We start from the raw sequence: 144,179 nt of genomic DNA on the forward strand, positions 1-144,179 counted from the left end.
GGCTGCAGTAACCATCTACAGTGATTTTGGACCCCCAAACATTAAAGTCAGCCACTGTTTCCTCTGTTTCCTCATCTATTTGCCATGAAGTGATGGTACTGGATGCCAAGATCTTAGTTTTCTGAATGTTGAGTTTTAAGCCAACTTTTACACTCTCCTCTTTCACTCATCAAGAGGCTCTTTAGTTCTTCTTCACTTTCTGCCATAAGGGTGGTATCATCTGCATATCCTAGGTTATTGATATTTCTCCCAGCAATCTTGATTCCAGCTTGTGCTTCACCCAGCCCAGCATTATTCATGATGCCCTCTGCATATAAGTTAAATAAACACATTGACAATATACAGCCTTGACATACTCCTTTACCTATTTGGAAGCAGTATGTTGTTCCAGGTCCACTTCTAACTGTTGTTTCCTGACCTGCAAACAGATTTCTCAAGAGGCAGGTCAGGTGGTATTCCCATCTCTTTCAGAACTTTCCACCATTTATTGTGATCCACACAGTGAAAAGCTGGCATGGTCAGCCATGGTCCATAAAGCAGAAGTAGATGTTTTTCCGGAACTCTCTTGCTTTTTTGATGATCCAGAGGATGTTGGCAATTTGATCTCTGGTTCCTCTGCCTTTTCTAAAATCAGCTCATGGTTGGAAGTTTACAGTTCACATATTGTTGAAACCTGGCTTGGAGAATCTTGAGCATTATTTTGCTAGCATGTGAGATGAGTGCAATTGTGCAGTAGTTTGAGCATCCATTGGCATTGCCCTTCTTTGGGATTTGAATGAAAACTGATCATTTCCAGTTCTGTGGCCACTGCCTCATTTTCCAAAATTTCCTGGCATATTGAGTACAGCATGGTAACAGCATCATCTTTTAGGATTTGAAATAACTCAACTGGAATTCCATCACCTCCACTAGCTTTGTTCATAATGATGCTTCCTTCCTAAGGCACACTTGATTACACATTCCAGGATGTCTGGCTCTAGGTGAGTAATCACCCCATTATGATTATCTGCATCATGAAGATCTTTTTTTGTACAGTCCTACTGTGTACTCTTGCCACCTCTTCTTAATATCTTCTGGTTCTGTTAGGTCCATACCATTTCTGTCCTTTATTGAGCTCATCTTTGCATGAAATGTTCCCTTGGTATCTCTAATTTTAATGAAGAGATCTCTAGTCTTTTCTATTCTATTGTTTTCCTCTATTTCTTTGCACTGATCACTGAGAAAGGCTTTCTTATCTCTTTTTGCTACTCTTTGAAACTCTGCATTCAAATGGGTATATCTTTCTTTCTCTCCTTTGCTTTTTGCTTCTCCTCTTTTCACAGCTATTTGTAAGGCCTCTTCAAACAGCCACTTTGCCTTTTTGCATTTCTTTTTCTTGGAGATGGTCTTGATCCCTATCTCCTGTACAATGTCACGAACCTCCGTCCATATCAAGCACTCTATCTAGCAGATCCAGTCCCTTAAATCTATTTCTTACTTCCACTGTATAATCATAAGGGATTTGATTAAGGTCATACCTGAGTGGTTTAGTGGTTTTCCCTACTTTCTTCAAGTTAATTCTGAATATGGCAATTTGAAATTCATGATCTGAGCCACAGTCAGCTCCTGGTCTTGTTTTTGCTGACTGTATAGAGCTTTTCCATCTTTGGCTGCAAAGAATATAATCAATCTGATTTCGGTGTGGACCATTGGTGATGCCCATGTGTAGTGTCTTCTCTACATACTGAAACTATAATTCAGTATGGAATATTTCTGGAAAACAAAAATATCATAGATGAAAACATTTAAGCTTTTCAAATATCTCAGTTTACAGTAAGTTCATGAAACATCAAACTCTGAAAATGGTAAATGATGTCAGCATACAAACCTCTTTATAGAAACAGCCAAGCTAGTGGTGAAGGAAACAAATAACCTATTCTAGTAAATGCTGGAATATAAGTGCCCAGTGAATTAGTGAGCCCTGGAAATACATTATCACTGAGGACATCTGCTCAACTCTGGCAGCCCAAAGACATCAAGGGTTTTCATGGCCTCTTGGCAAGGAGAATAGAAGCAAATCATAGGGTATAAGCACAGGAGGAGAACTCCCCACCCACATACAATCTGAATATAATTTAACACATCATTGGATAAGGAAAAACAAAAACAAGTAAAATTTACTAGATATAAATAACTATCTAGTAAATCCTTGTTTTAGTGGTTTTAGAGTCAGCATTTCTATCAGCATGGGAACAAAAACTCCAAGTCAAAAATTTAAAGGGTGTTAAGTTGGTCCAATTTTAGGGCAGTTGATTGAAGCAAGCAGAAATTATTTCTAGAACACTGAATCTTAATGCAATTCTCAGATGAGTCCAACAAATAGTGTTCATAGTTACAAGAGCTCACAATTTAACAAAATCAACATACAAATGAAGAAATCAACCACCATCAATAAGAATCAGCAGAAAACAGATACACACAAATTTGACAGTTAATCCTTGAAGATTTCATATGTTGAAATTATAAGCTATAAAGTATAAAAGAATTTTGTATGTTTAAAAAATATAAATATGATAATATTTAAAATAGAATGCAGACCAACCTTATATAGGGAAACAACTAAATATAATTTTTAGTAATTAAAAAATAAAATAATTAAAATCATAAAAAATGGTCATATCAAACTGCAGACTAGGCTTATATAAAGAAGGATTTGGTGAAGTGGAAAATGTATATATAAAGAAATTATGTAAAAAAAAGGCATAAAAGCACTAGAAGAAAATATACAGAAAAAGACAGACTGCAAATTAAATATCTAGAAGCATATAAAAGAAAAGTGGAGACAGACAATTATTAAAGAGAAGTAGATTAATAGTTTTCCAGAATATAGAAAAATTAAAATCATAGATTCAGATACTTAAAGAAAGTCCAAAGAGGATAAGTAAAAACTGTCCCTTGGATGGAGTGCAGTGAAATGGCAGAACACCAAAGTGAAAGAAAAATTTTATAAGCTTTTAGAGTTAGAATGGGTTGCGTACCACTCAACGATAAGAGTCCAACAGCTGCCTTCTCAGTATAATAGAAATACAAATATATTGGATAATATACTCATAGTAATTAGAGAAAATAACCACTGAACTAAAATTCTATCTTTTAAAAGTGGTCAAAATAAACATACGTTTAAAATAACAAAGTTTTGTTCATGATCAAAATATATCACTGAAGACTTAATAACGTAGTACTATCCAACAGAACTTTCTTCAATGATGGAAATAGTCACATCTGTGCTGTCCAATATGGCAAGCCACATGTAACTTTAAGCACTTGAAATGTGGCTACTATGACTGAGAAACTGAATTTTAATTAATTTAAATTTAAATAGTCACAGATGGCAAGTGGCTATGTATTAGACAGCAGGTCTATAGGATATAATTTAAGAAGGAATGAAGTGCAAAGATAAGAATAAATTTTGTATAAATATTAAAATGTATAAAACAATTGTGTTGTTAAGAGAATCAAGAGACATAAAACTGGAATTATAGTCAATAATATGATCTGGGAAGAGGCTAATATGTCAGAACATTTTAAATTACTTGTTCATGGGAAAAGTAAAGTAAATATTAATTCAATCTTTAACATGCTAAATAGTTATAGTAAATTATAGGGAGACTAATAAAAGAAAAACTTAGAATACATAGTTTTCAAACTAGGAGACAGATAAAGAGTGGGTGTAATGGATGAAAAAACTCAGAGTAAAATAAGGGAATAAGAAAGAAAAATCTACACAATATACAAAAAATAAATGGGAAAAAACAAGATTAGTAATGGAAATAAATCCAAATCTATCTGTGATAATATTAAACGTAAAAAGAAAAATATTTCTACTTAAAATTGGATAGTAGTACTATAAGATTCTACTTAAAACTTCTACTTAAAAGGAGAAGATTACCTAAGCATATTTTAAAAAAAGCTAGTTGTACTCAGTGTTTAAGAATATAAAATGAGGATAAGACAAAGAGAAAGATATATCAGGCATATATAAACCAAAAGAAAACTGATGTGGGTATGTTAATATGGATTAAGGGAAAAAATTTACTATAGATAGACTTTTGCATGTTAATAAAATGTTTAATTCATAAGGACAAAATTAAAAAATTGAAATTTATAAATACACAATAAAATAACTTCAAAATCTACAACAAATTCAAACATACAATTAAAATTAAAAATTTATAAATATGGCATTATTATAAGAGATTTTATTACACTTTTGATCATTAAATTTTAGATACATAGAAGAGTATTTCACTAAAGACATGGCAGTTTAAATTAACATAATTAACAAGAATGATCAAATAAAAACTGTCATAAATGCAATATTTTCTAGCATACCTGTAATTTTCATGAAAATTGACTATGTTAAGAGCCATAAAACAAGTTACAACAAAGTTATAAAGGGGATATTCATAGAGTGTTGTAGAGACTGTTAAGTCTACCAAACCCCTATCTTTTTTTTTTTTTTTTTTAAGAAAGTAGTTGAATTCCACTCCCCAGACTTAATTCCGGTTGAGACAAGAATGTACATGCATCATATATAGTCATAAATGTTATTTTATTCAATGGAATGTGAGCAGAAATGATGTATGTTTCTTCAAGCATGTACTATAAACACCTCTCATAATAATTCTTCACGCTCATTCCCTTATCTCATTCATGGTATTAAATATAAAGAAATTGAAGCCTTGTACAAAGATACTATACCCAAGATATTAAAAAATGCCTGGAATCTTTAATCACTGCTTAGAGAAAATCCTTTTCTTAATCAAGAACATATTTGTTGGAAGCTTTACATGAAAAAGAAATGGAATTATATTTTGTTAACTCACTGAGATTTCAGAGGTTATCTGTTACAAATGCTAGTGTTATATCTGATACAGAAATTGATATCAGAAGTGGTATACTACAGTATATCATTTTATATATACAAACATAAGTATACAATATATCAGCTTACAAACATATATCCACATTAGGTTGCCATGAATTCTTATTAATGACTAAAAACAAATGGATAAATATGAAATAGTTGGCAAAACACTTAAAGATACATGAGCTGTAATTTGAAAGGCAAACCATATGTTTTCTGCATCTGCTGCTTTTAGTAAAATAGGAAAGAATTAGTGTATTAGTATATGTAGAATTCTGATTTTGGTAAGGTATCACAAGATAGATATAACCTCAAATAAGAATGCTTTACTTTGCCAGTCAAAATAAAAGAAAATTGACTTTTTAACAAAATGTAGCAGAGAAAAATCGGAAAATACGATTGTTCCTAGACCCCAAGCAGTAAGACATAAGACTGAGAAGGACTTTGAGAGTCAAAAAGCTATTGACAAAAAATTAACTAATTAATTAAAATTAAAATTTTAAAATGCAGAGGAAAAAATAAATAAAACACCTATGATCTTTTCGACCCCATGGAATACACAGTCCATGGAATTCTCCAGGTCAGAATACTAGAATACTGGAGTGGGCAGCCCTTCCCTTTGCCAGGGAATCTTCCCAACACAGGGATCTAACCTAGGTCTCCCACATTGCAGGCAGATTCTTTAACACCTGAGCCATCAGGGAAGCCAAAGAATATTGGAGTGGGTAGCCTATCCCTTCTCCAGGGGATTTTCACCAACAAGGAATCAATCGGCGTCTCCTGCATTGCAGTCGGATTATTTAGAGCTGAGCTACCAGGGAAGCCTAAATGATTTAACTCTGCAATAAAACTCAGTGTGTTAATTATCTATTATTGCACAAGAAATTACCCTGAGTAGTACACTAGTTATCTACTGTGTTCAGTTGCTCAGGCATGTCTGACTCTTTGCCACCCCATGGACTATAGCCCTTGGACTTTTCAGGTGAGGCTAGTGGTAAGGAACTTGCCTGCCAATGCAGAAAGACGTAAGAGATGCAGGTTGGATCCCTGGGTTGGAAAGATCCCATGGAGAAGGAAATGGCAGCCTACTCCAGTATTCTTGCCTCCAGATCCAACGGACAGAGGAGTTTGGCAAGCTACAATCCAAAGTTCCCAAAGAGTTGGACGTGACTGAAGTGACTTAGCATACATGCACACATGTGGACTGTAGCCCACCATGGGATTTCCCAGGTAAGAGTACTAGAGTGGGTTGCCACTTCTTTCTCCAGAGGATCTTCCTGACTCAGGGATACAACCTGCGTTTCCTGCATTGCAGGCGGATTCTTTACTGCTGAGCCATCCTGGAAGCCTCATTAGTTACCTATTACTACATAACAAATTATCCCGTGTAGTTAGTAGAGCCAAAGACATCAAGTCAAAATCTCTAGAGCTTATGGATGTTGCTTTATATGATAAAAGTTTTGGGTGGGATTAAATTAAAATCTTTGCAATAAGGAGCTTATTCTGAATTATTCAGGTTGGCCCTAAATCCTATCACAAGTGTCCTTATAAAATAAATGAATGAAAATAAAGAAAAAAGAAAAAAAAAAAGAAAATAAATGAAAGGGAAATTAGACACAAACTGGAGTGATGCAGTGACAGGCCACTCAATAGCAGACTTCAAAAGCTAGGAGAATCACGGAAGAGATTTTTCCCCTATAGCCTCCAGAGGATGTGTGTCTTGGTTGAAACAACTTAATATGTACTCAGTGAAACTGTTTTCAGACCTCTACACTCCAGAATTGTTAAAGAATACATTTCTATTGTTTGAAGATACCAAGTGTGTGACTATCTGTTACAGCAGCCATAGGAAACTAATGCACCTTTAGCAGCTATAAACAATGAACATTTATTTTCTCACTGTTTCCCAGGGTCAGGGATATACAATTGACTCAACTGGATTTCCCTGGCTTAAGATCTCTTACAAATCCATGATCAAAGCCTCTGTGATCATCTCTAGGCTCAACTGAGGGCGATCTCTCTCCAAGTTCATTCATATAGTTTGAGTGATCTCAGATGATCTGCTTCCAAGCTCATTTACACAGTACTTTCCACATAGATGCACTAGTTCATAGCAGCTCACTTCCCCACAGTGAGCAATCTGCAAGCAAAAGAAGGCACCAAGATGGAAGCCACAGTCTTTTTCTAGCTTAATATTGGAAGTGAAATCCTACCACATGTGCCTTATTCTGTTAGTTAGAAGTGAGTCAATGATTCCATCCTGTGTTCGAGGGGAGCATATTGCACAAGGGCATGAGTAAGAGGAGATGGGGATATTTGTGGGCCATGTTCGAGGCTTTCTACCATACAGGCATAGATGTTATGAAGAAATAGAAACACTGAAGAAAAGTTATTTTTTCTTAGCTCAAGGATAGGTGAGAGTAAGAGGAAAGGGTAAATCTTAGAATTCCAGGCATACTTCTTGATATCCTGAGAAAGCAAAATTATAAGAAGAGAAATCAGATCATTTTCTGCCAGGAGCTAAGGGTGGGATAATAGACAATTGCCAAAAAGTGGTACTTTGAGGTTAATAAAAGTATCTGCATCTTGATTGTGGTTGTAATTATCTAAAACATGTAGTTAGTATACATTTATCTAAATCGTCAAGCTATATCTTGAATGGGTCAGTTTTATAGCACATAAATTACATCACAAGAAGCCTGATTAAAAAAGATCACTCCTTCAATGCAAACCAGAAATAATATACAAGGAAAAAATAAGTATAATCACATACAAATATTTCTGGGGAAAATGAAATGAGCATACTCCTCAAATTATTTTATGATGTTAGAGTAATCTTAATCCCAAAATCTGAAAAGGAGATAAAAATGTCACAGAATTAGAGGTTTATCTCATTCATGAATATGAATACATAAATTCTAAACAAATGTGAGCAAAGTAAATATTTTTAAAAATGAAAAGGATATCATGACAGAACCAGATTTATCCCAATATTGCAAAATTACTTTCTAAGTATCAATAAAAAATTAATGTGATTCATCTAGGTAAAGAAAAAGATTTAGACAAATTTCAATATAATTTATATATTTTTAAAAAATATCTCTCAACAGATTGAGAATAAGCAGGAATTTTCTTTTATTGACTTTTAACTGTTGCTAGGGATTTTTAAGCAATATCTGTCACTGATTTAAAAACAAAGCAAATAAAGCATTTTCCTCCAAACTCAGAATGATAGGGTACCAGTATGAATTCACTGAATATGCCATATCTTTTTGGTTGCTTGTCCACCATCATCTATTTCTTGTTACTATTAACAGAATATAGCTTTGTTCAGAATAATATGGATGTCCTTCCACTTATGATAAAGCAAAACCGGTCTAAGTTGTCATGATAATTCTTATTCCTTTGCCAGATGTGGAATTTACTAGCTTCCTTTGTAGCCAGTTATGCCCATGTGACCCTGTTCTGATGAATGGAACACAGCACATGGCTACTATTTGATTAGAACTGCTTCTAGAAAAAGTTAATTTCCATCAAAAAGAAGCCTGTATATAACAGTGTCTTTGTTGCCTTAAATATGAATGTAATGTCTGAATCTCAGATAAGTCATCTTATACCCATGACACAGTGTGTAACTTGTTGAGGATGAAACACAGAATGATGAAAAGAACATAGTTGCTTGCAGATGTTAAGTTTGTCTATCAATACTGTATTGTTTGTCTAGCCTTCGGGATGATTTATGTCCTTATACTTTAAGCAAGTGTAAGTAAGAAACTTTTTACTTGCAGCTAAAAGTACTCTAAACTGATCAGTAGTTACTGATCAACCCAAGTTCTCTTATAATTAAACTATATTTATTTCCAATTCATGAGAATATAGATGGGGTATCTTGGCCCTTTTTATTTGTAACATAAAGTATTTAGTTCAAAAATCTTACACTTAACAAAAATGTTTAAAATTTGTATGGAAACACAAAAGACTCCAAATGGCCAAAACAGTATTGAGAAAAAAAAAAACAACAACAACAACAAAGCTGGAGGAACCACTCTCTCTGACTTCAGACCACAAAACTATAGAAATCAAAACATTATGGTACTGGCACAAAAATAGATTTATAGATCAATGGAACAGGATAAAAAACTCTGTAACAAAACCATGTGCCCATGGTCAGTCAATCTATGACAAAGGCAACAAGAATATACAATGGAGAAAAGAGAGCATCTTTAATTAGTGGTGAGGGGAAAACTTGATAGTTACATGTAAATAAAAAAAATGAAATTAGAACGTCTCTAACACCATACAGAAAAATAAACTCAAAATGGATTAAAAACCTAAATGTAAGACTGGATACTATAAAACTCTTATTGAAAACAGGCAAAACAGTCCTTGACATAACTTGTAGTGATAATTTTTTGGATACATTTTCTAGGGTAATGAAAATAAAATAAAAAATAAACAAACAGAACCTAATTAAAATTAAAAGCTTTTGCATTGCAAAGGAAAACCATGAACAAAGCAAAAGGAAACTATGATTTCGGGGAAAATAGTTTCAAGTGATACTATAAACAAATAATTAATTTCTAAAACACACAAATAGCTCATAAAGCTTAATATAAAATCAGTTCAGTTCAGTCACTCAGTTGTGTCCGACTCTTTGCAACCCCATGAATCACAGCACGCCAGGCCTCCCTGTCTCACCAGCTCCCAGAGTTCACTCAGAGTCCATCAAGTCAGTGGTGCCATCTAGCCATCTCATGCTCTGTCGTCCCCTTCTCCTCCTGCCCCCAATCCCTCCCAGCATCAGAGTCTTTTCCAATGAGTCAACTCTTCACATGAGGTGGCCAAAGTATTGGAGTTTCAGCTTTAGTATCATTCCTTCCAAAGAAATCCCAGGGCTGATCTCCTTCAGAATGGACTGGTTGGATCTCCTTGCAGTCCAAGGGACTCTCAAGAGTCTTCTCCAACACCACAGTTCAAAAGCATCAACTCTTCGGCACTCAGCCTTCTTCACAGTCCAACTCTCACATCCATACATGACCACAGGAAAAACCATAGCCTTGACTAGATGGACCTTGGTTGGCAAAGTAATGTCTCTGCTTTTCCATATGCTATCTAGGTTGGTCATAACTTTTCTTCCAAGGAGTAAGCTTCTTATAATTTCATGGCTGCAGTCACCATCTGCAGTGATTTTGGACCCCCCAAAATAAAGTTTGACACTGTTTCCACTGTTTCCCCACCTATTTCCCATGAAGCGATGGGACCAGATGCCATAATCTTCGTTTTCTTAATGTTAAGCTTTAAGCCAACTTTTTCACTCTCCTCTTTCACTTTCATCAAGAGGCTTTTTAGTTCCTCTTCACTTTCTTCCATAAGGGTGGTGTCATCTGCATATCTGAGGTGATTGATATTTCTCCCGGCAATCTTGATTCCAGCTTGTGATTCTTCCAGCCCAGCGTTTCTCATGAGGTACTCTGCATAGAAGTTAAATAAGCAGGGCGACAATATACAGTCTTGATGTACTCCTTTTCCTATTTGGAACCAGTCTGTTGTTCCATGTCCAGTTCTAACTGTTGCTTCCTGACCTGCATATAGGTTTCTCAAAAGGCAGGTCAGATGGTCTAGTTTTCCCATCTCTTTCAGAATTTTCCACAGTGTATTGTGATCCACACAGTCAAAGGCTTTGGCATAGTCAATAATGCAGAAATAAAGATCTCTTTAAGAAAATTAGAGACACCAAGGGAACATTCCATGCAAAGATGGGCTCAATAAAGGACAGAAATGTTATGGACCTAACAGAAGCAGAAGATATTAAGAAGAGGTGGCAAGAATACACAGAACTATACACAAATGATCTTCATGACCAAGATAAACATGATGGTGTGATCACTCACCTAGAGCCAGAGATCCTGCAATGTGAAGTCAAGTGGGCCTTAGAAAGCATCACTAACAACAAAGCTAGTGGAGGTGATGGAATTCCAGTGGAGTTATTTCAAATCCTGAAAGATGATGCTGTGAAAGTGCTGCACTCAATATGTCAGCAAATTTGGAAAACTCAGCAATGGCCACAGGACTGGAAAAGGTCAGTTTTCATTCCAATCCCAAAGAAAGGCAATGCCAAAGAATGCTCAAACTACCGCACAATTGCACTCATCTCACATGCTAGTAAAGCAATGCTCAAAATTCTCCAAGCCCGGCTTCAGCAATACGTGAACCGTGAACTTCCTGATGTTCAAGCTGGTTTTAGAAAAGGCAGAGGAACCAGAGATCAAATTGCCAACATCTGCTGGATCATGGAAAAAGCAAGAGAGTTCCAGAAAAAACATCTAATATAAAATATCTTATTAAAAATGTGCAGAATACCTAAAAATACTTTTCTCCAAATAAGACATACAGATGGCTAAAAAGCACATGAAAAAATGTCCAGTATCATAAATTATTAGAGAAATGCAAGTCAAAACTACAGTGAGGTATTACCTCACACCAGTCAGAATGATGATCATTAAAAAATCTACCCCCCCCCCAAAAAAATGCTGCAGTGGATATGGAAAGTAAAAACACTTGTGACACTGTTGATAATAATGTAAATTGGTACAGCCACTAGGGTCAACAGCATGGAGGTTCCTTAAAAAACTAAAAGTATTATTACTATATGATCCTGTAATCCCACACTTGGACATATATCTGGAGAAAACTCTAATTTGAAAAGATACATGTACACCAATTTTCGTCTGGTGGTCAGATGGTAAAGAATCTGCCTGCAATGCAGGAAACCAGGGCTTGATTCCTGGGTCGGGAAGATTCCCTGGAGAAAGGAATGGCAATCAAGTCCAGTTAGCTGACTTAGCTTTCTTTCTTTGCCACGGGGTGTTGGCTAAAAATACAAAGCCCTTCTTTGGCTACCTTCTGTGGAATGTGGCTGGGATAGCATATTCAAAATGGCTTCTTTCACACTCATGGCACCTCTTTTGCGGTAACTGGAACGCCTCTGTAGACTGTGTTGGGCCTTTTCTCTTTTGTCACAGTGATCTTGCCCATAGCTTTTTCACTTCATGACTGGATCCCAAGAGAGTGAAAATGAAAGGTGCTATGCCTGGTAAAGAACAGCCATGCACCAGAACTTGCACAACATGACTTTTGCCTCTTTCTCCTGGTCAAAACAAGTCATAGGACTACCAACGATTCAAGAGAGAGAAAATAGCATCCAAATCTTGATGAGAGATCAAAGGGATTGCTAGTGGCCATCTGCCAACTGGATAATTTGCCTCTAAGTCACCTATAATAATATTTTTCTCCTATCCCCTTTATACTTTCTTTTACATTTTTTATTTTACTGTAATTCTTAAAATAAAAGTATAGTCTTTGTAGTTAAGAATTACTATAAAGAAGACTGGAAGATACAGCATAGATATAAATACGTATTGCATGCATGAGTGCTCAGTGGCTAAGCTGTGTTTGACTCTGAGACTCCATGGACTATAGACCACCAAGCGCCTCTGCAATGGATTTCCCAGGCAAAAAACTCTGGAGTGTATTGCTATTTCCTTCTGTAGGGGATCTTCCCCACCCTGGGATGAATCTATGTCTCCTGCATTGACAGCAGTTTCTTTAATGTTGAGCCATCAGGGAATATATATTATTCTATACCAATTCAAGATAAGTCAGATATTTTGTTAGTTATTATTACTATTGGAAGTAACTATATGATTAATAGAGACAAAAGTGATAGTGTACTATGACTGAATATTTTTATGCTATATAATCTCTTCATTTCTTCTTCTAGACATTTGCCTTGACTTTAGAATGGAAGAACAATGGGACATTGTTTTACACTTCTATTTTTCAATGAAAATAAGATTTTTCATTCTAATATAAAAATTCCTTCTTCTACTTTGCAATAAAAGTACAGAATATGGAGATGATTAAAGAAGATTTTTCTATAACCTGAGAGAATATTTAAAAAAGAAATAAAACCATAAACTTGTAAGAGATCAGAAATGTCAAATATATTTGTATATACACAGATTACATTAGTAAATTACAGTTACTTCTATTTGCTTCTTAATTTTTAAAAAAAAAAATTTTATTTTTACTTTATTTTACTTTACAATACTGTATTGGTTTTACCATACATTGACATGAATCCGCCGTGGGTGTACATGAGTTCCCAATCCTGAACCCCCCTCCCACCTCTCACCCCATATCATCTCTCTGGATTATCTCTGTGCTATTTGTTTCTTTAAAACTACATCTAGTTTAGGGATTATTAAGGACTTGCTGTATAGAATTGAAGCAAATGATCTGTTTTGTGTTTTAGGGAAGTTTCTTGTTATATGTACATACATATATATAAGGAAATATTACTCAACCTTATAAACAGGAGAAAATCCTGTCATTTGTAACAAGATATGTAAATCTAGAGGACATTATGCTAAGTGAAATAAGGCAGACAAAGACAAATACCATATGGTATTGCACTTATATTTGGAAACTTAAAAAAAAATTGAGCTCAGAAATATAGTAGAAAATTGGGGTTGCTGAAGCTTGGGGGTTGAGAAAAGGGAGAATTTGGTAAAAGTGTACAAACTTTCAGTTATAAGATGAATAAGGTCTGAAGATTTAATATATAACACAGTGACTGTGGTTGATAACACTGTATTGCATAATTAAAATTTACTAAGAAATAAGAACTTAAATAATCACATCAAAAGAAAAAAAGGGGAAAAATAGAAGCAAAAAAAGGTAAACATGTGAGGTGATGGATATGTGTGTGTGTCTGTGTATGTGTGTGTGCTTAGTCTCTCAGTCATGCCTGAGGACTCTTTGAAAACTTTTGGACTGTAGGCCACCCGGCTTCTCTCTGCATGGGATTTCCCAGGCAAAAATACTGGAGTAGGTTGCCATGTCCTGTTCCAGGGATCTTATTGTAGTCTTTAAATATCTTACAACTGTATCTGTGAAGTATATCTCAAAAGCTGGGACAAAAAAGAAATCTTCTTGAAGATCAGCATAAGATAATTATCTTAAGGTATCTTGTAAATTCAAATCTCTTTTTAAGGGCATAAGAAGCAACTTTTATATTTCTTAGAATTCATTTTCTCTAGTCCACTTAATCATCATTTTTCATAGTGTTACTTATTTTAAAAAACAAGTATCTTCTTAAATCCAAATTACCAAAATTAATAATAATTAGAATAGGTAATATCATATTACATTTTGATCAGTTACTCTAGTCAATCAACTTTAGTCTCTTCTACACACACACACACACACACACACATATGTGCACATACTTATGTACCTATTTATGTACACAAATAAATATATGTGTGTATACATAAGCATACATAAAGAAAATTGCAAGACAATATACAAAGGAAAAGAAAGTTAAAAGACACTGGACTTAGAGAGTGATTGTCACTACATCTAGTCTGAAAGTACAACTGAGTTGGTAATTAAACAGACACACTCCCACTGACAGGCCTGCAGCTATGTAGTTTATGCCAAGAATAAGACTGAATCTAGACTCACACTTAAAACCTCGACTAAATAGGTTTACCTCAAACAGATTCAATCTCTCCAGCCAGAGAGTACAAATTATAAAATTTGGGATAAGAGGAGTCATGAAATACCCAATCTTTATCAAGCAGTATGTGCAAGAATGGAAGATAAAAGGATATAATATATTTCAATACATTATATATTTAATGCAAGTTAAGTCTTTACAAAAATCGATTTACTGTATTAGGATGTACAGCAGCATACAATGATGGGATACACATCTCATAATAATAATGTTTGATGATGTCTTTTAATAATATTCCAGCTGTATTTTTGGCTCAAGAAAAGTAAATCAAAGTAAATTCCTGCAATCATTTCTGAAACAGTTAAACTAAAATTCAAAATGACCAAGAATATTAAATTGTACTTAGGCTGCTACTATCAATAACGCTATTATAATCTCACTGAATTCTACATAGTCCCCAATAATAGAAGCTATATTAGAGCTATTAAAACCTAGATTTGCATAGTGATTATCTGTCCATAGAGCCTAATTTCCTTTTATGGATGTTATTTTGCTCAAAATTCCTACTTTGGATGGAAACAGATGCAAAGGGACAGAATTTTATACTTTGTCCAAGATCAAAGAAAACTATTATTTATGAAATGAGAGCCCTGAAACAAATATCTCTTAAATTCCTTGGCTAATCTTTTTCACTTCAAGTTCATCCTCACCCACTCCTTTTTGATTGAAGATTCCAGAAATTTTTCTGCATAGTTTGGGGCCACTTTTTGTTCTTTCAAGACAATAGGAAGCTACAAGCCTGAGGTCACAGTGGGAAGTCATTTTAGCCAAATTAATGCCAGAAGATGTGATAATATCACTGCCTTCAGCCAACTGGTTGCTCACATGGTCTCCAAGCAATAATTTTGTCCCATGATTTGTGTTAGGTAGTTAGAATAGAAAAAAGGAGATTAGACTGGCGGTGGCAAAAAGACCAAGAAGGAAAAAACCCACAAAAATAGAACAAAGGAAGGTCTGAGGACTGGGGTGAGGACCTCAGGTAAAACAAACAGCACTCCTGGCTAGTCCAATTTACATAGGGCAGGCCCAGGGGGAGAAGAAAAAAGCATATAAAAAGAGGGGCCAATATTGGGCTGGGGGAGAGGGCTCTCTTCTAGTCTTTTGGGTCGGCATGCCCTCACACCTTGAGGATGTTTTTTCCTTTACTTTCTAAATAAAACTGAGCTGTAACAGAGAGCTGTAACACTGGTCAGTCCGAGGGCTGTAACATTGGTTCATCTGTCACTTCAAATTTTTGTTGTGATGAGACAGAACCAAGGACATTACAAAAGTACTACAGGAAATTCCTCTCGAATCTCTAACTATGAGAAAAAAGACCACAAAACACAAAATCAGGGCTGCATGTTTCTCTATCGCTTAAAATTCTTCCCTATTGACCTCACTGTTTATGTGCCTTTCCAGTTAGAGCCTATTCATTTTTTTGCCTAAATGGTCTCTCATGTAATAACAAATTTCTTCTTCAAAAGATTTGTTCTCCGGTAGTCAGCCTGACTTTGGTTCACAGCCTTCCTCTGACTTATAATGCTATAAAACAAGACTCATATTCTATGTGGGTAACTCAACACCACCTTGTCAACAAGCTCTTGAAACTTCCCAGGCATGACCACCCTTTCTGCCTCTTCTGTTTGGCTTTTCATTGGGTCTTCTGGCGGCACTCTTTAGCAATCTGTATTTTGTTTTGACATTATCAAGCAGTCAGCACCTTGACAATTTCCTTCTCACCACCCTCTCCTGTAATATCATGTTTAGCATCATTTTCCTTATAGAACAGTTTGAGCTACTCAGAGCTCATATTCCCTATTATTCCGATTTAAATTTGAAAATAATCCTGTTTTATTACCTAGAGTTCTTATTCTGAAACATGACAGGCATTACCTAGTTTTTAATCTAGGTAACTAAATATCATGTTCTTTTGTTGTTGTTCATTGGCTAAGTTGTGTGCACCTATTTCTGACCTCATGGACTACAGCATGCCAGGCTCCTCTGTCCTCTACTATTTCCTGGAGTCTACTCAAATTCATATCCGCTGAATTGGTGACGCTATCTAACCAACTCATCCTCTGCTGCCCTCTTCTCCTTTAGCATTCAAACATTTCCAGCATCAGAATCTTTGACAATGAGTCAGCTCTTTGCATCAGGTAGCCAAAGTATTGGAGCTTCAGCTTCATCAACAGTTCTTCAAATGAATAATCAGGGTTGATTTTCCTTTAGGATTGACTGGTTTGCTCTCCTTGCAGACCAAGGGACTCTCAAGAGTCTTCACCAGCACCACAGTTCAAAAGTATCAGTTCTTTGGAACTCAGCCTTCTTAATGAGAGTATTCTTCAGGAGCTTTTAAAATTCTTCATTGTGGATTTTTCTCTGTATTATATGCATTTATGCTAATAGAATAATACTCTCACGGAATTGTGGGATAAAATTAGAATTTCTCCAAAATCCATTTTCTTTACTTTATTTTCTTTCTTTATTAGCAATGAAACATTTTCAAGTAGGCTCATATCCTGAATTTGCAATTAGGTAAGACTAAATAGCCAAAATCTGTTAGATGAAATATGAGCTGAAATAACACGAACAACTGGATCTTGCTGCTAAAGGGATGTGGCATGCATTTCACATCATTTTTATTTTTCGTTTTTTTACTGATTTTTTAAAACCTTTTTTAAAATTAATCTTTAGATTTTAGAACAGTTGGAGATTTGGAGGAAATTATAAAAATAGTACAAAATCTATCATACAAATTCCACTATTATTAAAATCTTATATCATTATGGCACATTTATTCCAATTTATTAACCAATATTGACATATTATTATTAACTAAAGACTATACTTTGTTCATGCATTTTCAGTTTTGATTATACAGTGGAAGTGACAAACAGACTCAAGGGATCAGATCTGATAGACAGAGTGCTTGAAGAACAATGGATGGAGGTTCCTAACATTGTACAGGATGTGGTGATCAAAATCATCCCCAAGGAAAAGGAATGCAAAAAAGGCAAAATGGTTGTCTGAGGAGGTCTTACACATACTTGAGAAAAGAAGAGAAGAAAAAGGCAAAAGAGTAAAGGAAAGATATGTTTATCTGAATGCACAGTTCCAAAGAATAGCAAGGAGAGATAGGAAAGCCTGATGAAGTGACCAATGCAAAGAAATAGAAATACAACAGAAAGGGAAAGACTAGAGATCTCTTTGAGAAAATTAGAGATATCAAGGGGGCATTTCATGCAAAGATGGGTTCAATAAAGGACAGAAACAGTATGGACCTGACAGAAGAAGAAGATTTAAGAAAAGGTGACAAGAATACACAGAACAAGTACACAAAAAAAGATTTTCATGACCCAGACAACCACATGGTGTGATCACTCACCTAGAGCCAGAAATTCTGGAGGGCAATCATGTGGGCCTTAGGAAACATCACTGCCAACAAAGTTAGCGAAGGTAATGAAATTCGAGGTGAGCTATTTCAAATCCTAAAGGATGATGCTGTGAAAGTGCTATACTCAATATGCCAACAATTGGAAAGCTCAGCAGTGGCCACAGGACTGGAAGAGGTCAGTTTTCATTCCAGTCCCAAACAAAGGCAATGCAAAAGAATGTTCAAACTACTACACAATTGCACACATTTCACAATCTAGGAAATTAATGCTCAAATTCTGCAAGCTAGGCTTCAACAGAATGTGACCCAAGAACTTCCAGATGTGCAAGCTGGATTCAGAAAAGGCAGAGGAACCAGAGACAACTTGCCAACATCAGTTGGATCACAGAAAAAGCAACAGAATTCCAGAAAAATATCTACTTCTGCTTCATTGACTATGCTAAAGGCTTTGTGTGGATCACAGCTGAAATAAGGACCTCAGAATCTTGCCAACATCTGCTGGATCATTGAAAAAGCAAGAGAGTTCCAGAAAAACATTTATTTCTGCTTTATTGACTATGCCAAAGCCTTTGACTGTGTGGATCACAATAAATTGTGGAAAATTCTGAAAGAGATAGGCATACCAGACCACCTGACCTCCCTCTTGAGAAACCTGTATGCAGGTCAAGAAGCAACAGTTGGAACTGGACATGGAATAACAGACTAGTTCCAAATAGGAAAAGGAGTATGTCAAAGCTGTATACTGTCACCCTGCTTTTTTAACTTATATGCAGAGTACATCTTGAGAAACGCTGGGCTGAAGGAAGCACAAGCTGGAATCAAGATTGGGGGGAGAAATATCAATAACCTCAGATATGCAAATGATACCACCCTTATGGCAGAAACTGAAGAACTAAAGAGGCTCTTGATGAAAGTGAAAGAGGAGAGTGAAAAAGTTGGCTTAAAGCTCAACATTCAGAAAACTAAGATCATGGCATCTTGTCTCATCACTTCATGGCAAATAGATGGGGAATCAGTGGAAAGAGTGGCTGACTTTATTTTGGGGGGCACCAAAATCAGTGCAGATGGTGACTACAGCCATGAAATAAAAAGACACTTACTCCTTGGAAGGAAAGTTATGACCAAACTAGACAGCATATTAGAAAGCAGAGACATTACTTTGCCAACAAAGGTTCATCTAGTCAAGGCTATGGTTTTTCCAGTAGTCATGTATGGATGTGAGAGTTGGACTATAAAGAAAGCTGCCTGTCAAAGAATTGATGCTTTTGAACTGTGGTTTTGGAGAAGACTCTTGACAGTCCCTTGGACTGCAAGGAGATCCAACCAGTCCATCCTAAAGGAAATCAGTCCTGAATATTCCTTGAAAGGACTGATGCTGAAGCTGAAACTCCAATACTTTGGCCACTTGATGCAAAGAGCTGACTCATTTGAAAAGACCCTGATGCTGGCAAAGATTGAAGGCAAGAAGAGAAGGAGACAACAGAGGATGAGATGTTTGGATGGCATCACTGACTCAATGGGGATAAGTTTGAGTAAATTCTGGGAGCTGGTGATGGACACGGAGGCCTGGCATGTTGCAGTCTATGGGGTCATAAAGAGTCGGACACAACTGAGCAACTGAACTGTACTGTACATAGACAGCATATTAAAAAGCAGAGACATTACTTTGCCAATGAAGGTCCATCTAGTCATAGCTATGGTTTTTCCAGTAAGTCATATATAGATGTGAGTGTTGGACTATAAAATATCTGAGCACCAAAGAACTTATGCATTTGAACTGTGGTGTTGGGGAAGGCTCTTCAGAGTCCTTTGGACTATAAGGAGATCAAATCTGTCAGTCCTGAAGGAAATCAGTCCTGAATATTTACTGGGAAGACTGATGCTGAAGCTGAAGCTCCAATAGTTTTGCCACCTGATGAGAAGAGTTGACTAATAAAAGAACTTGATCCTGGGAAATATGCCAGAGGATGAGATGGCTTGATGGCATCAGCAACTCAATGGACATGAGTTTGAGCAAGCTTCAGGACTTGGTGATGGCCATGGAAGCCTGACATGCTGTAGTCAAAGAGCTGGATATTACTTAGGGACTGAACTGAACTGAACTTAAAGACTCTACTTTGTTCACATATCTTCAATTTAACTAAAGTTCTTTTCCTTTTCCAAAATTCCATCATGGATACCACATTACATTTACTATTCATATCTCATTTACTTTTTGGCTGTGAGAGACTTATTTTTGATGACTTTTATAGTTTTGAGAAAGAATGTTCAGGTATTTTGTAGGATGTATTGCAGTAGGAATTTGTATGGTGTTTCATGTTTAACTGGAGTTGTGTGTACATATTTTAATATTTATCAATATTGATGTTAATCAACTGGATGTAGTTGTGTTCTTCTCAATAAGAAAGCATCCAAATGGAGGTCTCTGGGCTAGAAAGGCAGATATGACTAAAAGGAGTGTCTAAGTGCTTGCCTACAATTCTTCCAAAGAAGCACAACTGGCTGACTTTTTATCAAGTCTAGGATGGGGAATGTAGCCTCTTTCTCTCCCCACAACCTGCCAGGGAAAACTTGTAATTGCCTATGTCTTGTCCCAAAATATCATACATATGGTTTTGACTTTGACCCAGACTCATCAATACCATATATTTTTTTTTTTTTCATGAAAACCAAGATTTTGTTTTCAGTAATGAAAACTGAGGTAAATAGGCCTACAGTGTAAAGATTTATATTAATCTGGCTAGAAGCTGGACTGCTTTTAGTGTTTGCTCTACGTATAGGGCTTCCCACGGTGTGTTCATAAGAAACAATTCAGCTGCCAGTGCAGGAGTTTCAAGAGATGCGGGTTGAATCTCTGTGTGGGGAAGATCCCCTGGAGTAGGAAATAGCAACCGACTCCAGATTCTTGCCTGGAAAACCCCATGGACAGATTAGTGGGCTACAGTCCATAGTATTGCAAAGAGTCAGATAGGACTGAGCAACCGAGCACAAGTACAGGTACATGTCTTCAAATAACTTGCATCATTGCTGCTAGAGTGGTGAGTATAACTGCCTTGCAAAGACTTACAATTCCTCTAGTATCCTAGCTTTTGCCTCCCCTCTTGATAAGTTTCAGTTATCCTGAAGTATCTCTTAGAAAATTATTTTGTCTTGCAGTTCTTCCAGCTGTAATCCATTATGCTGTGGCTCTCTTGGTGTGATGACCACTGAGACAGCAAATATCTCTTCTCTAATGCTTCTGCTCCTTTGACTTATATTGACATGATGCCAATTTATATCACAAAATAAAATTCACTTTTTGGAACTGGCAGTACACTTCAGGACATTCGCGCAAAGGGAAATGACTATGTGTGGCAGCCATCCGAGCCTTAACTCTCCCCTAGAATATACATGTGGGTTCTTTGGAGAGGATGAAAAAGGGCCTTCCTACTGCAGTTTCCTGAGGTGGAAGACCTCCACTCCACCACTTCTTGTTGCCGGACTACCTTCAGGCAATGGATATTCATCTTGAGTGAAAAATTAAGAAGACAGAGCCCAGCTGCCTTTCTTAGTGTTTACTTGATTCAAGCAAACTTCCTATCTATCCAATTTGAAACGGGAACTGTGAGGAGGAACATAACTTCCTTCACTCTTGACTCCAGCAACTCCTTTCCAGTCCTTGCCCTTTGTTTAACTAATACAGAGCAGGTCAGCAACTCTGCTGGCTAAACAGGTAAGTCTCGATGTTGTCTTCTTTGTTCTATCACCTTGAATTCTGCTGGCCTCAAAGGCTTTAGTTTCCTATCTCTCCAATCCTCCTTTCCTATTTATTTGCATTTAGGGTGATGTTAAGGGTTGTAAGGCCATTTCTGAAGTCCCTTAAGTCTAAATGGGAACAAAGGAGTGTTTGCCCCCACTGTGAACTTAGAATGTTGTGTGCTTAGTACCTTCAGTCTTCAGGTTTGGTCCTTAATTGTAATTCAGAGAGAAACAGAAAAATACAATAAACTTGTTATGATTTTTAAATAAAAGGTGGTTGATGATTTCCTTTTTATCCAATTTCTGATTCTTTAGAAATATATAATAAAGGATTCTCTTTCAAACAAATTCTTCTGAAATGTAATTCCTCTCACAAAGCCAGAGTATCTATAATTTGGTCTGCCGTTTTTCATAGATAGCATTTAACTTTATCTTACTCACATTCAAGAACTGAGAGTCCACATTTTTTAAAGGTCTGAAAACCTTCATCTTAATTTTAAAAACACATTTTCTGAATCTTTTGAAATCTCAAAAAGCCTTTCAACAGTAATTATTCACTGGCAAAGCACTATTCTGTAATCATCTTCTTTAGAGCATGGAATGTAAATCCAGACTCAAGTGGTTACAACAATAATTTAGTAATTTATGAACTCTGAAGAAAATAAACCATGGACATTCAGTCTGTCAGTGGTTTGGTTAGGAAAGTAGCCTAATGAACCACACATAGGGCCTGGAGTTTCACCTTCTCTAATCAGTGAAGTGATCTCCTAGATATATCTACATATCAACTGAGCAAATTCTACTGAAAACAGAAGAGGAAATTATCCAGCTAAAAATAGAAAATCAGACAGCAAAAGAGACACAGATGTATAGAACAGTCTTTTGGACTCTGTGGGAGAGGGAGAGGGTGGGATGATTTGGGAGAATGGCATTGAAACATGTATAATATCATATATGAAATGAATCACCAGTCCAGGTTCAATGCATGATACTGGATGCTTGGGGCTGGTGCACTGGGATGACCCAGAGGGATGGTATGCAGAGGGAGGAGGGAAAGGGGTTCAGGATGGGGAACACATGTATACCTGTGGTGGATTCATGTTGATATATGGCAAAACCAATACAATATTCTAAAGTAATTAACCTCCAATTAAAATAAATAAATTTATATTAAAAAAACATAAAGCGGTCTTAAAATCATAACTAAAAAACAGAGTATAGAGAGTAAAGTTTTAATTATTTTTTAAAAAATCTAACTTCATATGGAAAACACTTTCTAATTTTAAAAATGCTGACAATGGCTATAAATTTGACTCTTAAACTTTCATGTATTTATCAAAAATGAAAAATATTACTTATCAACCTCCAAAATTACACTTGAAATGACTGTGTACTTTTTCAATAATGTTTTACACATAAAGAAGTTTTGTTTATCTACAGTGTCTAAATTAGAGAAAATCTGATATCTAAAGGATCATTTTATAGGATCTTAGTTCTCTCTTACAGCAAATGAAGTTCCATTTGTCCATTTAAAATGCTGAATTTTTAATATGTCCCTCTGCTCTTTCTCTGTCTCCTATCTCCTTTCTCTGTCTCCTATCCCTTCAGCCTGAATCCAGTTCACATCTAAAAATCCATTAACTTCCACATGCCACAGTATCGAAATGGTCTTTCCTGGCTGGGATAAAGAAAGAATTCTTGTACTACCACTGACCTTTATGTCAAATGGAAAGATAACCTCACAGTGTTATCCTTTCTTACCATGCCCTTTTCACATGATTTAAATTCTCTCATGTTGCCTTTACTATTTTCAAATAAAGATTTGAGTTTGACCTGAACTCTCTCTTATAGAGACAATCTTTCTTACAATGGTCATTTAGGACAAGTCTCCACCAAGTAAAAACTGGAGGAAGTCTGTTAAGGAGAATTTGGGAAATTAAATTCAAGCAAAATGCTTTTCTGAGTTCATATAAAGAAAGAGTCAGGTTTGGAGTAGACATGCCTTACTTCAGACAGTCTAGACTTGCCATTTACTAAAATAGTGGAGACTTCAGTGTAATCAAGAGGTCACTTTTGGATATTAGAAGGTTGAAATTCTAATAGTTCTTTAGTTGGTGGCAATGATTAAGAGTAGGCTAAATACACAAAACTGGATTTCAGGGGAAAAACAGTTCTGGGTTAGAATTATACATTTGAAAATTGTCAGTGCATTTATGATCTTTAAAGACATATGACTAGATGAGACCATCTAGAACAAATGTAAACACAGAAAGGAACTGAGGCCATTTATTTTGATGAGTACACTGAAGCCCAGACTAATTAAGAGATTTCCTTCAGCTCAGCTAATAATCTCCAGGTCCAGGATTAGAAACACAATCTCTTTAATCTCCATCCTACATTCTTTCCAAAAAACTTGTCTCTGTCTTGGGTTAAATGTAAATATATGTGTCCTGTGTGAACACATATTAACAACAAGACTAAAGAAAGTCTAAGACATCCATGTAGCTTTGAATATATACAGGTATGTGGATTCCCAAAGGTATTCTTACCTCAGAGTATTATGCAATCAACAGTCACTGTGCAGAGCAGACCAAAACATTCTAAGATAGTATACCATCATAATACTGCAACCACTGCCAAAAGAAAAGGATAGTTATCTACTACAACTCCCAAATAAAAATCCTAAAAATAAAGTTATAAAGTTCATTGCATCAAGGAAATAAATCAATCTTGCTTGCATCTCTTTCAATGATCACTTTTCCCTTATATTACAGTGAGAATCATCACATATCTTTCCTATTTTAGAGGGAATTTCTGAATAGCGGAGATCTTTTATAACAGGTATTTGTAACTTCCTGGAAATTGGTATCTAGCTGTTTTTCAAAAAATGGCTTTTGAATTAAAAATAAAAGAATTAAGAAGAAAAAAGAAGATTAAAATAGTGTGCTATTAACAGTAAGAAACGTAGGAACTAAGAGATTTGCCAATTGACATTAATTCTGAGAGAGTAGTATCAGTAGGATACTGATCAGTAGGAGCAGTATCAGTAGGAGCAGGAAAAGATAGCCTTAAGAAATAAAACGATAAAAGAAGAATAGTAAAGAAGAAACAGTAAGCTCAGGACAAGGAGAATATGGAAACTCGTGAATAAACAAGAAAAACCCAGTCAAGAGAGCAAGTATCACAAATGTCTCAAGGACTGGAGGAGATGGAAAGAGAGAGGTTAGAGAGACTTAAGGCACAGAGTAGTTGGACATATAAGAGCGGAGGAAATTTTTCTTATGAAATAAGAAGGAAATGAATAGGTAAGAAAAATCTTAATATAGGAAAAAACTCAAAGACAAAGGTGAATTTAATCACAGACAAGTGGGAAGCAAGGTCATTCTCTGAGAGTAAAGAAGATGGTGATGTGTTTGGATAATGTGAGACATCTCAGAAAGCATTAGAACAGTCACTGCATCAAGTATGACAGAAAGTCCACAGGAGACAGGCAGATGGTTTTCTGAGTTAAAATAAAGGATAAGAACAGTTTGAATTTGAAGTGGAGGCAATATTGCTTCAAGCAGTCTGTAGTTAAAAAGTTTTACTAGCACAAATTTTGTAAAATATTTATGTAAGTAGAATTGAAAAAGAGGAGGGAGGGCATCAGAGGATGAGATTGGCTTGACAGCATCATTGGTGCAATGAACATGGACTTGGGCAAACTTCAGGAGATGGTGAGGGACAAGGAGGCGTAGCGTGCTTCAGTCCATGGGGTCAGGAAGAGTTGGACACAAATTGGCAACTGAACAGCAACTGAAAATAATTCCCAATCTGAATAGGTAATTTACTGAGCATTCAATACAAATACATCACTTCGTGGGTAGTTTACAATGTGCCAGGCTCTAATCTAAGCACATCTCATAAAATAACTCACTTATATTCCTCAAAATTCTATGAGATAGAATCTATTATCATCTCATATGAGCAACTGAGGCATGGAAATGTTAAGCTTTTTAATCAAAGCAAACAGGTAGGCCAATTTTTAAATTGAAGTTCAGACCCCATACTGCTACTGCTAATTCACGTCAGTCGTGTCTGACTCTGTGCGACCCCAGAGACGGCAGCCCACCAGGCTCCTCCATCCCTGGGATTCTTCAGGCAAGAACACTTAAGAGAGAGAGAAAAAGACAGAAAGACAGACAAACAGACAGATAAAGGCAAAGAAAGACAGATTTTATACAATAACATAGAGTTACCATGTACACAGTTGGGGGCGAGGGAGGATACGTACAGGATTATCTGTTTTCCTAAAAGGTTTTCTTCATTGGCCACTGACGAGGGTTCCTTTTTCCCCTTAAAATGAGGCTAAATTGTATCTCTGGTCTAGCATTCTGATGGGTAAAATAGTATGTTCTTTTATTATATTTGAGGCTTCCCTGGTTGATGAGAACTTAAATAATCCTCCTGTAATGTAGGAGACGCAGGAGACCCAGGTTTGATATCTGGGTCAGGACGATTCCCTGGAGAAGGGAATGGCTACCCACTCCAGTATTCTTGACTGGAGAATTCCATGGACAGAAGAGCTTGGTGGGCTATAGTCCATGAGGTTGCAGAGAGTCAGACATGACAGACATTGTTTTATTATATTTGGAGTAAGAATTAAATGAACTGCTGTGCAGATGATGGAATTCTAGAGCATATTTATTTCCTTCTTTCTTGTATCCTCATTTAGTCATTTAAATTTTGCTTATGAGCTTTAACATGAAGATAATATATGTAAATATTCAAACATTCTTTAGCCCATGTTGCCATTTGTTAAATAATGGATAAAACCTCATTTTTAATAGTACTAAGCTCCCCTGTCCTAAGAAGAATAACCTTCTGGCTTTGCTGGGATTCTATGTTTTATATTTATTGTAAAAATATGTGTCTGATAATAATACAACTTGTGCTTTCATTTATGATCTTGACATATTTACTGCTATAGAGAAAGTTTTCAAGCACATACTTAGGAAGCAAAGGTTAATGCTTAAAATATTTTGTGCTTAGAAACCATCTGAGAAAGGCTGCATATGCATGGAAATATTTCACAGGTATGTTGGTAAAATTTTCCATGGTGATTGTAATGGTCATAACTATGGAGGAAGGACTTTTACCTTCCATGAGAACATTCTTAAACCTTTATTTCAGTCAATAATTTACTTGAGATTATTGAGTTATTTATATTCTCTTATGGGCCAATCATAATTTAGCAATTTAAGAATACCAAAAATGTTTTCTAATGTTAAAGATATTAACAAAAACTATAAACAATGCATTTCCTGAAAGATCTGAAATTAATCCAAACTGTCACCTTGGTTGACTTGCTCATGATTTAAAGTGATACAAAGAGGTAAATGGAAAGAAAATCTAATTCACATTGGAAAGGAAGGCTAGAAATTAAAATGGCAACTAAAATAGATTTACCACAAGATATTCAGTAAGTGAAGAAATAAAAGAAGTATATATGAAATCATAAAAAGATATCTAAAATATACAGTAGCATGCTTAAAATGATAAAATGATTTACTTATATACACAGAATTTATATTTTTTCATTCTTTAATATTGAAATAACCTGAAAGAGTGACTTGGAGGGAAAAGATACAAAAAAATACAGATAAAAGAGGACATATATGAAAACATCAACATTTAATAGGTGAAATATAGCCAACTCGATAACTACCAACAAGGTAATTTTCACTCATGTTTAGACTGCAGTGAAGATCATTAGTACCTTGACAGTCTTAGGTCAAATTTCAATGTAGAAAAGGTCTGAATTTGGTTCACTAACAGAATTTATCAATTGTTTTATCTCTTTATAAAATGTATTCTTTTCCTAAACAATTCTCCTTTCGTTATCCCAAAAGCTGGTTGGTTAATTGATGCTATTTGTTGTTGACATACTCTTGCTAAGCTTATTATTCTCATGTGTGCATGTCTGCTCAGTCATTTCAGTCGTGTCCAGCTCTTTGCGACCCCATGGACTGTAGCCCATGAGGCCCCTTTGTCCATGAGATTCTCCAGGCAAGAATACTGGAGTGAGTTGCTATGCCCGACTCCAGGGGATCTTCCCAACCCAGGGATCAAACCCAAGTCTCTCAAGCCTCCTGCATTGGCAGGCAGGTTCTTTACCACTTGTGCCACCACTTACGAAGCCCTATTAGTCTCCTAGCCAAGTTGCAATTTTAATAAGATTTTATATTATAAAAAGTTGTGTCCTCTTTACAAAAGTTATTATTAAAACAGTATAATAAAGGATAAATTTGAAAATAAAACCAATTAAATAGTAATCTCAACAAAATAGGTCAACAGTTGTTCTTGAAATTTGTACTACGCTTTTAGTCTTTGACCATATACACACAAAATGTTCATATAATGTTGAATTTGGCTTATTTTTCCTTAATGTTAAAATTTAAGATTTGGGATTATTAAACCATTTTTAGTGTTTCAGTAATTTTTTGAAATGCTGTAAATAACAGAGATGAAAAGATTCATTTTGCTTTTGCATTTTAAAAAATAATTTTGATATGGTTTAAGAAATCAATGTGTAGAAACAAATTTCAAGGTCCTCAGAATGGTGATATTGCCTTTCAAGAGCTTTGTACCAATTTACATTGCTATTAGTTAATGTATAAATGTACCAGTTTTACCTCTATCTCATTAGCCTCAGGTATTATGTTCGTTAATGTAATAGGTTCTAAATGTACCTTTTCAATGTTTTAATTTGCAAGTCTTTAATTAGTAGAGAACTTTTTCATGCTACCAGATGTTTGTTTTCTACCTGGAATTTTTTAAAATTAATTAGCCACTCGTTATAGGTCCAGTTATGTAATGGTATCATGATGCTATCATAACTTTGAATATGTACTTTGTATTTAAAGGCATCTATTTTTTAATGTTTGATGCATGTTGTATTTACTTCTTATTTTTTGTATCATTTAATTTTTTGTGCTAATTTATATGAGCTTCTCAATGGCTTTAAACGTCTTTGACCATGGCAATGCAGGCACTGGATGACATTTTGAAAGGCAGCTGGATTTTTATGGCACTGTTCAAAACACATCAAATGGGCAGCATTCTGGTCTACTTCTTTAGCATCTTTAGCCACATAGATGACAGTAATAGGCTCTTTTATGCAGGGTGATGGTACATGAAGACTCCTAGTAATAAAATGCATTCTAATAGGAATGTACATTTAAATGAATAAAGGCATTGAGATAATGTAGCAAAAATGGTTAAAAGATTGGGAAGGGAAGTAATGGTAAAGCCGCAAACTATATAGCTTCTCAAATTGGATAGGATTGGGCAAAGGCAAGTAATGTCCTGATGCTTGAAAAATGTTAGTAAAATGTAGAGTAGTATATGTACTGAAATGACCTGAAGAAAAATCAAGCAAGGATCAAATATTTTTATAGTCAACTTATATGCAGTATGTATATATACAACAGCTATTACTGCTATTTTGTTTGAGGACTTTTCCAATCTTTTTTATGAATAGAAGATGGAGTAACTCATTAAAGTTCACATGGCAAGTCAGTGCCAAAATCAACACTGAGCTTACAAACATACTTTTTGCTTTGCTTTCTACTTTGGTTCCAGAACACCTCTCAAATTAGTTAAAATATTTCAAAAGGAGGAGCGGAGGCTAAAGTATATCAAATAGATATGAAGAAGCTGAAAAAAAGCCAAAGAAAAAGTTAAAAAAGGAAACAATAAACAAAGAGAAATATTCTTGCACTAGTTCCAATGACTTGGCTAACTAGAAAATCAAGAGCAGCAAAACCTGTTTCTCTGCACCTGGTGAATTCCACATACACCTCAAATCCCACAGCCAGAAGAGTAATATTAAAATTTTATTTCCTCATTCTCTTGATCTAAAAGTTGGATTCATCTTGACAATATCCAAATTTATTTTGAGGTATTAATTAGTGAAGGTGAAATTGTACTAACTTCACTGGTATGTATGGTTTTCATTTTTTTTCCCCTCAGAAATGTTTATGTCAAGTGACTATATATTAATTAACATTATTCACATGTTTTCTTTGAAGAATCAAAAGACTTACTACACGTTTGACTAACCTGCATTTAGCAAAATTCTGGGTTTAAGCTGAATTGATTTCTGACTTACTTGCTGATGACTTCTTTGACAATATTCATAAGACTTCTTTTTTCTAAATTTTTTCATTTTTCAGTATTTTTTCACTTCATGTCCAAAAAAATTCCTCAGAGCTCCAAGTTTTCAGGTTGAATTTGTACTATTCTAGTGCCTGATAAAATTTCCAGTAGCCTGGAATGGGGCTTCTCAGGTGATGCTTGTGGTAAAAAAAACTTGCCTACCACTGCAGGAGACATAGGAGATGTGGGTTTGATTAGGAGGGTCAGGAAGATCCCCTCGAAGAGGGCATGGCAACCCACTCCAGTATTCTTGCTGGGAGAATCCCATGGACTGAGGAGCCTGGCTGGCTATAGTCCATAGGGTCACACAGAGTCAGACATGACTGGGGCAACTTAGCACAGCCTTGAATACGTTTTTTCTAAAAAATTCTGCATTTTATTTTATCTTTCCTTCAACAATTATGAAGGTGATTCTACTCCCATATACCTGGAGTTGGGTGGAGACAAGATTCAGAGAATTAGAATAGAATTGAATAAGTTCCAAAAAGAAATAAAGTGGAATGGATGTAGAAAAGAAATATATATCTTAGGAAATCTTTTGAAGTCAAGAAAATGTGTGTGTGTGTGCACTTTCCAATTACTAGGACTCAATTCTTTATCTTCAGATAAAGGGGAAAGTCAAAGCAACATCCAAATGTCTGTTTGATCGTATTTCTTCTGCAGGAGAGATCTAGTGAGCCTAGGTCTGTCTGGAACATTCTGATGCAAGCCCCATATATATGTTTCATTTTCATAATCTTTCCTAAATTTCTCAAAAAATGTTAATTAGAATGCCACTGCAAACCTAAAATAAATATGTCACTGTTTTCCAGTCAAAAATATTACCTATTTTGGCAACTCCAGTGGTCTCTTACAACAGATTTCAAATTAGATCCTAATATTGAAATTCTAGCTCTTGGATCATAGAGGATATAGTATCAAGAAATGATAGACACCAATTCTATAATTAAAATGAATACATGACAGAAAATGAAGCATACTTAATCTATACCATCAAATAACTGAAAATTTAAAAAGTTAGGCTAAGATAGTAGAAATAATTCTAAAACTGAGAGAAGAAATCTCAAGAAATGAGATTAAGATTTCTTAAAAATCTTAAAAGGCTAAAAACAAAAGGCAAACAAACAAGCCAAAACCTTGGAAAGACACAATGTAAAGACAGGAGCCATAGAATGATTTTTAAGTAGCTGAGCATTGCAACCCCCTAATTTTAAGAAAATATTAGGGAGTAATGAGATTTAACATACTTACGTATTCAGTCTTTCTCACACTAGGGAAGTAAAATAGCAACACTTCAAATAGTTTCTATGAATTCTCCCTTCTTTGCAACAACTCATCTTTTCCACTTTTGTTTAAGGCTCTGAAACCTCCAGAACAAACTTAGAGCAGGTATCAGTGACTGGTGTTGGTTGCCTAATGCAGTGAAAAGAGTGAAAGAGAATAGCTAATGGGCAATTAACATATCTGCCAGTCTGGGGCCACAAATTAACTTCTATTCTAACATCTCCCAATTAGCTGCTGAAAATTCAGTATAAAACAGTAAAGAGTAATTAGCACCTTCATGCAACCATGGATTAGGGGGAAACCTTGATGTTAACAGGAAATTGGATGCTAGTAAAAGGAACTTCAAAGGAGTGGTAGAGATGCCAAAATCGTAGTATATTTACTACATCATGGTCTTGACATGCTACTGTCTATCACCTAAGTGAGGAGTTATTAAACTCAAACTTACTGGTTACTTTGGATCAATGCAAGGTCTTCCTGGCAGATGTGAAAACAAATAAACACATGAATAAACAGCCAACCAATAAAACAAACAAACAGATTTGGGGAAAAAAACCTAGGAAAATCTTTTGACATGAACTTGTAACGAAGAGTGGAATTTCTGTTGGGAAGAACAAAACTATTAAAGAATAGTGAAAACAACCTCAGTTCCAGGAAAATAAAGTTGTACTAGTTTCACTCTGTAGCTCCCAAGCATTGTACTGAATCCATAGAAACCTCACTTAATTCATCTAACAGTTGAAGGGCTTAGACATGCTAGATACTGAGATTCAGAAAGATCTAAATTCCCATAATTCTATATGACTAGGATTCTCAAACCTTTCATAAACATTGCTTTTATTCTTTCCATTGAAAGAACTTACACTGCAAAATTACCAAAACTTTAATGCTCAAATCGAAGATCATTTAATCTACTGTATTCCATGACACTTATGAGACACTTATGAATAAGAATGAGTAAATCAAATGATATACTCAACTAAGGGTTCTTTTGGGTTTTCTTGCTGTGTAAATATACTTGTCTAACAAGAATGGTAAATATATTCATTTTTATTTTAAATTATAGGAAAATATATAATATGGCATCAGGCAAGCTGATTAAAATCACATATGTCTTTTCCCTAATGGGTTCTATTATTCTTCAGGTACAATAATTTATATAGCACACCAACTAGGTATAATAATAGCTAAACTCTATTTTTCATATCCTATTTATAAACCATATTTATTTATCCATTCAACTGACTTACTAGGTGACAGTAATTATGCAAGGCACAGTCTGGGGCTCAACCACACAAAATGCAATCCTTGTATGGAACTAACTTTGGTACATAAAATATGAATCTCTTAGAGAAAATTCAATCATTTTAGCTATTTTTTCTAATAATAAATTTATTTCCTTATAAACAATAGAAGTAATGATACTACTTCCACTTGAACAGCATATATATTATATAATATTTATACCACTCATTTCTCTCAGCAATCTTAGAGGCCAGTGTTATCATCAAAGCACATATATCAACCAAGCTTAATGTTATTTTGACTGAGGAGAAACCACATATCCTTCACTTTTTATTGATCAGTCATTAAGAGAGGAAATGTTGGTAAGGTGCACATAACAAAAAATAACAAATAATACATTTTAATTTGTGAGCAAAGACACTTGGATAGACATGTAAAATAAAAAGTATATAAAACAGGTAGCTGCTGCTGCTGCTAAGTCACTTATCAAGATTAGGGGGAAAAAAAAGAACAAAGAATAAAAGACAACCACAGAGCAAGGGCAATATTAAAAAATAAATAAATAACATAGTATAACTTAGGCCGAAATTCTATTGGAAAGATGCCAGAGAACTACTCTTGTGTCTGAGTAGCAACAGAAGAAGCAGCTTGATGAATGATGATGCTCTGGGCCCTAGCTTCAACTACAGAGGTCACTGAAGCTTACTGATAATCCAGGAGGGATAAAAGCATTGGGAGAAAGAATCATAGCATCAGTAGTGATAGACTCAATCTGATTACAGAATCTAAGTCTCTATGATAGCTTACTGAGTTGGAGTTATAATGACCTTACTTAATATCACTGAGTTATAAATTTAATTGTATATGAAATAACAATAAACAAAAATGCCTAGAAAGACCTAGAGGAGGGGATCAGTAAATATGATTTTGTTTCCTTAAACAGAGCATGTACAAAAGCCAGAAGCTCCCAGGAAGATTTTCCAAGTCTTGCACTGCTCAGTTATTAATGTCCCAGATGGCTCGGAGGAACTTGTGGAGGACTGTGCACCCAAAGAGAATGATGAGCTCTACTTTCAAATGGGAAAACAGTAGGCCCAGGTTTTTATTTTCTCCAGATTCTTCATGTCTTCATTACTTTGCTTTCCCATGAGCTTTATGGGTCACTCACAAGTGCTTTAGTTACTGTTACCGAGTACAGCAATGAATAAGCCAGAATACATTTTAGTAACATTTATTGTGTTTACAATAAATGACATGAGTGCCATTTATGATATAGTGACATAAATGCCACTAATATAGATGCATATCTTTCTGGAAAGGGATATTGTATGTTAGATGTCAGAAAGGCAGTGGCTTTTTAAGAAAAATATATTTCATATATCTAAACTTAATACCTTCCTAAGCTTGAATCTTCTAGTTAAGACTACCAAACTGGAGAAAATACATTAAAAATTTTAGATAATTTTACCCATATATAAACATTGTCATTATTTATATTTTTAGAATATTTTCTGCAACTCTACTAATAAAACTAAAGAGTAACAGCAGAAAGCTAGAGTAAAATATGTTTAAAAGTCTTTCAAATTTCTATATTTGGATAAACCAAAAAAGTATAATGTAGGCAATTCCATTTCAGTATTAATCATAGAGTGGGAGGGGGCCTTAAACATTATCCATTTCAGTTTCCCATTTTCTTCTTCAATATCTCTGGAGTATGAGGATAAAACTGATACTCTTAGTTTAGATGGCACAGAATAATGCTACAATCTAGTTTTTGAACAGTCTTTGTAGCAAGTCCTGCCTTTGTCACCTTGGACAACTTTGGAAAGTTTACTAAATCTGCTTTTGCAATATTGGACACATTTCTAAGTTTCTCTGAGCCACCATTTCCTCATTTAAAAAAAGAGATCATAGTACCTACCTCAGTGTGTCAATAAGTGTATTAAAATGAGTAGAGCACTTTGGACAGTGCTTAAAGTCAGACAGACTGACTTACAGTTGAGTCTCCAAAATTTCTAGCCTTTATTAGAAGTATATCTTTTGAGCTCAAAAGTTCATCCAATTCTTTGTTTGATAGTCTTTAATACAGAAAATTATTTCCTATATTGAATCAAACCTACCTTCCTGGAACCTTGGTCCCATTTATGTTTTCAAACAAGGCAACTTAGTGCCTCTTTAGTTATTCATAATTACAAAGCACTGGTCATGTTCACTTTTTTCTTTTACTCATTTTTGTCTTTGTCTTGGTGTGGATGAAACTTACCTAGTTCCTCCATATACAATTTTTCCAAACTATTTACCATCCACATTCCCTCTTCTGTATAACTCAAACTCATTCATATCATTTTTAAAAGCAATACTTAGGAAATTATATGAAAGTCCAATTGTAAACATGATTATTATCGTTTCACATTATAACATTGTTTCCTTTGATCTAATTCAGTTTATTATTTTAAATCTAGAACATTATATTTTTGAATTTTGATTTACTGATAAAATGATAGAATAATCTCATTTTTACAAATGAAGAAATAATAACTGAAGACTAGGGAGGGGAAACTATTTTACTAAGGTTACATGGCTTATTTTCCTAGTATTGATGGAACCAGGACCAGATTACAAATCCAAAACCAATAGGTTTTAACTCTGGTGCTGAGTGTTATCAATTGTTAGTCATTTTCCTGAGCAAAATTTAAAATTTTATCCTGGCTCCAAGGGAAAGAGCACTATTAGTAATGTCTGCCTTGGGCAAAATAATGGAAAATGGTACACTCTTACTATATATTTGCTATTTTTAAACCTAAAATCTTCTTAATCCAGACTGTTCCAATACTGAAATTGATTTTTCTAAATTTCATACTTAACATTTATCATATTATTAAGTATTATTTTGAGCCCTTTATTCTAGTCTGTTGACCTATTTTCAAAACTTTATTCTGCCATCAAATATATTTATTCTTTATATTTATGGGACACACACAAATTTGCTAAGACCACTATATCCTTATCCAAATCATTCATTAAAATGTAGAGCAAGGGTATTTTCAATATTTTAATAACATCTATCTCACATTTTCCTAAACTGGAACTGAAAGCAAATATTTCATCTGCTTAGGGTATAAGTCCAGAGAAGGCACTGGCACCCCACTCCATTACTCTTGCTTGGAGAATCCCATGGATGGAAGAGCCTGATAGGCTGCAGTCCATAGGGTCCTGAAGAGTGGGACATGACTGACCGACTTCACTTTCACTTTTCACTTTCATGCATTGGAGAAGGAAATGGCAACCCACTCCAGTTGCCATTCTCTTGCCTGGAGAATCCCAGGGATGGGGGAGCCTGGTGGGCTGCCATCTCTGGGGTCACACGAAGTTGGACATGACTGAAGCAACTTAGCAGCAGCAGCAGGGTATAAGTCATGTTCAGCCACTCCAATTTCCTCTTTAATATGATTTCTCAGGAATATGAGTGAGAAAAGAATAATTAATTATACACGTATATATACATATATTTTGTGAGCGAAAGTCAGTGAGTCGTGTCCGACTCTTTGCGACCCCTTGGTCTATACAGTCCATGAAATTCTCCAGGCCAGAATACTGAAGTGGGTAGCCTTTCCTTTCTTCAAGGGATCTTCCCAACCCAGAGATCAAACCCAGGTCTCCCACACTGCACGTGGATTCTTTACCAGCTGAGCCACAAGGGAAGCCCACATATATCATTCAAGATACTATTATTTAGCTAATCAAATGGGATAAAAGGAAGGATGAGTAAGCATTTTAGGGGAAGGAGTAAAACGTTACTAATGGTGGACAGTGGTGGGGGGGGGGGATTATATTACTAGTTAGGTAGACTATTTAAAAACTTAAATAAAAAATAGTTTAAGTATTTTATAAATCAAGGCAAGAATATCAGCTAGACCAGAAAAGCTAAATTTCAACCCTGATAAGGACTTCCCACTTTCCTTCATTATGGGATAGGACAATGCCTGAAGCATTCAGGACACTTCTAGTTCTGAAGTGAAGCAGGTCACAGCAAGCCCCAGTGCTTATGGCCAGTTCAAAACATTTCACTCCTGGGACCAATAAAGGAGTAAGTTGTGAATACTAAAGCACCAGTCAGCATGACACCTGGCTGCCCAAGCAACATTTCACCTGCTATGCCTTAAAGGAAGCTTGCTTATGGGTCTTTTAAAGTCTGTACTAGCTTCTCAGTGTTATTAGGAGGAAACTAATAGGCAAGCTTTAAACTTTAGGTTATTTCTCTAGTTACCACAGTGTCAAACATCAGGGATTCTCTTTAGTATACCGGTCTTATAAACTTGGTCCTTCTTATTCCCTCTCTGTGCTTGTTCTAAGGCTAAAAACAAAACAAAACATTAAATAATCCAAAAATATTCCTCATGCAATGGGAGGGATTATGGCAACCAGCACCTGGGTGTCTATGTACCCAAGGGACCACTGCAGTTGTGTGTATTTCTATTGCTCATTCAAGGCAAACAGCAACCAGCTGGCTGTGACTAGCTCAGACTAATAAGCATAAAATCAACATAGGCTGATCCTGGCTGTATCAGCATCTGTTAGGCCATTGTCTCTGCTGATATGTCTGACTGAGCAGAAGGAAGAGCCGAATAGACAGTCTGTTGTGAGGCAGAACACAAGATGAGGAGCCCCTAACCACCTGCCAAGTTTTTGGTGGAGGAGCAATGGGGGAAAGGAGGACACTCAAACCCACTAAGAAGGTGCCTCATCCAACCTGTAAACCCTCTGTCCTTTTCCAGATTTTTCCTTAGGCATTGTTTCTGGCTAGTTTCAAACAAAAGAGAGTGAAACAAAGAGCCATTGATGACTCAGGAATTAGGCTTAAAGATCAGGAGTTGTAAAATCATTTCCTGCCTCATTACTCTTACCAGAGAGAGCCAGATGAACAAACATGGCAGACCATGCTCCACTGCACCAAACAATGAGGTTTCCATCTGATCTGAAGTAGAAATATAAAAAAATAAATAAATAATAAATAATTCTCACCTTGGATATGGGAATGAATTTAACCTCCCTCAAGAATTTAACCTGTTTCCTCACTCTGCTGAGGCTTCTGCTCCTCTCTCAGCTCTGTCCTTGGGCATTTTCGCCATTTCCTGTGACCTCAGAAGCACTCAGGACTTTAACATTATGCTCAGATTCTTCTGATGCTTGGTTACAATGTAAACTCTTCATCTGTCTTGGGAGGACAGCCTCTTGAACTATAAAGGATAAGGCAGAAAACTGATGAAGAGAAAAACAAGTGGTCTCCCTTGCAATCTCTCCTTTCCAATCTATGCCAAATTTGATTTTTGAAAATAATTATTTCCTCTAAGTATTCCTCAAGAAAACTAAAAATCACTTGGAACATTTAAGAGAATAGGAATATCATATTTATGTAGAGTATTTTATAAAATGGAAGAGTTTGAATATGGAAGCTTGGCATGTTAAAAAGTGGTGTTTCCAAAGTGTAGACCAGAGTATGTGGACCATTTGTATTGAAGGCTAACATTTGTATTGAAGTCATTTGTATTGAAGGCCACCCCAAAATATGCTGCTCTGTTACGTTGATTATTCCAAGCTATTGGCTCTTGAAAGATAGAAAATGCAGGAGAGGTTTCTTCTGGGCTTCCCTTATCTGCCTAAATACAGATCTCTAAAAGGAACTTATTTGTCATAAATCGTCTCACCAGGAAGCTTCATCAAGCAAGGAAGATTGACTACTATTACAAGGGAGGAGACTAGAAGTTGCCATCAACTCTGGACAAACTGTGTCACAAACTATCATACCTCCCATCATTCTTCTAAGCGCCCATTCATCTTTCCTGGGAATCATTTCCTCCTCCTTAAGAGACCTACATCCCCACCTCCTCACCTTTTCCTATTAAAGTGAAAGTGTTAGTCACTCAGTCCTGTCCGACCCCATGGACTACAGTCTGCCAGGCTTCCCTGTCCACGGAATTACCCAGGCAAGAATACCAGAATGGATAGCCATTCCCTTCTCCAGGGGACATTCCCAATCCCTGCATGGAAGCTGGGTCTTCTGCACTGCAGGCAGATTCTTTACCATCTGACCATCAGGGAAGCTGGCATTTAACCCTGAAATCCAAACCACCTCTGGGAGTTACTCATTTTACCCTGAGTGTCTCCTATGTAAATATAACATTTTTTGTTTTCTTCTGATTAGCCTCTCTTTCTATCCTTTTTTTTTTTTTTTTTTTTTTTTTTGCAGCAGGGGGCGTAGGGAAACAAGTAAAGTGTTTACTAGGAGGGAAAAGATTACCTGCAGATACACACATGGGTGGGCTCAGAGCTTATTTACCTGTTTTTTTAATCACAGGAGTTTCAGCTAAGAACACAGATAAGAGGGAAAATAATTTTTCCTCCCCTATAGTATGAAAACATTCAAACATTTTCTTTTGGAGTAAGTAAACAGTATATAAATCCAAAGTCTTTCTTTTTTGAGGGAAAATTCAAAGAAAGGGTTGTATTGGATCAACAGGAGACATGAAAGATAATAGCAAGGAGGAACAGAAGAGACAGAAACGTAGAATTAGACTATTTAGTGTAAATGCACAGAAAACAGTTTCTGAGCCAAATATGGTGATTCATAAACTGTGAATCATTCTGGGGGAAAAAGATTCATGCTGCAAATTGGCTCAGCATCTTTATATTTTCTAATGTTTCAATTTTTCAATGAAACTATGAGCCAGGCCATGTAGGGCCACCCAAGATGAACAGGTCATGGTGGTGAGTTCTGACAAAATGTGGTCCACTGGAGAATGGAATGTGGTCCACTGGAGAATGGTATTCCTGCCTTGAGAACCCCATGAAAAGCATGAAAAGGCAAAAAGATAGGACACTGAAAGATGAACTCACCAGGTTGGTAGGTGCCCAATATGCTACTGGAGATCAATGGAGAAATAACTCCAGAAAGAATGAAGAGATGTAGCCAAAGCAAAAACAACACCCAGATGTAGATGTGACTGGTGATTGAAACAAGGTCCGATGCTGTAAAGAACAATATTGCAAAGGAACCTGGAATGTTAGATCCATGAATCAAGGCAAATTGGAAGTGATCAAACCAGCGATAGCAAGAGTGAACATTGACATTTTAGGGATCAGAGGACTAAAATGGACTGGAATGGGAGGATTTATATCAGATAACCATTATATCTACTACTGTGGGCAAGAATCCCTTAGAAGAAATGGAGTAGCCATCATAGTCAACAAAAGAGTTCGAAATGCAGTACTTGGATGCAGTCTCAAAAACGACAGAATGAGCTCTGTTCATTTACAAGCCAAATCATTCATTATTACAGTAATCCAAGTCTATGCCCCAACCAGTAATGCTGAAGAAGCTGAAGTTGAATGGTTCTATGAAGACCTACAAGACACCCTAAAATTAACATGCAAAAAGATGTCCTTTTCATTATAGAGGACTCGAATGCAAAAGTAGGAAGTCAAGAAACACCTGGAGTAACAGGAAAATTTGGCTTTGGAGTACAGAATGAAGCAGGGCAAAGCCTAATAGAGTTCTGCCAAGAGAAGGCACTGGTTATAACAAACACTCTGTTTCAACAGCACAAGAGAAGACTCTACACATGGACATCACCAGATGGTCAATACCTAAATCAAATTGATTCTATTCTTTGAGGCCAAAGATGGAGAAGCTCTATACAGTCAGCAAAAAAAAAAAAAAAAAAAAAAAGGGAGCTGACTGTGGCTCAGATCATGAAATCCTTATTGCCAAATTCACTTAAATTGAATAAAGTAGAAAAACCACTAGACCATTCAAGCATGACCTCAATCAAATCCCTAATGATTATACAGTAAAAGTGAGAAACAGACTCCAGGGACTAGATCTGATAGACAGAGTGCCTGATGAACCATGGTCAGAGGTTCATGACATTGTACAGGACACAAGCAGCAAGACCATCCCCAAGAAAAAGAAATGCAAAAAAGCAAAAATGGCTATCTGAGGAGGCCTTACAAATAGCTGTGAAAAGAAAAGGGAAAAGCAAAGGAGAAAAGGAAAAATTTATCCGTTTGAATGCAGAGTTCCAAAGAATAGCAATGAGAGATAAGAAAGCCTTCTTCAGTGATCAATGCAAAGAAATAGAGGAAAACAAGAGACTGGGAAATACCAGAGATCTTTCCAAGAAAATTAGAGATAACAAGTAAATATTTCATGCAAAGTTGGGCTCAATAAAGCACAGAAATGTTATGGACCTAACAGAAGCAGAAGGTATTAAGAAGAGGTGGCAAGAATACACAGAAGAACTGTACAAAAAAAGATCTTCATGACCCAGATAATCATGATGGTGTGATCACTCACTTAGAACCAGACATTCTGGAATGCGAAGTCAGGTGGGCCTTAGGAAGCATCACTACGAACAAAGCTAGTGGAGGTGATGGAATTCCAGTCGAGCGATTTCAAATCTTGAAAGATGATGCTATAAAAGTGTTCCACTCAATATGCCAGCAAATGTGGAAAACCCAGCAATGGCCACAGGACTGGAAAACCTCAGTTTTCATTCCAATCCCTAAGAAAGGCAATGCCAAAGAATGCTCAAACTACCACACAATTGCACTCATCTCACACATTAGTAAAGTACTGGTCAAAATTCTCCAAGCTTGGCTTCAACAATACATGAACCATGAACTTCCAGATGTTCAAGCTGGTTTTAGAAAAGGCAGAGAAACCAGATATCAAATTGCCAACATCTTCTGGATCATTGAAAAAGCAAGAGAGTTCCAGAAAAACATTAATTTCTGTTTTATTGACTATGCCAAAGCCTTTGACTGTGTGGTTCAGAATTAACTGTGGGAAATTCTGAGAGATGGGAATACCAGACCACCTGACCTGCCTCTTGAGAAATCTATATGCAGGTCAGGAAGCAACAGTTAGAACTGGACATGGAACAACAGACTGGTTCCAAATCGGAAAAGGAGTATGTCAAGGCTGTATATTGTCACCCTGCTTATTTAACTTATATGCAGAGGACACAATGAGAAATGCTGGGCTGGATGAAGCACAACCTGGAATCAAGATTGCTGGGAGAAATATCAATAACCTCAGATATGCAGATGACACTTATGGCAGAAAGTGAAGAAGAACTAAAGAGCCTCTTGATGCAAGTGAAAGAGAAGAGTGAAAAGGTTGGCTCAAAGCTCAACATCAAAAACAAATGTCACAGCATCTGATCCCATCTCTTAATAGCAAATAGATGGATAAACATTGGAAACCATGACAGACTTTATTTTGGGGGGCTCCAAAATCACTGCAGATGGTAGCTGCAGCCATGAAATTAAAAGACACTTACTCCTTGGGAGAAAAGTTACGAACAACCTAGACAGCATATTGAAAAGCAGAGACATTACTTTGCCAACAAAGGTACATCTAGTCAAGGCTATGGTTTTTCCATTAGTCATGTATGGATGTGAGAGTTGGACTATAAAGAAAGCTGCGTGCCAACTCTTGAGAGTCCTTTGAACTATAAGAGATCCAGTCAGTCCATCCTAAAGGAAATCAGTCCTGGGTGTTCATTGGTAGAACTGATTTTGAAGCTGAATCTCCAATACTTTGGCCACCTCATGAGAAGAACTGAATCATTTGAAAAGACTCAGATGCTGGGAAAGACTGAAGGTGGGAAGAGAAGGAGACAATAGAGGATGAGATGGTTGGATGGCATCACCGACTCAATGAACATGAGTGTGAGTAAACTCTGGGAGTTGGTGATGGACAGGGAGGCCTGGTGTGCTGCAGTCCATGGGGTCACAAAGAGCTAGACACGACTGAGCGACTGAACTGAATTGAATTTTTCAGAAAACCAACACATAGCCCATAAAATCAGAACTTAATAAATTATTGCTTTTATTCTCTTTGCCTCAGAATTAACTGACTAAATTTAAAAAAAAAAATAAGTAAACCTTAAACTTCATACCCTTCCTTCCCTTACCCCATGGTTCAATTTGGGTGGGTGGGAGAATATTGAGTGGTTTATTTTTGGTTTAATAAACCATTAATAACCATTTACAAACCATTAATAAACCATTAATATTGATGGTCTAATCTGGTGGGTGATACTGAGTCAGTGAAAATTTAGAAAAAACTCTCCAGGTGATTTTATTCCAGCCATTCCTAAGAACTACTAAAAATTAAAGACACAAGCTGGAAGAGATACTTCCATAATATATAACAGGAAAATATTAGTAATTAGAATATATGAAGAATACAATTTAAATTTTTAAAGATGAATAGAAAAAATAGGCAAATTTTCAAATTATAGAAAAAAAAAAAACCTCTAATGACCAATAAATATATGAAAGTATGGTCAACATTCCTGAAGGAAATGTAAATTGAAACAATAAATAAAATACTCTAGCTCTGACCAGATTTGCAAGATAAATAATATCTGATAATTTAAAATATTGACAAAGACTAGAAAAATATAAACTTTTAAGTATCATTAGTTGGAATACAAATTTTTTAAATTACTTTAGAGAGAGAGTAATGCTGTGTTACCTAGTAGCTGTACATACATAAGACAGTAAATTTCGTGTATAGGTATATATTTTTGTGAAATTCTCATCAGCACACAAGAAAATGTGTAGAAGATTATCTATTGAATCATTAAATTTTACTAGCAAATAAAATGTAAACAATGTAAACATTCACCAACATGACTCTCTGAATGCAAACTGGTATATTTCATACTGTACTCCTGTAGAGCTGGTAAAATAAACAAAGCTATTTGCATCAACACGTATATTACATATGGAGAAGGCAATGGCAACCCATTCCAGTACTCTTGCCTGGAAAATCCCATGGATGGAGGAGCTTCATAGGCTGCAGTCCATGGTGTGGCAAAGAGTCAAACACGACTGAGCGACTTCACTGTCACTTTTCCTTTCATGCATTGGAGAAGGAAATGGCAACCAACTCCAGTGTTCTTGCCTGGAGAATCCCAGGGATGGTGGAGCCTGGTGGGTTGCCCTCTATGGGGTCGCACAGAGTGGGATACGACTGAAGCGACTTAGCAATAGCAGCAGCAGTGTACTATATATTTTTGAAAGTTGTTATGAAAATTGATCTTAAAAGTTCTCATCACAAGAAAATAATTTGTAGCTATATGTGCAGATGGATGTTAACTAAACTTATTGTGATGATCATTTCATACTATGTATGAATATTGTTGTCAAACACCTGAAATTAATATAATGTTGTATGTCAATTATATATATATATATATATATCAATTTTTTCATTAAAAAATCTATAAAATTCAATGAAAAAAGGGAAGAAGCAGTAGAAGAAACAGATAAAAAGGAAAGTTCATTGCTTTTGGCCATACAATTTTCAGAGTCAGTGGAAAAATATTGGAGATACTATAGAAAACTGGTTTAATAGCCTTTGAAGTCAAAGAAATCTGGATTCAAAACCTTCATCAGACAGTTACTTTCAATATAACATTAGGAAATTGCTCAATCTTCATAAGCCTATTATGCCCACCTATAATATAAGAATGATAAAAGCTAATTTATGGAATTGTTCCAAGCATTAAGTTAGACAAAAGAATATGTGAAACATTTCCTATTTGAGGAAATTCTTCAATTAAATAAAAGAAATACTTTACCTTCATTTTTATGTTTTAACATATTGTACTAAATACTAAAAATAATATATTGACTAATAAGCAAATGATCTCTACCCCTACAGAACCTATGATTTTTATGAATTAGACTTTAAAGAAAAAGTCACTCCAGTTGCCTTAGAATCTCTGGCATAAAACCTTCATATACTTTCATTCAATCAGCTGACCAACCAAAGAACTGAAAACAATATATCAAACCAGAAAACCCATAATCATAGAGAGCATTTCACATTTTAGACATGGATTCTATCATTATAAAGGTCAACCCTTCAGAAAAGTTCTAGATGTGGAGTTTTTCAGGAGAGTAAAAATATTGGACTAATGCCTTGACAGTAGTGAATTACTATGTAACATTACCAAGCTAGGCTTATATTACATGCCCTAAGTTGGTTAAATGAAGGTAATGTGCCCCATTTTTAAATTTATTGCTACTTTGTGGATATAGAACCATTTCAGAGCATGATGTTCATAAATAAGTGACCACATTCTCTTGCTGCTGCTAAGTACAAATTTAAGATTTGAGTTTCTCACACATCAGGCACCAGCATACAAGAAGAAATATGGAGACTGAGAAAGAAATTTAGGGTATGAATCACTGTTGTCCTCAAAGTCACTGTCTTTCTGTCTCTGTCTCTCTCATTAAAAATTTCCATGTCAGCATTTTACAACAGCTCAACAAGCAGAGTAAACTTTAGGAAAGGTTTTACTGAACAGAATAGATTTTTTTCTTATGTACATAAGAGTCATGGTTAAACTTCAACACTATAGGCTGTAAATTACAAAATAAAGTATAAATGTAGCATTTAGAAGCTGGGACTAATGAAACAAACAAAAAACCCTCACAAAACAAAATAAAAAACCATACACAGATGCTCTCATGCCTATGCAATACAAGCAGTTCCTTAAAATTTTAATTCCTAGAATGATGGAAAGTTAAGCAGAAAAACAGTTTCTAGCAACATTACATAAAGTGATTTTGATAAGATGTTGGAACTGAGTAGGTCCTTTGCTAATATATTTAAACAAAACAAAGAAAAAATTAAGAAAGCAGAGTAAAGAAAAAAGGAAAGAAATAAGGCAAAGCTATATTTGTTTAAGTAGAATTTAGTATAAATATAGAATATTTTCTTCAAGAGAACTTGTTCAGATTAGTTAGATCAAAATCATAGAACAATAACTTGAACATTTTGTTAGATGTGGTGAAACTAATTTTTAGTGAACCAAAAATATGATCAAGTTCTTAGAATGTATTCATTTGATAAATATTTATTAAATAGATTCTTCAGATACAAAGATGGGAAAAAATAGTCATAACCCTCAAATACCCTATGCTTTGTTATACAAAGGAGATAACACACACAATGTAATGAGAAATACATCAATAAAAATCTTTGCAGATGTATTTTTTCAAACAAAATTTTAAAGGATGAATCTAAGAGGATTAATGAAGGAAGATAGCAGATACATCTCATCCTAGAGAAAGGGAAAAGTATAATTTAAAGAGATATAAAATGATGGTGTTTACTTGAGTGAAAGTGAGTAGTTGTACACAAATAAAGGCGTTGTAGGTGGTCTCCGGATGGTATTAAGACTAATCTTTCAGTAGCAGCCTGATTTCTGAATCCTACCTTACACTTGAAAGGAAATGCCATTCTCTTCTGTCATATCTCTCCTAGCTCAATAAACGCATCATGAAATATGGCCATTTGGTTCCATTCTCTAATCTCCCAGAGGGAAGCTAAGGTTTCAACTTAATGGGTAGAGCAAGATTACATAGAAAATTTCAACCCATTTCAAGTAGCCCATGGGGGAAGAGACTTGCTTTTATGATTGCTCTTTTGTTCTATGTGTCTTGTCCCCCTTATTCACATATTCTCAGCTCCATTTGATGTAAATCAAACAATGCAATGCTCCTAAACTCCAACAATAACTTATGCTTACTTTTTCCAATTTTCATTTTAAAAATCAGGTTACCCATATTTTATATTTTCTCAAGTAAGCTACTAAAAAGTATTAGAACATCATCTGTGCTTTCTCTGAATGGTGTCCTCAAAAACCATGGTGAACAAGGAAACATTTCATAACTCCAGAATGTTTGTTTTGTTGTAAGCTTGTACCATGCTTCACAGTTTGAGAAGAAGTTGTGTTATAAGTGCTAGATTCCTGAGTAGAGCGAAAAGATAATTTTTCTTCTCTTTGTTTTACTATCTTAAACCTGTGTAATGGGCAAATGAAGTAAATATTTCCTATTAATCAAAAGATTGATAGAATATTGTGTTAATTTGGCATTTACAAATAACTGCTAGTTTATAGTACATGGTGTTGAACTTTACAAGAAACACAAGAAGGCAGTACATAATTAATTTTTCATTAGTTCTGTGTGTTTAATGGAGGATGAGATCATAACAGATAATTTTAAATCAATGTAATGAAATAAAGTGATATTAATTGTAGAACAGTGAAGTGACTTTAGGAGATCCTACTGCGTAGTTTGGATCAGCAGTGTCTCTATTTCCACTTTTCTCTGAAGCAAAAGCAACTTGCTAGAAAATTTAAGATTGGGAGTCATTCATATGCCTATTAGCTATAGTTAGGAGGAATAAAATATTGGGAGAAAGTCTTAAGCTTTCATCACTAAATGTTGGTAGTAAGTTTTTCGAGATTAAAAGGTAATTTCTAAGCAAGATCACCAGCTCCATTCAGAGAGAAATTTATCCAATCATTGTGATTTAAGTTCTAGACAATATATCCTTTCAAAACCCACAACCTGCCCTTCTATGAGACCCATACTTCTGGATCTTAAAAGTTTTTATTACCAGGAATATCCCAAAATAATGCAAATTGTAGCTAACTAACTGCAGGTTACTAAATTCTCTTCCTAATTAGTTGACAGCATGGTTTGAATAAAACTGATAGAAGTGAAGCTCAGAATACTTTTTGAGTAAGAAGAGTGAGAGGGGATCTTTGGTAGAAAAAAGAGTTTGATGTCATTATTTTTTACCTGAACGTAGAGAATATTCATCAAACAGAAAATACTAAAAAGTTTTGGTCAGAAAAATCAGTTAGTAGGGAAGACTCAAGAAATGTCCTTAATGGTTAAATAATTTCAGCCTGATGCAAAGCCTTTTTCAATCCAAAATCTCAGTTCATATTGACAAAAACAGAAAAGAAAAGAAAAGGAAAAAAAAAAAAAAAACTAGCTTACCTGCCCTGACAGCAGATCAAAGGGCATTCTGTAACCAATCATTTCCATAATAAATGACAGTAGCTGGGATAACTAGTGGGGTAAACCCCGGATTTCTGAAGTCCAACCATCTGTATTCCAATTTTTTGCCCTTTACTACCAAGCTAGGTGGCCTTAGGCAAATTACTTAATCTCTCCAATTGTCAATGTAAATTTCAGATGCTGCTAGGGAATCAGAAAAGGAACAAACCCATAATAAACATAATGACTGCTTTGAAGGTAGAAGTGGTACCACAGAAAAAGAAGCATCATAGTTTGCCTAAGGGATTTGGAGAAGCCTTCTCAGAAGAGGTAAATTGAGCTAAATTCTAAATAACGTGTAGGAATTCGCTAACTGTATAAATCTGAGCTGTGAACTTCAGGCAATGAAAACCAAGCAAAGGTGAAAAGGTGTGAGAGAGCATGGAGCCATCAAGGAATTTAACATGGCTGGAATCTAAGATGCACGACAGACGTAATATAAACAAAGAGGCAATGGGGAACTACAGATTATTTAGAGCAAGGGAATAGCACTATCAGATTTGCTTATTGGAAAGGTCACTCTGTTGACACTTTGAATTAAAACAAAATAATATTACAAAATTTCAACTGAGCACTAATGAGAACCTGAATTGGATTAAAATATAGAAAACATTAGACGAATATAGGAAGTAGAAGAAATAAGACTCAAAAATAATTTGGTGGTGGAGAGAGAAAGAAGCTTTCTGGAATGACTTCTAATTTTCAGCCTGAACGTCTGACGGGCAGTGTTCAGCTCAGTTCAGTTCAGTAGCTCAGTTGTGTCCGACTGTTTGTGACCCCATGAATCGCAGCACGCCAGGCCTCCCTGTCCATCACCATCTCCCGGAGGCCACGCAAACTCACGTTCATTGAGTCGGTGATGCCATCCAGCCATCCCATTCTCTGTCGTCCCCTCTTCCTCCTGCCCCCAATCCCTCCCAGCATCAGATCTTCTCCAATGAGTCAACTCTTCACATGAGGTGGCCAAAGTACTGGAGTTTCAGCTTTAGCATCATTCTTTCCAAAGAACACCCAAGACTGATCTCCTTTAGAATGGACTGGTTGGATCTCCTTGCAGTCCAAGGGACTCTCAAGAGTCTTCTCCAACACCACTGTTCAAAAGCATCAATTCTTCAGCGCTCAGCCTTTTTCACTGTCCAACTCTCACATCCATACATGACCACTGGAAAAACCAAAGCCTTGACTAGATGGACCTTGGCTGGCAAAGTAATGTCTCTGCTTTTGAATATGCTATCTAGGTTGGTCATAACTTTTCTTCCAAGGAGTAAGTGTCTTTTAATTTCATGGCTGCAGTTTCCATCTGCAGTGATTTTGGAGCCCCCAAAATAAAGTCTGACACTGTTTCCACTGTTTCCCATCAATTTCCCATGAAGTGATGGGACCACATGCCATGATCTTCATTTTCTGAATGTTGAGCTTCAAGCCAACTTTTTCACTCTGCACTGTCACTTTCATCAAGAGGCTTTTTAGCTCCTCTTCACTTTCTGCCATAAGGGTGGTTTCATCTGCATATCTGAGGTTATTGATATTTCTCCTGGCAATCTTGATTCCAACTTGTGTTTCTTCCAGCCCAGCGTTTTTTATGATGTATTCTGCATATAAGTTAAATAAGCAGGGTGACAATATACAGCCTTGACGTACTCCTTTTCCTATTTGGAACCAGTCTGTTGTTCCATACCAGTTCTAACTGTTGCTTCCTGACCTGCATACAGGTTTCTCAAGAGACAGGTCAGGTGGTCTAGTATTCCCATTTCTTTCAGAATTTTCCACAGTTTATTGTGATCCACACAGTCAAAGGCTTTGGCATAGTCAATAAAGCAGAAATAGATGTTTTTCTGGAAATCTCTTGCTTTTCCATCATTAAAACAATGACCACAGATTCAAAGCAGAAGGTAAAGGACAGAACCCATCAAGCCATGAGAAAACAGGACTGATATCTGCTTCCATTTTTAAGACCATGAGCACTTAGAGCAAGCATTTCTGTGGGAAAACACAGAAAGAAAGCAAATCTCTAATAATGAAAAGTTAGTACCTAACAAGTAGCAACAGTAAAATCAACAATAAATGTTAGAATACAGCTGTACTGAAGTGTGGATTTTGAGCCATTTAGAACAAAGATCTGATAATTTCTTTAACAGGTATGAACATGGATAATAGGAAATCATTAACCTGAGAAAGTACAGATGACTAGGCAAAGAAGAGAATATGGCTCTTGTAAAGACAATTATTCCCCTCAGCCTCATCAGATTAAAACTTTCAATTCATTGGAGTAGAAGCATTAAAAAAGAGCATCCTAGTTCTCAGTGCTATTTTTACTATGTTATTTGTAACCAAACTCATTTCATTGTTCAGTAAAATCTGAATTTACCATCCAGTAGTACAAGTTAAATATTCTCAAAAAATTATGTTTTCATTTTGAAAAAAAAAAACAAACTACATAAACAATCTTACAGACATATTAAAGACAGTTATGTGGCTGGAATTCAACTGAAAAATTTTCCCTAATCTACAGAAACCAAATTAGTAACTTCTTCTGACAATTTAAAAAGTCATTCTAAATAAGAATATGTTTTCCTCGGTAAGCTAAGATTCATGTGGATAGTTAATACCTTACCTAGAACTGGACCTGAACTAAATGACAAGGGTGTTTTTCTAAAAACCTTTGATTAACTCCCAACCCACTCCAGTGTTCTTGCCTAGAGAATCCCAGGGATGGCAAAGCCTGGTGGGCTGCCATCTATGGGGTTGCACAGAGTCAGACACAACTGAAGCGACTTAGCAGCAGCAGCAGCAGCAGCAATCACATATTAACCTGGTAACGATCAGAATCTTTTAACTACAAAATCATTAAATGGGAAGCAGCACTTGACAGGACAAACCATTCAGTTAGTTATAGGGGTTCTAAGGTTACAAGTGTCAGGAGAGGGTTCTTAGCAGCTTTATGCATCAATGTCTGTAATGACAGCATTGTATATAACAAATCTTTGACTGTCTTCTGTGAGGAAGTAGAAGGAAATGTACCATATGATCAGATGTAGTATTTCCCCTTGCTGGCATCACTAAAACAAGGCAGGTCCAACTGGATGACACCTGTATAATGTATCTTTAGCCTGGAAATCTCCTGGTGATAGGGCACGGTTCTATTAGGTCTGCTTCTGAACTAGTGCCAATGGTGTCAAACTAACCCAGTAACAAGTAAGATAGCTATTTTTACTTTTGCAGTTTCTCTTTTCACTTTATGTCCTTGTGGACACACATTTTCCAGACCACACACTTGCATTCCAATCCCCTATGATGAAAATGACATCTTTTATTGGTGTTAAGTGCTAGAAGTTATTCTTAGTCTTCATAGAACCATTTGACTTCAACTTCTTTGGCATCAGTGGTTGGGATATAAACTTAAATTACTGTGATGTTGAATGGTTTACCTTGGAAAAGAACCCAGATCATTCTCTCATTTTTGAGACTGCACTCAAATATTGCATTTCAGACTCTTTTGTTGACTATGAGGTCTACTCCATTTATTCTAAGGGATTCTTGGCATAGTAGTAGATATAATGGCCTGGTTAACTAAATTTGACCATTTCTGTCCTTTTCAATTCACTGCTTCCTAAGATGTCAGTGTTCAATCTTGCCATCTCCTACCTGACTATTTCCAAAACTAAGATCATGGCACCTGGTCCCATCACTTCATGGGAAATAGATGGGGAAACAGTGGAAACAGTGGCTGACTTTATTTTGGGGGGCTCCAAAATCACTGCAGATGGTGACTGCAGCCATGAAATTAAAAGACGCTTACTCCGTGGAAGGAAAGTTATGACCAACCTAGACAGCATATTAAAAAGCAGAGACATTACTTTGTCAACAAAGGTTTGTCTAGTCAAGGCTATGGTTTTTCCAGTAGTCATGTATGGATGTGAGAGCTGTTCTATACAAAAAGCTGAGCACAGAAGGATTGATGTTTTGAACTGTGGTATTGGAGAAGACTCTTGAGAGACCCTTGGACTGCGAGAAGATACAACCAGTTCATCCTAAAGGATATCAGTCCTGAATATTCATTTGGAACGACTGATGTTGAAGCTGAAACTCCAATACTTTTGCCACCTGATGTGAAGAGCTGACTCATTTGAAAAGACCCTGATGTTGGGAAAGATTGAAGGCAGGAGGATAAGGAGACGACAGGATGAGATGGTTGGAAGGCATTACAGACTCAATGGACATGAGTTTGGGTAAACTTCGAGTTGGTGATGGACAGGGAGGTCTGGCATGCTGTGGTTCATGGGATCACAAAGAGTCAGACACGACTGAGTGACTGAACTGAACTGAACCTTGATTCATGGACCTAACATTCCAGGTTCTTGTGCAATATTTTTCTTACAGCATCGGACTTTACTTTCACCACCAGATGCATCCATCCACAGCTAAGTGTCATATCCATTTTGACCCAGCCACTTTATTCTTCTTCGAGCTGGTTCTAATTGCCCTCCACTCCTCCCCAGTAGCATATTGGACACCTTCCTACCTGAAGGTGGAGGGACGATCATCTTCCAGTATTATGTCTCTTTGCCTTTTCATACTGTCTGTGGGATTCTCCAGGCAAGAATATTGGAGTGGATTGTCATTTCCTTCTCCAGTGGATCACATTTTGTCAGAACTCTCCACTATGACCTGTCCATCTTAGTTGGCTCTGAACAGCAAGGCTCACAGTTTCATTGAGTTATGCAAGCCCCTTTTCCCTGACAAAACTGTGATCCATGAAGGGAAAATATAGGTATAAAAAATGGCTATGAGAAAGAGGTTTTCTGGCTATGTCAGAACTACATCAGAACTCAATAACCATCATAGACAAAAACTATATGGTAAATGTTCATTTTTTATTGTCAGGAAAACATTTACGTCTCTTGAAGTACCAGTATTCTTTCTGTGCTCAGGGGACATCTTACAACCTATATCATCTTTTTGTGCATTAATTGACAGGAAGCTTAGGGCTGAAATGATTGCATAATTATTTCATGTTTTAAGTCACTTTTGTATCTCCTCTTTCTTTCACATTTTTAATGAAATAAAAATATATTTATTCTCTGACTATCAAGACAGGTTTATACTATACTTTAAGCAAGCTCTGTTTATTCTTTATCTCTGGTATAATTAATGACTTCTTCTGTATCATCTCTAAATCATTGCAAATTTAAAAAATAACTTCTTTGTTGTGTATTTATCTTGGACACAGATTTCCAGTTTTTTTCAACTTATTCAGGTATAATTGACATATAAAATTGTGAGATATTTAAAGTGTACAATATGATGATTTGATATACATATACACTGTGAAAGAATGTACCCTCAATGAGTCAATTAACAACCTATCACCTCACATATTTATATATGATATATATATGATATTTTATATTTATATACATGTATACATATACATATATATGTGATACATATGTGATATAGATGATGTATATTTATATATGATATGTATTTATATTTGAGCTTCCCTGGTGGCTCCGACAGTAAAGCATCTGCCTGCAATGAGGGAGACCCGGGTTCGATCCCTGGGTCAGGAAGATCCATGGAGAGGAAATGGCAACCCACTCCAGTACTCTTGCCTGGAAAATGCCATGGACTGGGGAGCCTGATAGGCTACATTTCATGGGGTCACAAAGAGTCGGACATGACTGAGTAACTTCACTTATATTTATTTTTATATAAATATATGTGAGTGTATTTAAGTTCTGTTCTCTTAGCAAATTTTAATTACACAATATGGTATTATCAGCTATAGACACATACACATTATATACTCAGACTTATTATAACTAAAAGCTTGTACCCATTTACCAATCTCTCCCCATGTTCTCCCCTCCACAGAGCCTGGCAAACCTTTTCTACTCTCTTTTTCTATAACTTTAACTATTTTTTTACTTCATATACAAGTGCAATATGCAGTGTTTATTTTCCTCTGTTTATTTCACTTAGCATAATGACCTCCCAGTTTCTGGTTCATCTACGTTGTCACAAATGACATGATTTATTTCTTTGTATGAATACCTGTATATATATGTGCATATATTTCACATTTTCTTTATCCATTGAATCATTAATATACATTTAGACTGTTTCTATATATCACTGCTTTCTTTACATGGCTTATATTTTTAGGTTTTCATCTTTATTTTAAATATCAAGATATTTTGATAAAAGACAACCCAAATGCTTTTTGGAATGAAAAAGTTTATAAATAAGAAAACTTCTATAAGCACGGCAATAGTTGTCAGTGCATCAGCTTTCACTTCCCAGGTGGCACTAGCAGTAAAGAACTGTCTTGCCAATGCAAGAGACATATGAGACCCAGGTTTGATCCCTGGGTCAGGAAGATCCTCTAGAGGAGGAAATGCAATCCTCTTCAGTATTCTTGCCTGGAGAATCCCATGAACAGAGGAGCCTGGAGGCCTCAGTCCATAAGACTGCAAAAAGTCTGACATGATTGAAGCAACTTAGCATGCATGCACAGCTTTTGCTTTATCAGATATAAGAGAAAATATTTGAGTAGGATTTATAGCCTTTTATAATTATCATATTACAATGCATTAAGTATTTTTTTTTACTTTAAGTTATTCTAAAAATTTAAATTACAGTAAAAATTTATTGATCAGCTTATTTGAGAGCTAATTCTTAGTATATTGCATTAGCAACAACATCATTCTTACTCATTTAATCCTTAACTGCTTAAGCTTGAATGTATTCCCTTGAATGTCTATTAATTATCAATACCTCTCAGGAAGACAACATTTTTTACTATACAGATGTTGCTTTACTTTATGTAATGATGGATTTCTGAAATTTCAGGTATAGGCCAGTTTTTTAAGATTCAATTTTACTTTTTAAAATAATTTTATTTATTTTTTATGGCCGTGCTGGGTCTTTGTTGATGAGTGGGCTTTACTCTAGTTGCGATGAGTGGGTGCTACTCTCTAGTTGTGGTGCTTGGGCTTCTTACCGCAGTGATTTCTCTTGTGGAGGATGGGCTCTAGGGCACACGGGCTTCAGTAGCTGTGGTGCATGGGCTCCGTAGTTACAGTTCAGGGGCTCTAGAGCACAGTCAATAGTTTATTTGCTCTGAGGCATGTGGGATTTTCCCAGATCAGGGATTGAACCCCCATCTATCTACTGCACTGGCGGGTGGACTCTTACCACTGAGCCACTGGGGAAGCCCTCAATTATATTTTAAATACACAAATTCCATAGTTTAAAAGCATTAATCAGAAGTAGTTGTGTATTTGAGTTGAATCATCATTTTGTAAGTTTATTAATGTACTGGTTTGTAATGAATTTCAGGGACTTTCAATTATATCTGCACTTTCAACTTTCACTAGCTTATGATTACTATCATTGTTGCATGTGTTACAAACCTAAAATATTCATTACCCTGATTAATTATAAGAAACCTTAATACATAGTCTGTGTTTTATGACTATATCCAGAAGTTCAGGAGTGTACTTGAGAAGTTTGAATTAAGGTTGACCTTAAATACTAATATCTACCTAAGCATGTCAGAACAAGCAATTTGGAATTCATTAGGTGAGCTATGTTGGAAGGAAAAATATGGATAAATAGAACTGGTTATTTATTAAAGAACTGAAATGTAGCTTTAGAGTTTGAAAAGAGATTGGAAAGAGGAATATGAGATGTTTTGCCATATGCTGGTTTTGGCTGGCATCAATTTCAACAGCTCTAAAAAAATTTTGTGAGTGTTCAGGAAGTAGTCTATAAAATCTTTCCATGAATATATATCAGAATCATAACATCATAGGCTATTAAAGCTGGGAGGAATTTTTGAGAATATTTAATATAACACTTTCATATATCATATTAAAAATGATAGACATAGAAATGCAGTGATTTCCCCAGGGATAAGTATTCTTGTAATGAACTTTGAATAAGAATTTCATCCAACTTCATCCAAATATAAGAAATATCAAGTATCTCTTTTTTAAACTCAAAACAGAAAGCTTTGCTCCCTCTCCTTCTATTTAACCTCCCACTGTTTCTATGATATACTTCCAGTTATCACCAAGCATCACAGAAAGAATGTCAAAATGATACCAGTAAAGATGCTCACCATTTCTAGGAAATAAAAACAGTTTCAAGACAGAGCTCACAATGTTGAACTCTTACTTTGTCTTGGAGTTATTTTTCCCCATATACTACTTTAAATTACACATTTTTTTCAATAATATTTTGTATCCAATCATCTGAGACAATTTTCCTAGTTTCTTTTGTCTTTATTAGGCATAAGTATTTTTATAATGGTTTCTCACAAGAAAGTTGCTTATATTTTTAGAATTATAATTCATCAGTGAGAGAACATATTAACTAAACCTTTGCTACCATAGATGTGCTGCACTGAAAACATCTGAAACGTGTTTGAAATGTAGATCTTCAGGTCCTGTCCCAGACTTCCTGAACCAGAATCTGCATTTTAATAAGATCCCTCAGTGACTCCTATGCACATCAATGTCGGACAATCACTGAACTAGATCGATAATCTATATAGAAACCAATACAAAACTACTCTAAAAATCCAGAATAAGACTCTCTTTTATGGCTAATTTTTGGTTAAAAAATAATAATAAAATTTTAAAAAGGATGGCTAAACCTGGGCTATCAGATACAAATGGATTGGACTCTCAAAAAGTTTAAATAGTTGCTTCTGTTATTAATTTAGGCAAAACAAAACTCTAAACTTCTCTAAAGTGGGGTTATTTGTCTTAACAACATAGGTTTTATACTTTGAAAGTGAAAGTCACTCAGTCGTGCCCAATTCTTTGCAACACCATAGACTATACAGTCCATGGAATTCTCCAGCCTAAAATACTGGAGTGGGTAGCCTTTCCCTTCTCCAGTAGATTTTCCCAAACCAGGGATCAAACTGAGGTCTCCTGCCTTGGAGGCGGATTCTTTACCAGCTGAGCCACAAGGGAAGCTCAAAAATACTGGACCCAACTATTATATAGATTCTCAAAAATATTATAAAGATTCTCTTTAAATATTTAAATTACTGCAAGAATGAAAAATGGCAACTCTAGGATAAGATCATAGATGAGAAGTGGAACAAAAGAGTGCAGGAAACTGAAATATAAGAAAAAAGTTTTTGAAAATTATTCATAAGGTAATAAATCTGCTCAGTCATGTCCAAATCTTTGTGATTCCCTAGACTATAGCCCAACAGGTTTCTCTGTCCATTGGATTTTTCCAAGCAAGAATACTGCAGTGGGTTGCCATTCCCTTCTCCACGGGATCTTTCTGACCTGAGAACTGAATCTGGGCCTCCTACATTGGCAGGCAGATTCTTTACCTGTAAGCCACCTTGGATGCCCAAGAAAATAAATACATATGCTATTATCTCACAAGTAGAGTATAGTGTAGACCTGAATACCCCCGACTCCTGGAGCTCATGCCACCTCTAGTCGTTTTTGTCAACACAACCTAGGACATGTTAGTCAAAGGAAATACCCATTTTTCATTTTACCATATTGATGTCCCTTAAAATATGTTTTTTTCTAATTTTATTGGCTATTTATAATGGATCAAAGTAGCAATTCTTTTTTCAGCATGACTGAGAACGATAGGGAAATGTAGTGAAAGAGATGTGTGCAGTTAGTCACAGCTTTGCTTATTTTTAACTGAATTTGCTCTAGGAAACATCTACTTTAGGGTGTTAACACATTGTTTACTGAAGCAAAAATCCATTGTGAAAAAAAGAGCATATTTTTAAACAATCTCTATATTTGAGTAGTTGCATGGCATGTCTTTTCAATCTAGGTAGTCTGTTTGATAAACCAGTGAGAAGTACTAAGGTGATTAATGAAAGTCATATAATTTCTGGCCAATTGTCAGTTAAGACAATGATGTGCCACTGACCTTTGTAGCAGATGCAGGTAAACAAATATCCACTATCGCAGTAGTTTTGTTGCTACTTGTGGAAAAAGGATTATGAAGAGGAGTTTCATTTCTAGGTAGGAACACACTTCTTATATATTTATATCAGTACACACCAAGTTGAGGATACAATCAAAGTGTTTTAATTTAGATGACTGTCTCTTTTAGATTGCTCTTGTTCCCATTTCTAGCCTGTATTCAGCTCCAAACAGAATAAAGGCTCTAAACACACAGGTGTAATGGGAGTGGCTGATACAGCAATTATCATTATTTTCTCCCAGTCAGCAAATGTCAGCCATTCTAGAGCAGGGGAGATGATCATTACAATGGCTGGTGGAGGCTCAAAGAACATAAGAAAGCATCAGTTTCCATGCTGCCCTTTCAAACAAGTCTATTAAAAAAAAAAAAAAAGATAAGGGAAGCTAGCTGTTTTCTCTAACATATCTTCCATTAAGAGAAATCATTTGCCTTATTGTGTTACATAACGCCTAGCACATGTTAAAGCATTCAACAAATAAGTGTTGAGATGAAAAATAAATGAACAGGTTTTGCTGTTAATAACCTCATACTTAAAAAGTTAACAACTCTTCCTGTTTTCTTCTATTTAAATAAAAATGGTAAATAATTATTTTGAATCTTTTATTAACAAACAACTGTACTGGTCTGTTAGTAAATAGCTAGTATTATATTTATTCAGTAAGAAATTCTCAATTTTCTATGCTGGGATCATCTTAGATGCTGAGTATGTGAATATCAATAAGTTAAATTCCTCTGAAAGAAACTCAGAGTCCAGACTGAGTGTAATACATGTAATCCCAGACCCTCCCTTCATGCACAAGGCACTCATTCCCCTAGCTCCTGGGAGGGTTGATGACTCTCAGCTGGGTCCCTCTCTGAGCATTTCCCTTAGCTGAAGAGATCTATCTGATATAATATCACACTTCTTCCCCAGAAGCAATCCACATTCAATGACAATGAATGAATAAAATCCTGGCTCACTTACCTCAAGGAGAATAACCATGAAACAGCGTACCAGGAATTCCATAGTTTTCTGGGGGTTTGGTTGAAGCCCGTGTTCCAACTGATTTGCACTGTGACTCCTCCCTTTGCCAAAACCCAACTGTCTCATTCCCAGTGGGAATTGTTCCTTAGGCCTCCTTAGATACCATTTCTGAACAAAAATCTGCATCTTTGAGTCTGTTCATGGAAAATACAAACTAAGATGCCAGCGGGTATTTAGGACTGAAGAAATGGGATTTTGGAGCCAGTTGTAGGGCAATGAAGATGCCATCACAAGTGTAAAATGAGGCAATAACTACGCTCTTCTAGAGAAGTGCAATCGTCAGAATTACAAGTGTTAAACTGGAGTGGGATACTAGTAGTAGGGAATATATAGGTAAGAATTAGTGGTAAAGAATCTGCTTGCCAATGCAGGAGCCACAGGATATTCGGCTTCCATGCCTGAGTTGAGAAGATCTCCTGGAGAAGGAAATGGTGACCCCTCCAGTTTTCTTGCCAGGATAATCTCACAGACAGAAGAGCCTGGCAGGCTATAGTCTTTGGGGTTGCAGAGAGTTGGATATGACTAAGACACTGAGCAAGCATAAGCATGCACAATAGTTCAGGCTTTTAAGAGGATATAAAAAATATTAATTATAAAGTTAATAGGAACATGGTGGTCCTGTTGGGTGGCATAGGTATATTGACAAAGACTGAAAAGTTTAGGTTATTGAATCAGCAAATGAAGATAAAGTGTGAAAATCAAATAGAATTTAATGTTATTTGGGAGCATAATAAAACTCATCTCCTACAACCATGGGCTAAAAAAGCTGAGGACTTAATTACAAGAGTTCTTAGCTCTGGGGAAAGTTAAATTCCCTGCCCCAGCAAGCACGCTAGGTTAGGATCATGGCCCTGGTGGGAAATAGTGGAACTCTGAAATTTGGAATTGAGCATATCTAAGAGGATACAGTCAAAGCATTGGAACTCTAGAATATATCATCAACATTGGTGGAAGGTAGAAGGAGGAAGTAGCACTAGGTAGTTGCAGAAGTCAAACTGTCCACCCCAGGGGGAACTCTGGAACTGAAATACCTCTTTGGGCTTTCCATGCTTTGGCAAAAATGGATAGGACTTCACACTCCACCTTGATCAGTCACTGCATGGGGTTTCCTAGAACTCAGACCAAAGGCAGCTTTTTGCAACTGAACCAGACCTTAAAGGGACTGTTCAATGATGACCGATGACTACATTTCCAGAAGCTGAAGAACAAATACTTTTGTAGAGGAAGTTTGGTCATAATTTCTCCATGTCTACTACAGTGTGCATCCACTTTTCAGGACTGTACTACTCACTCCTCATAGGAGCTAAAGCATGAGTACTGATGGCCATGTTCTGGAAGTCCCTTTGAGAACTGCCCTCAACCAAAGCCTCCTTGCTAAAATTTATGTTCCCTCTCTGAGCAAAGCCCAGTTCCAAAGACTAGTTGTATAGGGGAAAGGAGTGAGTGTAATATTCCAGTCCTCTTGCCTCAGAATTGTCCATTATGAAGCACTATCCCAGCAGCATAAGCACCCTATCCCCTCGTTTTGTCTGAGGCCTTTGTTGTGACCATATCACAGACTGAATCGTCCCACTTCCTATTCCCTCTTATTTTAATCCCCCCTAAGAGCTGATCTGGAAGATACACTACACTAAACATCTACAAGTAAATCTCTCTCTCATTGTTTGTTTCCCAGGCAACCTGATCTCTGAAGTGATGAAAGTCAAACAAACAACTATAAATCTGTACAATAAAAGATATGACAGAAGTAAGCAACAGGGCCACTGAAGCATAGTAAGAGCATTCAGCCTGGACCTGATGGTTTGCAGAGATGCAAAGAGGAGAGGTAAGGACAGCCTCCCTTGTAAAATAAAATTATCTGTCTTTCATGTTGCGCAACTAGAATGGAGCCCCAAACCCACTCCAATTCTGATAATACAATCATTGTTTTACATGCAGATATATGCAACTAAAATTATATTCACTTAAAAGAAGAAGAGATTATTTTTTTGTCATCTGGCAAGAAGTTTTCAGACGGAACAAAGTTCATATGGCAAATTTCACCAGTGACCCAGATTTTTCCTCTATTTCAGCTCTACCATATTTGTATGTGTGACTGTTTTCTTAGGCTCACAGCATAATTGCTAAATGTATAGACATTGTTTTCATTTCTACTATATACATCTACAAGTAAATCTCTGTATCACTGCCATTCTGATACTACAATCATCAAGTTTTACATGCAGATATATGTAACTATGTTCACTTAATAAGGGATTATTTTTTGTTATCTATCAAGAAGTTTTCAGATAGTTAGTACAAAGTTCATATGGCAGATCCATAATTTCACCAGTGACCCAGACCTTTCCTCTATTTCATCTTTACCATATTCATAGGTGTGACTGTTTTCCTTAGGCTCACAGTGTTAATTGCTAAATGTATAGGCTTTGTTTTTATTTCTTCACAGGAAGAAAGAGAAAGATTAAGAATGTAGAAAGTCAAAGGGCAAATTGCAACAAGCAAAAGTCAAATGATTTTAACCCCTTTAAAATATTTTCCCTAACCAAACTGATCACATGAATCACAGCTTTGTCTAGCTCAATGAAACTATAAGTCACACTGTTCAGGGTGACCCAAGACATATGGGTCATGGTGGAGAGTTCTGAGAAAGTGTGGCCCATTGGAGAAGGGACTGGCCAACCACTTCAGCATTCTTGCCTTGAGAACCCCATGAACAGTATGAAAAGGCAAAAAGATATGACACTGAACTCCCCAGGTCGGTAGGGGCCCAACATACTGCAGAAGAGGGGATAAATCACTCCAGAAGGAATTGAAAGGCTAAGCCAAAGCGGAAACAACACCCAGTTGTGGATGTGTCTGGCAGTGAAAGTCAAGTCCGATGCTGTAAAGAACAATACTGCATAGGAACCTGGAATATTAGGTTCACAAATCAAGGTAAATTGGAAGTGGTCAAACAGGAGATGGCAAGAGTAATCATTAATGTTTTAGGAATCAGAGAACTAAAATGAATGGGAATGGGCAAATTTAATTCAGATGACCATTATTATCTACTACTGTAGCAAGAATCCCTTAGAAGAAATGGGGTAGCCCTCATAGTGATCAAAAGAGTCCAAAATCAGTACTTGGGTGCAATCACAAACCACAGAATGATCTTGATTTGTTTTCAAGGCAAACAATTCAACTTCACAGTAATCCAAGCCTATCTCTCAACCACTGATGCCAAAGAAGCTGAAGTCGAATGATCTCTACAAGATCTTCTAGAACTAATACCAAAAAAACATGCCTTTTTCATTATAGGGGACTGGCATACAAAAGTAGGAAGGCAAGAGACACCTGAAGTAACAGACAAATTTGACCTTGAAGAAAAAAAGAAGGGCAAAGTCTGACAAGGTTTTGCCAAGAGAACTCACTGGTCATAGTAAACACCTTCTGACAACACAAAAGATGAGTCTTCACATAGACGTCAACAGATGGTCAATACTGAAATCAGATAGATTATGTTTTTTGCAGCTGAAGATCGAGAAGTTCTATACAGTCAGCAAAAACAAGACTGGGTGCTGACTGCAGCTCAGATCATGAACTCCTTGTTCCAAAATTCAGCTGTAAATTGAAGAAGATAGGGTAAACCACTAGGCCATTCAGGTATGACTATCCAGTAGAAGTAACAAATAGATTCAAAGGATTAGACCTGATAGACAGAGGGCCTGAAGAACTATAGACAGAGGTTCGTAACATTGAACAGGAGATGGTGATCAAAACCATACCCAAGAAAAAGAAATGGAAAAAGGCAAAATGGTTGTCTGAGGAGGCCTTACAAATAGCTGAGAAAAGAGAAGCAAAAGGCAAGAGAATAGAAAAGGTAGACCCATCTGAATACCAAGTTTCAAAGAATAGCAAGGAGAGATTAAAAAAACCTTTCTAAGTTATCAATGCAAAGCAATAGAGGAAAAAAATAGAATGGGAAAGTCTAGAGATCTCTTCAAGAACATTTGAGATACTAAGGGAACATTTCATGTAAATAGGTACAATAAAGAGCAGAAGTGATATGGACCTAACTAAGAGAAGCAGAAGATATTAAGAAGAGATAGCAAGAATACACAGAAGAGCTATACAAAAGAGATTTTCATGACCCAGATAACCAAGATGGTGTGATAACTCATCTAGAGCCAGATATCCTGGAATGCAAAGTCAAGTGGGCCTTAGGAAGCATCACTACAAACAAAGCTAGTGGAGGTGATGGAATTCCAGCTGAGCTAATTTAAATCCTAAAAATGATGCTGTGAAAGTGCTGCACTCAATATGCCAGGAAATTTGGAAAACTCAGCAGTAACCACAGGACTGGAAATGGTCAGTTTTCATTCCAAACACAAAGAGAGACAGTGCCAAATAATGTTCAAACTACTGCACAATTGCACTCACCTCACACGCTAGTGAAGTAAGGGTCAAAATCCTCCAAGCTAGGCTTCAACAGTACATGCACCAAGAACATCCAGATGTACAACTGGATTTAGGAAAGGCAGAAGAACCAGAAATCAAATGGCTAACATCCGTTGGATCACAGAGAAAGCAAGAGAATTCCAGAAAGACATCTACCTCTGCTTTACTGACTATGCTAAAACTTTTGACTATGTGGATCACAACAAACTGTGGAAAATTCTTCAGGAGATGGGAATACTAGTCCACCTTATTTGCCTCCTGAGAAACATGTTTACAGCTCAAGAAGCAACAGTTAGAACAAGACATGGAACAATTGACTGATTCAAAATTGGGAGAGGAGTGCATCAGGCTGTATATTGATACCCTGTTTATTAACTTATATGCAGAGTACATCATTTAAAATGCCGGCTGAAAGAATCACAGGCTAGAATCAAGATGGCCAGAGAAATATCAATAACCCCAGATATGAGCATGATACCACCCTTATGGCAGAAAGTGAAGAGGAACTAAACAGCTTCTTGATGAAGGTGAAAGAAGAGAATGAAAAACCTGGCTTAAAACTCTACATTCAAAAACTTAAGATCATGGCATCTAGTCCCATCACTTCATGGCATATAGATGGGGAAACAATGGAAACAGTGAAAGACTTTATTTTCTTGGTCTCCGAAATCACTGCAAACAGTTAATGCAAACATGAAATTAAAAGATGCTTGCTGCTTGGAATAAAAGCTGTGACAAACCTAGACAGCATATTCAAAAGTAGAGACATTAATTTGCCAACAAAGATCCATATAGTCAAAGCTATGGCTCTAACAGTAGCCATGTATGGAAGTGAGAGTTGTACTATAAAGAAAGTGCTTAAGAATTGATGGTTTTGAACTGTGGTGTTGGAGAAGACTCTTGAGAGTACCTTGGACTGCAAATAGATCCAACCAGTCCATCCTAAAAGAAATCAGTCCTGAATATTTATTGGAAGGACTGATGCTGAAGCTGAAACTCCAATACTTTGGCCACCTGATGCAAAGAACTGACTCATTTGAAAAGACCCTGACGCTGGGAAAAATTGAAGGTGAGAGGAGAAGGGGATGACAGAGGATGAGATGGTTGGATGGCATCACTCAATGGACATGAGTTTGAGTAAGCTCTGGGAGATGGTAAAGGACAAGGAAGCCTGGTGTGCTGCAGTCCATGGGGTTGCAAAGAGTCGGACTTGACAGAGTAACTGAACTGAGCTGAACTGAACTCATCACATTTACAATAGAAAATTACATACAAACAAAACCAAAATAAACAACAACAATAGTTATCATTGTTACTATGGAGTATATGTGGCTTAGTAAGTTTGAAACTTACCAATGTTATCTTGCTTATTTGTATAATATAATATCAGCCAGTTTCCAATTAAAATAAAACCTACTGTAGTATTTGTACTGTGCTTAGCCGCTCAGTCATGTCCAACTCTTTGCAACCCCATGGACTGCAAGCCTCCAGGCTCCTCTGTCCATGGAATTCTCCAGGCAAGAATACTGGACTATGTTGCCATTCCCTTCTCCAGGGGATCTTCCCAACCCAGGATCAAACCCAGGATCAAACCCAGGTCTCCTGCATTACAGGCAGATTCTTTACCATCTGAGTCATCAGGGAAATAGGGAGCAGGGAAGGATAACACATTTAATACAGAATCAATTATATATGAATAATTAAAAAATCTTAAGTTGATAATTTTTAATCTGTTTTTCCTGTCCTGTATCATGCTGGTTTAAATGGGAAAAAGTAAAGATCAATAAAGAATCCAACTTTGTGCAAATGCTGTTTAAGTGAAACTTTCCATTGAACTCACAAATCCAATTCAAGGAATACTTTACTCACACTGCAACTTACATTCTCAGAATCTCAAAATGATTTATAAAGTTAAATAATACAATTACACAGTTAAATAACCATAAAGAGAGAAGCAAATTAACAAAGCTTTTAGGCAAGAGAGAAGAGACTTTCAAAAACTCTATGACAAAAAAGAAAAGAGATAGCATCAGTGATGCAGAAAAATGCAAGAATTTTCTTCCAGATGCCAAGTGCAATAAAGGAAAAGGCTTTGATCCTATCTCGTGGAAAAGCACCATGGAAAGAAGGGAGAATTAGTGTCAGAGAACTGAGGGAATGGGATAAGATGGAGACAAATATTTCTTGAATTATATTTCCTGGCTACAAGCAGATATAAAATTTTAAAATGTTAGGTATACAAAATTTTTGAGATATAAGAAGCATCTGATAATATTAATATATGTATATGGTTCCAAAATTTCTACATGCAACTAGACACAATTCTCAAAGCAGGAAATATGGAAATATATTTATTTCATAGTCATAACTAAACCAGCAGTATTGAATTAAATGAGCCCTTTCCTTCCACCCAGTTTTCCTTATGTAAAGAGTCTGATGCATTAGAAATGAATCTATTACATAAGCCTTCTTTTTCTGTTATGCTAAAGGCAGTCCACACCTCAAAGACTATCCCTGTTCCTTGGAGAAATGTAATGTATGTACTTTGCTGCTTTGATAAGATTCCTTATTCAGCATCCCCACCTCTCATACTCATTCTATCAAATGTTATGCTCTCTTTATATGGAACATTTAGACCCAGCTTATTCTCACAACCTATGTCCCAGTTATGCCCTTTTGAATGGGATTCTGAGATGTAATGAATAAAGTACTAGATTTAAAGATAAAAGAGGGATTTAGTATCTTCACTTAGCTTTCTAATGTGTATTCATCTCTGTGCCCTTTAACTTATTTGAGCCTCACTGTTCCCACCTTTGAGAAAGAATAACTGTACAAGGGACACTGAGGTAGAAACAAATTAAATGAATTTTATGATAGAGAGAAGAGACAATTTATACATATTTAAACAGAACAAAATATAGAGTCAGTTAAGAAACTCCAATACTTTGGCCACCTCATGTGAAGAGTTGACTCATTGGAAAAAGCCCTGATGCTGGGAGGAATTGAGGGCAGGAGGAGAAGGGGACGACAGAGGATGAGATGGCTGGATGGCATCACCAACTCAATGCACATGAGTCTGAGTGAACTCCAGGAGTTGGTGATGGACAGGGAGGCCTGGCGTGCTGTGTTTCATAGGGTCACAAAGAGTCGGACACGACTGAGCGACTGAACTGAACTGAACTGAAGACAAAAAAATCAGAATTTTATTCCAGTATTGTCAAAAGAACTATATAAAGTATACATAAGTACACTGTGAATTTTAAATATATACATCTCAAATAATAAGCACAGGAAAGTCAGTTTCAAAGGAAGTAGAATCAATTATGAGGACCATCTTCCTAGACCAAAAAAAGTACTGTGGTCATCTCTCCATATTAACTAAGCCCATCCAGAATCTTTGGCAATCCTTTCATATGGGTTCCTTCTAGAAACAAATCACATTATCTTTTATAGCCAAGCAGATGTTTTAACACATCATCTTTTTGTTAGCATATGTTCTTGAAGTATTGATTTTTATATTATATTGGCCTTTATCCTGTATTGGCCTTTATACTGAACATCTAATCAGTTAAAATTGTAGAATGATAATGATAGGCAAATTTATATGTAATTGATACTGAAATGATGGTATTAGGGTATTCAAAACACTGTTTAAAGCCATTTGTGGTAGACATGTAGATTTCATTAATGAGCTTCTTTGTCTTTTAAGTGTAATGTTTGATGCAAGACTTGAAAGAAAAAGAGACTGAGTTGAATTGCTTGGTGTGTGTATATCAGAACAGAAAAGATCCCACAATTAGGAGGGAGAAGTGGGAAGAGACAGAAGACCCAGCAGAGACGGGGATGGGGAAGTAATTGGAAAAGGGGATTGACAGTTACTTGAACAGCAAGTCCAGGGATAAATGAGGTTTTGGGGACTCAGAGGAGAAAGGAGAAATCAGGATATTTTGCCATGTGTCATGTAAAGCATTTCTCTATTTTCGCTCTTTAGCATAGGCATACTTTTCCTTTCAAGCTTTTTATTTTTAATGTTTGACTTGCATTTTCTTTTACAGATTACACTCTGTGAGATAGGTTGTGAAGCAATGAAGGTGACTGAACGTAGAGTTATCTATATTGAGATATTAAGGTTATATTACTACCATACACACACACAAAATTTAGCAGTGGTGGAAAGTTTTGATTTTGGGGAAAAGAAAAGCAGACCTATATTTGAAACAGCAAGTTTAGAGGCACTATATACTTTAAGTCCACTGAGATCTGCTATGATCTCCAATCAGAGTTCAGCACTGACAGTCCAGGGCAGTTAGAATAGTGTTTCTAATAAAAAGGAAGGATTAAATGGAACAAATAATACCTAGAGCAAAATAAATAAACCAAATCATAAAAAAGCCCAGCTCCTATGACAATATCATAAAACTTGTCTTTAATCTTATTTCTCCTTCTTTTGAAAGAGGGAATGTTCATATGGGAAATTTTCCTTTTTATGTCTCCCTGGCTACCAATATGACCCTTCATGTGAAAAAATCCTGAGGCCCCAAATGTACCATTTACAATAAATCATAATCCAAAGCTCATAATTTTACCCACTTTAGGATGATTTCTTTCACCTCAATTTGTTGTTCTCCTTGGCTTCCACATGATGTTTTCCTAAAGTCATTATCCAACAGAGTCTGTTTATTAAAAATGTTTCAGTAAGAACAAGATAGTGATGGATATAAAGAGCCAGCAGTCACTATCATTGAAAATTGCTTTAGTCAGTGCAGTTAAGTAAAAACATATGTTGATAAGAGTCATATTTTTCAGTAAAGCATATTCTTATGGCTTAATTTGTTCTACAGGCCTAACCTCTTCCTCCCACTGCTTCTGTCTGAACACAATATTACTTTCTCTCTATAATTATCTTAACAGCAGCCCTGTAAATAAACACAATAGCTTAATTGTATTTATTTGTGAGCTATCTGTTTTGGTGTGGTTCTAAATGATTACCTTTTCTAATTATTTTTGTGAAGCTGCTGCTCATAAAAAGAATATAAAAGCCTGTGGCTACAGCAGCGAAGAGGTGAACAGTACATTAAGAGGAGAATAGAATTTCATTGTAAGAAGAATGGAAAGAACTTTAGATACCCGTTACTCCTACCTAGCAAATCATCAGTTTAATTGGAGACTGAGTGAGACCCAAGTAAAAGACTAAAAGTGCAGAGTAGGGGACACTGTGATGTGCTACCCAGACCTGCCTTCCACAACTAAGGCCCTCATTCTTGTGGCTTCTGGGGGTGCTGGCTGCAGACAGGTCACAAGTAGACATCTTTAGGACCTACCCTTAGAGAAAGTGTGAACCTCACCCAGGACTACACTCCTGTTCAGAAACATCTGTTTTCAAAGAACTTTATGGGGAGGCTTGGCTCCTTGGACTCTGTTTGAGACATCTCTGACAAGCTCTAGAACTGGTTAAGGCCTTTGTACAATTGAATAATTCAAGTTCTATCTCTGCACAATCTTGTTCTCTCATTTCTTCCAGCAATTTTTCCCAACAGAATACTCCAATAAATATTTTGCATACGAATTCCAACCTCAGAGTGTGTTTTCCAGAGAATATAGTCTGTGGCACACACTTGGACTAATTTAACATTGTCTAATTGTCAACTTGAAAAACTTATGAATACTCTAAGGTATCTGAATTTTTAATAACATTTTAAATATCAGAATATCAAAATGATAAAGTGAGAAATTTGAAGTCCTAATCAAATAAAGAAATGAAACAAAGGAAGAGTGATTATTCTGTTTTGGTAAATCCAAGGGATCCTTATATAGGAAAGGATATATTAGCTGTGACAACAAAAACTAATAAAGAGTTCATGAGTTAGAAAAGGAAAGAGGACAAGAGGAATATGGGCAATTATAATATCAGGTACAAAGGCACAGAAGCAGTAAGGAGGACATTTTGTTTGAGGAAATTCAAGAAATTCAAGACAGGTGCCATGGAAGGAAAAAGTGGTAAGACAGAGAACAGACATAGGCTGGACAAGGAAGATCTTCTGTCAAAATAAGAAATTCACATACTCTCTGTAGTAATATGATAAGATCTGTGTGTTAGAAAGAGCATTCTGGAAATTGCACAGAGGTAGTATTGAAGGGAGGCAAGACAAAGAACAGCATAACAAGTTAAGGTCCTCTGGTAATAATACAAATGTGAGCTCATGAGAGAAGTGATAGTTGTAATAGAAAGGCATATACAGAAATAAAAAGAAGTACAGATATCAGGAAATGTTGACCAATTTCTCCTCGATGCAAGCTTCCAGTTTGTTGATGAGTGTATGTTTTGGCTGCTTTGGCTTCTAGAGGTGTATAGCCAACTCTAGCCTCCAGGTAGAAACCATGAACTCTATGTATCCCATAGTCATGTCTTTAGGAACTTGCTTATTACTATAGTAAATTAATTTATTGTAGACTTTAATCATTTCATGTTCAATATTTCCCATAGGTCTTAATGGATATGTAATGTCAACATGAGGGAATGAACCACTAACGATGAAATTGCAGGCTGTCCTTCCTATTTCCTACATATATATCTCTCTCGCATTTCAAAACAAACAAAAAAGGAGTATACAGTGCATGAGAAAACTAACTGCAAGAAAACTAAATTTTCCTATATGGAGAATTTAAAAAAATCATAATTATGCATATTTTACTGGTACCAAACTTAGAAATATTGAGAAAGAAATTAAACATCACTGTGTTACAAGTTGTGGATGAAAGGAGACAGCATAAAATTGGAAGAAAGAATTCCCAAACCTCCAAATACATATTCAAAAAGTTTTAAAGAGTATTAGTTCTTACATTCCAACTTTTGAAATTTATGGATAAACCAATTTATGCTATTAAAAAAAAGTAACATGCCCCAAGATTTAGTAACTTGCTCACATTAATTCAGGTTACATTTAATCAACATTTCAATTTAGTGTTTTTTTTCCAATAGTTAATGCATAAATATCCATCACAATTCTACTATATTCCAAAGAAATGTGAACATATAACAGCAAATTGATTGGTATTACAATAGCTAGTTTTAGTCATTTCTTTTTCATTCTACTTTAATAAGATTTTTTTAAAAATTCTCCGTTAACCCATTCAGCTGCACTTTTATAAAACCAGAATATGTATCTTATCTTTTATAGATTTCTCCCTAAATTGTGTTTCTTGTCAAAATTATTTCCTCTCCATAGACCAAGCAGATCTCTCTATTGCTCATCTGTTATCACAGAGGTGTTTGTTTGGACAGTTTGGACATCACCTGGAGGGCTGGGCCTTCAAACCCTTCTTGGAAGTGGAGTTTAAATAGATTTGACTCAGTAATACTAAGTTCTTTAGACTCAAAAACTATTTCCAACAATTCTATTTACTTATAGACACCAAGATCAAATTTTCAAAAGTTTTCAAAATGGAGACTCTCAAAAAATAAGTGGCAGAGGTAGTTGGAGGCAGGCATGTCAAGAGCTCTATCCTCAGATCTCACAGGGAAAAAGGTGGTAGTAAATTGGAAGAGATGATGATGTGTGCTAAAACCCATTCTTCAGAGTGTGTGTGTGTGTATACAAAAACTCTAGTTTTTAGTTTATGTAATATATATATATATGGGCTTCCCTGGTGGCTTAAATGGTAAAGAATTCACCTGCAATGCAAGAGACCTGGATTCAATCCCTATACATACATATGTATATAAATACAAAACTTTCGTTTCCAAGGTGACTACATATATATGCGGGTGTGAGTGCTAAGTCACTTCAGTTGTGTTTGACTCTTTGAGACCCTATGGACAGTTAGCCTGCCAGACTCCTCTGTCCATGGGATTCTCTAGGCAAGAATTCTGGAGTGGGTTGCCATGCCCTCCTCCAGGGGATCTTCCCGAAGCAGGAGTTGAAACTTATGTCTCTTATGTCTTCTGCATTGGCAGGCAGGTTCTTTACCACTAGCACCACCTGGGAAACCATAACTATACACACACACACACACACACACATATATATATATTCATATTAAAAACTAAAGTTTTGGTATCATAAACTGTAACAAACATATAACCTATCAGACAAATTAGTGATGAAGATAAACTGAGGAGAGCAAAGAACATTTAGCAAGAAAGAATAATAATGCATTAGCAAGAAATGCCAGGGTCACATCAAATCCTTCAGTTCTTAAGATTAATAATATTTGCAAGACATTATTGCAAAACTAATATACATTGTAAACTTTATAATAGAGTTAACAGTAACATTATTTGATTGATCAACAAATTTTGAAGTTGTTATTCTTGAGTTATACATAAAATGAGCTTTGCCTTTATTAAGTCTTTCATTTATTTGTCTGGCTGCACTGGTTCTTTGTTGCTGTATGCAGGATCTCTTTTTTTAGTTGAGGCAATTGCATCCTTGCCTTTAAATGACAAGAATGTGGCTTGACATCAGATTCACTGAAGGAGAGTTAGGAGTTCTATGTTTCTTATGGATATAAGTGATATATCTATGCTAAGTGAATGACAAAATATCTCAGAGCTAGATAAAAGTTCCAAGGACTGTATTACAAACTAGCAGTTATAATGTGATTAGAACTAGATAGCACCATTGATATTTTTATATATGATATAAATATAATTTTTTGGTATATAAAACTGTTACAATAATGAAGTCAGTAAAAATATTAACAGAAATTACATTTTAGTATTAGACATATTTCAGAGATGGCAATGGCAACCCACTCCAGTACTCTTGCCTGGAAAGTCCCATGGACAGAAGAGCCTGGTAGGCTGCAGTCCATGGGGTCGCAAAGAGTCAGACAGGACTGAGCGACTTCACTTTCACTTTTCACTTTCATTCATTGGAGAAGGAAATGGCAACCCACTGGAGAATCCCAGGGATGGCGGGGCCTGGTGGGCTGCCATCTATGCAGTCACACAGAGTCTGACATGACTGAAGTGACTTAGCAGCAGCAGCAGCAGCAGCATTAGACATATTTGTTAAGGCATATTTAAAAATTTATAACTATAATTAAAGTATAAAATAAGAATTTAATATTTTTATAGAAAAAATTTAATATTTTAATATTTTTATAGTGTGAGTTGATATGTTAACTTAATGAGAGACACTGAGTAAATCTGTAGATAAAAAAGTATATTGGTATTTATAATTTATTCTATCACTACATCAGAAAATTTAATAATGAGGTTTGGGTTTGCTGTAAGAAGAGGGAAGGAGGAAGGCTGTGACATAAATGACCATAGACCTAAAATGAGTGATTTTTAATTCAGAAAAAGAGAGTTCAGAGTTGATCACCAGTGTTTCATGCACATCTGTCAATTAACATTGTCGAGAATGTACATGGTTTATTTTAATCTCAAAATGAGGATAATCTCATGGTCTTCACCCTCTCAGCTGTTTTAATTATTCTGATTCTAACATGCTGGTTACTTTAACATTATAAAGAAATTTTATTAAATGTTTATGAACAATTTTAGTCAAAACTTTAAAATATGATAGGTATCCAGTATGAGTTAGACAAAAGGTTTAAGCTATTTTTCTGTAACAAGCAAAAATGCAATACAAGTAAAGATTATCTGCAATTTTTAAAGAAAACCCTTATTCTTTGGTCAAAATGGTCTTAATGGATTCAAAATGATCAAATAGCATATTAGTGTTACCAACTAGCAAATAATAAAAAGATAAATGAGAAAAAATAGAAAAATTTTAGGTGTTAATGATTATTCCTATATTCTATCACAAGATGGGAATACAAGAAGAGAATAAGATACACAAATTTTACCATTAAACAATAATTCAGGCAACAGTTACACAAAATAGATTGGTAGGCATGATATATTCTTTTTTTAATGATATATTCTTTAATGTCCTGCTACAAAATCCAATATTACGTTCCTTAAAACTAAACAAACTCATTAGTCTCCTCAAATGTTCTATTTCCCCACACCACTAAAACACTGGATATCAATGGAGAGGTGGGCCATATGTTCACAACCTCTGTGTGTGTGTGTGTGTGTGTGTTCATGTGTGTGTATGAGAGAGAGAGAGAGAAACGTACAAATACGCATAGAAAAAGCTGCTGCTGCTGCTGCTAAGTCGCTTCAATCGTGTCCGACTCTGTGCGACCCCAGAGACGGCAGCCCACCAGGCTCCCCCATCCCTGGGATTCTCCAGGCAAGAACACTGGAGTGGGTTGACACTTCCTTCTCCAATGCATGAAAGTGAAAAGTGAAAGTGAAGTTGCTCAGTCGTGTCTGACTCTTAGCGACCCGATGGACTGCGGCCCACCAGGCTCCTCCCCGTCCATGGGATTTTCCAGGCAAGAGTGCTGGAGTGGGGTGCCATTGCCTTCTCCGATAGAAAAAGGTAAGTATACCCAAACTACTTATGCAAATGTTAAAAGAATATACACATCAAACAGAAAATAGAGAACACCGTAAGAAACCCATGTCAAAGAGATATTCTAGAAAAGACCTAAATGGATGTATGCAAATACTTTTTATGTAAAGATAGTACATGAGAGAAATAAAAAAGGAATCCAAAATTCCCTTTAGCTTTACAAAAATTTCTAAGCAATTTTCAGCAGTAAGACAAACTTCATCAAGAACAACAAAAACAGAGGGGCTGATAAAATGGCAAAGGCTGATAAATTTTGACATGACAGAATAGGGAATATTATGAAACAGCTAAAAGAGAGCTAAAGAAAAGGGATCTATTGTCTCAAACTATTTTAGGTCTTTCCCATTTGCTTCAAAATCTTTGTCTCACCACAATGCTATACATGCAGACATATCTATGAGAAGAAGGAGAAGTGTTCAACTGTTAACAATTTAATAATTAGAAGCACTCTGTAAATAGCAAGGCAGGCAATTAAGAATTGTATGAAAGGTGTTGCAATTGATGTTTAAAGTAAGTTTCAAATGTTCTAAAAAAGCAACTAAAAGCAACTCGTGAAGGAAAGGAAGAAGATGAGAAAAATGGAGAGGGAAAATATAATAATAAACAAAATCATATAAATAATATAGACACCAATCTCTATGTGAATATCTTAGAATAGGAGACAGTACAAATGAAGCATTTAGTTTTGAGATTTCTTTTGGCCTTTTTAAATGTACTATCAAAATTGGATTATGATTGCATTACAGTCACTAAAGATTCTTTAGATTGTGTGCTTAGAGTACATAAAACAGTGATACTTCATGAATATTGTGCATATCATTCTAAACATTAAAAAAATCAAAAAATGTTCTATTTTCCTCATTCTGTGCACTTGGCTTTTGGTAAACATGGCATTTGAAATGCTTTGCAATTTAAAAAAATGTCTTAGGTATCTTAGACAGCAAATTCTCTCATGCAATTTTTAAAAGCTATAAAATTATTTGAAACACATTTAGAATTTTGATAAATTTAAAAGGAGAAATTACCTTGATGTTTTTAGCTTTCATAGAGTAACATTCGGAGAAGGCAATGGCACCCCACTCCAGTACTCTTGCCTGGAAAATCCCATGGACAGAGGAGCCTGGAAGGCTGCAGTCCATGGGGTCGCTGAGGGTCGGACACGACTGGGCGACTTCACTTTCACTTTTCACTTTCTTGTATTGGAGAAGGAAATGGCTACTCACTCCAGTGTTCTTGCCTGGAGAATCCCAGGGACAGGAGAGCCTGGTGGGCTGCAGTCCATGGGGTCGCACAATTGGACAGGAGTGAAGTGACTTAGCAACAGCAGCAGAGTAACATTGCCCTTTGGACAAATTGGATGTAATTATGCAGTCATTAATTTTAGAGTCATTATTCTATACAAAGAGAATTAGAATTTTACTTTCAGTCTTAGTTTTGGAAAGGATTTCATCTGTCATGATAATTTATTTTATTTAGTTAGTTAAGTGCAGTTTTATAAGTAAAATGATAGACTTACTTTAGCAAATGAAGAGCCAATTCAGGTACTTAAATTCCTATTAAAAATCTGCATTTAAAATGATATGTACAAAGGCAATTTTGTATGATGAATACTGAAGTATTTTTGAATCTAAAGAAGCAATTTTATTAAAAATACCAGTGTGTTTTTATGCCCATATGAGAACCACAGGCAAGGTAAAAGGAAAACAAATCAATCTTGTGAGGTTTTAAGATATAAAAGATAAATGTCTATGAAGATTGTTGGGTTAGAGTAGTGAAATTATAGATTTGTCAATTTTTTTCTAAGCTTTTCTTTATAATAATTATAGTGTTTTTGCAAACATAAAGGAAAAGAAAATTTTTTTAAAAAATGTATTTAACCCTTTGCAAATAGCACCAAACTTAAGACATAGATTTTAGTTTAAACCATCAGTGTCATAGCAGCTCAGAAGACTAGAAAATTCAAGCAGCTGGTAAGTGGTTGGTTGACGTTAACTTTGCAATTGATCTTATTCAGCAAATATGATTTCTGTTTAGTATTCAAGAACCAGAGTGACTTTCCTTCCTTGTTGTAGCATATGTATACTCTGCTCTTTTTTCTCTTAAGTATTATCATAAAACATACATTTTTTGACACTCAAGCTTAAAACCACTTTCCATTCTAATTGTGAAAGCAGACTATGGAGGAGATCACTCCCAACTGCCACCCACAATGGAATGTTGAAAGTATTTCACTATGTACCCAATAAGCCTAGCGGGAAAGAAATAAGATCCTGTCCCCAGTATCCTTGGACGTTTCTGACAAGCAGAAAGAAATTCAAATACCAGTAGGGTTTGTTTCCACAAACTGACTGCATACAAACATTTCTGCTCAGGAACAAAGCTACAACCTCCTGAAGGGTCTATTTATGTCATTTACTTTGTTCAACTGCAATTTGTTATTGAGAAAATATTATCCTTGTAATTCTACCCTGTCAGTGAATCCTTAACTGCTCAGTCTTATAGGTGAAGGCTGTTAAAGTTAAACCATCTGTCTTTCCAGAGTATCTGTTGTAGTCAGTTCACGGGTCAGAAAAAAATGTTTTCTTGTTTGTACCACTGTTCATTGTTCACTGACTCTCAGAAGTGAACATATTGCTCATTGACCCCTACAGGTATCAATTTAATCTTTACTCTTAGTTATTGTTTCTTGCTTGTAGAGTGCAAACATCTATTTCACTTGTACTTTCTAAGTTAGTTATAATAATACCCATGGGGAGTTGCATAGTTTCAATTATTAATAATAATGTCCTGAGTGAGAAGGAATTTACTTTTTGAAGTTAGATTATTTATGTTCTCAGTTGCTACCCACATACTTTTGGGTTTGGGGCATGCATGTTTTATTACTCTTTTCAAAAAAACAAAAAACAAAAAACCCTCATTTGTTAAGTTTAAATTGTCCAAAATGTAAAACTAAGCAGTTTCAGAAGTCATATTTAATACTCATAATTCAAAGGTGAAAAACATTTAACCCCCCCAAAAACAAAGTAATCTTCTAAACAAAGCATATTTCATCAGATATAAATGTGTTCCTAATCTAGTAATCTTTATCAAAACCACATTATCTTCACTGTCAGTTACTATTCCGTTCACCTCTCTCTTCCCTCTCTTATATGATCAGTACATTTTTGAAAAAAGTGTAGAGCTTATAGCTGTTGTTCTCTGTTTGCTCTGTATTTTTTTAATTAACAAAATAAAGAGAGTTCCTGGAACAGTTCCTCAGACCACTATTCACCTCAGGCCAAGCCCCGGGAATGTTTCCTCAGTGAGGAAGCAGCCACTCCTTCCCTTGGGAACCATCAGCTTAGGGTATAAATAAACTAAAGGAACTGCAATCTCTTGAGACAACAAATACAGGTGAATCATTTATTTGGTGACTGGGTCTCTTTCACCTCTCTTTCTGTGTTCCCTATAAAATAAGAAAGTCACTGTGATTTTACAGATCTGAATCTATAGTAACAAAGATAGGCTTCGTGACTGAGTATAACTAGTCCAAAAATAACTGAGAAGAGTCAAGTGAGTTGTCAGGTACCGCAAGAATGTGGTGATCCCATGAGTGAGATCCATGAAAAGAAAGCTTCTGGACTCGAGACACAAGATACTTCCTTTACTAAGGTATTGATTGGTACCTGAAAGAATGACACATGTGGAGCTGTCTAACAACAAAGATTGTTTCCTAATGTGTAAAGAGTGTTCTTTCCATGTAAAATTTAACTTGGACATAGCTTGAACAGAGACAAAGATGCCAGGGATTATGTATTGGTAAAACGAAAGTGAGGCAAAGCAAAATAAAATATAACAAAATAAGTGTATACACAAAAATACTAAGTAGAATGATAAAAACATGATTTCCAACAAGAATATGATCCAATATGGCAAATGAATTATTTATAGTACATCAAAGAATTCCAAATAGTGAAACATTAGGTACTTTTAGAACAAATCTCATTTATTTTTTTTACCACAGCCCACCAGATAAAGTCAAAATAAATCCCTTGAAAAAATTATATAAGGCCTTTCATTCTATCATTTCTCCTTTCATTCTATTATTTCTAATCCCACCACACTGCTGCAGTCATATCAAGTGATTAATCTCCAAATAAATCATTCAAAATATTGTTCCTTCTGTTTAGAATTTCTTAAAAAAAAGAATTTCTTTGCCACTCACCCCCTTACACATCTCTTTTATTTCCCTGCCCACCCAATATACTTCCACATAATCCAAAAATATTTGAATGTCCTTTCCAGGGCAAGTTCTTCCCTATATATTCTTCTGCAACGTATTCTACATACCTTTATTATAATCTATGCCACATGATTAAGTGACTGATGACATGTCTGTGATAGTATGCAATCTGTATGCAGTGGGGATCTTATTTTGTTCATTTCAGTATTTGTAATACTATACACCATACTGAAAAACAAAATTTTTGATGTGTTTGAAGTGGTAAAAATGATTGAATGATATATGTTTGGATATTTTTTCACAGTTCATCAGTAAGAACTTTTCTAGATATATTTTATATTCAAAAGCTTATTGGTAAAGGGAACTATTTTAAATCTTTCTTCTGATTAATACTTATAATTATCTTGCCAAGAATATTTCTTAGTGTCAGTTCAAGTTTCTGAAATAATTATCAAGCCCCAAATTATTTAAATATACATACTTTTCTATTGGTGATCAAAGAAGAGAATAATTCCTTAGGAAACATTACTGTATATATCACTTAGCAGTTTTACAATTAGACACTGTAGAGACACTGGAGTGCTTTAGAAGTCATTAATAAGCCACTTCACTTATGAAATGATCATGCATTAGAAATACTGGCATTGCAATTAATTCAAATAGTGAGTATTTATCTCATTTAGTCAAATAGTTATTTTCTTTTTATCATAAGAAAAAAATTTTGAAAGCTTATGTACACACAAACCTGCACATACATGTTTGTAACAACTTTATCCATAATTCCCCAAAGCTGAAAGCAATATGCCTTCAATAAGTGAATGGGTAGACCGACTGTGGTACATTTACACAATGAGGTATAATTCAGTGATAAAAACCAATGATATATCAAGGCACACCTGGATGAATATATTTTAAAAGCATATTGCTAAGATAAAGAAGCCAATCTGAAAAGGCAACACACTATATGATTGTACTTATGTGATATCTTGGAAAATACAACATTACAGAAGCAATAAATAGAGCAGTGGTTTTCAGGAAACTGAAATATCAGGCAGAATCTTCCAGAAAAATCAAAGTTAAACTACATATGTATGAAAGAAACTCAATGGAGGAGATAAAAAAAAATGTTTACCTAATTTTTAACTATAAGAATGAGTGGAAACTATGATACTAAAGACAAAGAAACTGCCCACAACTACTATACTGTGGTACAGAAAGTTGTTTCTCAAAGGAATACAGATTAATTTTAAACAAGTGCATATGTATACTGGAATTGAAAATTAAGTAAATGAATAGTCAGTGATGAGTAGCAGGTTTCTCACTGTTGAAGTAGGAGGTTACAAATAAGGAAGAGAAGGCTAGAATGTGGCAATGGAAGAGACTCAGAAGCATCAATATAAATGCATGTGTATCATTTAATATAGGCACAGGTTGTTATATCCAGAAAATATGTGTGTGTGTGTGTATAAACATGTGGATTAGTATACACACATGTCATTGTTTTGACAGCTGAGAAGGTCTAAAGTTAATGACACCCCAGTAACAAAGAGCACACCTTGAGCTCAGATCTTGGTTTCTAATACCATTCTTCAATGAAATAAACTAGTGATCCTCAGAGAAAGGACTGACTTGACAACTGGGACAGGGAATGTATAAGATGAGCCTGGAACATCTTATATTGCTAGAAAATAAGAGAGTAATAAAAAAAGAAGAAGAAAGAAAAGAAGAAAGAAGAAAAGAAAGAAAAAGAAGAAAAAAAAAGAAAAGAAAACTACAGTGTATGTCATAAGGATCCAAATGGATGAGCTCCCAGTGTCCAACATTGAAGCAATTTAAGCAATAAAATGTAGTATTAGCTTATAACCTGACATATAAAATAAATTTTCTTGAGTTCATGCCAATGTAAATAAATGACTAAATTAAAATATAGGAGAGAATAAACAAATTTCACAATAGAAAAATTCCAAAATAATTTATATACATATCTCATCTATAAGGAAGTAAAGAAAAACTAATATCTTAAAAATATGAGCTACACACAATGACTTCCTTCCTAAGAATATGGGAAAATGAGGCAAGATAACTACATCTAGGTGATCAAAGTTAAAATTAATAGGTAAGTCATATAGATAATACATAATGTGATGACAATGACTTTTTAGTTCTGTGACTTTTCTCCACAAAACACATAACCCCACAATAATCATAAGGGAATAATAAGACAAAACCCAATTGAGGGGCAATTATTTTGCAAAATTATTTATCAATACTCATCACAAACAAGATTATCAAAAACAAACATACAAAAAATTCTGAGAAAATGTCACAGCCAAAAGAAAGCTAAGGAGACATGATAATTAAATGTAATATGGTACCTGGAATGTGATACTCTAAAAAAAAAAGAATAGGCTAAAAAAGGGAGTGTGGTATCTAGCATATAACAATGTATCAATATTGTAAAAAAAGTAAAAAATACTCAGAAGAATCTTTTCTTGTTAACCTTACCTTTCTCTGTCCCTTTCTCTGGAGTTCTCTACCTCTATCTCTGTGTGACATATATAAACACACACAAATACAAAGAGCATACACATACTAGTGACTTATATAATAATACATAGTAACTGATACACTATGCTTAACTGATACACTATGCTATCATAACTGTTTGTTTACCTTCAGTAATTCCATACTGTTATAACTTCAAAGAAGACATAACCAAGATGAATATTGTGTTTATCTGATATATTATTCCATGATAAATACCATCTCTAAATCACTGTACTGTGTTACATGTACAATGGAATATTACTCAGCCATAAAAAATAAAATAATGCCACTTGTAACTGCATGGGATAGACCTAGAGATTGTCATATTGAATGAAGTAAGTCAGATACACAAAGACAAATATCAAACAATATTGCTTATACACGGAACCTAAAAATAAAAGAGTACAAATGAAATTATTTACAAAACAGAAATAAAGTCACAGATGTAGCAAACAAATTTGTTGTTACCAGGGGATAAAGGAAGAAATTGGGAGATTGGGATTGACATATACACATTAAAAGTGAAATGAAAATTAGTCACTCAGTCATGTCCAACACTTGTGACCCCATGGACGATAGTCATCAGGCTCCTCTGTTCATGGAATTCTCCAGGCAAGAATACTGGAGTGGGTTGCCATTTCCTTATCCAGGGGATCTTCCCCATCCAGGGATCAAACCCAGGTCTCCCACATTATAGGCAGACTCTTTATTGACTGAGCCACCAGAGAAGCCCCTATATACACACTATGACACCACCCTTATGGCAGAAAGTGAATAGGACCTAAAAAGCCTCTTGATGAAAGTGAAAGAGGAGAGTGAAAAAGTTGGCTTAAAGCTCAACATTCAGAAAACGAAGATCATGGCATCCGGTCCCATCACTTCATGGGAAATAGGTGGGGAAACAGTGGAAACAGTGTCAGACTGTATTTTTTGGGGGGCTCCAAAATCACTGCAGGTGGTGATTGCAGCCATGAAATTAAGAGACGCTTACTCTTTGGAAGAAAAGTTATGACCAACCTAGATAGTATATTCAAAAGCAGAGATATTACTTTGCCGACTAAGGTCCGCCTAGTCAAGGCTATGGTTTTCCAGTGGTCATGTATGGATGTGAGAGTTGGACTGTGAAGAAGGCTGAGTGCTGAAAAACTGATGCTTTTGAACTGTGGTGTTGGAGAAGACTCTTGAGAGTCCCTTGGACTGCAAGGAGATCCAACCAGTCCATTCTGAAGGAGATCAACCCTGGGATTTCTTTGGAAGGAATGATGCTAAAGCTGAAACTCCAGTACTTTGGCCACCTCATGTCAAGAGTTGACTCATTGGAAAAGACTCTGATGCTGGGAGGGATTGGGGGCAGGAGGAGAAGGGGACGACAGAGGATGAGATAGCTGGATGGCATCACTGACTCAATGGACGTGAGTCTGAGTGAACTCTGGGAGTTGGTGATGGACAGGGAGGCCTGGCGTGCTGTGACTCATGGGGTCGCAAAGAGTGGGACACAACTGAGCAACTGAACTGAACTGAACTGATATCTAAAATAAATAACTAATAAGGACCTATTGCATAGCACAGGAAACTCTACTTTATACTCTGCAATGACATATGGGAAAATAATCTAAAAAAGAGAAGATATAGATATATGTATAAATAATTAATTCACTTTGCTGTACATCTGAAACTAATACAACATTGTAAATCAACTGTACTTCAATAAAATTTTTTAAAAATAAACTAAGTAATAAAAATCCACTGACTTCCAAATGTTTGGATCTTAAATGGAAGACTCAAAATTATAAACAATTTTCACTCTTTCCATATATGTTATTTTTGATGAGTTTTTGAAGTGGCTGAGCTTTTGCATGATTTTTGAAATATGTATAATAATCATGAATAAATTTCCTAACAGTCCTATCCTTCAAAGAAACACATTTTTATATTTATTATACTATTCTTTCTAAATCCATTTCCTTAATAAATGACTATTTTTACACATAACTATATATATATATATATATGTCATCTTAATGCATGGGGAAAAGGTTTCTAGAGAAAATTATTATTTTCTAAATAATATTATATTATTTCAATAATAATTATTTTTTTCTAAATTATTTTTGGTGTCTTCATCCAAAAGTTTTAGGCCAACAATCCAGCTAGTTGATAATGAACCTACCCTAAGCCTCCAGTTTTTGCAAAAGATTAATTCTTTGAGACTTATCTATTGTTATCTAACATTCATTTCAAAAGAACTCAGTGCAATGGGCAGGGTAAACAGGTAGAAGTCATGTGGTTGTACTGAAGCACAGATAATGTGAAAGTTTCAAAATTACTGAAAAACTAGTAAGACAACTATGTTCATAAGTGAAGAAATAGAATTGAGGGAGTATAAAAGTAATCTTTGACTCAAGTTTCCTAAAAACTGGGCTAAAACTTTATGAAATTATAACATCATTTAATTTGGTCCTGAGCCTCCATTACAAGTAGAACAGATAAGACTCATGATAGTTGAATGTATCTAAACTCTATTCAAATGACCCAGAAAAATTAAATAATACAATTAATTGCTCAATAATTTATGAGGCAATCCTTCAAACCTGTAATTAGCTAAGCATTTTAAACAGCAAGTTACTTACATATACACACAGAGAGAGCAAGAAATAGAGTCAGAGAGGAAGAGAGAGAAAAATAGAGAGATGGAATATTAACATATTGTCTCAAGAAATCACTCTTCTTCTCAAATTTAAATTGCAGAAATCTGAAATTATTTTTCAAATAACAGCTCTCATGCATTTATTACCCCATTTAGTTTTATGATTAACAGGAGGAACTTAGAAGTCTTGGTATAATTGGCATATGCAAAGATGTGCCAGGAAAATAGATTATCTTTTATATTTTGTTGTCTTTTTAAATGATAAATTCTAAAAGTATTTTTGTAATCAGATTTTTGTAAGGATAATGTCACTGTCTTAAAAATTATGTGAAGAAGTGTTTATTATCACAGTTTTCATATGAAAAAAACACACTTGATCAAATTGGAAGTTTTTAAAAAATTTTTTTTCAGTTTCTTGATATGCTGAGAGCCAACATGACAGCTCTGGTCTTTGGTAGTTGATTAGAGGATGTGATTATTGTTCATCATTTTTTTTCATCATTTAATCTATCCAAATTTCAAGAGCAAGGTTACTAGTTATTTTATGTTTGTCTACTAACAGATAGCAAAACTAGAAGTACTATATTGGAAAAGCCATGAAGCAAATGAATAATTTTAATGGCCTATCAAATCATTGGCAATGCAATTATAGCTGTATATTATTTAAAGTAAAATCGAATTATCTATGTTATGATATTTGCTTGTGAATTCACTCAATCGTGTCTGATCTTTGCGACCCCATGGCCTGTAGCCTATCAGGTTCTTCGTCCATGGGATTTTCCAGGCAAGAGTACTGGAATGGGTTGCCATTTCTTTCTCCAGGGGATCTTCCCAAACTAAGGAAAATCATTATAAATCTCTAAGAATGCCATTTTTCTCTATTGTTTACTGATTTTATTTTAGAAAAGTCCACTTTCGTAAAGATTTTGTTAACTAAATATGTGTAGAGTAATTCTGATGAGTTAGAGAAGACTCCTGTCTCTCAGCTCTAATCTCTATTCTGTGAAGAAGAGCTTATTAGCCATATTTTACATTTACATTTAAGGGAAGTGGATCTCAGAGGTCCGTAATTCATGCCAATGTACACAGATAGAAGTAATGAATCCAGGATTTACATTCAGGTGCCACTAGTGGTAAAGAACTCACCTTCCAATGCAGGAGATGTAAATGATGCGGGTTTGATACCTGGACGGGGAAGATCCCATGGAGAAGGGCATGACAACACACTCCAATATTCTTGCCTGAAGTATCCCATGACAGAGGAACTGGGCGGGCTACAGTCCATGAGGTCTCAAACAGTCCAACAGGACTGAAGCGACTTAGCATGTACACGCATTCTAGTTCCCGATGCGTGTTCTTACTAATTTTTTCCAGTTTTGAAATCTGCCAATTATACTTCAATAAGACATGTTCTTAACTGTTATGTCACTTAGTTTCACTTCACTTAGGTCCTTATTGCAAGTAAAATACAATCATTTTATAAAACAGATTATTTCTTCATAATAGAAAATAACAGCTATAAGTATTCAGCTCAGTTCAGTCACTCAGTCGTGTCCGACTCTTTGCGACCCCATGAATTGCAGCACACCAGGCCTCCCTATCCATCACCAACTCTCGGAGTTTACTCAAACTCACATGCATTGAGTTGGTGATGCCATCCAGCCATCTCATCCTCTGTCGTCCCCTTCTCCTCTTGCCCCCAATCCCTCCTAACATCAGAGTCTTTTCCAATGTGTCAACTCTTCGCATGAGGTGGCCAAAGTACTGGAGTTTCAGCTTTAGCATCAGTCCTTCCAAAGAACACCCAGGACTGATCTCCTTTACAATGGACTGGTTGGATCTCTTTGCAGTCCAAGGGACTCTCAAGAGTCTTCTCCAACACCACAGTTCAAAAGCATCAATTCTTTGGCACTCAGCTTTCTTCACAGTCCAACACTCACATCCATACATGACCACAGGAAAAACCATAGCCTTGACTAGACAGACTTTTGCTGGCAAAGTAATATCTCTGCTTTTGAATAGGCTATCTAGGTTGGTCATAACTTTCCTTCCAAGGAGTAAGCGTCTTTTAATTTCATGGCTGCATACAATTATTTTCCTTTAAACTCCTGACTTGATGAAGGAAGTAAGGTCTCTTTCCTACAAGACAGTTTACTTTCTTGTCATTTTTAGATGGGAGAACCTTAGTAACAGGCATAAGAGTAGGCTTCATTTCATTTCTCTCTTTCCATGGTCACAAGGCCAGAAAGCATGCCTCAAGTTAAAAAGAACTGAGAGTGTTATAAAACATATTTCTACCTTTCTGCCCCTTTGAGTTGAAAACAGAGAGGACTGTCTATCTTGGAAGCTCCCAAAGTTACTCACAAAAAATACAAGGTGGCTCATAAAATCCTTGCTATTTAAAATGACATTCTTAGGGATGGGGTTGAAAGTGACACTGTAGAAAAAGGTAAGAGTTAATAGCATAAAACTTCCAAACTTCATGGAAATCTTTCTCATAAAGGTAAGAGAATAAAATAAGTCTTCAAGGACTTCCCTGGTGGCTCAAATGGTAAAGCATCTGCCTACAATGCAAGAGACCTGGGTTCAATCCCTAGCTGGGGAAGATCTCCTGGAGAAGGAAATGGCAGCCCACTGTGGTATGCTTGCCTGGAAAATCCCATGGATGGAGGAACCTGGTAGGCTATAGTTCATGGGGTCGCAAAAACTGGGACATGACTGAGCGACTTCACTCTCTCAAGGATTTTAAGCATACTCCAAAGCAGTCTGTAGAAACTCTAGCTACCTCTCCTGCACACTGCTAGCTTCCAAAATAAACTTGTTCACCAGACAATAACAGATAACAGACTCTATCATTTAACTGAACACAATGTGTTTGGTTTTATTTCACCAAAAGGCAAACTGAACTTTGCACATGTATGCAAGTTGCAAGGGTATAGTTCATGGGAATTGATATTTTCAGGAGATACAGCCTCCTTAAATAGCAATTTAATATTAAAATAAAAACAATTTCTGCTAAATTGTGTGGCTTACTGATTTCATAGTCATTTCTGTCTCTGGGGAATTCATGTCTTAATGCTTCAATACAGTAAAAAAAAAAGGAACACTAAATTATGACTGTTCAAATTAGGAAAGCAGGAAATAGAGTCAAGTCTTCTAAATCAGAATGACTTTCTTAGTGGTCATATTAGTATATGTCAAAAGTAGAGACATGAGTATGACAAAATAAATTTTAAAGTATCTAGAAATAAAGAATAAAATATCAATATCTTCACATAAGTCAGTGATTCAAAATGTAATGCATTAACACTGAATTTTCTCATCTCATAAAAATGTTATAGATTAAAAGTTTTAATGCTACAGTCATTAATTCTAGTCCTACATTTTGGCCATAAATCACATAATTTTCTTCCAACAACTTATTCTGTCTTTCTTTCTCAGATGTCTTGTTCTTCTTTCTTATGTTATGGTTATATATCCTTTAAAATCCAGTCAGTTCTTAACCTTGGCTCAGGTCTGCCTCTGGCTAAAATTAGCTCAGTCGTGTCTCACCTCAGATCAGGTAAAGGAAGCCTGGGTAAGTAAGGTTTGCCTATACTTCTGAGCAGGAGGATAAACTTCATTTGGGCAAAATAGCATAAAGCAGTCATATTTATCAAATAACATAATTTAACCTCAAAATAGTTTTCAGTTTTAGTATATTTCTAAATTCTGAAATTATAATTTGCTTTGTTTTAAAATTCTTAGTGTTCATACATCATGACCAGTGGGCTTTATCCCAGGGATGCAAGGATTCTTCAATATTCACAAATCAATCAATGTGATATGCCACAGTAACAAATTGAAAGATAAAAACCATATGATTATCTCAATAGATGCAAAGAAAGCCTTTGACAAAATTCAACATCCATTTATGATTTAAAAAAAACCCTCCAGAAAGCAGGCATAGACAGAACATACCTCAACATAATAAAAGCCATATATGATAAACCCACAGCAAATATTATCCTCAATGGTGAAAAATTGAAAGCATTTCCCCTAAAATCAAGAACAAGACAAGGATGCCCACCCTCACCACTACTATTCAATATACTTTTGGAAGTTTTAGCAACAGCAAACAGAGCAGAAAAAGAAATAAGAGGAGTCCAGATTGGAAAAGAGGAAAAACTCTCACTGTTTGCAGATGACATGATCCTCTACATAGAAAAACCTAAAGACTCCACCAGAAAATTACTAGAGCTAATCAATGAATATAGCAAAGTTGCAGGATATAAAATTAACACAGAGAAATCCCTTGAATTCCTATACACTAACAATGAAAAAAAACAGAGAAATTAAGGAAACAATTCCACTCACCATTTTAATGAAAAGAATAAAATACTTGGGAATAAATCTACCTAAAGAAACAAAAGACCTATATATAGAAAACTATAAAACACGGATGAAAGAAATCAAAGATGACATAAATAGATGGAGTAATATACCATGTTCATGGATTGGAAGAATCAATATAGTGAAAATAAGTATGCTACCCAAAGCAATCTATAGATTCAATGCAATCCCTATCAAGCTAACAATGATGCTTTTCAGAGAACTAGAACAAATGACTTCACAATTTGTATGGAAATACAAAAAACCTCGAATAACCAAAGCAATCTTGAGAAAGAAGAATGGAACTGGAGGAATCAACCTGCCTGACTTCAGGCTCTACTACAAAGCTACAGTCATCAAGACAGTATGGTACTGGCACAAAGACAGAAATATAGATCAGTGGAACAAAATAGAAAGCCCAGCAATAAATCCACGAACCTATGGACACCTTATCTCTGATAAAGCAGGCAACAATATACAATGGAGAAAAGGCAATCTCTTTAACTAGTGGTGAGGGGAAAACTGGCCAACCACTGGTAAAAGAATGAAGCTAGAACACTTTCTAACACCATACACAAAAATAAACTCAACATGGATTAAAGATCTAAATGTAAGACAAGAAACTATAAAACTAGTGGAAAACATAGGCAAAACACTCTCTGATGTAAATCCACCTCCCAGAGTAATGGAAATAAAAGCAAAAACAAACAAATAGGACCTAATTAAACTTAAAAGCTTTTGCACAGCAAAGGAAGCTATAAGCAAGGTAAAAGGACAGGTTTCAGAATGGGAGAAAATAATAACAAATGAAGCAACTGACAAAGAACTAATCTTAAAAAATATATAAGCAACTCCTGCAGCTCAATTCCAGAAATATAAGCAACCCAATCAAAAAATGGGCCAAAGAACTAAACAGACATTTCTCCAAAGAAGACATACATTATCAGAGAAATGCAAGTCAAAACCATAATGAGGTATCATCTCAAGCTGGTCAGAATGGCTGCTATCAAAAAGTCTACAAAAAATAAATGCTGGAGAGGGTGTGGAGAAAAGGGAACCCACTTACACTGTTGATGGTAATGCAAACTAGTAAGCCACTATGTAGAACAGTGTAGAGATTCCTTAAAAAACTGGAAATAGAACTGCTATATGACCTAGCAACCCCACTGCTGGGCATACACACCATGGAAACCAGAATTGAAAGAGACACATGTACCCCAATGTTCACTGCAGCACTGTTTACAATAGCCAGGACATGGAAGCCACCTATATGTCCATCAACAGATGAATGGATAAGAAAGCTGTGGTACATATACACAATGGAATATTACTCAGCTATTAAAATGAATGCATTTGAATAATTTCTAATGAGATGGATGAAACTAGAGCCTATTATACAGAGTGAAGTAAGTCATAAAGAAAAACACTAATACAGTATATTAATGCATGTGTATGGAATTTAGAAAGATGGTAACAATATGTGAGACAGTGAAAGAGACACATATGTAAAGAACAGAGTTTTGGATTCTGTGGGAGAAGGTGAGGGTGAGATGATTTGAGAGAATAGCACTGAAACATGGATATTATCATATGTGAAATAGATCACCAGTCCAGGTTCAATACATGAGACAGGGTGCTCAGGGCTGGTGCACTGGGATGACCCTGAGGGATGGGATGGGGAGGGAGGTTTAGGATGGGAAACACATGTATACACATGGATGATTCATGTGAATGTATGGCAAAAACCGCCACAATATTGTAAAGTCACTCATTTAGTCACTCAGTCGTGTCTGACCCTGTGACCACATGAACTGCAGAACACCAGGCCTCCCTGTCCATCACCAACCCCCGGAGTCCACACAAACACATGTCCATTGAGTTGATGAAACCATCCTACCATCTCATCCTCTGTCGTCCCCTTCTCCTCCTGCCCTCAATCTTTCCCAGTATTGGAGTCTTTTCAGATGAGTCAGCTCTTCATATCAGGTGGCCAAAGTATTGGAGTTTCAGCTTCAGCATCAGTCCTTACAATGAACACCCAGGACTGATCTCCTTTAGGATGGACTGGTTGGACCTTCTTGCAGTCCAAGGGACTCTCAAGAGTCTTCTCCAACACCACAGTTCAAAAGCATCAGTTCTTCAATGCTCAGCTTTCTTCACAGTCCAACTCTCACATCCATACATGACCATGGAAAAAAAACATCGTCTTGACTAGACAAATAGCCTTCAATTAAAATAAATAAATAAATAATTGTTAGTGTCCAAAGTATTAAAAAGTAGTGTAAGAAAAAGATTTTAAAGCTTGTCTTCTAAAGTGCCTCTTACTATACTTCACAGGTTGTCTAGGACTGGAGGAAACCACAATCACAGAAAACTAACTATCTGATTACATGGACCACAGTCCTGTCGAACTCAATGAAACTATGAGCCATGCAGTGTAGGGCCACCCAAGACATACAGGTCATGGCGGAGAGTTCTGACAGAGTGGTCTGCTTGAGAAGGGAATGGCAAGCCACTTCAGTATTCTTGCCTTGAGAACCCCATGAACATCATGAAAAGGCAAAAATATAGGACACTGAAAGATGAACTCCCCAGGTTGGTAGGTGCCCAATATGCTACTGGAGATCAATGGAGAACTAACTCCAGAAATAATGAAGATATGGAACCAAAGCAAACAACACCCAGTTATGGATGTGACTATTGATGGAAGTAAAGTCCAATGCTGTAAAGAGCAATATTGCACAGGAATCTGAAATTTTAGATTCATGAATCAAGGCAAATTGGAAGTGGTCAAACAGGAGATGGCAAGAGTGAACACCAACATTTTAGGAATCAGCAAACTAAAATGGACTTGAGTTAGTGAATTTAACTCGGATGACCTCTATATTCATTACTGTGGGCAAGAATCCCTTAGAAGAAATGGAGTAGCCATCATAGTCAACAAGAGAATCTGAAACGCAGTACTTAGATGAAGTCTCAAATACTGCAGAATGATCTCTGTCGTTTCCAAAGCAAACGATTCAATATCACAGCAATCCAAGTTGATGCCCTCACCAATAATGATGACGAAGCTGAAGTTGAACAGTTCTATGAAGACCTATATGACCTCCTAGAACTAATACCCCAAATGGTGTCCTTTTCATTGTAGGGGACTGGAATGCAAAAGTAGTAAGTCAAAAATTACCTGAGGTAACAGGAAAATTTGACCTTGGAGTACAGAATGAAGCAGGGCAAAGTCTAACAGAATCTTGCCAAGAGAACACACTGGTCATAGCAAACAGGTTCTTCCAACAACACAAGAATCTACATATGGACATCACCAGATGGTCAATACCAAAATCAGATTGATTATATTCTTTGCAGCCAAAGATGAAGAAGCTCCACAAGTAAGCAAAAACAAAACCAGAGCTGACAATGGCTCATTGCATGAACCTCTTATGGCCAAATTCAGACTTCAATCAAAGAAAAGAGGGAAAACCACTAGACCATTCAAGTATGACCTAAATCATATCCCTTACAATTATACAGTGGAAGTGAGAAATATATTCAAGGTTAGATCTGATAGACAGAGTGCCTGAAGAACTATGGACATAGGTTGGTGACATTGTATAGGAGGCAGTGTTCAAGACCATCCCCAAGAAAAAGCAATGTAAAAATGCAAAATGGTTGTCTGAGGAGGCCTTACAAACAGCTACGAAAAGAAGAGAAGCAAAAGGCAAAGTAAAAAAGGGAAGATATACCCTTTTGAATTCAGAATTCCAAAGAATAGCAAGGAAAGATAAGAAAGCCTTCTGCCATGATCAGTGCAAAGAAATAGAGGAAAACAATTAAATGGGAAAGACTAGAGATCTCTTCAAGAAAATTAAAGATACCAAGAGAAATTTTCAAACAGAAATGAGCACAATAAAAGACAGAAATGGTATGGACCAAACAGAAGCAAAAGATATTAAGACAAGGTGGCAAGAATACACAGAAGAACTACACAAAAAAGTTCTTCATAACCCAGATAATCACGATGGTGTGATCAATCACCTAGAGCCAGACAGCCTGGAATGTGAAGTCAAGTGGGCCTTAGGAAGCATCACTATGAACAAAGATAGTGGAGATAATGGAATTCCAGTTGAGTTGTTTCAAATCAAAAAAGAAGATGCTGTAAAAATGCTTCACTCAATATGCCAGCAAATTTGGAAAACTCAGCAGTGGCCACAGGACTGGAGAAGGTCAGTCTTCATTCCAATCACTAAGAAAGTCAATGCCAGAGAATGCTCAAACTACCGCATAATTGCACTCATCTCACATGCCAGCAAAGTAATCCTTAAAATTCTCCAAGTCAGGCTTCAGCAATATGTGAACCGTGAACTTCCTGATGTTCAAGCTGGATTTAGAAAGGCAGAGGAACCAGAGATCACATTGCCAAAATCTGTTGGATCATCAAAAAAGCAAGAGAGTTCCTGAAAAATATCTACTTCTGCTTTATTGACTATGCCAAAGCCTTTGACTGTGTGGATTCAGCAGACTGTGGAGAATTCTTCAAAAGATGGGAATACCAGACCACCTGACCTGCCTCCTGAAAAATCTGTATGCAGGTCAAGAATCAACAGTTAGAACTGGACATGGAACAACAGACTGGTTCCAAATCAGGAAAGAAGTATGTCAAGGCTGTATATTATCACCCTGTTTATTTAACTTATATGCAGAGTACATCATGCAAAATGCCACGCTGGGCGAAGCACGGGATTACCTGGAGAAATATCAATGACCTCAGATATGCAGATGACACCTTCCTTATGGCAGAAAGCAAAGAGAAACTAAAGAGCCTCTTGATGAAAGTGAAAGAGTAGAGTGAAAATGTTGCCTTGAAACTCAATATTCAGAAAACTAAGATCATGGTATCTGGTCCCATCACTTCATGGCAAATAATGGGGAAACAATGGCAACAATGGCAGATTTTATTTGGGGGGAGGGGTCCAAAATCACTGCAGATGGTGACGGAAGCCACAAAATTGAAATATGCTTGCTCCTTGGAAGAAAATCTATGACCAATCTAGACAGCATTTTAAAAAGGAGAAACATTACTTTACCAACAAATGTCTGTCTAGTCAAAGCTATTTTTTTTTTCCAGTAGTCATGTATGGATGTGAGAGTTGGACTATAAAGAAAGCTAAGCACTGAAGAATTGATGATTTTGAACTGTGGTGTTGAAGAAGTCTCTGCTGCTGCTGCTGCTGCTGCTGCTAAGTCGCTGTAGTTGTGTCTGACTCTGTGCAACCCCATAGATGGCAGCCCACCAGCCTCCTCTGTCCTTGTGTTTCTCCAGGCAAGAATACTGGAATGGTTTGCCATTTCCTTCTCGAAAGCATGCATGCATACTATGTTGGTTCATTCGTCTCAGACTCTGTGCAACCCTATGGACAGCAGCCCTCCAGGCCCCTCTGTCCACGGGATTCTCTAGGCAAGAACACTGGAGTCAGTTGTCATTTCCTTCTCTAGGAGAAGACTCTAGAGAGTCTCTTAGACAGGAAGGAGATCCAACCAGTCCATCCTAAAGGAAATCAGTCCTAAATATTCATTGGAAGAACTGATGCTGAAGCTGAAACTCTAATACTTTGGCCACCTGATAAGAAGAATTGACTCATTTGAAAAGACCTGAATGCTGGGAATGATTGTATGCAGGAAGAGATGGTTAGATGGCATCACCAACTCAATGAACATGAATTTGAGTAAGCTTCAGGAGTTGGTGATGGATAGGAAAGTCTGGTATGCTATAGTCCATGGAGTCACAAGGAGTCAACATGACTGAGTGACTGAACTGAACTGAACTGGAGGATTTTTCAGTAGTGACTTTCAGTAGTGAACTCCAAAAATTTCCAGGCAAACTGTGTGAGTGTTTGTGTGTATTTGTGCTTGTATTTTCTTTGTGGAAATCTTGCTGGATGGGTGGGTTTGGAGGAATATAGCTTGAAGTATCATAAGGAAGGAGAAGGCAATGGCAACCCAATCCAGTACTCTTGCCTGGAAAATCCCATGGGCGGAGGAGCCTGGTAGGCTGCAGTCCATGGGGTCGCTAAGAGTCAGACACGACTGAGCGACTTCACTTTCACTTTTCACTTTCATGCATTGGAGAAGGAAATGGCAACCCACTCCAGTGTTCTTGCCTGGAGAATCCCAGAGACGAGGGAGCCTGGTGGGCTGCCGTCTATGGGGTCTCATAAGATCGGGCACGACTGAAGCGACTTAGCAGTAGCAGCAGCATAAGGAAAATAAGATTTGTTTTAAAAGTGAAAAATATTTAAAACTTAAAGTTAGCTTTCAAAGTCATGCAACATTGCATTCTCTACTATATTTGTGATCATTTTAATATAAAATCGTTTTATCTTTAGCAATGAAAATTCTCCTGTTCCATTTCCAGAATTCAAGTAAAAGTGGTACCACATGTATTATTTGGCTTTAAACATCCTCTTGTCATACTGCCACATACCTTGGCAGATTTAAAGAATTACCATATATATCCAGACTCATTTAAAATATAGACGTCTGAAGTTGATGAAATTGTTGAAGCTGATGACTTTCAAGATCGTTAAAAAATCAAAATGGAGTAATAATGGTCCAAAATGAAGCCAGGTAACCAGTGTGGATATGTTTTCAGACATGTTCCTGCATTAGTGAGAACTTGAATTTTCTCTGAACCATATCAAACTCAAGGGCATCACCAGCCATTTTTAAAACAATTTCTGCTACCAGCTGCTGGCAGCATCTCTGTAGTTCCAAAGTCTCTGTCACCCCATTGCAACTGCAATCATTCCAAACCCCCAACCAATTCCTGCTTAACAAGCACCTTTACTTCTTGCCATCTCCAATCCTAATTCTTAACAAGCAATTTATGTTAATCTTGCCATATTTTTGTTTTGCCTTTATAAAGTTCCCCATTTTGTAGTTTGTGCTGTGCTTAGGTGCTCAGTTGTATCTGACTCTTTGTGACCCCATGGGTTGCAGTCTGCCAGGCTCCTCTGTCTTTGGGGATTCTCCAAGCAAGGATACTGGAGTGGGTTGGTATGCCCTCCTCCAGGGGATCTTCCCAATGCAGGGATCGAACCCACATCTCTTACTGTGTTGAATACTTTTTCATATATTTCATTTATAAATTATCTTTTGTTAAGGGTTTGTTCAAGTCTTTTGCACATTTCTTTACTAGGTTGTCTGTGAATTTTCCCTTATAGTTTGTTAGAGTTCTTTATATGAAATTTTTGTCATTTATACATATATGTTTCCAATATCATCTCCTATACCAAAGCATTTAACAAAAAGAAATCTAAATAAATTAATTTTGCCAATCATTTCCTTATGTCACCTGTTGAAGAAATAACTTTATCCTGAAGACATGACCAGGAAATAGATGGAGAAACAGTGAAAACAGTGTCAAACTTCATTTTTGGGGGCTCCAAAATCACTGCAGATGGCGATTGCAGCCATGAAATTAAAAGACGCTTACTCCTTGGAAGGAATGATATTACCAACCTAGATAGCATATTGAAAAGCAGAGACATTACTTTTCCATAAAAGGTCCATCTAGTCAACGCTATGATTTTTCCAGCGGTCATTTATAGATGTGAGAGTTGAACTATGAAGAAAGCTGAGTGTCGAAGAATTGATGCTTTTGAACTGTGGTGTTGGAGAAGACTCTTGAGAGTCCCTTGGCCTGCAAGGAGGTCCAACGAGTCTATCCTAAAGGAGATGAGTCCTGGGTGTTCATTGGAAGGACTGATGGTAAAGCTGAAACTCCAATACTTTGACCACCTCATGCGAAGTGTTGACTCATTGGAAAAGACCCTGATGCTGAGAGGGATTGAGGGCAGGAGGAGAAGGGGACGACAGAAGATGAGATGGCTGGATGGCATCACTGACTCGATGGACGTGAGTTTGGGTGAACTCCAGGAGTTGGCGATGGACAGGGAGGCCTGGTGTGCTGCGATTCATGGGGTCACAAAGAGTCAGACACTACTGAAAGACTGAACTGAACTGAACTGAACTGAACCAATTGATTATTTTCCCTTAAGAATGGTTTGCTTATTTTTTGAATTTTTGTATTAGCTTGAATAATTCTACAGATATGTGCACACACTTACACACACACACAGCAATTAGGACTGCTTTGAAACTATAGATCAAGTTTGGAATAATTGACTTCTTTATAGGATTGATGCCTCAAATCTATAAATAAAGTATATATCTCCATTTGATTAGGTTTTTATTTCATTATTCTCTGTAAGGTTACAGAAACATAATAAAATAATTAGTTTTTCCATATAAAGACCTTGCTTATCTTTGGCTAGGATAATTTACAGGTGTGTCGTATTTTGTGCTGCTAGGTGACATATTTGCATCTTATTTTCTGTTTACTGCTGCTTATAGAAATATACTAGCTGATTTTTATATATTGACAGTATCCAGCAGCCTAATAAAACTATTATTAATTCTAATAATATATCCATACATTCTTCTGGATATTTTCTATGCATACAATCATATTATTTATGCATTCTCAGAATGTTTACCTTGCTAATATTTAAAACTTTAATCACATTGATATACCCTGATTACTGATATATTTGGGTTTATATCTTCTGTATTACAATTTTCTTTCAATTTGTCCTATCTTTTATTTGTTTCTCTTTCTTTTCTTCCTTGTATTCTGGGGTTTATTATTATTGTTCCAAGGTTCTATTAAAGAAATCTGCCTAACTCAATATTATAAATATTTTTCTGTGTTTTCTAGTAAAAGTTTATATTAACTTTTACCTTTAAGATTCATTTTGAGTTACTATATATTCTTGTCAGTATTAATTTATATCTTTCAGAAATTCATGTTTATTATGGGTTTTCAAATTTATTAGCATAAAGTTACTCATAATATTTTCTTATCATTTCAAAGTTTGAAGAGGTTACATTGATGTCCCATCTTTCTTTCCTGGTATTAGTAATTTTTGTCTTCCTTCTCTATCCTTTTAATCAACTTAGCTAGAGACCTATGAATTATATTAAGTTTTTAAAGAACGAGATTTAGTTTCATGAATTTTCTTCTATTTTCTTTTTCTATTTCATTGATTTCTGCTTTTTGGCTATTATTTACTTTCATCATTTGGGTTTCATTTGCTATTTTGTTTCCAGTTTCTTAAGGTATTAATAGAAGATTAAATCACTGATGTGAGATAGTTCTTTCTATGAATGGCATTTAAAAGCATTAATTTCATCATCAAAAATATCTACAAACAATAAAGGCTAGAAAGGGTGGGGAGAAAAGGAAGCCCTTTACACTACTGGTAAAAATATAAATTGATGAAGCCACTAAGGAGAACAGTATAGAGGTTCCTCAAAAATTAAGCTTAATATGATCCACCAATCCCACTCCTGGGCTATCAGATATTTTCTCTGATATCCAGAGAAAGTAATTAATTTGAAAAGATGTATGCACCCCAATTTTCATTGCAGCACTATTTATATTAGTCAGTGCATAGAAGCAATCAAAAAGTCCACTGACAGATGAACGGATAAAGAAGATGTGGTACATATGTATAATGAAATATTACTCAGCCATTAAAGAGAATGAAATTATATTTGAAGCAACATGGATGGACACAGAGATTGTCATATTGGGTGAAATAAATCAGAGAAACACAAATATTGCATAATATGCAAATGCTACAAATGAACGTATTTACAAGAGTCACAGATATAGAAAACAGACCTAGGAGGTCTGTTACCAGGACAAGGAGCAGGAATAAGTTGGGAGATTGAAATTGACATACACACCTTATACATAAGATAGATAAATAATAAGAATCTACTGTATAGCACAGGAAACTCTACTCAATATGCTATAATGACCCATATGGTGAAAGATTAAAAAGAGTAGATACAAGTACATGTGTAACTGATTCATTTTGCTGTATAGAAGAAACTAACACAGCATTATAGATAAGCTGTACTCTAATAAAAGTAATTTTAAAAATGAAAGTATCAACTTCTCCCAAAGCACTGTTCTATCTCTTTCCCACTAATTTGGACAATTTGTTCTCATTATCATACATTTCACAGTATTCTAATTTATACTTTCTACTTCTGATGTTTCTAAATGTAAATTATGAATTCTTTGTTGACTCTATAATTAACATATATGTTTAGCTTCAAAATATTTGGCATTTTTCTTGTTATTACTGTTTCTAGTTGTGTGGTAAATAAAATTTTTCTGTATAATTTCAAACTTCAGAAAAGTCTTGTGATCCATGTTTGTATCCTGGTAACAGATAATGTGCACTTAAAGAAGATCTGTATTCTCTTGTTGTATAGCATATTTTTTGAAATATAAATATCAATTAAATCACTGGAGTTGATAGTACTGTTGAGATCTTAGCTTTTTTCTGATATTTTGACTAGATCTTTCAATTGCTGAGAGAGGAATTATGATTGTGGAATTGTTTTTCTCCTGTTAATTCTCTCAAAACTTGCTCCATGTTATTTTGAAGCTTTGTCATTGAATAGTACACATTTATTATTATTATATTGTCATTGTATTGAGCTTTTGTCATTATAAATTGTTTCTCCTATGTCCACTAATAAATTACTGCCTTTTTTTTCTGGTATAAATGTAGTCTCTCCAGCCTTCACAACATTACTGCTTGCACAATAAATTTTTCTTGTTCCTTTATTTTCATCTTGTTTTTATATTCAAATGTCTTTCTTGGAGAAAAAATATAGTTACATCTTATTTTTGCTTTTTTTTCCCCAATTGGATAGTCTCTTTCAACTGGACTGTTTAGCTCATTAAAATTTTAATATAATAGAGGTACACATTTTGGTTTTTGTTTTCTACTTATCTCAACTTTTTTTCCATTCTATTTTTCCTTTACTAACTTTTAACAAGATTACTGAAACTTTTTCAGAATTCTCTTTAATTTTTAATTTCCTACAGCTTTATTTTTGCCTATTCTTTTTTGCATTATTTTCATAGTGGTTGTCCTGTTAATATTATATATAGAAGACTATATACATATATACATAAGTATATAATCTTTAACACAGCTTAATTACTACATGTAAAGTTGTAAAATACTAAAATATTTAAACATATATCTCTGTCTATTCCCTCACTTGTTATAGCTCTTATGTAATACAATTATATGTAACAAATTCCATAAAGTAATGCTATACCTTTATTTTAACAATTTATAAGCTTTCTAACAAAGTTAGGATTAAAAAGGGGAAAATGCCCTTCGTTTATCATTTCTCCATTCCCTCTAAAGACATAAGTGTTCATCTATTATCGTTTCCTTTTACCTTGAGATGACTTCCTATCACAATTCTTATAAGTCTCCTGGTAACAAAATTTTACTTTATTTTCTCTGAAAAAAATTCAATTTAGTTTCATTCTTGAAAAAAATTTAGATATAAAATTCTAGGTGAACAGATTTTTTAAAGTCAACACTCTAAAGATATTTTTCTGTTATTTTTTTTGTGGGTGAGTGAATGGGCATTGTAGTTAGCCAAATTTGAATCATTCTTCTGCTGCACAGAATATATGTTTTGTTTTGTTTTTTCCTGCTGCTTTCAAGATTTGCTTTTTATCTTTGGCTCTTTACCATGATATATATACCTTCGCATGGGATTTTTTAATAGTTCATTCTGTTTAATGTTTAGAACCTTATGTCTTCAAATATCTAACTTTTAAAAAAATGAAAGATTTCAACCATTATTTTTAAAATATGTTTCCTGTCCCAGCCTCCCTTTTTTTTCTAGTACTTGAATTACACATTCATTTAATCATTTGGTATCAGCTATCAGGTTCTTGAAGCCCTGTTCATTTCCTCAATATAAGTTACTGATGGAAAGTCATCTGACAGTATTATGGAGTTTCCTTATATGTGCTTATTTGTTTTTCTTTTGCCTTAAAATTTTCTTTAACTATCAATATTTCAATTTTTATATGTCTTGCTTGGAATCTCTGTGCTTCATGAACCTTAATATTTGTTTTCTTTCCCAGGTTAAGGAAGTTTTCAGCCATTATTTCTTCAAATAAGTTTTCTTCCCCTTTCTATCTCTTGCCTCCTTCTGGGACACATACAATTCAAACGCTAGTTTGCTTGATATTGTCCCAGTGGTGCCTTAAATATTATTTTTTTTCTTGCTGTTCTGATTGAATGATTTCCACTATTCTGTCTTTCAGATGGCTGATCTGTTCTTCTGTATCATCTGATCTGTTGATTCCTTCTAGTGTATTTTTCATTGTCTCAGTTATGATATTTTTCAGCTCTGATTGGTCCTTTCTTATATGTTTTAACTCTTTGTTGATGTTCTAATTGTTTTTCTCTATTCTTCTCCTGAGTTTGGAGTATTATTATAAGTATTATTTTGAACTCTTCATCAGATAAATTACTTATTTCCATTGCATCAGGGTTTTTTAACCCAGGGTTTTATTTTTTGTTGTTGTTTTTATATATCCCTCTGTCTCCTCATTTGGTTTGACAAGTTTGTGTTTGTTTCTATTAATTAGATAAAATAGCTACCTCTACCTCACCTGGTATTGAAGGCATGACTTTGTTTAGAAATGTCTCCTGTGTAGTCTGCACGTGCCAGGCAGCTTTGGCTGGCCAAGGGGAGCTGGAGTGGGTACAGGCTAGGGGTATGGGGGCATGCTACACCAGGGCCACCCTAGGGGGAGAGCTGAGGCTGCTGTGGACCAGGGAATTGGGGTGCATGCTGGCAGCCTTGCCAGGCCAGGTAGAGGGCTTGGACCATGTTCCCACTCTTGCTATCAAGATGGAGACACATACACACACAGAAATGGCACTTTTCAGCACCTCCAACCTCAGAGAGAGAGTACTATTAATAGTAGTTCCTTGTCCATTTGGCAAATGCTCTAGGGTTAGTAAATAGATTTCTTTCACATATAGTCTAGGTTCCTTTTAAACCATTGTTTGTTTGCTGTTGCCTGAGGTAGGCAAATCCACAAAGGTGGGGGCCTCTGTGGTATGCCTCCCTAATGCACATTACCATGTTGAGGGTAAGGGGTATGGTGAGTTCAGGGTTTTCCTATGCCATTATCTTGAACCTTTGTCTTTCTAGTGAATATTTTTTATGTATCATGTAGAATTTTCTTAAAAGCACAGTACTTAGCATGTTGTGACATTGTGAATGAAGCACAGAAGTTGGCAGAATAACTGGGGAAGTCATTGTTGCCATAGGAATGTTGACTGAACCACACAGCTGACAAAGTGCTGTATATTAAAATTCATTTTTTTTAAAAAGTGAACCCAGTGTTTAACTTCCTTTTAGAGCTTAGCAAACTGTGGCTTTCACTGAATTTTTTTAACATCTTCAACCAAAACAAATAAAATAGAAAAACAGAAAAATTTCATCAAACTAGGAATAGAAGGAAACTTCCCCAACCAGATAAATGTCATCTATGGAAAGCCTACAGCTAACATATTTGACTATGAATAACCACACAAGTTCCCCTAAAATTGGGATCATGACAAGGGTGCTTCCTCTCACCACTTCTGTTCAACATTGCAGTGGTGGTTTCAACCAAGGAAATTATGCAAGAAAAATAAATAAAAGGCAGATTGCAAAAGTAGAAGTAAAATGATCTCTATTTCCAAATCACATAATCTTGTAGATAGAAAATCATAAGGAATACATATATATATATATATATATATATATATATATATACACACACACACACACACACAATTAGAATTAATAATGAGATTGGCAGAGTTGAAGAATACAGAATCGATACACAAATTTCAATTATATTTTTATATTCTACCAGGCAATGCCCTGAAAATAAAATTAAAAGAATAATTTCATTTACAATATCATCAAAGAAGTTCTTTAAAATAAATTTTACAAAAATACAAAACTATACTACTGTGCTTAGTCACTCAGTCATCTCCGATTCTGTGACCACATGGACTGTAGCCCACCAGGCTCTTCTGTCCATGGGGATTCACAGGGCAAGAATACTGGAGTGGGTCGCCATGCCCTCCTCCAGGGGATCTTCCCAACCCAGGGATTGAACTGAGGTCTCCCACATTGCAGGTGGATTCTTTACTATCTGAGCCATAAGGGAAGCAGAAAGCAATTAAAGAGAGCTAAAATCAATGAAAACACATCTGATGTTCATGAGTAACAATACTTAATATTGTTCAGATGGCACTACTTTTCAAATTGATCTATAGATTCAATAAAATTACTATAAAATACCAGCTGATATTTTGCAGATTGACCAGACAATGTTAAACTTCATATAAAAATTCAAGGGGTCCCACATACCTAAAACAATCTTAAAGAACAATAAATTTAGAGAAGTCACACTTCATGATCTCAAAACTTCTAACAAAACTACAGTAATCAATACTGTATGGTACTGGCATAAATATAGATATATTGACAAATGAGGTAGAATTAATATTCTAGAAATCACCCTTAAATTTATGTTCAGTCAATTTTCAACAAGAGTGCTAAGCCATCCAATGTAGAAAGAATAATCTTTTCAACAAATGATGCTAAGACAAATGAATATCCACATGCAAAAGAATGAAGCTGATCTGACCTCAGACTAAATATAAACATTAACTTAAAATAGATTCAATATCTAAATGTAAGAGCCAAAAATATATAATTCTTAGAAGATATTGGATTAAATTTTCTTGACCTTGGACAAGGAAATGGTTTCTTAGGACATAAAAATCACAAGTGGGGAAAAGAAAATTATGTAAGTTGGACATTATCAAAACTAAAAACTTTTGTGGTTCAAAATATCTCATCAATAAAATAGAAGGAAAGAAGTCGGATTGAGAAAGACAAATACTGAATGATATCACTTAAATGTGGAATCTAGTGAATATAACAAAAAAGAAACAAACAGAGATATAGAGAACAAGTTAGAGGTTACTAGTAGTGCGGGAGGCAATATTGACCTGGAGGAGTGGGAAATACAAACTATTGGGTATAGAACAGGCTACCAGGATATATTGTTCAACACAGGGAATATATTAATAGCCAATATTTTTTAAATAGCCAATATTTTTTAATAATGGTAAGTGGAGTGCAAACTTTAAAATTTTCATAAATTAAATAAAGAAAATATAATGAAAACCCACAAAATGGATGAAGATATTTACAAATCATGTCTGATAAGAGACATATTTAGAATATTTTTTTAAAATGGTTAAAGCTCAGTAGTTAAAAAAAAATAGATAACTTTAAAATATAAGGAAGATTCAGACATTTCTTAAAAGAGGATATATAAATGGCTACTAAGCATATGGAAATATGCAGAATACCACTAGTAATTAGGAAAATGTTTTAAAAAACCACCATAATAAGATACTCCTTTATACCCTCTGGGATATCTAACTCCATAAAGATGAATGATAACAAGTTTTGACAAGAATAAGGAAAAATTGGAACCCTTGTACATTGGTGATGGGAATGCAAAATGTTACAACAGTTATGGGATACAGTTTGGAGTTTTCCATAAAGCTTTAAAAGTTAAATATGAAGTTACTATACCATCTAGTATTTCCACTCTTACATATGCACTCAAAACTAAAAGCAATGTGTATCTCCTTTATAATCATGATGAGACTACTGGCTGTTTACCAGGCTTATTTCCTTTTACTTTTGGACAAAAAACAAAATTGTCATTATTTGTGACCATACAAATGAGTTCTGACCAGTTATGGAAAGAAAAGTATTGACATGCTCATTTTCTCCGTCTGGCCCAGATAAACCTCTCATAGGAAGTCCTCCATAGTTTTTATTTATTCACCAGCTTAAGAGACAAGCATGAGGAAAGATGGCATAGATACAAGGAAAAAGACTAGCTCAGTGAAAACAGTTACTAGAAGAGAGCTTCTCATACAATCATCATTAACAACTACTTTGGTATTTAAATAAGAAACAAAATGTTATTCTTTTCTTCCTCTAAGATGTTGGGGTATACTTATTACTCCAGAGAGAGTTTTCTTTAATTACAAAACTATTCTTGCTAAATAAATTTCCAAAAATTAACAACCCAATCATGAAAAAATCAATATCATCAGAAGACTCTCATGGGGTCAATTATTTTGCTTCAGGTAATACAGTTTATATTTCATAAAGAATGAAATTGAATTTCTGGATAGTCATAAAAGTAGCACCAAATATTCACTACATGGACATAAACAAATAGTTGAACATTTAGATGTGAAGTTTATAGTTTAAAGTTCTTGGGGGAAAAATATCAAATATAATTTCTTACTTGCAACGTTTGGTAGTAATATGAATTTTTCTATCATCTTAATTTCCTGAGTAGGAGAGATTATAAAACTCTGATGTGAAAATACTTGAAGCCAGTTTTGCAATTTGTTTCTTTCTAAATTATTTGTTCCCTCAGAATTTAAAGATTTTATATTTAGCTCCATTAAGTTAAAGCTATAAAAGGCAAAGATAAATTACTGTAATAAGAGCACATGCACACACATACACACACAGATTTCTTTCATATCAATTTTCAAAATTACCTTTTAATATTTTAATTACCCAAAATTACTTTAAAATTATTCCTGAAAAATAAAATGCCTTATTATAACAGAAAGTAATTTTAAATTTGAGAAGGAAAATTTTACTCAGAGATTTCTACAGTGTATATTTGATTTGTTTGAATACTAAACTGTTAATGCAAATTACACACCATATTTTATAAAAATTAATGTCCTTTTGCCTAATACTACTCAGATGTATTGGATAGCTATCATGAAAGTATGAAGTAACAGTTTATAGTCCCAAATATTAAGGATGAATAAGGAAACTTGAAATGTTCATTTTAATGAAGTTTTATTGATATTAAAAATTAGCTGCAAGTGAAGGAGTAAGTATTGTTTCAAAGTGACCTATCATCTTATTTTACTATTTTACAATTTTCTGATAAGCTTCCCAAATATCGCATTTTATTTTAATTTCTTTTGATTTCTAGTTAAGTTTGGGGTGCGTTAGATGGCCCCTGAGGTATCTCAAAAAGAAATATTTAGCTAAAGAAATATTTAGCTAAGATTATTTGTGTTTTAAGTTAAATGTAATCATTTGTAATTCTGGTTTTTGTAACCAAGTTTTGTTATCTGATTACACTATAATCAGAAGTTTAACCATGCCTTTTAAGCCTTTCGTCATTTATAGAAGGTTATTGTTGAACTCTGATGCTGTTACAAAGTGCTGCATGGAAAAGATTCACAGGAAGGCTATAGAAGCAGTTACAACAGTTCCACATCAAGATGGTGACTATGTGAGGATTCTAGCCCATACCAACTTAAAACAAGGCACTGTCCAGCCCCTGAGGGCCCAAAATCAGGCATCCAGAGATTTTTAGTCCCTGACAGGCAGGGTCAATGTCTGTCAGCTTTGAAGCAATTATGGAAGATGGGCTGTTGTCCCTCTGCCTCCCAAAAGAATATGGGAATAAAATCTCTGAAGGAGGAATGAAACAGAAGGGAAGAGGGCAGTGCAAAATCTCTAAAAGAATGGCACAGCCCTTGAGGATATGACATAAACTGATTGGAACCAACTAGGTTCAAGATGGTGGAAGATTCAACTTTCAGTAGACCATGAGCCTCATTATATGTGCATTGTAATACATTAGCAAGCTAAATGACACATCCACAGATGACATGACATTTCAGAAGCTAATCATAAAAGGAGAAAAAGTGAATGGTGGCCCAGTTCTAGAAATCCCCACCACTTCTCCTAAATAGTTGGAATAATCCTCACACACAGCCTATCAAGTTACCCCGCCCATAAAAACTAATCATATTTCTCAACTTCTGGATGGCCCAAATTCTGTCTGTGGAGTGTGTTTTTTCCTTGGCTACTTTCACTTTCCAAGATGACACTGTGCCTTGGAGTCATGCTTGCTTTTTGAGATGGACCCTATTTTGCCTATGGAATGTTACATAACCACTGGCCACACTGAGCTTTCCATAGTCTTCTGTGCATGTTATCAAGGCAAAAGTAATGAGGAAGGCAACTCTGTCCTTCAGAACTGTACCAATCACAAATATATGTGATTGAAGCACAAGAACCTGCTTCTGGTTCCACTGGCAGTGGGCATGACTTCTTTCATGTTACACCTATAGGTCTTTATACAAGGTAAAGATGTATTCACAATATGGGAAATGTTGAAGGCAGCAATGGTCTAGCTGAACAACTACTGCTGTGGAAATGTTAGGAACTTCTGGCATAACTATCTGCACTCAAAAACAAAGAGCAATAATCAGAAGAGAACTCTGGACACTTGGGGTTCCTGAAATGAATTGGGATGGAGAAGAAACTGTATTTTAAAAAGTCAGTATTTCTACAATCATGAAGTGACAAAGAAATTTTCATATCGGGGGACCAAATTTGTAGCCACCAACAGGTGAATATAGACACTTGAATCACAATAAAGTTACAGTAAATGTTCTGGAATCAATTCTTAATATGTTTATAGTTAATATATTAAACTTAAAGTTTTACTAAATTCCTGTAACCTAACTGCTACCAAGACTGATTTTCTAGTACACTTTGTTTTTGGTGTTTAGTCACTGTGTTTGACTCTTTGTGACCTCATGGACTGTAGCCCACCAAGCTCCTCTGTCCATGGGATTTTCCCAGGGAAGAATACTGGAGGGGGTTGCCATTTTCTTCTCCAGGTGATCTTTGTGACCCATGAATCAAACCTGAGTGGCCTGCACTAGCAGGCAGATTCTTTACCACTGAGCCATCAGGGAAGCCTTATCTGACTGTTAATGAAATGCAAGTCTGTGTATCCAAAGCACTGTGAAGCCAAACAATACCAAAACATTAGAGTTTGGAGCAGAGAAAGGTTAACTGCAGAATTCTGTAAGGAGATGGGTGGCTCATGCACTAAAAACCCCAAACTCCCTGGTAGCTTTCAGCAAAACCCTTTTCTAGGAAAGGTAAGGGAGGGATAGGGTTAGGTAGTGAAAACTCCATGGTGTCAGATCCTTTGTTCCTAAGGTCAGCTCATGGTCAGGTAATGATATTCTACTACACACAAGGAGGCAAAATTTTAGACTCTATCTTAGAGGACTATCCTCTTCAGGTTAATACTGGAAAATATATACTGTACCTGTCTATTTTTCTTAAGAATGGCTGTAAAACGTTGCCTGGTGTGGCATAAAGGCTGGTGGTAGGAGTATCTAAACTACTCTGGAATTTGGGGTTGGAAAACTAAGCTTCTAGGCAAGTAACATAACAGTCTTCCTCATTAATCATAATTATTACAGTGATTGTCTTTATCTCACATACTATTAAACAATCCCATTATGTGTTCAGTTCAGTTAAGTCACTCAGTCGAGTCCAACTCTTTGCGACCACATGAATCGCAGCACACCAGGCCTCCCTGTCCATCACCAACTCCCAGAGTTTACTCAAACTCATGTCCATCGAGTTGGTGATGCCATCCAGCCATCTCATCCTCTATCATCCCCTCCTCCTCCTGCCCCCAATCCCTCCCAGCATCAGAGTCTTTTCCAATGAGTCAATTTTTCGCATGAGGTGGCCAACGTACTGGAGTTTCAGCTATAGCATCAGTCCTTCCAAAGAAGGATCACCCAGGACTGATCTCCTTTGCAATGGATTGGTTGGATCTCTTTGCAGTCCAAGGGACTCTCAAGAGTCTTCTCCAACACCACAGTTCAAAAGCATCAATTCTTTGGGGCTCAGCTTTCTTCACAGTCCAACTCTCACATCCATACATGACCACAGGAAAAATCACAGCCTTGACTAGACAGACCTTGGTTGGCAAAGTAATGTCTCTGCTTTTGAATATACTGCCTACGTTGGTCATAACTTTCCTTCCAAAGAGTAAGCATTCTTTAATTTCATGGCTGCAATCATCATCTCCAGAGATTCCAGCTCATGCTTCTTCCAGTCCAGTGTTTCTCATGATGCATTCTTCATATAAGTTAAATAAGCAAGGTGACAATATACAGCCTTGATGTACTCCTTTTCCTGTTTGGAACCAGTCTGTTGTTCTATGTCCAGTTCTAACCGTTGCTTCCTGACCTGCATATAGGTTTCTCAAGAGGCAAGTCAGGTGGTCTGGTATTCCCATCTCTTTCAGAATTTTCCACAATTTATTGTGATCCACACAGATAAAGGCTTTGGCATAGTCAATAAAGCAGAAATAGATGTTTTTCTGGAACTCTCTTGCTTTTTCCATGATTCAGCAGATTTTAGTGTTTTGATCTCTGGTTCCTCTGCCTTTTCTAAAACCAGCTTGAACATCAGGAAGTTCACGGTTCATGTATTGCTGAAGCCTGACTTGGAGGGGCAGTGGCTGAGAGTGCCAGGCTGTGATGGCACAAGAGTGGCTGAGAGGATCTACCCCATGTCCAAGGTCAGGGGCGGGGACAAGAGGAGCAACCCCACATCCAAGGAGCAGTGGCTGCGCAGGCACAGGAGGGCCAAAAGGAGCTACTCCATGTTCAAGGTCAGGAGGGGCAGCCATGAGGAGATACCCCTGATTCAGGTAAGGAGTAGCCATGAAGAGATACCCCACATCCAAGGTAAGAGAAACCCAAGTAAGACGGAAGGTGTTGCAAGAGGGCATCAGAGGGCAGACACACTGAAACCATAATCACAGAAAACTAGTCAATCTGATCACATGGACCTCAGCCTTGTCTAACTCAATGAAACTAAGCCATGCCGTCTGGGGCCACCCAAGACGGGTGGGTCATGGTAGAGAGGTCTGACAGAATGAGGTCCACTGGAGAAAGGAATGGGAAACCACTTCAGTATTCTTGCCTTGAGAACCCCATGAAGAGTAGGAAAAGGCAAAATGATAGGATACTGGAAGAGAAACTCCCCAGGTTAGTAGATGCCCAATATGCTACTGGAGGTCAGTGGAGAAATAACTCCAGAAAGAATGAAGGGATGGAGCCAAAGCAAAAACAATATCCAGTTGTGGATGTGACCGGTTATAGAAGCAAGGTCCAATGCTGTAAAGAGAAATATTGCATAGCAACCTGGAATGTTAGGTCCATGAATCAATGCAAATTGGAAATGGTGAAACAGAAGATGGCAAGAGCGAACATCGATGTTCTAGGAATCAGCGAACTAAAATGGACTGGAATGGGTGAATTTAACTCAGATGACCATTATATATACTACTGCGGGCAGGAATCCCTTAGAAGAAATGGAGTAGCCTTCATGGTCAACAAAAGAGTCCAAAATGCAGTACTTGGATGCAATCTCAAAAATGACAGAATGATCTCTGTTCGTCTCCAAGGCAAACCATTCAACATCACAGTAATCCAAGTCTATGCCCCAACCAGTAACGCTGAAGAAGCTGAAGTTGAACGGTTCTATGAAGACCTACAAGACCTTTTAGAACTAACATCCAAAAAAGATGTCCTTTTCATTATATGGGACTGGAATGCAAAAGTAGGAAGTCAGGAAACACCTGGGGTAACAGGCAAATTTGGCCTTGGAATATGAAATGAAGCAGGGCAAAGGCTAATAGAATTTTGCCAAGAGAACACACTGGTCATAGCAAACACCCTCTTTCAACAACACAAGAGAAGACCCTACACATGGGCATTACCAGATAGTCAACACCAAAATCAGACTGATTATATTCTTTGCAGCCAAAATGGAGAAGCTCTATACAATCAGCAAAAACAAGACTGGCAGCTGACTGTGGCTCAGATCATGAACTCCTTATTGCCAAATTCAGACTTAAGTTGAAAAAAGTAGGGAAAACCACTAGACACATTCAGGTATGACTTAAATCAAATCCCACTATGTGCAACAGTCCTCAATTTGTTTTCTGATTAATCATTTAATCCTCATTTAATCCAATGTTTGTTATGCTGGCGTGAAAAGAATGGAAAATAAAATTATTACTACCTCTTTCTTCAATATAGATTTAGCTTCATCCCAGTAATTATATCGCCACTGTTAGCATGTTTGCCAGTGCAAAGCTAAGTATACTCAACTCATATTTGCCCTTGTATGGGTACTCTACATTAAACTTAATCTGGAATGAATTACAACCATTTAGCCAGCCCCTATCATTTCTAGGGATGTAGAGTTTATTTCCTTGTTTATCCCTAGTCTATTTATACCTGTATAAAATCAATCTCTGGAAAATGAGTTCAAGAGTTAACTTGAAGTTATTAGGCACTGTAATAAAACTCAAGTGTAGACAAGAGACGACCTCAAGTTCAAATGATTAGGTAAATCCAAAAGTTATTCCAACATATCTATAGTCTAAAATACCAAAAGGAAATTAATGTAGTCACCAAATGTGAGAAATGAGAATTCAAGATTCACATTCAGTATAGAAACTCTGCAATCAGTGAGATACGAGGTTCAGAGAAAATGGTAGAGACTGGCAGTCATTAAACAAAAAGCTAGGGCCTCCAAAGAGAAATGTAAAAAAGCACAATGGCTGTCTGAGGAGGCCTTACAAATAACTGAAAAGAAGAGAAGCCAAAAGCAAAGGAAAAAGGAAACATACATCCATTTGAATACAGAGTTCCAAGGAATAGTAAGGAGAGATAAGAAAGCCTTCCTCAATGATCAATGCACAGAAATAGAGGAAAACAATAAAATGGGAAAGACTAGAGATCTCTTCAAGAAATTAGAGATACCAAGGGAAAATTTCATGCAAAGATGGGCTCAATAACGACAGAAATGGCATGGACGTAACAGAAGCAGAAGATATTAAGAAAAGGTGGCAAGAATACACAGAAGAACTGTACAAAAAAGATCTTCATTACCCAGATAATCATGATGGTGTGCTCACTCACCTACAGCCAGATCCTGGAATGTGAAGTCAAGTGGGCCTTAGAAAGCATCACTACAAACAAAGCTAGTGGAGGTGATGGAATTCCAGTTGAGCTATTTCAAATCCTAAGAGATGCTGTGAAAGTGCTGCACTCAATATGTCAGCAAATTTGGAAAACTCAGCAGTGGCCACAGGACTGGAAAAGGTCAGTTTTCATTCCAATCCCAAAGAAAGGCAATTCCAAAGAATGCTCAAACTACTGCAGAGTTGCTCTCATCTCACATGCTAGTAAAGTAATGCTCAAAATTCTCCAAGCCAGGCTTCAGCAATAAGTGAACCATGAACTTCCTGATGTTCAAGCTGGTTTTAGAAAAGGCAGAGGAACCAGAGATCAAGTTGCCAACATCTGTTGGATCATGGAAAAAGCAAGAGAGTTCCAGAAAAACATCTATTTCTGCTTCATTGACTATGTCAAAGCCTTTGACTGTGTGGATCAGAATAAGCTGTGGAAAATTCTGAAAGGGATGGGCATACCAGACCACCTGACCTACCTCTTGAGAAGTCTGTATGCAGGTCAGGAAGCAAAAGTTAGAGCTGGACATGGAACAACAGACTGGTTCAAAATAGGAAAAAGAGTACATCAATGCTGTATATTGTCACCTTGCTTATTTAACTTATATGCAGGGTACATCGTGAGAAGCACTGGGCTGGAGGAAGCACAAGCTGGAATCACAATTGCTGGGAGAAATATTAATAACCTCAGATATGCAGATAACAGCAACCTTATGGCAGAACGTGAAGAACTAAAGAGCCTCTTGATGCAAGTGAAATACGAGAGTGAAAAAGTTTACTTAAAGCTCAACATTCAGAAAACTAAGATCATGGATCCAGTCCCACCAATTCATGGCTAATACATGGAGAAACAGTGGAAACAGTGGCTGACTTTCATATTTTGGGGCTCCAAAATCACTGCAGATGGTGACTGCAGTCATGAAATTAAAGATGCTTACTCTTTGGAAGAGAAGTTATGGCCAACCTAGACAGCATATTAAAAAGAAGAGACATTACTTTGCCAACAAATGTCCATCTAGTCAAGGCTATGGTTTTTCCAGTAGTCATGTATGGATGTGAGAGCTGGACTGTAAAGAAAGATGAGTGCCAAAGAATTGACACTTTTTAACTGTGGTGTTGGAGAAGACTGTTTAGAGTCCCTTGGACTGCAAGGAGATCCAAGCAGTCCATCCTAAAGGAAATCAGTCCTGAATATTCACTGGAAGGACTAATGCTGAAGCTGAAACTCCAATACTTTGGCCACCTGATGCGAAGAGCTGACTCATTTGAAAAGACCCTGATGCTGGGAAAGATTGAAGGCAAAAGGAGAAGGGAATGACAGAGGATGAGGTGATTGGATGGCATCACTGACTCAATGGACATGAGTCTGAGTAATCTCTGGGAGTTGGTGATGTTCAGGGAGGCCTGGTGTGCTGCAGTTCATGGTGTGGCAAAGAGTCAGACATGACCTAGAGACTGAACTGAACAGGGCCTCCTCCAACCTGCATCTTATTTTTACTTAAAAGTAAATTTAGACATGGTACATAAGTGGACTGACCTGACTTAAAAGGCCAGATGCAAAGCTAACAGAGACAGTCATATAATTAGATAACTTTGTATAGCTATTTATGCAGTAGCATCAAAATTTGAACATATTTGCTTTAACCACTGAAAATGCATGCAAACAATCAGTCATGATCACCTTGGCCTCATCTCTAAAAGTAAAAAGAAAACTAGGCCAGAAATGGGAAAAATCAAAAAATAGTTTGGGATTGGAGTTAATCTCAAAAATGGAGAGGGAATATCTGTTCATTCACTTTTTCATTTATTCAACAAATTTTTGGAACTTCTTTCATTGTCAAACAGAAGCATCTATTACATAGTTTATTCAGCATTGCTTTTTATTAGCAAGTTTATATTTTGATTTTAAACCCTACTTAAATAAGCCAGGCTTTTTAAAAGGGACAAAAATAACTGTGAGAAAAAAGATTGCATCAAAATACTAGGTATCTACTTACTTATATTTCTTTGAAAAATGCCTACCAATTTTCTTCTTGGAATGGAGAAGATGATTAAGATCAGAATATTTGAGTCTCATTCCCTTTAATATCTGCTAAGGAAAATTTTATCTTTAATAGGCAATGACCACCACTTCCCCTGTATGTGTATGTGTGCACACACATATACACACTCAAGTTTTATCAGGCAGAGTGGCCTGAAGGAAAGGAACACTAGAAATTGGTTTGGATTTGGGAAAATGCACTAGAAAGCTGATACTGATTAAAAGATGAAAAGAGAAGTAGGGGCAAAAGAAAGGGGAAGAGAGAAACAGCTAATGCTGGGTGGGCCGAGGTCAGAAAGAGATTTTAGGGGAGTGGATTAGAGACTGATTCACCTAGATTGAGAGGAACAAATAGATTTTAAAAAGTTTTCCTAGAAATGCAAATAAAATGTAAAGATACATTTCGTATTGTTATGAACTGCCTCTTCAAAGTGACTTCCTTAAGACATTAGGCTACTGATGTGTATAGAGATGACAATAATAAGGAAGATAATTTAAAAAGAAAAAAATGTGATTGTTGCATTTTAAGAAAATTACAGAATATATTTCAATGTTTTCTATTCTCTATTCTTTTTTTCCCCATAGAAGCGAATAACCAAGAATTGATGTTTTGTACCTGTCCTATGCTACTACACTTTTACAAAGGAACAACAGCATTTGTACACTCTGTAATACATTTTAATAGGGAGATGTCAATTTAACTAGAAAACCATGAAAACTCTTGTTTTCCTTCTCATTTTGCTTTTTAATCTTTCCATGAAAAAGAATATTAAATGGGGAAGTTTAAAAGTATCTAAGATATTTGAGGGTCCTTAGTTTAAAATATACATACATTTTTTTTCTAAATAACTAAATTATTCTGCTTTACAGAGTCAGTGAAGGGGCTAAAATAATGATCCTGTTGACTTCACATAATTAAAAATAACTATATTTTAAACCCTGGCATATACTTAAGTTCAAGTATCACCTAAAAATCTTATCCCTAGCTCTTTTTATTTTATGGATTTTGGCTTTGTTTACTCCTACAAAATATTTACTATGTTGATAATGAGAAGAGAAGGGGACATAGCAAAAGCAAATGAATGGCACAGTTCATACTCCCTTTAAAAATCTAAATACTGGGGTATTGCCAACATTAGATGTCACCAAATGCCATCACTCAGGAGTACTTAAATCTGCACTTGAATGACATTAGCTCTCCTCTATGGTTTAAATTCCCTAGGATGATTATAGTAAGAGGGAGCTTCCCAGCAAACTAGATTGCTGTTTTCATCCAGTCATGTCATAATAATCCATTATAATGAATTCACAGTAAAGCTTCATAAGAAACACATTGCAGCTGCCTTTTCAACCTCAAAAGCTCCACTTTTAAAAATTCTACCTCATTAGAGATGATAGAATTATGCCTTTATCAAGCATCATAAATTGAGTGTATGATTTGGATCAATAAAATTACAACCAATATGTTGCCAAATAATTCTACTCATAAGGTTTTAACTAAAACATGAAACATGAAAACATACTTTCAAAGGGGATAAAGGCCCCCATCTGTGATTCTGATTCATTTAGTGTTAACTCATTTAAGTCTAATTATGGGACACATTTTTTGTTCATGAAATATTCTGCTGTTTATTTCTAAAAATCATGACTATATACTTTTGCCTATATGAAGTTAATTTTAATTCCATATTGAGAGCTACAGAAGATATTTGAGGTTATCTTTAGTGCTTAAAAATGTCCTAAGTTTGATAGTTGATAGTTGGGTCAACATTGCAAAAGAATTTGTTAACTCTGAAGCTTTAGAAACATTGTTATGATGTTACAGAAGTTATTATTATTATTATTGCCTAAAGAGTATATACATTATTGAACAGAATCAATGAAGGCAAAAGATGAGTTCCTAATCTTGAATCAGTGATCCTCTATTACCAGCATCTTCTTTTAAAGGATTCAAAAATAGCATTTGTCACTGGATATACTGTGTCATCCCTGGAGGAGGAAATGGCAACCCACTTCAGTATGCTTGCCTGGAGATTCCCGTGGACAGAGGATCCTGGCGGGTTATAGTCCATGGAGTCCAAAGAGTTGGACATGACTGAGCACACACACACATACACACACTGTGTCATGTAATTCACAAATGTGACAATACTGTTTAGTCACATACTTTCCCAATAAGTTACTGCATGGTTAAAAGAAAAAAAAGAGAAAGAAAAACTGGGTAATTACACACCAAAATGTTAATAGAAATTGTTTCTAGGTTAATTGTCTTCGCTTTCTCTACTGTTTCTTGGTTGTTTCTAAACTGAAGTCAGTAATACAAATTTTAAATAGCCTAAGAGAAACTAATGATTTTGATACATACTTTAGAAAACAGGAAACAGGTAAATCATATTAAATCCCTTCAGGTTTTTCAGTGGTTCATGAGATTTTTAACAGCCTGGCAAATGAAGAGATGTAAAATGCTTCAAATTTGTTCAAAAATTACAAAGTAAAAAACTGGACAATTAATTTATCAAAAAAGTGACTCACAATGTAAGGAATATGGTATATTTATAGGCACTTAATATTTGTTTGGTTTTTATGCCATTCAGCTTTCCAATGTTTTAACTCATACCTCTATGTCTTCGGCGCACAGAATTCAGAATTGCGCCAGCAGACAAACATTTCAAGATTTACTATCTTTGCAGGTTGCTGTATTATTTTCAAGCAAATATAAAACAAAAGAAAAGAATCCATTGTGCTAGTGATAAAAGGTATATCTCTTAAACTTAATATAATTGGAATAATGACTATAATCTTCAGAAATGCCAAATGGGAAAACCAATAGGTGTGAAAAAAACTTCAGACAGTCATAAGACTTAAGCTTGTCAAATGTGGATTTAAATGTGAATTAAAAGAACAAAATTAAAGTATAGGTATGAAAGCCTGAATATAGCATCAAAGATCCTAAGAGGTGAGGTATAATTAAGGAAATTATAGTACTTTTAGTCATCTCAGTCAAGAGTCTTCTTTGTATAACACATAAATATATTTTCTGACTTATATTTAAGTTTCTCTTACACTTGCAAATATACTCATTGAAATTCTGCTGTATTAAATGAACATTAAGTTATTCCACCACTGTCTTGCAAGTTAGATATTATCGTCTTAATTTCCCAAATGAAGACACTGAAGAGACTTGCTCAAGATACATAGAAATAGAATGAAGAATAAAATCCTTGTTTTTCTTATTCCATCACACAGGCTTTTTCTATTGACATTACAACATTCTTTCTTCTAAGCAAACAAAAGTGTTTTTCAATATCCAAATTTCAAAATTCTAGCCAATTTCAAGAAGAATCCATAAAATTAGGAATGAACATTGAATGTGAAATTGAAAGGAATCTTAGAAATTAACTATCCATATATCTCTTTTTGTGACCAAAGAATTAAAAGATCAAAAGATATGAGGATAAGAAAACACCTTTGACTATCACCTGGTCCCTCAACAGCAAGTGCTTGGGGTTGTTTGTAGGGGTAGGGGGAGGTTCACTAGCATGAAGGTGTAATTAGGATGAGATGTACTTTCAAGTCTTCATTTCCTTCTCTTTCTTCGATCCTCTGTGTCCATGAATCTAGCATCTGTTGCCAATTAGGCTCATCAGCACTCCTCCATAAGGTCCCTGCTGATCTGCTTACTCTTGTTAGTGGATCAGCAGGGAGCCTATGGCTGCTTGGCATCTTAACCTTCGCCCTGCCAGGGTTCATGCGGAATCTATTCATCTCACTGCAGTAATCTGTGAGACTGTGTACATATGCACTTTAAGGTTCTGATGCCATGGTAACCAGTGGGTGACAAAATCATTAAGAACGCTTATTAGCAGTTGGAACTTCTGCACATTTTCATAGATGCCAGCTGAGAGATGCAAACATTGTTTTCCAAACACTACCTACAGCTATTAGGAGTTATCAGGGTATAGCATGTTAGATGAAGATGGAAAAGAACTTTCCATTTGCAGTCTTATAAATTTTTGAGTATTAATACTTTGTATGTGTTCTGATTTCTGTTATAGGTGCTTTGCAAAACATTTAGACATTTTCATGTAATGATACTTAGGTTTGCAGGTTATGGGATAAATAATATTCCCATTTATTCTGTGTGTTCATATGGCATATAACTGTACATTTGGAAACATTTTTAAAGCCTTTACATAATTTTCTTTAATTTAATTATAGATCATTTAACTAACCTATGGACATTTGAGTCTATTGCTTTCAAAACAGACATATTATAAAAGGAAGTAAAACATTGATTAAAGATTATCCAACCAAATGGGACAAGATTATAATTAATATTGGTATCTTTAATGTAATGATTTTTAAAATTATTTTTTATTACAATTCTATCTTCGACATTCATAGTGAAGCACAACTTCAATATAGATTATGAAACATATGTGCTCAATATGGCCATATAAATATACTGAATGCCTACCCCCTTGCATATATATATGTATACATATACACACATTATTACACATATACATATATACATATATATATATATGAATACTCCAAGTATGTGAGTAGTCATTTAAATTGTTATTTGGACTGAATATATTTGTGTATTTTGTTTAATATCTTTTTCCAGCATTGTTAGGATAATTGTCAAACAAAATTTGTATATATTTAAGGTATACAACTGATGGTTTGATATACATATGCCTTATGAAATGATTGCCACAATCAAGCTAATTAACACTTCCATCACCTGACATAGTTACTTGTTTGAAGTGCTTTTGTTTACTTGTTTCTTGTGCTTTTTTTTTAATGTGGTAACAACATAAGATTTACTGTCAACAAATTTCAAACATACAATACAGTATTTTACTTATAACTAAGTCAGAAAAAGAAAAACAAATATCATATATTAATTCATATATATGGAATCTAGAAAATGGCACTGATGAACCCATTTTCAGGGCAGGAAAAGAGACACAGATATAAAGAACAGACTTGTGCACACAGGGAGGGAAGGAGAGGATGAGACAAATTAAGAGAGTAGCATTGACATACATACACTAACGTGTAAAAATGGCAATCCACTCCAGTGTTCTTGCCTGGAGAATCCCATGGATGGAGAAGCCTAGTAGGTTACAGTCCATGGGGTCGCAAAGAGTCGGACACGACTGAGCGACTTCACCTTACCTTACCTTACCTTATGTGTAAAATAGATAGCTAATGGAAAGTTGCTATATACCACAGGATGCTCAGCTCAGTGCTCTGTGATGATTTAAAAGGGTGGGATGGGGTGAGTACGGGAGGGAGGCTCAAGATCGAGGGGATCTATGTATACTTATAGGTGATTCATGGTGTTCAGGAGAAACTAACCCAACATTGTAAAGAAATCATACTCCATTTAAAAAACAAGTTTAAAAAGTCTTATAACTGAAGTTTTATCCTCTGACCAACCTCTTCTCATTTTCTCCACTCCTCAGTCCCTGCTGACAACTATTTTATTCCTTCATTCCAAGTTCAACTTTTTAAGATTCCATATATGAATGACACCAAGTAGTATTTGTCTTTCTCTCTCTGGCTTATGTCTTACCATAATGTCTTTTAGGCTCACCCACACTGTAACAAATGGCAAGATTTATTCTTTTTTATAGTTAAATAGTATTCCAATGTACATATATATTTTTACTGCTGATAAACACAGGTTGTTTCCATGTCTTGACAATTGTGAATTGCTACAATGAACATGAAAGGGAAGATACCTCTTTGAGGTAGTGATCTTTTCCTTTGGATCAGTCGCTCACTCATATCCAATTCTTTGCAACCCCATGGACTGCAGCACATCAGGCTTCCTTGTCCATCACCAACACCAGAGCTTACTCAAACTCATGTCCACGAAGTCAGTGATGCCATCTAATCCTGTTGTCCCATTCTCCTCCTGCCTTCAATCTTTCCCAGCATCAGGGTCTTTTCACATGAGTCAATTATTCTCATCTGGTGGCCAAAGTATTGGAGTTTCAGCTTTAGCATCAGTCCTTCCAATGAATTTTCAGGACTGATTTCCTTTAGGATGGACTGGTTGGATCTCTTTGCAGTCCAAGGGACTCTCAAGAGTCTTCTCCAACACCATGGTTCAAAAGCATCAATTCTTCAGCACTCAGCTTTCTTTATAGTCCAACTCTCACATCCATACATGATTACTGAAAAAACCATGGCTTTGACTAGATGGACCTTTGCTGGCAAAGTAACATCTCTGCTTTTTAATATGCTGTCTAGGTTGGTCATAACTTTTCTTCCAAGGAGCAAGTGTCTTTTAATTTCATGGCTGCAGTCACCATCTGCAGTGATTTTGGAGACCCCAGAAATAAAATCTGTCACTGTTTCCATTGTTTCCCCATCTATTTGCCATGAGGTGATGGGACCAGAAACCATGATCTTAGTTTTCTGAATGTTGAGTTTTAAGCAAACTTTTTCACTCTCCTCTTTCATTTTCATCAAGAGGCTCTTTAGTTCTTCTTCACTTTCTTCTCTAATGGTGGTGTCATCTGCATATCTGAGCTTATTGATATTTCTCCCAGCAATGTTGATTCCAGCTTGTGCTTCATCCAGCCTGGCCTTTTGCAAGATATGCTCTGCACCCAGAAATGGGATTGCTGAATCATATGGTAGTTCAATTTTTAATTTGCTGAAGAACTTTCACACTGTTTTCCATAATAGCTGTAGCAAATTATGTTCCCACCAAAAGCATACATGAGTTTCTTTTACCCACATCCTTGCAAACACTTGTTATTTCTTATTTTTTGATAAGTCATCTTAACAGATGAAAGGTGATATCTCACTGAAGTATTAATTTGCATTTCCCTGTTTATTAGTGATATTGAGCATCTTTTCATGTACCTGATTTCCATTTGTACATTTTCTGGGGAAAAAATTCTATTCAGATCCTTTTCCCACTTATAAATCAAGTTTCTTGGTTTGTTTGATGTTGATCATATGGGTTTTTGAATATACTTTGGATATTAAATATTTATTAGTCATATAGTTTACAAATATTTTTCCCATTCCATAGATTGTCATTTCATTGTGCTGGTTGTTTCCTTTGCTGTGGAAAAGGCTCTTAGTTTGATGTCCTGTGTATATATATTTTGGTTTTATTGCCTGTGCTTTTGATGTCATTCCAAAAAAAATTCATTGACAAAGCCAAGGTCAAGGAGTTTTTCCTTATGTTTTCTTTATAATATCTTAATGAGTAAAAAAAAAAAAAAAAAACAGATTTTAAACATAAAAAAGCCAAAAGCAGTAAAAGTTATATTTTAAAAACTCCTAATAGCTTTCAAATTTGTTGTTGTTCAGGCTTTATCATTTGAGAGGGAAAATAGCACATTAGAGACTCCCCACTCCCTCACCTTTTGAAACAATACAGAAAGAATTCTTTCTAAACTCTCACATCTCTTTGGAATGAAGCAGTGGTGAATAAGTATAGGAATATAATAGTTGCTATCATTATCAGACAGATTGGATACATATCCATGTCTAAAAGAACAAAGAATCAAACAACATTTATTTTGAAAATATATGTTTATTATTAAGAACTAAGTGAAAGAAAGTGATAGTTAGTCACTCAGTCATGTCCAGCTCTTTGTGACCCCATAGACTATAGCCCACCAAGCTCTTCTGTCCATCAAATTCTCCAGACAAGAATAGTGAAGTGGGTTGCCATTTCCTTTTCCAGAGGATCTTCTCAACCCAGGGATCAAACCCAGGTCTCTTGTATGTTAGTCAGACTCTTTACTGACTGAGCCACCTGGGAAGCCCATTAAGAACTAAATGTAGCCTTAATAAAACATGGGTAGAAAAAAAAAAACTTGTTACAACTATGCTAAACCTATATTAATGTTGTTCAGTTCAGTTCAGTTCAGTCGCTCAGTCGTGTCCGACTCTTTGCGACCACATGAATTGCAGCACACCAGGCCTCCCTGTCCTTCACCAACTCCCGGAGTTCACTCAAACTCATGTCCATACAGTTGGTGATGCCATCCAGCCGTCTCACCCTCAGTCGTCCCCTTCTCCTCCTGCCCCCAATCCCTCCCAGCATCAGAGTCTTTTCCGATGAGTCAACTCTTCACATGAGGTGACCAAAGTACTGGAGTTTCAGCTTTAGCATCAGTCCTTCCAAAGAACACCCAGGACTGATCTTTAGAATGGACTGGTTGGATCTCCTTGCAGTCCAAGGGACTCTCAAGAGTCTTCTCCAACACCACACTTCAAAAGCATAAGTTTTTCGGCAGTCAGCTTTCTTCACAGTCCAACTCTCATATCCATACATGACCACTGGAAAATCCATAGCCTTGACTAGGCAGACCTTGGAGGGCAGTGTGATGATTCTGCTTTTGAATATGCTATCTAGGTTGGCCATAACTTTCCTTCCAAAGAGTAAGCATCTTTTAATTTCATGGCTGGAATCACCATCTGCAGTGATTTTGGAGTCCAAAAAAATAAAGTCTGACCCTGTTTCCAATGTTTCCCCATCTATTTCCCATGAAGTGATGGGACCAGGTGCCATGATCTTCATTTTCTGAATGTTGAGCTTTAAGCCAACTTTTTCACTCTCCTCTTTCACGTTCATCAAGAGGCTCTTTAGTTCTTCTTCACTTTCTTCCCTAATGGTGGTGCCATCTGCGTATCTGAGGTTATTGATATTTCTCCCAGCAATCTTGATTCCAGCTTGTATTTCCTCCAGTCCAGCGTTTCTCATGATGTACTCTGCATAGAAGTTAAAAAAGCAGAGTGACAATATACAGCCTTGACGTACTCCTTTTCCTATTTGGAACCAGTCTGTTGTTCCATGTCCGGTTCTAACTGTTGCTTCCTGACTTGCATACAGGTTTCTCAAGAGACAGGTCAGGTGGTCTGGTATTCCCATCTCTTTCAGAATTTTCCACAGTTTATTGTGGTCCACACAGTCAAAAGCTTTGGCATAGTCAATAAGCAGAAATAGATGTATTTCTGGAACTCTCTTGCTTTTTCCATGATCCAGCAGATGTTGGCAATTTGATCTCTGGTTCCTCTGCCTTTTCTAAAACCAGCTTGAACATCAGGAAGTTCACGGTTCACGTATTGTTGAAGCCTGGCTTGGAGAATTTTGAGCATTACTTTACTAGCATGTGACATGAGTGCAATTGTGCAGTAGTTTGAGCATTCTTTGGCATTGCCTTTCTTTGGGATTGGAATGGAAACTGACTTTTTCCAGTACTGTGGCCACTGCTGAGTTTTCCAGATTTGCTGGCATATTGAGTGCAGCACTTTCACAGCATCATCTTTCAGCTCCCCTGGAATTCCATCACCCCCACTAGCTTTGTTCGTAGTGATGCTTCCTAAGGCCCACTTGACTTCACATTCCAGGATGTCTGGCTCTAGGTGATTGATCACACCATCATGATTATGTGGGTCATGAAGCTCTTTTTGGTACAGTTCGTCTATGTATTCTTGTCACCTCTTCTTAATATATTCTGCTTCTTTAGGTCTATACCATTTCTGTTCTTTATTGAGCCCATCTTTGCATGAAATATTCTCTTGGTATCTCTAATTTTCTGGAAGAGATCTCTAGTCTTTCCCATTCTGTTGTGTTCCTCTTTTCTTTGCATTGATTCCTGAGGAAACTTTCTTATCTCTTCTTGTTATTCTTTGGAACTCTTCATTCAGATATTCATATGTTTCCTTTTCTCCTTTGCTTTTCACTTCTGTTCTTTTTACAGCTATTTGTAAGACTTCCCCAGACAGCCATTTTGCTTTTTTGCATTTCTTTTTGAGGGATGGTCTTGATTCCTGTCTCCTGTACATTGTCACGAATGTCCGTCCATAGTTCATCAGGCACTCTATCTATCAGATCTAGGCCCTTAAATCTATTTCTCACTTCCACTGCATAATCATAAGGTATTTGATTTAGGTCATACCTGAATGGTCTAGTGGTTTTCCCTACTTTCTTCAATTTATGTCTGAATTGGCAATAAGGAGTTCATGATCTGAGCCAAAGTCAGCTCCCGGTCTTGTTTTTGCTGACTGTATAGAGCTTCTCCATGTTTGGCTGCAAAGATTATAATCAACTTTGTTAAACATTTGTAATTGTCTAAATAGATAATATAAATAAAATTATCAAAAATATACTAGTGGATTCATCAATATTTTGTTCTGGGAAAAGTAAATATCCTATAGACCCATAATTATGATTCAAGTGGTTTAAAGCAGCTTAGTAAGTCCTGAATTTAAATTCCAACATCTGAGTAACTCTAACTGCGTAACTTCTACATGAGTAACTCTCTAAGTATTTGGGATAAAATATTCACTTTTGAGAAAAGTTTGATCATGTTTTGGGTCACTTCTATTATCCACACCTATGCATATTTAGATGGTCTCTTCATCATGACATAAATCAATAAAAGTTGTCATTTTAATATCAAGTTCTTAGAATAAATGATCCTTCTTCAACCAATTTCTTTTTAGGCCAGTACCAAAGAATTCAACAATGGAATGACTGACATTCACCACATTCTCTCTCTGATATTTGAAGGAGCTCATCTGAAAGATATGCTAAACTTCCATTTCTCTAGGCTGGAGCAGATGTATTATTACATCTGGTCTGTATTACTTATCCCCAACACATAGTCATGCCTTCACAGTTAAGATGTAAAGGTATGTCTTCAGCTTTTCTTTCACTCTATTTCACCGGAAACATAAATTTAAAGCATTCATATCTTCTGCAATCCTGCTATCAAAGATACTTAGAAATTAAATTGTGTTATGTTTATTATTGAACCAGCTATATGATTGATTTCCCTGGAAACTCAGTATTTAAAATATTCTATCCCTGCAAATGAAATTGTACTTCTTTATTATACAAGAGCTATATATAGCTTCTGTGCTTGTGTGTGTGCTTTACTTTGTCTACAAGAATTCTGAAAGTGAAATTCAATATTCAATAAATGTAACTAACTTCTGAATTATGTACAATGATATTTCTTCTCTTTCCAAAGTAGTGATACCTAACACTTCTGGACCTACTAATACTTGGACAACATGATCAAGTTATGAAGCCACCCCCAATTAATGAACACATACAGTAAAATTAAACATATACACTCAGAAATTTCACAGATTATAACTATGAACATTAGGTTAAAAACTCTTTTAAAGGGTTTCTGATTTTTTTTAACTTCACAATACTGATTTTAATCTTATAAAGTTATTTAGAATTCTTTAGTAAAAAAATAAAGTTTAAATTACAAATTAAAATAATTTCAACATTAATAAAATAAAGATATTAATATAAAATACATTACAATAAATAATATCATATGAAATACACAAATAAATAATATTAATTATTATTAGGGTCTCATTACACTCATATCACATTAGTAAATTAAAGTTTCATTTATACTATTTTTCCTTTCCTTCTTTTTCAGTTAAGAGTGACCAAAGATAGGGCAAAGAAATAAACAGAGATCCAGGATTTCATAAACTACATCCTAAATATCAATATTACATCTCTTCACACTCCTCATGCAACACAAGTCTTATCTCAAGCTGTAGAACTCTGATTGTGCCACACAATGCAGCCTGGATTTCTTGATTATTCACTGTTCACCTAGATTTGGATTGACCCTAAGAATCATTTCCCAGGGCCCAGATTTAGAAAACCAATGCTTGATATAAACTGAAAAATTAGATGTGGAGAACAATCTTCTTGAAATAATCATCACAGCTCATAACATGTTTTGTTATTCCATCCAATGCACTGAAAATATCTGAAGTTACAGGTACTAGCACCTTCTGCTTCTCAATTGGAAGTGTTGTGGCAAGCAGTGAATATTTTTTAAAGCAGCTCTCTGATTTAAATATTTCATGTGTTAGTGTGTGTTAGTCACTCAGTCGTGTCTGACTCTTTGCGACCCCACAGACTGTAGCCTGCCAGGCTCCTCTGTGCATGGGATTTTCTGGGCAAGAATACTGGAGTGGGTTGCCATTTCCTTCTCCAGGGGATCTTCCTGACCCACTCATTGCAGGCAGGTTCTATACCATTTCAACCATCAGAGAAGCCCCCAAATATTTCATATACAGTCCAATTCACATTTTTAGGAAACAGTAGAAAAAATATAACTTGCCATTTGGGATTTAAGAAAATTAAAAAATAAAAATTAAATGAGAAAAAAAAAACCCAAATCAAAAGCATCCACCCACTCCTCCCATAACACAATATGTGTGAGCACAGTAAGAGAGCAGAAAATAGCTTCTTGAACTATCCTTCATATATTACACAAGAACATAAAGCAAACCTTTGTATAACTCTCTTTTAGTCATAATTTTTCAATCACCATTTTGATTTCTATCATATTCATATTCATGTTCTTGAATATTACCTTAAATGTTGTGAAGTATTGATAAAACTCAAGTAGAAACTGATCAACCAATGTATGTGTTCCTGATTCTTACTATATTTGTTTCCTGAGGCTGCTGCAAAAAATCTTCATAAATTTAAAGTTTTAGAACAGTAGAAATTTATTGTCTCACAGTTTTGGAGACCAGCAGCCAAAATCAAGCTCTCAGTGGGGTTGGTTCCCTCTGGGGGATCTGAGAGAGATTCTGTTCCCTGCCTATGTCCCAGTTTTTGGTGATTGAGGGCAACCTTTGGTGTTTCTTGGCTTATGACTGGATACCTCCAAAGTTGGCCTCCATCTTCACATGACTTCTTCCTGTGAATTGATGAATTTCAGATTTGCCTCTCTTTTATAAGGACCTCAGTCACTGAATTGAAGGCCCGCTTGAATCTCCAGGATGATATCACTTCAAGATATTTATCTTAATTATATATACAAAGACCTTTATTCCAAGTATCACATTCTGAGTCTCTCAAGGGACATGAATCTGGGGGAGACAGTGTTCAACCCACCACACTCACAATATAAACTGCCTCTAAACTGTGACTTAGCATCCCCTGGTCTATTTCCTTCTGGGGCTGTTGCTGCCTCCATTGGACACTGCAATAATGTTAACTTTCAAAATAGCTTTTCTTTTTCACATTAAAATCCTCTAAAATGCTATTTTTAAAAAGGCATTTATTCTTGTTCTTTTTACAAAAACAATCAGTGTTCATCATGGAAAATTTGGAAAATGGGGAAAACTACAAGGAAGAAAATAAAAACCACTTGAAATCTCAGAGTTAAAGATTCTTAATATATTTAAGGACATGATTTTACCAGTTTGTACAAATACCCATATGGCATTTTAACAAGTTGAAAGTCATACTGGGCATATTTTTCATGTAATAAGTCATATTATAATAAATGTCATTCTATTTCATAACAAAATATGTAGTTTTATGCCATAGATACTATAAAAAATAATAAGATATAAGCAATGTGGCAATAACCCTACTAAAGGAGGCTGACTGATGAGTCAAGAAGACCCCAGGAAGAGTTTCTTCAGGGCATATGGTCTGAGTGCAGGAGCTGAGGGCTGTAACAGAAACTTAAGCAATTTGATGTAGACACAGAGAACAGACTTACGAATCCCAGGTGAGGGCAGGGAGAAGGAGTGGGTGGGAAGAATGAAAAGAGTAGCATGGAAACATATACACTACCGTATGTAAAATAGATAGCCAGTGGAAATTTGCTGTATGATTCACGGAACTCAAACTGGGGCTCTGTGATGACCTAGAGGGGTGGGATGGAGTGGGAGGTGGGAAGGAGGTTCAACACAATATTATAAAGTAATTATCCTTCAATTAAAAATAAATAAATTAAAAATCTATCACTCAAGTAAAGGATGCACTATTGGGATCCCTAATAAAGGGACCCTCAGAAGAGTCAACAAAAATACCTCACATATGTTGTATGGGCATCCGTGACAAATGCTACCCATTGTAATACTGCCTTTTTCTGCTAATGCTCCTATTGTTTCCCAGTCCTAGAGGAGTCAGAAGCAGCCTAGCAAGGGTGGACAGAAGGAAAGCGGATAATACCATTTTCATCATTCTGAGGGGAAGTAGAGTAAGACTTGGTGAAACAGGTGAAAGGAGTGAAAGTTCTGACTCATATAAGACTAGGTATTTTACTATATATAAATGAGATAGTTTCAGTTCTGAAATTGATGATGAAGAGATCTACAAGATATTTTGCTACAGGATGGAAAAGGAAAATACAGCACAAGCTATTGAAACCACTGGGAAAGGAGATAATCCTAATTGTATCCTTCATATTTAGCTTCTTTAATGAACAGGAAAAATTACATTTATGTTTTATTTCTGTCTGTTCATACTGAAAAATATAAATCAAGAAATCAAGATAGCAAATTCCAAAGAGATCTGTCAGGATTTCGAAATTTTTCTTTCATTTTTAAGAGATTTCTAAAATTTATAAAGAATTAAATCATCTGCAGTATAATAACAACAGTTGCCATAAAATAATTATGCCTCTTACTTCTTCTTCAACATCATGTTCATATTTAGTTTGGATTCTAACTTTTAAAACATTCTCCATTCCTTAGAACAACATTCATTGCTATAAATGCACCATTGCCAAAATTGTATTATGTTTCATCTGATTGTTTGTTTATATAAGATTACAGTTAAAAATAAAAAGTTAATGCAGAATACAGAAATGTTTTTCAGACTAGATTTAACCCATTTTCATCCAATACTATTTTGCGATTACTCTCATCATAGTTCAATCAGATTTTCAAAGATTTAGAGGAGAATAAACTTCTATACACAAAAGTTTATAATCTAATAAGAGGAGAGAATATGTAAACAACTACATGTAATAGAAGGAGAAGGAATTGAGTACAAGAGATGTGAAAACAAAGTTCCATGAGAGAGAAGAAGAGAAGCAACGATTTTCAATAATGACAATCTAGGAACTTCAGAAAGATGAGGTAGCCAGGTTTATGGATTATTATTAGAGTTTATTTTTGAGACTATCTAGATATATGACCTAAAACTTGAAATGATTTTTAAAATCTATCACTGTGCTCAAGAGACATCCTGAACATTATTATTTTTAAGATTTTTAATTTATTCATGATCCTTAATATATAGCACATTTCCTTTGGAGGCATCTCTTTTGCACTATCTGTTCATTCTTTGTTTGGTTAAAATTTTATGTTTCATAATGCATCATCAGTTTTGATATTTTAGCATGAGCCTAGATTAGTAGTTAGGATAATATTCCCCTTGAACATAACTAGGCAAAATAAATAACTTTAACATAGTCTTATTTAGAGAAATGAAGCAGAATGTACTTTATTCCCAAAGCAGTGAAAATAAAATCTCTGTGTACTTCTGTGTTCTCAGAGGGTATTAAGGATGTCAAGGTTATTTTTAAGGACATGTACAACTAACTGCTGTTGAATACAGTTCAGAAGCTCTAAAGATTTTAGTCAACTAAGAAATAATGTTCTTAGTCACAAAAACTGGAGAATTCTTATTGGTGAGGATGTTAAAATGTTAAAAATGTGGTCTCAGTATTGCCCTTTTTCACCTTTGAAACTACATTCCAAAGTGTGACCGTTTTTAGAAGCTACCTCTACCACACTGTCAAAGGTCAGATTTTCTTAGAATAAGTAACATACTCCAATGAACTCCAAATCTGAATTTACAACTCACATAAATTAGGTGGTGATTATTTACACTGTAAATGATTCACTTCAGGGTTCCTTTAAAACTCTACTAGTGTTTTGAAGCAATTGTTTCTAGTTCATTAACTACTTCATAGAAAGATTAGAGGAAACAGAGAGGCTTAATGCTAAAAAAAATTCTGAAGATCAACCAGAAACAAAAAAACAACGCATTCTTGGAACTGTATAGAGTCAAGCAGAAACATTTTATTTTTGGAGATAAGACACTAAAAGAAGATAGAGCTGCAGTATGTAATCCAGCTAGTTATGTGAATGGGCAAAGCAAAAATTCAGTCTTTCCAACCCACAGTTTAAAAGTCCATCTTTTTACCAAAACCAGACAGTTATTTTTCATTTTACAAATATGTATCCCCAAGACATATTGTAAGATATCTATTCCAGAGATATCTTACATTCAACCATAAATTTTAAAACTATCAATTTTGTCTCTTATTTCATCAGGTAAAATTCTATATAAATAAAGTAGCCAGAAAGGATTTATAATGTTATTCCATAGTTAGCATTAAAACATCCCTTAAAAAAAATTAAAATTAACTGGGATACTAAGAGATAGCTGAAGGGATTCAATAGACCATTCTCTAACTGACCTGTGTTGTAAGTTGTGTTCTCCAGGAAACAAAACTGAGATTGACTTTAGTGTTTAGGATATTTTAGAGAGTACTCTTGGAATCAACACTGGTGCAAGAAGGTCCAGGGATCAAGATCAGGCTGAGAAAAACTTAACTTTGTAATATAAGCAGGCTGAAAACCTCAACCAAGCACATAAGAGGCTTTGGAATCAAAATGGTCCATCAGAGTTGTAAGCTGAGTCAAAACAGTGAATTAGGTTTGCTGTATCAGTCACTGAGTGTTGGCCACCCTGGAAACTCACTGAGGATCCTTTGGGATCCTTTAGGGAGCAGCTGATACATGATATTGCACATTAGAAGAACTAAGGCAGTGCATCTCCATATCCATCACAGTTCAGAATTATGCTTAATCTTTGAAGATAGTTAAAACTAGATGTTGACATATCTGCTTTCTCACTATCACCTATGTGACTTTGGACAATTCATCTGGGCACTCTGAACCTGTCTCTTTATGTATAAACCAAGGTCAACAGTATTTACCACAGAGAATTACTTAAGCACAAATATCAACACCTTCAGATGTGCAGATGATACCACACTAATGGCAGAAAATGAAGAGGGACTAAACACCCTCTTGAGATGGAGAAAGAGGAGAGTGAAAGAGCTGGCATAAAACACAACATTCAAAAAACTGATATCTGGCATCTGGTCCCATTACTTCACGGCAAATAGATGGGGGGAAAGTAGAAGTAGTAACAGATTTTATTTTCTTGGGCTCGAAAATTACTGTGGAGAGTGAATGCAGCCATGAAATTAAAAGATGCTCGCTCCTTGAAAGAGAAGCTATGACCAAACTACACAGCATGTTAAAAAGCAGAGGCATAACGCTGGTGACAAAGATCCGTATTGCCAAAGCTATGGTTTTTCCAGTAGTCGTGTAGAGAGGTGAGAGCTGGACCATAAAGGAGGATGAGCACCAAAGAGCTGATGCTTTCAACTGCGGTGCTCGGGAAGACTCTTGAGAATCTCTTGGACAGCAAGAAGATCAAACCAGTCAGTCCCAAAGGAAATCAGTCCTGAATATTCATTGGAAGGACAGGTCCTGAAGGTAAATCTCCAATCCTTTGGCCACCTGTGATGAGCTGACTCACTGGAAAAGACTGATGCAGGGAAAGATTGGAGGCAGCAGGAGAAGGGGGTGATAGAGGATGAGATGGCTGGATGGCATCATCAACTCAATGGACATGAATTTGAGCAAGCTCCAAGAGGTGGTGAAGGACAGAGAACCCTGGAATGTTGCATTCCATGGGTCGCAAGGAGTCAGACATGACTTAGTGACTGAACAACAAGAAAATGCTTAGTGCATAAAAGATGGTTAATTAATATTATCTACTAGTTATGTGAACTAATAATTACTCTTTAACAGATGAGATTCTGTTTCTCTTACTTTGTATGTGAAAAATAACAATTTCTTCCTAATACTCATCTCTTGAGTATTAGGAAGAAAGTAAGGAAAACCACTAGGCCATTCAGGTATGATTATACAGTGGAAGTGGCAAATAGATTTAAGGGATTAGAAATGATAGACAGAGGGCCTGAACAATTATAGATGGGGGAGGACACTGAACAGGAGGTGGTGATCAAAACCATCCCAAAGAAAAAGAAATACAAAAAGGCAATATGGTTGTCTGAGGAAGCCTTACAAAGAGCTGAGAAAAGAAGATAAGTGAAAAGCAAAGGAGAAAGGGAAAGACATATCCACCTGAGTGCAGAGTTTCAAAGAAGATCAAGGAGGCAAAAAAAGCCTTCTTAAGTGAACAATGAAAAGCAATAGAGGGAAAAAATTGAATGTGGAAGGCTAGAGATCTCTTCAAGAAAATTAGAGCTATCAAGGGAAATTTCATGCAAAGAGGGGCACAATAAAGAACAGGAAGTATGGATCTAACAGAAGCAGAAGATATTAAGAAGAAGGGGATAGGCTATACATAAGAAATTTATTTAAAAAAAAAAAAAAAAAGAAAGAAAGAAAAAGTATTTAACACCTGGATAACCACAATGGTGTAATCAATCACCTAGAGCCAGACTCCCTGGAGTGCGAAGTCAAGTGGGCTTTAAGAAGCATCACTACGAACAAAGCTAGAAGAGGTGATGGAATTTCAGCTGAACTATTTCAAATCCTAAAAGATGACACTGTTAAAATGCTGCACTCAATATACAAGCAAATTTGGAAAACTCAGCAGTGGCCACAGGACTGGAAAATGTCAGTTTTCATTCCAACCCCAAAGAAGGGCAATGCCAAATGTTCAAATTACTGTACAATTGCACTCATTTAACATGCTAGCAAGGTTATTCTCAAAATTCTTCAAGCTAGGTTTTAACAGTCTGTAAACCAAAAAATTTCAAATATAAAAGCTGGATTTAGAAAAGGCAGAGGAACCAGAGGTCAAATTGCCAACATCCACTGGCTCACAGAAAAAACAAGGTAATTCCAGAAAAACATCTAGTTCTGCTTTATTGACTACAATAAAGCCTTTGACTGTGTGGATCACAACAAACTGTGGAAAATTCTTAAAGAAATGGAAATACCAGATGACCTTATCTGTCTCCTGAAAAACCTGTATGCAGGACAAGAAGCAACAGTTAGAACCAGACTTGAAACAACAGACTGGCTCAAAATTGGGAAAGGAGTACCTTAAGTCTGCATATTGTCATCCTGCATATTTAACTTATATGCAGAGTACATCATGCAAATTCTGGGCTGGATGAATCACAAGCTGAAATCAAGATTGCTGGGAGGAATATCAATAACCTCAGATATGCAGATAACCTCTAATGGCAGAAAGCGAAGAGGATCTAAAGAGTCTTTTGTTGAAGGTGAAAGAGGAGAGTGGAAAAGCTGGCTTAAAACTCAACATTCAATAAATGAAGGTTATGGCATCTGGTCTCATCACATCACTGCAAATAGGGGGAAAATGGTAACAGTGAGAGACTTTATTTTCTTGGGCTCCAAAATCACTGCAGGTGGTGACTACAGTCATGAAATTAAAAGATGTTTGCTCCTTGGAAGAAAAGCTATGACAAACTTAGACACAGTGTATTAAAAAGCAGAGACATCACTTTCCAATGAAGATCTGTATAGTCAAACTATGGTTTTTCCAGTAGTCATGTTTGGATGTGAGAATTGGGCCATAAAGAAGGCTGAGCACCAAAAAATTAAAGCTTTTGAACTGTGGTGTTGGAGAAGACTCTTGCGAGTCCCTTGGCCTGCAAGGAGGTCCAACCAGTCAATCCTAAAAGAGATCAGTCCTGGGTGTTCATTGGAAGGACTGATGTTGAAGCTGAAACTCCAATACTTGACCATCTGATGTGAAGAGCTGACTCACTGGAAAAGACCCTGATGCTGGGAAAGATTGGGGGCAGGAGGAGAAGGGGACGAGAGAGGATGAGATGGTTGGATGGCATCACCAACTCAATGGACATGGGTTTGGGTAGACTCCCAGAGTCAGTGATTGACAGGGAGGCCTGGCGTGCTGCAGTTCAAGGGGTCACAAGAACAACTTATCTCTTAAAAGAAAGGGTACAGAATCATGTGACCTGTAATGGATTTGAACAGCATTATATAAAAATGATCCTAAGACCTTCCATTTACAAGGCAGTTATGTATAATCTAATAATATTAATAGGTATTTTATATATACATTAGAACTCATAATATCTAATACAATATAAAGCTGAGAAATTACATTATCTCATTGAATATCTTCCAATGACTTTACATGGAAGGTACCTTTATTATCTCCATTTTAAAAATGAAGGAAGTCAATTTTTGTTAGATCAAATGATTTTCCAGCATCAGTTTTAGTCTCAAGTCTGATACACTCTACTTACTGGGAAAAGCTCCTGGACCCAGAGAATCTCTGAACAGATATATATTTTTTAAACAATTAAACTAAATATTCAAAAGCCAATAGCTTTATTTTAAAGAAAATTATCTACTGTTTTTTTTTTAATATCAACTTAGTTTCCTTTTATCTAAATTTAAGTTCTGTTTAACTTGAAAATCACACATAGTCAAAATAGTTACAATAGATAACTAAATCTCAGATTTTAAATTGTACATGTCCTAGGATTGTATTTTACTATATTTTTGAATACATGTATATCCATATTTTGCATTTCTTAATTATACAATTGTGTTGATTTTCATATAATTCACTTCCAAATAATCAGGCAAATTCTTCTTAGGGATATTACTATCTTCCATTCCATATACTTCTATGGACTCTGTCTTATAATTATAATTACATCTTATATACTGAAACAGTGATATAAGTATGTCAATATAAGTGACAGAAGTATATAAGATACATATATCTTACATTCTTATATTCTTAGAATATATATATATATATATATATATATATATATATATATCTCTTATATACTTGGAATAGCACATATAAGATATCAATAATTTAAAAATAATTTTTCACTTGTTTAGATGTGTCTCCATATCTCTGCAACTAGACTTTCCATTTCCTGAAGGCAATGGTCATATTTTATATTGTTCAGGCACCTAGGCCAATGTCTTATACTATAAAAAATGTTCAGCAATACTTAGTTTTTGATAAACAGTTCTAAAGAATTATGTTATAGCACTTTTTAATACCAAGAATGCCTATTTGAATACAACTTTTCAGAAAAGATCATTATTCAGTAGTAGAGCTGATGGTACATAAACACATGTTTCTGTATATGCATGATGAGAGCTAGTCAGGAATATTGGTTAATAGTTTTAAGTGGTTCCTCACTGAATAATAGAAAATAGAGTACGGAAACACTGTAATTTTAAAAAGCCCTAATTCACATAACGTGGAAATACAAAAGCTCATACATGCTGAGTGGCTTCAGTCATGTCTGACTCTTTGTGACCCTATGGACTGTAGCCCGCCAAGCTCCTCTGTCTGTGGGGTTCTCCCAGCAAGAATACTGGAGTGGGTTGCCATGCCCTCCTCCAGGGGATCTTCCTGACCCAAGGATGGAACCTATGTCTCCTCCTCTCTCCTACATAGGCAGTTCTTTACCACTATTGCTACCTTGAAATAAATGTAAGCCAATTAAATGTCAATTTTATGTATTTTCAAGTTTGTACTGTTACAGATTTTCAAACATGCATTGGTTTTGAGCTGAATGTATACCAACTGACTCTTCTTTCTGGTAGCCTTTAGACAGATAGTTCTCTTGTTCTTGCTCTAGTTGCTGTTTATTTATTTGGAGAAAGGTGGATTGGACTAAGAAAAATATAACTATTTTATTATTTGTTTTCAGCCGCAGTTGTGTCTGACTCTTTGCAACCCCATGGACTGCAGCACTCCAGGCTTCCCTTTTTTTATGAATATACAAAGAACTTATCACTCTATAGAATCTGACTGAAGACAAAAAACACAGGAAATTATAAAAAGCAATAGATGTTCAATATTACTTTTGGACAAAAATGCATTTCTTTTCAACATCATTTCTTCAAATGAAGAACAAAAACATAATTAAATAAGTCAGCAATTTAAAAAATTGCTCCAGCAATTTTTTCGTGTTACTCATCTTCTGATATTGTGGTAGACACAGAAAAAAATCATAATGGAATTTTTAAACTAGAATACTTCTATTAAATAAAATAAAATTAGCAAGGGCAGTAACCGTATTTTAAAAGTACACTACATACAGATATTCATATTTAGTAATTCATTATTTACAATAAACCAAATAGTGTTATTTCATTCTTTTTTATGGCTGAGCAGCAATATGGATGGATCTATAGATTGTCATACTGAGTGAGTAAGTTAGACAGAGAAGGACAAATATCATACGATATTGCTTATATGTGGAAATTAAACAAGTGGTACAAATGAACTTATTTACGAAACAGAAGTAGAGTTATGCTGTAGAAAACAATCTTATGATTACTGGAGGGAAAGGGCATGGATATAAATTAGGAGATTGGGACTGACATATACACACTTTAAAATGGGGTTTCCCAAGTGATGCAATGGTAAAGAATCCACCTGTCATTGCAGGAGATGCAAAACGTGGGTTTGATCCCTGGGTTGAGACGATCCCCTGGAGCAGGAAATGGCAACTCACTCCAATATTCTAGCCTGGAAATTCCATGGACAATGGAGCCTGAAAGGCCATAGTTCATGAGGTCTCAGAGTCAGACACGACTGAGCAACTAAGAACACACATATACAAAATAGATAACCAACAATGATGTATGTATAGCACAGGGAAGTCTACTCAATACTCTTGTAAGGATCTATATCAGAAAAGAATTTTTAAAAGGCTAGATATATGTATGTGTGTGTGTGTGTGTGTGTGTGTGTGTGTGTATATATATATATATATAACTGATTCACTTTGCTGCACAGCAGAAAGTAACAAACATTGTAAATCAGCTATACTCCAGTAAAAACTAAATAAAATAAAACAAAACAAATAATTAAGTGAAATACTAAAATATGGAGACCAAATGGTAAGCAAATAAAAATCAGCAAAGTCCATATTATTAAAAGTGCTGAAGTATAAGATAATTTTATTATTTACTAAGCCTCACTATTGCAGAGGTTGCCAAACTTAAACTTCAGTGATAAGTGGAGAGTTTTGTGAAATAAACAATTTTCAGTTCAGTTCGGTCGCTCAGTTGTGTCCCACTCTTTGCGACCAAATGAAAGAAGAGATATATTTTGGTGAGCTATGAGGAAAGAGTATCTGCTAGAGAAAAATGAAGTTTGAAGATTCTTTGAAATAGGCATGTGATAAATAAAAAAGACAGTGCAGAGGAAATATTTTTGAATATGGCAGAAATTCTATGTAAGAAATAGAAAAAGAAAGAACTGATGAATATCAAGACCATGGTTTTATTTTGCAGTATAATCTTGACACTGTAATAATATCTCAAAGCTTTTGTAAGGAATTTTCAACCCATAATTTTTAATATACAATGGAGTGACATTTTGGAATTTTTTAAAACTTTTTCTTAATTAAGAATGGAATATGAGTTAAAAATAATAAATACCATTGACTGAGTTTATTCTATATAATCTTCATAATCCATGACCTCCATTTAACTGATAAGGAACATGAAGGGTAGAATGATTAACAAAATCTTCATTGTCTGAAAATGGAAGAGTAAGACTGCTACACCAGGCATGACACCACGATCAGCATCTTGATGATTCTACTTCAGGTGGAGGCATATTCATTGAAAATTCTAATGGCACCCATGATATTGGCTAAGTTCCCCCTTCATGTCCATTATCAATAGTGCAATATAGTGTCACAATTTTATAGAGTCAACGTATCACTATGAAAAGGCATAAATAGAATGTTTAATAATAAATATATCAGAATTATCACCTACCTATTCTCTTCAGTGAACAAAGGAGAGCAGAATGCCAGATGAATATTTGGGAAGAAATATTTATTAAATCAACTACAAAACTCAAGCCCCAAGAGTTAAGTGGGGAATATACTCCCACAATTACAACTGAAGCCATACTCGACAGTCTTAAAACCTCCTGTTTCTGGAGTTAACCAATAGAAATCAATTCTGCTTATGCAAAAATGTCATTTTTTGTGAGTATATTATAGATATGAAACAGTATGAAAAGGCAAAATGATAGGATACTGAAAGAGGAACTCCCCAGGTCGGTAGGTGCCCAATATGCTACTGGAGATCAGTGGAGAAATAACTCCAGAAAGAATGAAGGGATGGAGCCAAAGCAAAAACAATACCCAGTTGTGGATGTGACTGGTGATAGAAGCAAGATTTGATGCTGTAAAGAGAAATATTGCATAGCAACCTGGAACGTTAGGTCTATGAATCAAGGCAAATTGGAAGTGGTCAAAGAGGAGATGGCAAGAGTGAACATCAACATCTAGGAATGAGCGAACTAAAATAGACTGGAGTGGGTGATTTTAACTCAGATGACCGTTATATATACTAAAGTGGGCAGGAATACCTTAGGAGAAATGGAGTAGCCATCATGGTCAACAAAAAAGTCTGAAATGCAGTACTTAGATGCAATCTCAAAAATGACAGAATGATCTCTGTTCGTTTCCAATGCAAACCATTCAATATCAAGTAATCCAAATCAATGCCTCAACCAGAAATGCTGAACAAGCTGAAGTTGAACAGTTCTATGAAGACCTACAAGACTTTGTAGAACCAACACCCAAAAAAGATGTCCTTTTCATTATAGGGGACTGGAATGCAAAGGTAGGAAGTCAAGAAACACCTGGAGTAACAGGTAAATTTGGCCCTGGAATACGGAATGAAGCAGGGCAAAGACTAATAGACTTTTGCCAAGAAAATGCACTGGTCATAGCAAACACCCTCTTCCAACAACACAAGAGAAGACTCTACACATGGACATCACCAGATGGTCAACACCAAAATCAGATTGATTATGTTCTTTGCAGCTGAAGATGGAGAAGCTCTACACAATCAGCGAAAACAAGACCAGGAGCTTATTGTGGCTCAGATCATGAATTCTTTATTGTCAAATTGAGACTTAAATTGAGGAAAGTAGGGAAAACCACTAGACCATTCAAGTATGACCTAAATCAAATCCCTTATGATTATATAGTAGAAGTGAGAAGTAGATTTAAGGGACTAGATCTCATAGATAGAGTGCCTGATAAACTATGGATGAAGGTTTGTGACACTGTACAGGAGACAGGAATCAAGACTATTCCCATGGAAAAGAAAGGCAACAAAGCAAAATGGCTGTCTGGGGAGGCCTTACAAATAGCTGTGAAAAGAAGAGCAGCAAAAAGCAAAGGAGAAAAGGAAAGATATAAGCATCTGAATGCAGAGTTCCAAAGAATAACAAGGAGAGATAAGAATGCCTCCCTCAGCGATCAATGCAAAGAAATAGAGGAAAACAACAGAATAGGAAAGACTAGAGATCCCTTCAAGAAAATTAGAGATACCAAGGGCATATTTTATGCAGAGATGGGCTCGATAAAGGACAGAAATGGTATGGACCTAACAGAAGCAGAAGATATTAAAAAGAGGTGGCAAGAATACACAGAAGAACTGTACAAAAAAACATCTTCACGACCAAGATAATCACGATGGTGTGATCACTCATCTAGAGCCAGACATCCTAGAATATGAAATCAAGTGAGCCTTAGAAAACATTACTATAAACAAAGCCAGTGGAGGTGATGGAATTCCAATTGAGCTATTTCACGTCCTGAAAGATGATGCTGTGAAAGTGCTGCACTCAATATGCAAGCAAACTTGGAAAACTCAGCAGTGGCCAGAGGACTGGAAAAGGTCAGTTTTCATTCCGATCCCTAAGAAAGGCAATGCCAAAGAATGCTCAACTATTGCACAATTGCACTCATCTCACAATGTTAGTAAAGTGATGCTCAAAATTCTCCAAGCCAGCCTTCAGCAATACGTGAACTGTGAACTTCCTGATGTTCAAGCTGGTTCTAGAAAAGGCAGAGGAACCAGAGATCAAATTACCAACATCTGCTGGATCATGGAAAAAGCAAGAGAGTTCCAGAAAAACATATATTTCTGCTTGATTGACTATGCCAAAGCCTTTGACTGTGTGGATCATAATAAACTGTGGAAAATTCTGAGAGAGATGGGAATACCAGACCACCTGACCTGCCTCTTGAGAAACCTATATGCAGGTCAGGAAGCAACAGTTACAACTGGACATGGAACAACACACTTGTTCGAAATAGGAAAAGGAGTATGTCAAGGTTGTATATTGTCACCCTGCTTATTTAACTTCTATGCAGAGTACATCATGAGACACGCTGGGCTGGAAGAAACACAAACAAGATTGCCAGGAGAAATATCAATAACCTCAGATATGCAGATGACACCACTCTTATGGCAGAAAGTGAAAAAGGAACTAAAAAGCCTCTTGATGAAAGTGAAAGAGGAGAGTGAAAAGTTGGCTTAAAGCTCAACATTCAGAAAACGAAGATCATGGCATCTGGTCCCATCACTTCATGGGAAATAGATGAGGGAACAGTGGAAACCATGTCAGACTTTATTTTTTTGGGCTCCAAAATCACTGCAGGTGGTGATTGCAGCCATGAAATGAAAAGACGCTTACTCCTTGGAAGGAAAGTTGTGACCAACCTAGATAGCATATTCAAAAGCAGAGACATTACTTTGCCAACAAAGGTCCGTCTAGTCAAGACTATAGTTTTTCCAGTAATCATGTATGCATGTGAGAGTTGGACTGTGAAGAAAGCTGAGCACGAAAAAATTGATGCTTTTGAACTGTGGTGTTGGAGAAGACTCTTGAGAGTCCCTTGGACTGCAAGGAGAACCAACCAGTCCATTCTAAAGGAGATCAGTCCTCGAATTTTTTTGGAAGGAATGATGCTAAAGCTGAAACTCCAATATTTTGGCCACCTCATGCGAAGAGTTGACTCATTGGAAAAGACTCTGATGCTGGGAGGAATTGGGGGCAGGAGGAGAAGGGGACGACCGAGGACGAGATGGCTGGATGGCATCACCGACTCAATGGATGTGAGTTTGAGTGAACTCCAGGAGTTGGTGATGGACAGGGAGGCCTGGCGTGCTGCAATTCATGAGGTCACAAAGAGTCGGACAAGACTGAGTGACTGAACTGAACTGAATAGGTGCATATAGCAGATCATAGATAGGAACAAAGGGCATCAGTATACAACCTGTCTCACCAACGTTCCCTGATTTGGATCTGGGTGCTTGACACAAACTAGATTACAGACTCCACTTCTAGTCAAAAGAAAGTAAGAGAGAACAGATTCACCCTCCCACATGAAATATCTAAAACAAATGGATAAAATACATGGGGAAAAATAAAGACACTCAAGATACTAGACAGTAGGCAAAAAAAGACAACAATTCCTTAGAGACAAAACAATGAGATGAGTCTATCATTGCACCAGTTACTGCCTATTGAGAGTGTCCATGCAGGTATGAGAAACTCAGACAGAACCAGGAGCTCTTTCTGAATCGAAAAGGCAGTCAAGCCTGGGGAAGCCAAGAAATTATCTGCCTACAAAGGTATAACCTTACAGTACCCATCACTGGGACTGGTGTTTCACTTTGCTGCCCAATAATCCCCATGATGATTACAAATACCAATTTTCAACACAGTATGAGCTTTTATTTCAAGCTCAGGAGATAATGTTGTAACTTCTAGAGGCAGACAAAGCAATTATTTCCCCTTTCTTTCCACTTAGTCCAGATTTTTTGGCCCTTATTTCAGTTTTTATTTAGAGATCTCCTCCAAATAATGAAAATATGTGATTTCAAGGCAGCCAAAAGATGAAGTGTCCTCTACAAGCACAAAATAAACATAGCAACCTCTATTGAGTGCTTGGAAGCACTAAGTATTTTACATAGGTGACCCCATTTAAAATCTTTAACAATATCATGAGATAGGTAATATTATTATATTCAGTTTTACAGAGGAGAAGCAAAAGATTTAAGCAAGTCAAATAAGTGGGAAATTCAGGACCTGAACAGCTATGGTTCCATAAGTGGGACTATTATCCATTTTATATACCACTCTCAAACAGCTGTAGCATTAGAAACATAGTGGCTCCATGAGCCCAAATACATTTCCATGCCTACAAAAACAGTTAATAAATGAAAGAACAATTTTCCTATGAATAATTTTAATTCTTGAAGCATTTAACCCATGCCTTACACATACTTTTTTTACATTATTTTTGCACAAATATTTATTAAATTCAGAGTGTATGGCAATCTAAGACACAATTCAGAAAAAAATAATTTATTATTTCTTTAAAAATCTTCCCCTTCAAATAATATTGAATAAAACCTGCTGGCCCTGCAAACTCAGCTCTGATAAAACCTAAGGAACAAGTTTAGAAGCATGAAATCACCTATATTCTACTCAGGTCAAATGGAGTTTCAGACTGAGGAAAAGATGCAGTTCTTAGTAGCTTTGGAATGTGACTGTGGGCACTTAAACCAACTCCTGAGTATAACTAGCATTACAAAGAAAGAAAAACACGCAACTGGGACAAATACAATACAAGGGCTACGTGACAAAGAGGCTGCATGGCCGATGAACAGCAAGAGCTACCTAGTCCTAGCGTGACAATCAGAAGGGATATTGTGGTACAGACCAAACTCCTGCAGGTAAATGAAAGAGAGGGAAAAACCTGAAGGCAAAAAGATAGCAGAACTGACAAAAAGGTTGATTGATAAAAAGTAGAGAAATACTGAGGGGGTACCATATCTCTCTAGGAGGCCATAAAAAATGACTAGTCGACACTTGATCACAGTCTGTAACTTCAAGTTAAAAATATAAATGAAGTTACGGAGTTATTCACAGTCTCCGAATAAAATAGGGAAAAGATCAGTTCCCTAGAGCTAAAGAAAAGGTACTTTGAACTTACATTTGTGGGGGAAAGGTTTTTTTTAATACTTTGAACAATTGGACAATAGGCTTAACTCCTAAGGGAAGTCCATGAATTGATCTTCTGACAGATACCTTATGAAAGGTCAGAGAAGTAATCAGCCAGATTCAAGAACCAAGTTGCTATCGAAGTGGTAGAAGTGGTTTAGATCGTCTTGTTTCATAAACAAAGACTTTTTAAAAAGAACTTCAAATATTTACTTGGCTTGATCAAACACAGTAATGCTCTTAAAGAGAACTAGGTCACAATGCAAGTTTAACTTTAAATTAGTGAAAATATGTGATCAGGCTTGGGTAATAAATACATATCTAGAGGATTCTACAAAATGGAATGTTTAGTGCAGACAGTCTATGTATACAGTAAGCATGTATTTCATTGATCATAACTATTTCAATACATGCTAATCATTCACATCAAAGTCATGATATGACATAACAGACATACTACCAGCTACTCACTATTTATCAACAACACAAAAGAAGACTCTACACATGGATGTCATCAGATGGTCAAAACTGAAATCAGATTGATTATATTCTTTGCAGCCAAAGATGGAGGGGCTCTATACAATCAGCAAAGACAAGACCAGGAGCTTACTGTGGCTCAGATCATGAATTCTTTATTGCCAAATTCAGACTGAAAATGAAGAATGTGGAGAAAACCACTAGACCATTCGGGTATGACCTAAATCAAATCTCTTATGACTATACAGTGGAAGTGACAAATAGATTTAAGGGACTAGATCTGATAGACAGAGTGCCTGATGAACTATGGAAAGAGATTCACGACATTGTACAGGAGACAGGAATCAAGACCATCCCCAAGAAAAAGAAATGTAAAAAAGCAAAATGGCTGTCTGAGGAAGTCTTACAAAAAGCTGTGAAAATACAGGAAGTGAAAAGCGAAAGAGAAAAGGAAAGTTATACTCATTTGAATGCAAAGTTCCAAAGAATAGCAAGGAGAGATAAGAAAGCCTTCCTTAGCGATCAATGCAAAGAAATAGAGGAAAACAATAAACTGGGAAAGACTAGAGATCTCTTCAAGAAAATTACAGATACCAAGGGAATATTTCATGCAGAGATGGGCTCAATAAAGGACAGGAATGATATGGACCTAACAGAAGCAGAGATATTAAGAAGTGATGGCAAGAATACAGAGAAGAACTGTACAAAAAAGATCATGACCCAGATAATCTGGATGGTGTGATTACTCACCTAGAACCAGACATCCTGAAATATGAACTCAAGTGGGCCTTAGAAAGCACCACTATGAACAAAGCCAGTGGAGGTGATGGCATTCCAGTGGAGCTATTTCAAATCCTGAAAGATGATGCTGTGAAAGTGCTGCACTCAATATGCCAGCAAATTTGGAAAACTCAGCAGTGGCCACAGGACTGGAAAAGGTCAGTTTTCATTCCAATCACAAAGAAAGGCAATGCCAAAGAATGCTCAGACTACTGCACAATTACACTCATCTCACAATGCTAGTAAAGTGATGCTTAAAATTCTCCAAGCCAGGCTTCAGCAATACATGAACTCTGAACTTCCAGATGATCATGCTGGTTTTAGAAAAGGCAGAGGAAACAGAGATCACATTGCCAACATCTGCTGGATCATCCGAAAAGCAAGAGAGTTCCAGTAATATCTATTTCTACTTTATTGACTATACCAAAGCCTTTGACTGTGTGGATCACAATAAACTGTGGAAAATTCTGAGAGAGATGGGACTACCAGACCACCTGACTTGCCTCTTGAAAAATCTGTATGTAGGTCAGGAAACAACAGTTAGAACTGGACATGGAACAACAGACTGGTTCCAAATAGGAAAAGGAGTACGTAAATCAAGGCTGTATATTGTCACCCTACTTATTTAACTTCTATGCAGAGTACATCATGAGAAACGCTGGGCTGGAAAAAGTACAAGCTGGAATCAAGATTGCCAGGAGAAATATCAATAACCTCAGATATGCAGATGACACCACCCTTATGGCAGAAAGTGAAGAAGAACTAAAGAGCCTCTTGAGGAAAGTAAAAGAGGAGAGTGAAAAAGTTGGCTTAAAGTTCAACATTCAGAAAACTAAGATCACGGCATCTTGTCCCATCACTTCATGACAAATAGACGGGGAAACAGTGGAAACAGTGGCTGAATTTATTTTTCTGGGCTCCAAAATCATGCAGATGGTGACTGCAGCCATGAAATTAAAAGACACTTAATCCTTTGAAGGAAAGTAATGACCAACATAGATAGCATATTCAAAAGCAGAGACATTGTCAACAAAGGTCCATTTAGTCAAGGCTATGGTTTTTCCAGCGGTCATGTATGGATATGAGAGTTGGACTGTGAAGAAGGCTGAGCGCTGAAGAATTGATGCTTTTGAACTGTGGTGTTGGAGAAGACTCTTGAGAGTCCCTTGGATTGCAAGGAGATCAATACTTTTAGTCCATCCTAAAAGAGATTAGTCCTGGGTGTTCATTGGAAGGACTGATGTTGAAGCTGAAATTTCAATACTTGGCCACCTGATGCGAAGAGCTGACTCACTGGAAAAGACCCTGATGCTGGGAAAGATTGAGAGCAGGAGGAGAAGGGGATGACAGAGGATGAGATGGTTGGATGGCATCACCAACTCAATGGACATGGGTTTGGGTGGACTCCCGGAGACAGTGATTGACAGGGAGGACTAGCATGCTGCAGTTCAAGGGGTCGCAAAGAGTTGGACACGACTGAGTGACTGAACTGACTGACAGACTGACTGATACGTTCCTAGGTAAAAACAAACAATTCTTCAGAATACTACTTGTCAATACAGTTGCTAACAATTTTACTTAAAATCTACAAGCATGTGCTAAGTCGCCTGAGTTCGGTTCAGTTCAGTGGCTCAGTGATGTCTAACTCTTTGTGATCGCATGGACTGCAGCATACCAGGCTTCCCTGTCCATCACCAACCCCCAGAGTTTACTTAATTCATGTATGTTGAGTCAGTGATGGCATCCTACCATCTCAACCTCTGTCGATCCCTTCTCCCATCTTTAATCTTTCCTAGCATCAGAGTCTTTTCCAGTGAGTCAGTTCTTCACATCAGGTGGCCGAATATTGGGATTTCAGCATCAGCATCAGTCCTTCTAATGAATATTAAGGACTGATTTCCTTTAGGAAGGACTGGTTGGAACTCCTTGAAATCCAAGGGACTTGCAAGAGTCTTTTATAACACCACAGTTCAAAACATCAATTCTTTGGTACTCAGCTTTCTTTATAGTCCAACTCTCATGTCCATACATGACTACTATAAAAGCAAACTTTGACTAGATGGACCTCTTTTTGCAAAGTGATGTCTCTGCTTTTTAATATGCTGTCAAGGTGGGTCATAACTTTTCTTCCAAGGAGCAAACATCTTTTAATTTCATGGCTGCAGTCCTCATTTGCAGTGATTTTAGAGCCAAATAATAATAATAATAATCTGTCACTGTTTCCATTGTTTCCCCATCTATTTGCCATGAAGTGATGGGACCAGATGCCATGATCTTCATTTTCTGAATGTTGAGTTTTAAGCCAACTTTTTCACTCTCCTCTTTCATTTT

The sequence above is a fragment of the Budorcas taxicolor genome, chromosome 1 (assembly GCF_023091745.1).
Source record: "Budorcas taxicolor isolate Tak-1 chromosome 1, Takin1.1, whole genome shotgun sequence".
Taxonomy (NCBI): Eukaryota; Metazoa; Chordata; class Mammalia; order Artiodactyla; family Bovidae; genus Budorcas; species Budorcas taxicolor.